This window comes from Brachyhypopomus gauderio, chromosome 1, assembly GCF_052324685.1.
Source record: "Brachyhypopomus gauderio isolate BG-103 chromosome 1, BGAUD_0.2, whole genome shotgun sequence".
NCBI classification, from domain to species: domain Eukaryota; kingdom Metazoa; phylum Chordata; class Actinopteri; order Gymnotiformes; family Hypopomidae; genus Brachyhypopomus; species Brachyhypopomus gauderio.
Genome location: NC_135211.1, coordinates 32,297,502 through 32,415,360, shown reverse-complemented (window position 1 = coordinate 32,415,360; position 117,859 = coordinate 32,297,502). Strand labels below are relative to the sequence as shown.

The following is a 117,859-nucleotide window of genomic DNA, read 5'->3' as shown; positions in this document are numbered from 1 at the left end:
TACCATGTTTGGTAAACAGCAGAAGAGCAGCATAAGTGCTGCATAATAAGCTTGTTGGCATTTTAATGTACATATATTGGCACCTTCCACACCTTCAACATCGAGTGATCGTGGCGGTGAGGGTGAGGAAGGAGACCACCTTGGCCCTACCTAGAGACAGTGTTTACGTTTGCCGGAGTGAAAGTAAATTCCTATAGGATGATGTGCCATCTCTGCCTCCTAAAGAGGGTGAAATATTGGCCTTCAAAAATTCACCTTCGAACTTGAAGAAACACATCAATGTAAGTTATAAATATAATGCACAGAAGACACACTAGCTTTAGCTGTCAGTAAGTGCTAGTTAGGTTAGATATCTTAGCTAACTAACCTTTATGTTCATGACGTGCTGCAGTATTAACATCAGCTAGCAATCATAAAACAATGTCATGCTGAGTTGTGTTTTTAGCAACAGTATGCGTGTCTCTTTTCATGCTGACTAATCATGTGCCCATTTTTATAGTGTAGTGTTTTTATAGAGTAGGCTCAACCTTAGAATCCGACGGACGGATTTTACGTCCAAAATACGCCTCGTTTTCTCAGCGAAATTAAGGCGAACTTGTACTTGTGTCAAACCTACGACGTAGCGGGACATAGGTTATCTGTTTTTTGTGTACGTGTTAAGCCAAGTTATTTAAGTTGCTACTTGTTTGTACATACAGAACACTTGTATTTGTGGTCTTTGACATCTTTGATTTGTAAGTGATATATAAAAACAACTGATAATCAAACTTTGACAGCTTTCTTTAATTAATTCAAAACACAATACTTGTACTTTTTACTTTCAGTACTTGAGTAATAAATTTTAGAATAAACTACTTGCAATTAGTGTTGCACGGTATACCGATACTAGAGTAGTATTGCGATACTTCGTCATTAAAAACGGTTATAATTCCCCAATTGGCTTAGTATCGGTGCTATAGGACTGAGAGCGTTTTTTTTTCTTAAAGAGCAGTATTTCCAAAGAGTGCCACACGGGGGCAGTGTGCGCGTAACAGCAGTGCAGCGCTTGCCTCCTCTCTGCAGAATAAGAAGAAAACGTGTAGGATGGCTGCTAATACAAGCAATATTGCGGACCGTCCTCAGCTTGTGCACGAAGCGAAATATGGAATTATTTGCATACATTTCAGACAGTCATGGCAACCCTGTGGACACATCAAAACCGGTCTGCAAACGGTGCTTTAAAGCTGTACCAACCAAAGGAGCCAATCGACTCTTTTTACATAAAATGCGTTTTTCGATTGACCCACCCAAGCTGCCGTAATGCACAGAACAGTTTGTAATGCTAAAATGGCAGCTAAAGCAAACGCAGTGTGTTCGTAGCCCGTCTTAAGTTAAATAAGGACTTTTGTAACTTTGACTGATTTGACCATTGAGATTTGAAATGTCTATACGGTCAACACTAGTCACATGGTTTTTCTTTTTTGTGTTCTGCAATTATATTGCTGTTGGCCGGTTCGAAAAGCCCCTGTTTGGGACCTGTGATAACTTGGTATGTGCTCCAACTGCATTTGAAGCAGTTATCAAGTCTGTTTAAAAGTACATGTACATTGATTCAAGCATGTACAGACATTACCCAAACACGTGTGTCTCCTAGACACGCATGAAATGGACCGTCAATCATATGTTTTTCATTTCACATTTACGGCATTTGGCAGACGCCCTCATCCAGAGCGACTTACATTTTTATCTAATTTTTATACAAGTGAGTAATTGAGGGTTAGGTGCCTTGCTCAGGGGCACCTCAGTCATGGCCTCAGGTCTGGGAATCGAACTCACGACCCTCCGGTCACAAGATCAGTTCCCTAACCACCAGGCCATGACTGCCCCCTTTTTCACCTTTCCAACAATGTAATGTGGAAGCCCTGTTGCTTTTCAAGCAGTTTGCTTGGAACACAGGTGTTTTTCTTAGCAAACCATGTACATTCTTTACACAGCAAATGTAAGTGTTTATACATAAATGCCCACATACACACAGATGATTGTAGAGCTCACCTCCAGCAAAATTATTTGAACCTTGTGAGGTCATCAGTTGACTGACTATTTTGTTTTGTCTGTCTCGTCAACACTATGTAGCTGTTTATGATGGGTAGTATTAAAATTTTATATAAAATAAACAATTGATTTGGCAGTTGTTTTATTCTGTAACAATAGACAGGCATTAAAACAGTCAGGCATTAGGTTGTGGCAATGGAATCATTACAAATGTGAAGGAAGGTGTACTTTAATACTTTAAAAAAGTATTTTTTAAAAGCATGTACTTCAGTACTTTCACTTAAGTAAGATTTTGAACATGCAACTTTCACTTGTATCAGAGTAGCATTGGACCAGCGGTATCTGTACTTTGACTCAAGTAATGAAATTGAGTACTTTGTCTGCCTCTGCGTGGGACCCATCACCCAGGACTGAACCCTGCCGTGGGACCCATCACTCTGTCATAGCTCAGACACTTTGTTCCCATCCGATGTGACAGGTGTGTCTGACTCACACTGTAATCCATACTGCAGTGCTCTCACCAGTGAACCCCTATAGTAGAGCTGATTAGGATGCTACTGTCTGCTGTGTCTGGCCTGTCAAACGCCCGAGGAGCAAGAGCCTTGTGTTCCTATCAGATCCACAGTCTTCCAACAGCAGTGCAATTTAGCACCATGACAGCTATCAAATTGCCCCAGTGCAGCAAGTACCCAGAGAAACAGCTCAGAGCAGATGTACTGCTGGCAAAAGGGCTGTTATTGGTTACTGTATATAGCAGAGGGAGAGAGAATGAGAGGGACAGAGAGAGAATGAGAGTGAGTGAGAGAGAACAGGAGAGGATGAGAGGAGAGGAATAGGAGGGTGTCAGAGAGAGAAGAGTGAGCATGAGAAAGAGAGAGAGAACAAGGAGGGTGAGAGAACAAGATAGAAATAATGAGAGAGAGAATGAGTGTGTGTGGAGGTGCACTGTAAATGAGATTTCTTCCTTCTCTCTCCCTGTCAGTTCAATTCCATTTAATTTTTGATAACATCTCTCAGTAAACCTCAAGCTAGTATAAGAGTATCACCTGACCCCATTCCTGATGTGAGTGAGAACATCACTTGTCCTGAGAAGGCAGAGTGTTCAGGTGGCTGGTAACACCAAGTTAACACTGGTAACCATAGATAATCCTATGCAACACTAAGTCTGGGTAGTCAGGCTATCTGCACATTTTTAAATCTCAAATTCAATGACTTTTAAGACCTTTTTAATACCTCTCACAAGAAAAAATAATACTATTACTGGGGATGCAGGTGTGTTCCACATCGTTGACGGGGGGGGGGGTGTGGAACGAGAATTGTTGACCGGGGGCTGGGGGGGGTGGCGAACTCCAACGTTAGGAATCTAGCACTAGGACCCTGGAGCGGTTATTTTCTGCATGGTCCTAGCGATAGATTCGGCAAAGTTCACATCGCGCCAGAACAACTGAACAACAGCACACTTATAATAATTTAATGCCTCCCCTCATAAAATTCCAGACATTTTAAGACATTTTTAGGCCTTGAATATGGAAAACTAAATTTAAGACATTTTAAGACTTTTTAAGGACCCGCGGGTACCCTGGTAGTGTAGTATCTGTTGAGTGGTTAGGTGACCCTAACCCTTCACCCGTGACCCCAGATCACCCACTTCCACCAATTACTCACAACTCCTGTTTCTTCAGTGACCCTGCAAATAGCAAAACAGAACATTATGCTGGACACTGCATGTCTTTATTCTAGTGTCTACAGAATGTGAAGCAATAAAGGATTTAATCAAATTCAAAACATTATCCTTGTTATTTGCAGTATATTTACATTATTAAAAAGGGATTTTCCCTGTGTTAAATATTTCCTTCAAAAGACTAACGTGATCTACTGTTGGAATCTAAACTAACTTAAAATAAATGTATAGCCATATGTGCTTACTTTCATTTTTGCACATAAGAATCTTCTCCAATGCAACACTTGTGACTGTTGTTGTGCCTTGACCTGAATTGCTATATTCAGTTTTTAATAAATGCTAAGAACATCTCATGGCAAGACCAAGCAGAGCACTCTCTCTGGTTCTGGGTTTCATGATGATGATGATACATCATGCATATCCACACAGTCATGTGTAGCTGAAGCTGAGACATTAAATTTGTGTGTGTGTGTGTGTGTGTGTGTGTGTGTGTGACTGGAATGAGCAGTCCTAACCTCTTCTGGGCTGTACGTGTGGGTGTGTGTGTGTGTGACTGGAATGAGCAGTCCTAACCTCTTCTCCTGGGCTGTACGTGTGTGTGTGTGTATTTGTGAGTGTGTGTGTGTGTGTGTGTGTGTGTGTGTGTGTGGGGGGGGGGGGGGGGGGGGGGGGGGGGATGTCCCGATCCGATACCAATATTTATTTGCACTTCCGTTCTGATACCGATACCGGCCTATCCAAGCTTGTATTAAAGTTTAAAGTTATTTAGAAGTTATTATTTAACTTACTTTGTTGTCAAACTCATGTTGAAAAGCGTTTTACTCTTGATAACAAGTAGCCAGCTGAATTAGGTACGTTTGAATAATACACAATGGTTGGTAAGGAGAAAACTGACCTGTTTATTTAGCAATTAATAAACTCAAAATAGACAAAATAATAAATAACAAACAGAAATGCCATCAGTAAACCAAGGCTTAAAAAGCCATAAGTGCAAATAATATTGTAAATTGTATTTAAAAAGTGGCAGTTTGTCATGCTTCGCAAACGTTTCTGCCAGTGTTAGTTGTGTAGGACCTTTCTTTTTGTCTTCGGTTTTCTTTAGAAACTCTTCATGTTGTCTATGGTGGTATTTCGCCAGTGGCGGACTTAGCAACTTGGGGGCTCAAGGCGAATTTAGCTAGGGGGCCCATCAACATTAATATGCGAGAAATAAGTTCAGGTTCACACTACACGATTTTAGGCTGGTTTTTCAGTCGCCGACTGTTTTTGTAGATCGCCGACAGAAACTGTGGTCGGAGGCAAATCGGGGATCATTCGGCGCTCGCTCAGTCGTGTGGTGTGAACTGCTGAAAGACGCTCGCCGAGCCGTCGCCCAACTCATATCTAGCATGTTTCATATCTAGCCCAGTCGGCGACTGTGAGTCAACAGCAGCGTCTAGCTTCATACAACTTTACTACAACACTGTGCTGTGTTTAAGTTATTGTGACAGCACTGGAGAAATAGTGCGATTGACTATATCTATGTTCACTGCAACGGAGAGATGAAATAATTCTGGCAATTTGGGACTATGGAGTGGTTAAACGGTAAAAAAATAATAATAATAACGAAAATGTGGGAGTACATGTACATTGTTTTTTATCTTCTTCGTGGTGTTGCTGGTTCTCGCGAGTGTTTCGTTTTCGTGTTCTCGTGTTTTTGGACGGCAGCCAGATGAGTCGGCGATTCCCCAGTCGTTTAATTCGTGAGCACGCGTCGCCGATCAGTCATGTAGTGTGAAAGCCACAACAACTGAGAGACTCGCGATTACAGCACAACCAGTCGTGTAGTGCGAACGGCACAAAAACCTGATGACTGAAAAGTCGTGTAGTGTGAACCTGGCTTTAGCTAGACAAGGGGGCCCTACAGTGGGAGGGGCCCAAGGCAATTGCCTAGCAACGCCTCTATGCAAAGACCCGCCTCTGTATTTCGCTAAATGCTTGCTTAGATTGGTTGTATTAAAAGTTCTTACAGCTTTACCACCAGGCTTTGACTTTACTGTGGCATATGTTGCACTCTACATATTCGTCTTTGTCGTCCTTTAAGGTAAAATAATCCCACACAACTGACATTTTTTACCGATAAGTTCAAATTTACATGGCCGTCTTAATGGTTAGGAGACGCTATGCCCGTGTGCTGAAGGTGTGCTGGAAAATGCGGACCGGATTTTACTCACTGGTGAAAACACAGCAAAAACTAGAATGGATTATCTAAATGGGTGCGCTGGATCGGACTTAAAAAAAACTGGATCGGGAGTCTGGATCTGCATTTTCATGTGCCTGCCGATCAGATAACGATACGCATTTTTTGCAAATATCGGCTGCCGATCCGATCCAAATATCGGATCGGGACAATCCTGTGTGTGTGTGTGTGTGTGTGTGTGTGAGAGAGAGAGAGAAAGAGAGAGAGTCCTAACCTCTTCTCCTGGGCTCCAGTATCACACTGGTTTTGACGCTTGTTTGTGTTTCAGCCGCTGTTGACATCCTCCTGAGTGCTGGTTCTTCTTAAAATCATGGAGCTCATCCAACACTCTCCTACACCTTCCACTCACTCCCACACCACACGCTCCTCCACCTCAGCTCTGTCTACCTCAGGAATACATCCCCATCCGTGATCAGAAGGAGGCAATAGTGTGGAGTCTTGGTAGAGTAGTCCTCAATAGAGTGTAATCTGGGAGCCTGGGTTGTGTAATGCTCTGTAGAATGGAGCCTGACTAGTGTATCCCACCAAAGAGTGAAGTCTGGGTAGTGTAGTCTTCTGTAGAATTCACTCTGTGTAGTGTAGACCACTGCAGAGTGGAGTCTATGCTTGTCTTCACCCTAATCCAGTTCCGTTAGTTCAGATTCAGTTGATCCCACACTGCGGACAAACAGTAAGACAGCAACTTTACTATGAATCATACCCATGTTGGCCATGGATGCTTAGAATAGTCATAGCCCTCCGACATGGCCTACCTGCTTGTGGTACATTTAATACTAGCATTAGACTAGTTGCTGATTCTACGTTAGTACATTAACAATATGTTATAGCCAAATCAGTGACTTGAGAAATAAAACCTAAATATCATGTCAGCTGTGGCATTAAAAGAACGATAAAACCGACCATCACCTACTGGGGTTATATTTCTGTAATCAATCATCCTGTGCAAGAAGTACACCTGCTGCCCCAGGAACATGCTACTCATACCCCCCCCCCCCCCCCCCCCCCCCCCCACACCCCCTCTCCCCACCCGGGTGGTGCTACTCTTACTCACCAACCTCACCCCTCCCCCTGTTTATGGAAAATGTCTCATAGTATGTAGTAGTTCTCATCAAACTGCTGTAACTAGGTCACCATGGTGGCTAATATGCTATGCATTCACATCACAAGTCTTGGCTGATTTGGGTCAGCGCTAATAAGTGCTTGTTCTCCCCATCAGCACTAATGATTTTGCACTTCCCCACCATTCATTTACCTCCTCACTGTTGTTCTGAACATAGGAACATATGCTAAGGACATAGGAACATATGCTTCCTCATTAATAATGTCTTTCTTCATGTTAAGTATAAGTAGTGGGATACTGAACATTTTATACACTGAACCTTTTATATCTTGCACTCCATCTGAGCAAAATCCAGGTGCCAGTCAGATGAATACTGTGACAGTGGGACAGCTGTTTCCCTTTGAACATGCACAGATGTAGAAACCTGACGTGCATGACTGGCAGTGGCATTTACATTTATGGCATTTGGCAGACGCCCTTATCCAGAGCGACTTACTTTTTTTTTTTTATCTCATTTTTTATACAAGTGAGCAATTGAGGGTTAAGGGCCTTGCTCAGGGGCACCTCAGTCATGGCCTCTGGTCTGGGGATCAAACCCACGACCCTCCGGTCACAAGACCAGTTCCCTGACCACCAGGCCAGTGGTTACCAAACTTTTTCTGCCGTGCCCCCCTTTAGTAGATAAGAATATTTTTGCGCCCCCCCCCAATGATGACTAGGGATGCACCGATTCACGTTTTTCACTTCCGATACTGATTCAGATATCTGAGGCTTCGTATCGGCCGATACTGATCCGATACCCAGTGGCGGACTTAGCAATTTGGGGGCTCAAGGCGAAATTATGTAGGGGGCCCATCAACATTAATATGCGAGAAATAAGTCAGCTAATCAGTGGGAGGGGCCCAAGGCAGTTGCCTAGCCACGCCTCTATGCAAAGACCCGCCTCTGCCGATACCGATCTGATAGAGTAAAACTGCTGAATTGACTTTAAACATTTTTTTAAAAACACAGACATACTGAATTACAAGTTTATTGAAAACTCTGCACCAGTAAAGCACACTTAAACACACATAAAACATGTAAAAACAACACAACTTGCATTTGTTCAGTCAGTGCAATTACGAATATAACATTGATTGTAAAATAAATAATACCAAAGAACCTGAAACTTACAAAAACAATAGGTTCACAACTTTGGTCAAACATGAAAAAAATAAACTTCAAGAAACCTTTTAAATAGTTCAAGAATTATAAATATAATTAAAAATGAAATAAGAGAAACAGCAATACCTATGCAGCTAGTTTGCAAACGCAGACATCACGCAGAGCACAAAGCATGTAACGGCCAGAAATATGTGTACTGTCTCTTTAAGGGAGCGAGTTGAGCGCGCGTATGGAATATTGTTTTTTTAGCTTTCTGCCGTAGACCGAGTCAGACCACTGCTCTTTATTTTATTTCTGTAAGTAATGCATTAAATGAGCTTTGGACAACTCACCAGTTCATGTATGAACAGTGAAGTATTGCTGGAGCCCAGGTTTATTTTGGTCAACCAGCAAATAAACGGACTAAGTGGAATACCACCAGCGCGAATATTAAGGTTGAACTAACTCCGAAAAGCAAGCAATACAAGCATAGAATTAGAGTGAATAGATCTGTTTTTATGGATCGGTCACATTGTCCCCGATACCCGATCTAGAATTTTTTCAGATATTAATATCGGAATCGATGCATCCCTAATATTGACACATGTGCACGTTTTACTTTCAAGCTCCGCGCCCCCCCCTGCAATAGCTCCGCGCCCCACCTAGGGGGCGCGCCCCCCACTTTGGGAACCACTGCTCTAAGTAATGCTCACATTATGGTAACTCTTGCTCTGTAAGCTCCTGAATCTGATCATGTTAGGGTTAGACTACAATTAGGGTTAGACTAATGTTAGGGTTAGACAAGCAGGACTGGCTGTCTGCTCAGCTGTAATGTTCTTTATTAGAATATTGAGATAGCAACGTAGGATTAGTCATTGTTCTGAGACCAGAGGCAAACTGCACTACATGAAGGGCCTAATTACCACCTAAAATTGGGCCACCCAATAGAGAATGGGTTCCATTTTTGGTCCTCCCAAGGTTTCTTCCTAATCCCCCTAGGGAGTTTATCCTTGCCACTGTTGCCCCTGGTTTGTTCATTAGGGATCTGGACCCATGAGACTGTAAAGCTGCTTTGTGACATGTGTTGTAAAAAGCGCTTGTCAAATTTATTTGTATTTGACTTTGACTAATTAAACCCACAAATAGTTCCTGTTTTATGGTTGTTTTTCTTCATGTGGTAGCAGATCCCAGCTGTCATATGGAAGCTCAGGGTCATGTAGCGTGCTGAAGACTATTCACATAGTATGTGTTTATAACATTTTATAGGACGTTGTGGTTTGTCTTAAATATCCCGTAGCTAATTTCGTAGAGTACACTTCACTATGTAGTGATGACCCAGTAAGTTTCTCTAACCTTAGTCTCTATCTAGAGGAATCAATCAATCTACTGAAAACACCCAAGAGCCCAAGAGGGTTCTGGCAAGAAATACAAGTTCTACATTATCTGGCTTCACAGCTACCCTTTTACATGTGACCATGCTGCCACCTGTGCTAAAACCCTCTCAGAGGGGGAGCTTGTTGCATGAATGCACAAGTACTGTCTTGCCAGTTATCTTACTCTGGGGAGGTTCTCTTCATAGACTTTCCACCAATCCAGAGGATGAGTCATTGTTAGCATTTGGAGACTGAACATGGTTACCAAGCTCCCTCTCACCTGCCTGCTGAAACCTGCTGTTTCATGGCGTTGTTTCAGGCACTGCTCCCATTCCACAGGGTGTTTGTGTCGTACATGCTGGAACAGGGGTGGGTTTCCCGAAACGTTCTTAGCGCTAAGTACTTCGTAACCTCGTACGTTTCATACGAGGTTACAAAGTACTTAGTGCTAAGAACGTTTCGGGAAACCCACCCCAGATTTGTTGTGCTGCTACATTTCGTGGCAACCGACTTTCGACACAGTCTACACATTACATTGTTTTGTTCAATATCGGACTCCTCAAAACCTTACCAGTTCCATACGACTGAAGTGATATTTCCACTTTTTTTGGTATGAGCTCAGACCTCGGCGGAGTATTGGCTGCATCCATTTTGGCCTGCTGCTTTGTTTTAAAATTCTGCGCACGTTGGTCTGTAGGAAGTGCCGTAAACAAGGTAAAAACGGCTAATTTTTGCGTTCGTGTCACTTCAGAAATGAGTAGCATTTTCGGATATTTTTTTATTAAAAAGATCAAATGTCTGTATATAAAGGTATAAAATCTCGATTACACCATTTTGAAAATCGCCTTAAAACTGTCATTCGAATTAACCGAATTAATCGTGAAAATCGCCCAGCACTACCTTGACCTAAAGTTTGCTTTGAGTTTTGGCCTCTGGTGCAATTGAGTTTGACATCCCTGATTTACTGGAAAGTTGGTGTTTTGGGACTGACTAAGAAAAGCATCCACACAACCCTTTCCCAGATCTGGGTTAGAGGTTAGGGCTAGATCTAACCCCTGGTCTGGGTTAGGGCTAGAATATCCATATTTCCATATGTCCATATTTCAATACCTCAGTATGCAGCTACATGTTGAGTGGCTGTCCAGTTTGGATGCTGCTGAAAGCCCTTCTGTTGGCCCAAAATGTCTGATTTTGGTACAACATTCTCACTGTGATGAATATTTTTCGACACAATTGATCATAGGATCCTGCTAGAAAGGTTAGAACACTGGGTTGGAGTCTCAGGCACAGCCCTTTCATGGTTTTATTCTTACCTAACAAATCGCTATCAGTTTGTAGAGCTCAATAATATTCCATCTAAACGTACAAAAGTTAAATATGGGGTCCCGCAAGGCTCCATTTTAGGACCACTATTATTTACATTATATATGCTACCATTGGGCACAGTTATAAACAAACATGGTGTCAATTTTCACTGCTATGCAGATGACACTCAACTTTACATATCAGCCAAACCTGATGACAAACTCAGTTTAGGAAAAATTGAGGCCTGTGTAAGAGATATTAAATGCTGGATGTCCCTAAACTTCCTCCAACTTAATGAGGACAAAACAGGGGTTGTCCTCCTGGGCCCTAAGGCCTCAAAACAGAAAACTCCAGATCTAATGCTTAATCTCGCAGGCTACCCCATTACACCTGGCACAGTAGCCAAAAACCTAGGCGTCATACTCGACTCTGACCTATCATTTGATAAATACATAGATAATACTACTAGGATAGCTTTTCTACATCTCCGCAACATTGCTAAGTTAAGAAATGCATTATCACAGTATGATGCGGAAAAATTGGTGCACGCCTTTGTTAGCTCCAGATTAGATTACTGTAACTCACTACTGTCAGGATGTTCAAATAGGAATTTAAATAAACTTCAAATAGTTCAAAATGCCGCAGCCAGGGTTCTGACCAGAACTAGAAAATTTCAGCATATCAGTCCAGTCCTATCAGCCCTGCATTGGCTCCCAGTTAAATTCCGTATTGACTTTAAAATTCTTTTATTAACTTATAAAGCATTGCACGGGCTTGCTCCTGAATACCTTCAGGAACTTATTTCCTATTATGAACCCCCACGTCCACTAAGATCACAGGGTGCTGGTCTTTTATTAGTTCCAAAGATTAACAAGGTAACAGCAGGGGGAAGAGCCTTTTCTTGTAAGGCCCCCCAGCTTTGGAATGATCTTCCTAAATGCGTCCGGGACTCTGACACAGTAACAATCTTTAAGTCTAGGTTGAAAACCCACTTCAGGCATGAAAATGGGTCAGGGGTTAAAAAGGTGAGAAGACCGGGGGGCGGGGCATGTGACGTCATGGGGATACGGCGACGGGGCGTTGACATGTGACGTCATGGGTATACTGCGACGGGGGGGGGGGGGGGGGGGGGGGGGGGGTTGGGGGTGGCTGCTGGTGTACGGGGATACAGCGACAGGTGATGCCAAATATTACGGAGCTCGTAAGGTGACGTCATGTAAAAAATATAACTCCTGCTGTCCACTGTCATTGAAATAGCCAATTTCAGAAGTGCTCTGTTTGCTAATTAAGTCAATATGATAATTAAAATATAATCTCCCGGACCCCCCCCCCCCCAAACAAAAAACTCATCGGATCTACACGATTCACGTAGGTCACCCTTTTCAACTTCAAAACGGCGAATTTCGCCGAAAGGTGACAGATTTTCATGCCTGCACTTATTTAGTTTAGCGTTTGATAATTAATATCGCCCCTTAGATAAAGGTACAGATCCAGGGGTTCACAGGCAAAGGGTTTTATGGTAGACTGGGGCGCTGGTGCTGTCATCCTGTCACTGCTCGAGGTCACTCAAGTTTGTTGACAGTGCAATGGACGGATGCCACTGTCTCAGGATGCCCCCAAGCCTATGTTACCTTCTGGTTCTGCCTTTTTTTAGCTAGGCTGTAATAGTTTAACTTAATGCCGGAGTTGCTGCCACACTCCAGAAATGTTTATAATTTCACCTGTCCTGTATATGTCCCCATGCAGCGCTAATTTTCCGTTTCATTTCTCCACATGGCTGCCCGCCTGCTTGAGGAATAATGAGATGAGGAGACCAGCGATCCATCCTGGGCCAGCCACCTCCTGCCAAACCGGATGCCTACACCATGATGGACATTATTACATCTTTTTCCTTTTCTTTCTCTTCTTTCTGTATAAATTGTTGTTGTCATGGTGACCGGTGTCGGCCAGAGGAGGATGGGTTCCCCCCCTGAGTCTTGGTTCCTCTCAAGGTTTCTTCCTCATGCAAAAAACTAGGGAGTTTTTCCTTGCCACTGTCGCCTTTGGCTTGCTCACTGGGGGCTAGGACCCGGCACTTGTAAAGCTGCTTTGTGACAACAACTGTTGTAAAAAGCACTATATAAATAAAATTTGATTGATTGATTGATTGAATATTCTGATGATAGATTATGCTGGCAGGGAAATAGGGTATATAAGATGTAAACAGGGTATATGAAATATCAACTTCTACAGAATGATACATGTCAGGTGTGAATGTGAGGTAAGATGCCGGTCCCATGGCCCACGCCCACACAGGTGCTACCAGACCAGCTCACTGGACCCTGTGCAATATCTGCCAGGCCTCTGGGAGAAACAGGATTAAAACACAAAGGCATGAAGCAAAGCTGGGTGTATAGGCGGGCCTCTGACATTTACACACTGCCTACTGCAGTCCATCCACACAAAAGTCCCAGAGTTTAAGAAAAAGCACTTTGACTTCTTTAGGAGAACAGATCTCAGTTTGTTATTGCTGTGTATTAAGAATTGCTAACATGCCAGAAAATCTTAACATACAGCAATCATTATAATTCACAGATCAAATATATTGCATTGATGAAAAATTTAATAACTGTCTTATGAGAATTTCATAGGCTCTGTAGTCCTAAAGACTCAAACATGCATGGTAATGAGAGAATCTGACAATTTAGAGGCAAATCCTCGGTCTACCGCTGGCTGCACAAGCTTCACACACTCAGTCTGGAACATTCCTCCCATGAATCATCCAGTTGTATCGATCAGCACGTCTGACCCTGCCTTTAAGTGAATGTCTTCATGTGGATACTCAGCTCTCTACACCGTCCCCTGGCCCAATTCGCATAACACTAGGCATTCTAAAACAGGTAGATAAGATTTCGTCTGTTAACCGAACAGTCCATCCATTCTAATCAGTTATTTTAGCGTGTCTAGGGTTAGGGTTTGCCAGGTCGCCGTAGTTCGACGGGCATGGCGGAGCTTGTTCCTCGGCGTAGTTTCAAACAGTGCAGAGTCAATTAATTACAAAGTGCGATATTAAATACAGACATGGCTACTTCACTATTCGTCTTTTCAAACAACACCGTGTACTAACTACTCCTGTGACAGATTGAATAAGATTTAGAGACAACACAGAACCAACCCAGATACACATCGTTATGAAATAGGACACGTGGTCCTTACAACGAAATTTAGCTTGAAATCATTACATTTATGTAATAATTTCAGACAGAAACCGGGCAGAATAATGAAGGCGGACTGTCTCGTGCCGTCACACCTGTAACGGCATCATCTACTCACCACGTTCACGCGACTGCTCGTTATAAATACCCCCGTGTTCCTTGTATTCTTCTTTAAATAGGAATCCATAATACAGTTTTAACTGCCCGAGGAACAAGGATATTTTACCAGTATTTCCGAAACACATCCACGCGTTAAAACGATTGTACCGACCGCAGACCAGACACTGAAGTTGGCTCCTCTTTGAGACGACCGGTAACAGAGAAACGCCAGTAGCAATGCCAGACGGAGATTAAGTATTTATTGGCAGCGAGTGGCGGGGAAAAGAGCCCAACTCAGTCACAGCTAAATAAAAAATATATGGAGAATTATGCGGAATGCCGTTACAGTAATTACAGCGGGGTTAGAACTGTTGTGGCGACACGCGCAGCTCACGAAGAAACGGGGGTTTGTTCCTGACATACTTAACCACATACATACACTATATTGTATCACCCCATCAAAAGTATTCGCTCACCCATTCAAATGATCGGAATCAGGTGTATAAAATCAAACACCTAGGCATGCAGACTGTTTTTACAAACATTTGTGAAATAATGGGTCGCCCTCAGGAGCTCAGTGAATTCCAGCGTGGAACTTTGATAGGATGCCATCTGCGCAACAAATCCAGTTGTGACATTTCCTCGTTCCTAAATATTCCAGAGTAGTGCTGCCACTAACGACTATTTTTGTATCGATTCAACTATCGACTATTTTTTCGATTGGTCGACTAGTCTAAACAATTAATTTTCTGCTGAACAATAAACAAAAAATAAACCTGTATCTCTTATAAGTTACATTTATTCTGACAACAAACTGTCATAATACAGAACAAAAAATGTAAAACAGATTTATAGTGCAAATTGTTAGTGCAAAACATTACTCTCCAGCATAGTAAACATAAAAAAGAGGCCTTATTCAGTCGTATAACTTGAAATCCCACATTTCTATTAAAGCCTTTAACAAATTCAGGTTTTTTATATTAAACAAAGTGCAAACTACTTTTAAACGGCCTCTTCAGCATAGTAAACAAACAAAAAAAAGAATACTTAAGTCGATTGTGCAACTGCTACCAAAATCAAAGTTTCATTTCAAACACTTTGAAATGTCTGCACATTACATGAAGTGCAAAATTTTTAGTGTATCAAGTCAAAGTACATCACGAATAGAATCTAGACATGTGTTGTAGACATGTTGACATTCTTACATTACATGTTCTGGACTCAGGCTAGCCCTTTTCTTGGAAACAATATTTCCAGCTGCAGAAAAGAGACGTTCAGACAGTGTTGATGTGGCAGGTACACACAAATAAGCCTTTGCAAGAATAGCCAGAGACGGAAACCTTGACTCATTTGCTTTCCACCACTGCAAAGGATCTGCACTTTTGGGCAAAGGCTGTTTCCCAAAATACCTGAAAATCTCTTCCCTTACGGAATGACTGATAACATCTGCCTCATCTCCACTGTCATTTAGGCTGGATGTTTCTTCTGAGTCTGATCCAAGCAATGTGTCCAGCAAAGTCATAGACTTCTTCTCGATAACATCTGCTGATGTTTGGACCTCTGCGGTATGAAGCAGCTGTTGATTCAGTCTCTCTTCTCTTTGCTTCAAGGGCAAGGGCTTGCACTTTCACTTGCAGTCTCAGGCATTCCACTGAGGTTAAGAATTTCAGTCTGAGAAATCTAGGATCCAGGGCAGCTGCAATTACACTGGTGTTTGTAGTATCATCATTGAAAGCCATCTCAACCTTACAACTTTTTGAGATTTCCTGTGCTGCAGCAGCCTGAAATGCCTGTACATGAATGTTTTCAAAAGTTGCATTCTGTGTAGACTTCATCAGTCCTTTAATGAGTGCAGACAGAGAGGAGAGAGTCACATATGTCCCTCCACTAAGATAAACAGTAGCACACTCGATTGGTTTGAGAGCTTTTTCTAACTCCTCCAGCAGGCTCCACGGTTCACATTTGAGGTCAAGGAAATGCTTTGCTCTTTGTGTAACTTCTGGGTCTGACAGACATGCTGTAATAGGCCACCTCTGCTCTAATAGGCGGCTGATCATGTAGTAAGAGCTATTCCATCTCACACTAACATCTTGTAGCAGTTTGTGTTCAGGGTTGCCCATTTGTTTTTGTTTTATTTTCAGCTTTGAGCTAGCCATTTCACTCTTTTTGAAATGTTCAACCAAACACCTTGCTGTTCCAACTGCTTTGGAAATTTGGGGACTCTTTAGTGCATGATATACCACTAGTTGCAGTGTGTGTCCTGCACAGCAGATTGAAGATATCCCATGCTTCTCTTCCAACAATTTCAGAGCAGCTACTACATTAGCAGCATTGTCATGCACCACTGCTTGGATTTTACTTGCAGGAATTCCAAACTTCTCAATAGCTGCTTCAATCCAAGATGCAATATTTGCTGCAGTGTGCCTTTCTTCAAGTGGCATGGTAGTCAAATTATAGCTAATGAGCTCCCAGTCATTATTAGCTCCCATTCATCGTTACTGAAATGGCAAGTTATGCCCAAGTATGCCTCTGTAGCAATGCTTGACCATGCATCTGTTGTTAAACTCATAGAACTGGATGAAGAGATGGCAAGTTTGACTTTCCGGTATTCATCCTCATATTTCTTTTCCATCATGCTAGTGAAGCATGTTCTTTTAGGGCAGTGATTCTCAATTATTTTCTGTTAAGCCCCCCCTAGGAAGAAGAAAACACTTTGCCCCCCCCCCCAAAAAAGGGACGTACACATAGGGCTGAACGATTAATTGCATTTGCGATAATTTCACGATTTTTTAAAACGCGATTGTCTAATCGCACAGGCTGCGATTTAAACTGGTCACGTGACTTGGGAGCGAGCCGAGCCGAGGACGAACGGAGCAAACCCGAGCAGGAGGCAGGGAGGTGGAGAAGTGAAGTTAACACAGCGCAATTTAACTTGTTGCACAATGGCTTCAGGCTCGACAGAAGCTGACACTACTGAAAGTCTAATTACCAAAGAGGGGCAGCACATCAGTTGTGTGAAATTACTTTGGCTTTTAAAAGATGCTGCTCATCGTCCGGTACTGTGTAAAACGTGCCTTGCTACTGTCGCTACTACGCGAGGAAACACTACAAACCTTCTTCAGCATAAAAAAAAAAACACCACAAAGCCTCATATTTGTAAGGCTAAAACGCCAACGACCAGTGCTGCATCTTCAAATACGCAAAAGTGTTTCTCTGCGCTTATACAGCTTTAGTATGCGGTGAGCAGCGAAATACCGTAAAATCACGCATATAGGCGCAATAAGATTTAAAGCGCGGATGAATCGCGAAAGCGCGGATAGCTTGACCGCGGTCCAGCAGACAGGGTTCACTGACCGAACCGTTTGAAAGTGTAACTCCTTATGGATATAATTGGAAGCGGCACGCTGAAATAACTCGGGCAGTAACGGAGTTCATAGTGAAAGACATGATGTCCGTTAATGTAGTGAACAATCCCGGCTTCATGGCTTTGTTAAAGACACTGGATATGCGCTACCAAATGCCCTCACGCACATATTTTAGCCAAGTTGCTATAGCCTACCTGCAGGGTTGCCAACTCTCACGCATTGAGCGTCTTAGACTAAAAAGTTAGTAGTTTGCTCTGGCGCCAACCACAGGCGATCGATCGATCACGATATAATAATAATACTTAAATTTAGTCAATTTTTTACACACACACACCCCCCCCCCCCCGGCAACCCTATATCTGAGCTGTATAAAAAATGCCGAAACAGAGTTTCCTGAAGTGAAACAATGGAAAAAAATCGCGATTTTAAATCGCAATCGCAATTTATAGATAAAAAATTGCAATTAGATTATTTTCCAAAATCGTTCAGCCCTACGTACACACACACACACACACACTCACTCCACCACCACCCTGGTCACTACTTTCCGCCGCAACTATAAATTCTGTGGGCGTATAAACCCATACATGACAAAATGGGATAAAAATGTGTTTTTATACGCCCAGTGTAGTATCATTTATCTATAAAATTGTTATAAGTACACCTTAATAAGGTCTTTATTAACACTGAAGAAATAACAATTTGGATTTTTAGTTTGTAACAAAAACAATTGCATGATGAAGTGCATCAGTTTGCATGAAATGGAAAAAATGACATCTATTTAAACTAGAAACATTTTTGAACTGACTGGCATTTGATACTGAAAAATGAAATTAAATAAAATCAATAAATAATAATAAATTCAACATGATCAGCAACATTAATTCAGGAGCATTAATTCATTAACACTTTAACCTACAAAACATGCAATACAACAATTTGTGCTGTTTTTTACCAAAATGAGTCAGAACTAATGGCTACAATGAGCCCGTTTTGCAGTGCACAGCTTTTCGAAGCGGGGTTTGAAGCACTACCACTCTCAGCTCCTGTTCAATTTTTAACTGGGATCTGTACTTTGTCTTTAGTGCAGGTACTGAGAAGTGGTCTGTGGTCCCCACCTGCAGAACCACTCCTTTATAGGGGGGGGGGGGGGGGGGGGGTCTTGCTAATTGCCTCTCATTTCTACCTGTTGTCTATTCCATTTGCACAACAGCAGGTGAAATTGATTCACAATCAGTGTTGCTTCCTAACTGAACAGGTTGGTTTCACAGAAGTGTGGTTGACTTGGAGTTATATTGTGTTGTTTTAAGTGTTCCCTTTATTTTTTTGAGCAGTATATATATATATATATATATATATATATATATACACACACACAAAACCGATGTAAAAATATTGATGTCGACGTATTTTCAGCGTCGACGTCATCAACTGTATCGACAAATCGCAGCAGCCCTATTCCAGAGTCAACTGTCAGATGTACTATAAGAAAATGGAAGTGTTTGGGAATGACAGCATCTCAGCCATGAAGCGGTAGGCCATGTAAACTGACAGAGCAGGGTCAGCGGATGCTGAAGCACATATTGTGAAGGTCACCAACTTTCTGCAGAGTCAATCACTAAAGACATCCAAACTTCATGTGGCCTTCAGATAGCTCAAGAACACTGCAGAAAGAGTTTAATGGAATGGGTTTCTATAGTTGAGCAGGAAACTGTGCTTTTCTGTGCTCTTCACAGCTGAGCGTAGGTTCACACTGAGCACATGACAGAGGCTGGAGACTCCGTGGAGAATGTTCTGCTGCCTGCAACATCCCCCAGGATTTGGCAGTGGGTCAGTAATGGTGCGGGAGGCATTTCTTTGGAGGGCCGCGCAGACCTCCATGTGCTAGCCAGAGGTACCCTGACTGCCATTAGTTACTGGGATGACATCCTCAGACCCATTGTGAGACCATATGCTGGTGCAGTGGGCCCTGGGTTCCTTCTGATGCATGTCAATGCTAGGCCTCATGTGGTGAAGTGTGTCAGCAGATCCTGCATGATGAAGGCGTTGATGCTATGGACTGGCCCCGCCCCGTTCCCCAGACCTGATTCCAATCGAGCACATCTGGGACATCATCCACCAACGCCACATTGCACCACAGACTGTCCAGGAGTTGACTGACGCTTTAATCCAGGTCTGTGAGGAGATTCCTCAGAAGAACATGCCCAGGCGTTGTAGGGAGGTCATACAGGAGGCCACACAAGAACTGAGCCTCATTTGAACTTATCTTGAGGAATTTCCACTGAAGTTGAATCAGCCTGTCATTTGATTTTACACTTTGATTTTGAGTATGATTCCAAATCCAAACCTCCATGGGATAATATTATAGATATACATTGATCATTTTGTTTTGTTCTTAATGCATTCCACTATGTAATAAAAATATTTTCTTTCTATTAAGGGAATTAACACAGAAACTACAAACCATACGATAAGTCTATGCAGATGATGTATTACTCTTCCTGGAGAACTCACAAGCTTCTCTTGCAAATACAACTAAACTTTTAGACAGCTTCTCTTCTATATCAGACTATACCATCAACTGGGGTAAATCAGGTAATTCTGCCTATAAATTGTAGTTTTCAGAATATGACCACCACTCCACTACAATCAGGTAATATTAGATATTTAGGCATACATGTCTCTGCTAGACTTTTAGACTTTAGACAGTTAAATCATAACTCTAATAAAAACAATAGAAGATGATCTCACACGTTGGAACGCTTTACCTATATCACTCATGGGGAGAGTCACTACCATTTTACCATTGATGGCTTTACCAAAAATCAATTACCGTATATTCCAGACTGTAAGCCGCTATTTTTTTCCCCACGATTTGAACCATGTGGCTTATACAGAGGTGCGACTTTTCTGTAGATTTTTCTTCACCTGTCAGGGGGCGGAGCAGAAAGTGAATCAGGTGGTAGGTCAAAGTTGTAAATCAAAGAAGAAAGTGCTCAATTTCATTTAGCACATGCAAGCAGCAGGCACGACGGAGAATTTTTTTCAAACCAACATGTGTCAACAAATTCTGAGTCCCCTCGTTTGCATAAAGATGCAACAGATGATATTCGGGAGTTACAGTGATTATAACTTAGTTCATTGAGCACTCTAGTTTTGTCCTAACTAGATATTTAGACATAATACTGCTGTAATACTGCGAAGTCGTGGTCAGAGGTGAACTTCGGTATAGCCAGTGTATACTTTATTTAAAATAATTAACACACACACAGTACTCATACATTTAGGATCCTGGGGGACAGGCATGTTATCCAGAGGTTAATGAGGTGGGCCTGCTGTCATGGCCTCACTCGTCTCCTCACCACTGTCTGTCCCTCAGTTTTTACTGCACTTTAGACATTAAGGACTTTTGAGGGGACGGTGTGGATAAACACTGACCAGTGGCCCGGGGCTTTGCCCACATTTGTCCCAACACCTGTCCCCTCAATTTTAACTACACCATAGTATCACACACTACCATACATTCATATACACTAACACCAGCACACAACACTGCACTGGGAGTGGAGGGGTGGGACGGTCTTCCCTTACCCGTTTCCTGCTCCCTGCCGGGGCAGGAATTGGACGCTGGTGCGGGGGCTTGGCTGGTGGCGTCCTGGGTGGGCCATCCATTTGCCCCCGCCTCAGAGAGTGTGTGGATGTGGATGAGTATGTTTGTCCTTGTCTCTTTTTGTGTAGGTGGGTGAATGTGTACGTGTAATGTGTATGTATGTATATTTGTGGGTGTATATATGTGTGTAAAGGTGTATATGGGTGTGGGTGAATGTGTGTGGGAGTGTATATGTCTGTGTGGATGTATATTTAAATGTAAACATTTACATGTTTGTGTGGATGTATATGTGCGTGTAGGTGTATATAACCTTTAACCTAAATATCTAAAATGCTATGATAGCCTAAAATGGACACTTGCTGCTCATCCAACACATCGCAGTCTTGACCATTTGCTATTTTATCAGAATATGGGCACTTAGCTGCCAGATTTTGGGAAGTATGCAAATACCAATTAATATTGATACTAAATAATTGCCATTGCTCATCATTCTCATGTAATAAAGTTCCTGTGTTATCCTAACATTACTATCTGCTTACGTACTACACTTTCCTGCTCAGTCTGTCCCTCGGTTTCTCTTTCACAAGCCTGCATTTCTGGCTGCTGCTCTCCCCGTTTGCTGTTGCTGTCTTCACCTACAGAGGACGTGGAGGCTACAGCAGCGAACATGTTTGTGATTTTTACACATTTTGTAGCATCTACATTGAGACTCTTCAATTTCTTCGCACGCAACTTCTCCGCACCCCCTTTCTGCCACTTCTGTTGCTCCATGCTGTATCTCCTTTAAAAATGTGCTCAACACTGAACATAGCGGGAGTTACAGCGGACCACACAGAGAAAGGCTGGGCCACTTTCGTCCTATATACTAATAGGTTCAGTCCACTGTATATATTCAAGATTGGCCAATGGGCCGCTCCCTCTAAATTGTGGGCTGGTCTCTTAGAAAAAAAGGGTAAGGAAAAAAAATCCATCTGCCCCCGAGCACTGTCTGCCCACCGGGCAAATGCCCGGTATGCCAGGTTACCAGTCCAGCCCTGGTTCCAGGCATTTAGATTATATAAACGCACAATGTGATGAGCATGATGGAAATGACAGAAGAGGCTATGCTGATGGATATGAAATTTAAATACAAGAAACTTCCAGATGGAAGTATAAACAAACACTTGACCACTAAAGGAGCCAGTAGGTCTTAAAAGGAAAAAATCAGGCACCAATAACTTTTTCTAGGCAGCTGTTATTTAGGATCTCTGTTGCCCAACATGCCTGATGTCTTTCTCTTCCTTGTAACTGTGGTTAAGTTGGTTTCATGTTCGCATATTCGGAATTAGACATGTTATTTTAAATGTACCGTCATCGTCTACAAATTACCTTAACATGGACAAAAGTGGTGGTCGTAAAGGCCCCAGAGCACAGCGCACTCTCTTTTTCTGCAAAAATTTCAATAGTTTTTGAACAATCCTTCATATGATAAACACAAGTTATATACATATTAAGTGTACCTTAAACAACAACAAACTCTTGAATGGGTATTTCTACCTCTTACCTCTTTGTGGTGGTCAGTTTTTTTTCAATAGCTTTTAAACTGTCCATCATAAGACCATAAAACAAGGTCTATTACACAAAGTGCATCCTAATTGGTCAGTTTTTGTCAGATATTTCAATAGCTTTTAAAATGCCCATCATAAGTGCATAAAACAATATGGACTTATACATTAAGTGCATCCTAATCAACAACCTTGTTTTGTGGACTTATGATGGACCGTTTAAAAGCTATTGAAATATTTGACAAAAATACAAACTCAAAAGAAAATGCTGGATATTTTTCCAATTATAAAAAATCCTCACCCATAAAAAATAATACTGTTGTATCACCTGTTACCACTGGCGAGTGAAATAATTATATTGCTTGCAAATTAATAATTATGGTCGCGATTGCGACCATTTTAGTCGCAGTCTGGAGCCCTGGCGTGTGCCTCTCTGTCTTTTTTCAAGAGAAACACAGATCTAGAGCATGACACCTGCATTCTAGAAATGCAAAAAAAAAAATGTTTTAAATAACTGCCATCGGACACAAGAGGGTGTGGGTTACAAGACAATTGAAGGTAGTTTGGAGAAGCATAGTGTTTCAAGAACAAAGAACAGTTTTCTTATGGTTCTTCCTTTTGTTGGGAATGAGAATTTCTGACATTGGCCAATTTAATTCAATTTAATTTATATTCCAAATTGCTTATTACATAACATTTTCTCTCACACTCTGTATATTATGTAAAGTCTGTTGACCATAAAACAAAAATATTACAAAGTAGTGAATAAATAAAAAGTTATAACCATAACTTTGGTTTACACTGATCATGGAATCACACACAGATTAAAATAATATATAATAAAATTAAACAGATACACAGGCATATCCAACACACACACACAGTCAACTACTAAACAGATAAACAGGCATGTCCCATACACACACACAGAGTCATCTACTAAACAGATAAACAGGCATGTCCAACACACACAGAGTCATCTACTAAACAGATAAATCATAAGTACCAGGTCCAAAGGGAGGTGAGTGCTATACATGAACAGGTAGACAAAGTTCAATAACAGGAACAGAGACAATCTAGTGATGTGGGTGGGGAGGGTGGCAAAAACTAACGATTTAAACAATCACAGACGATCAGCGTTTCACTGTGACTGTTGCAGCAGAATTCCTTCTTATGATAATTTTGAATTATAATGATAATGTAATGATAATGTACCATAATGTAATGGTAGAGGAAGCTACATGATCCCATTCTAGAAGAATAATCATCCACTGAGCTGATACTAATAATGTTTGTTACTCTTAGTATGTCTGAATCATCAACACTGAATCAAGTGTTGGAAGTCGACAGTTTAACTTTTGATCCTGATGTGACCCCAAACCCAGGGTAGAGGGGCTGGGTGAATGTGGTTTGAACTCTGTGCAGGAGCCTCATGGTGTCAGAGATGCTGTAGAAGGCCAGAATTCCTGCCCTCTGATCCACATACACTCCAATTCTAGAACTTGGCACTACGGGAATTGTAGTCTTTTGGTTTTTGTGCCAGAAATAGCATTTGGAGGGAGAGCAGTACAGTTTCCAGGAGTGATCACTGCCTCCAAACATACACTCATCACCTCCTCCCTTCCTGCAGACGCTTTTATAAGTGACTGCGATAGAGACTCCTTCACTCCACTCAACCTCCCAGTAACATTGTCCACACACCTGCCCTGCACCCAACACCTGATACCAATAATCAAACCTCTCTGCATGATCAGGATACCAGTGAGATGTATTACAGCAGGTCACCACTCTGTTTTCCTCAGACAGATAGAGGTGATTATGCACTGTGTTTGGATCCAGTGTGAGCAGACAGGAATCTGTTGACCCCAGAAAACATTGTCTGAAGTTTAAAAAAGGTTAATTTCAAATGAAAAGAACATTGCACTTAAAATCCTTTGCTGTTTTACTTCCGTTTAATGTTTTTTTGCACGTGTTTGTGTATGAGGGGAAAAACCTTACACTTCAGAAACTCTCCTCTGGTGTCAGGTTCCTTCACTACGGAAACATAAATATAGATTCCTTACACACATTATTTTGTAAAACCCAATGACCTGTCTCCCTCCCAACTGGAGCTGTCCAGACAAACCCTCCCTCCCTATTGGCTGTATAGGTAGCTGTCCAGACAAACCCTCCCTGCAAATCATAGCCAGCATCATAGATCTGTGAGCATTGTGATTCATGAAAACACAAATAGGGATTTGTGTTTTCATGAATCAAAATGCTCACAGATCTATGATGCTGGCATGCAGGTTTGGAAACATTTATTTTAAAAGAATTGTGGAAATTGTGTTAAAGTCTGAAAAGGCAGTATGAAGATTGTGTTTGGATTCTTCAAGCATTTGACAAACCAAATTTGATACAGTGTTCAAGGTTGTTTGGTAAGTGAGCCCTCCATCAGGTCTCTACTGCTGGTTATGTTGATTCATTACATATGGAACATTGACAGGTGTCTCTACTCACCTAAATCTGCCAGTTTCTGTAACTGGTCTCTCTCTGCAATGAGATTGCGGTAGTTACTCCGAATGTGTTTATAATTGATCAGTAACTGATCTCTCTCTGCAGTGAGGTTGCTGTAACTGCTGTGTAACTGGTCTCTCTCTACATTGAACCTGATCCACAGGTTTGTGATGGCTATCAGCAGAAGGACACACAGCAGCCCCAGACACACTGCCAGTATGGAACATTTGTTTCCTGCAGTGGTCAGTCCTGGAATAAGACAAAAAAATATACTAATTTTAAAGAAATTTCTATTGTTTAAATGCTAATTGTTAGAAGGTCATACTGCAGCTATATCAGGGTGTCTGAAAATGAATGAAACATGGTTATATGTGCTGTATGCTGTACTGGTGTGTATACACATGTGCAATCATGTGTGCTGTATGTCGTACTGGTGTGTATACACTTGTAGTTATGCTTGTTGTGTTGCTGTACTGATGTGTACACACTTGTGCAGTCATGTGTGTTGAGTAAAATATTCATCTATCTTTTTCAAATATACACTTGCGCAGTCATGTGTGTTGAGTAAAAAGATTCATCTATCTTTTTCAAAATACTTTTGAAGTTTTTTAGTAGCCATTATAATCTCGGCAGATGCTAACTATCCTGTAGCGTATTCAGCTCCGCTCATTTGGATTGTGCAACTGCAGGGTGATTTATTAATGTGTAGTAAGGAAAAAGCCTATTGTTAATGCGCACACATCATTTTAAGTATTTATTAACAGAAATTAGGATGATTTAATTTGACAAAAGGCTATATATAACGAAAACATTTTAAAAACATTTCATGTAACAACTAATGCTTAGCAGCGTCCTTGGGCACCCCCATGCAGTTAGAATGGTACATTAGACTGACGTTCATAGTCGACTAGGGGGTATAGTCGACTATAGTCGAATCAGCGACTATTGAAGGTCACCCCTAGTATACACTTGTGCAGTCATGTGTGTTGTGTTACTGTAATGGTGTGTATACACTCACATGCAGTCGTGCATGTTGTGTTGCTGTACTGGTGTGTATACACTTGTGCAGTCATGCGTGTTGTGTTGCTGTACTGGTGTGTATACACTTGTGCAGTCATGCATGTTGTGTTGCTGTACTAGTGTGGGGGCAGTCATGGCCTGGTGGTTAGGGAACTGGTCTTGTGACTGGAGGTTCGTGGGTTCGATCCCCAGACCTAAGGCCATGACTGAGGTGCCCCTGAGCAAGGCCCTTAACCCTCAATTGTTCGCTTGTATAAAAAAAAAATGAGATAAAAATGAGATTAAAAAGTCGCTCTGGATAAGGGCGTCTGCCAAATGCCATAAATGTAAATGTAAATGTGTGTTGCATCATGGATTTTAACATGCTATTATTTGATTGTTTATCAAGTGTTAAGAGGAATGACAGTAAACTCAAATTTGACCTCAAACTTAGAAAGGCTTGACTAAGAAAGGCTTGATGCACACATAACATTTTCTTCCAAATACACCTGAATCATCTGTAGTCTTGCACTTTTACATCTGTAGTCTGGCACTTTTAATTTTACAAATGAAACCTTTTACTTAAGATTTTTATTCAAACCTTCTGTAAATATGTTTGAATAAATAGGTTTTAGTTTAGCAGTGTGTTCAGACAGTCTAGTTCAGGGGTACTCAAATAGAAATGATGAGGGGCCACTTTTTTTTTTTTCAATGACTCAAGGAGCCATTTACGAACGTAAATTGTTGGGGGGGGGTTGGCGGCAAATGTAAATTTGGGCATCTGCTGTCTGTTTATTGTTGCCATGGAGGGATCGCGGTGCGCGATTTCTAAATAAGAGCGGATTGAATAAAAAATCATAAAAAAAAAAACTTTTCAAAACAGCTCACGGGCCAGAAATAGATGGGCTGTGGGCCGCTTTAGGCCAGCGGGCCGCTATTTGAGTATGGGGGGGTCTAGTTGAATCCGATCTGCGAGATAAGCACTTTTGCCAACGCATTGTGCTTGAGGGCCTGTGCTAAATGCTTTAAATGTAAAGGTTTTTATCTTTACACAGTTTTTTAGGAACACAAGAGATACGTTATACACTCACAATCCTATCTTCATAATAAATGAGTAATATCAATAACTTCTCTCAAAACATCCACCCCTATCCCAAATGTTCATACACACTCAATGTGGTTAATATAATTTACCTCTTTTTGATGTCTTTCTGAACTGCTGGTTACAGAATTCTTCCACTTTGTCCCTCAGCTGAGACACAGACTTTGTTACGTCCTCAGCCAAGAGGAGAGGATGGACATGGGTTGCAGGTATGTCTGCAGATGCAGCAATGGCAGACAGAGACTGGAAACTCTACACAGACAATGAGAGAACAGGACTGGAGACTCATCTCAGACAGCCTGTTTATATTTACTCCACCATATATAATGGTCTGACAATGACACAAACTACTAGAACTTAGACATGTCAATGATGACTTCTAGAAATGTCAGGTTTAGGATGTAGCAGAAAATGGTCCTTGTATGCTTGTATTATGCTTGTACATGTAATATAGCTTGTAAGCTTATGTTTTGGGAATCACTGACGAAAGTCTCTGTTTTTACTAAAGGTCTTGAATGAATTCTGCTGGCTCCCAGTGGCGCTACCTGGAGGAGCAGAGGGACTCTGACCTGGAGGAAATGGATGTGGTCCTCAGTGTGGGAGAGCTGCTCCAGCTCACTGTCTCTTCTTCTCAGCTCTGTAATCTCCTTCTCCAGACGCTTCAGGACTCCTTCAGCTTCATCCACTGCATCCTTCTGTTGAGCTCTGATCTTCTGAGTCCCCTCAAAATGTTTTCGCTCTACAGAGCGGATCAGTTCTTTAAAGGTCCTCTCACTGTCCTCCACTACTGCCTGTGCAGAGAGCTGTTTGGAGACGTTGAGGTGACAGTCAGGACAAAGAAATAAATCAAAATGGATACCGCATTCTACATCACTACAAGATCAAGAAGACAAAACAGATAATTTAACTAACATTCTAACTGGTACTAGATTTCAACTGCTTCACTCAGAAGTTATTGTGTCTGCTCAGCCTGCTGTTGTGTAGGTAGTGTAGTCTACCATCCCAAAATATTGGAATGGGTTAGTTAGGCTAATTAAGCTAAAGCACTTCATACATCATGGTCCGTTTTCAACATTGCTGGCAGTAACTTTAGATCCGTTCCATCAGTTGTGTGGATGTTTTGAAAAGAAGATGACAAACAAAAAGAAGTATTTGATATTACCACGTAGATTAAAAAAAACACAACAGTTAACATTAACCATCAGTCACACGGCCATCTAAGGAGTTGCTGAGCGTGGGGACCTACCGTCTCTGCCATAGACATGGTTAAAGTTGTCTGAAATCGCATCTTGTTTCCACTTGAACTCACATTCCTACATTCCTTGCTGTGTATGTGTGTGTGTGTATATATATATATATATATATATATATATATATATATATATATATATATATATATATTTATTGTGTAGCATCGTTCCAATGGGGGATGGCACTACTTACACATGAGCCTCCGTGGCCCAGGTACTGCTCTATGTAATGTGTGGTTATGTTATGTAATTACTGAGTATGTATGTAATCATGTGTGTTAGTTAGCTTAAGTTGCCCTGCGTATGTTTATGTATGTGTACAGTTGTGAGTATTCCCTGACGTGTTTGTGTAGTGTTGTTGTGTTAATGCCTTGCCCTCATGTTTCGTGGATTATTTGAGTCTGTTCTGCGTGATCATGGCTCCATTACATGATTGCGTTGCTGAGGCAATTATTAAAAGTCTAGTTACGTTGACAATGGCAGGGGTGATAGTGGGAAAAATTCCTGAGCCTGAACTTTTTCTGTGCGGGGGGGGGGGGGGGGGGGGGGGGGGTGGAGTGTTAGTGTACCATATTTAGAATTTTAGAATATTTAATTATTAATCTTTAAATTAATTAATAATAAATAAGTCAGGTAATCATTATAGTGAAATAAAAAACTAATTTCTATTAATATTCTGAGAAAATGCTGTAACCTAAAGATTGTTAACAATTAGACACAATATGTTAAAAACAGGCATGATTCATTATTTATTCATTACTGTTAGTAAATTATAGGATACCAGACAACTCAAAGAAATTATGCAAATAAAGTTTAAAAGAATTACAAGTATTATGATTATAGTTAGTTTATATATATAAAATTTAATAAATGTAATAAATATTTTGTGATGGTTTATTAGGACATACATTTTGTGCTTTTGTTCATGTATTACGCCTTACGCCTGCTGTCTCTCCATTCCACACCACAATATATATATATTAGAGCTGTTGATCGATTTTTAAAAATTAACTAATTAATCGCACAAGTTGCTGTGCTTAATAGAGATTCCTTCTTAAGACAGATTTTTTTAGTAATAGATATTTAAATGTAAAATAAAAATCAATATAAGATCAACACAATGTAATTATATTCCTATTCAAATATGTTTGTTTAATTAATCGCTACAACACATTAATATTGACAGCACTAATATATATGCTGTAATATATGTATGTATATGTGTGTAAAATTATATATAGGCCTACTATATATATAAGTGTTGGGCCATTAATGATGTTCGTTAATTTTATACTCTTATCGGGCAATATAAAAATTATCGCCGTTAATCTATTCTTAAAGTTGGGTTGGGAACTGGGTCAAAATGGGTAAGCAAACTATGATGACTTTCAACTTGATAGTTTAGCTCGGCTGTATTCCTAACCAAATTGCACAGTTGGGGTGAGAACGTGTTTTCAAACCTGTGAATTACAAATCGTACATGTGTTTACATGGATGCAGCCACGAAGTCGCCAGGTTTGCTTCATGGAAAATTCATTTTTAGTATCGTAAATTGTTACCGGAGTGGAGCTTGGAGCAGTCGTTTTCTGCATGGTCCTAGCACTAGATTAGTCGCTATTTAAATATTTCTTTTTAACCGTTAAAACTGCAGAGGACCAAAACCGGCTTTTGAAAAAGATCCCCCCCCCCCCCCCCAAATTACGTCCGAGAGGTAAAATGTACTAAATGTTGGCTTACATTTCAAATATCATCCCAGCAAACAGCATTCTTATTAGAGGTTTTTTATAACGTTCGCGATAGGACGTTCCTAGGCCATAATGGACGTCCCCAGCAGGTCCCCTCGAAGTCCTGGTGGAACGTTCCCAAAGACACATTCACAGGACGTTCGGTAACGTCCCAGTATAGTCGTTGAAATAACGTTATTTTTGTTAGCTTTAGAGAACGTTTCAGAACGTCCGGACGTGGTCCCGCGACCATAGTCATGGTGCGTGAGTGAAAGGCAGTCAGCTGATTTAAAGTTTTACTCACTAGAGGATTAGCAAGCGGGAACATAAACGCACGAGCCATCTTCTCGAAGTGAGTCTCCACTTCAGACGTCAGTCGAACTCTGAGCAGGGTGAATGCATGGAAAGCAGCTGGCCCTGATGGTGTACCTGGCCGTGTCCTACGAACTTGTGCCAAGGAACTCTCGGGTGTCTTTGCGCACATTTTCAATGTCTCACTGGCCCAAGCAACCGTCCCATCCATCTTCAAGTCTGCCACCATTGTGCCAGTGCCAAAACACTCAACTGCCTCGGCCTTGAACGACTTCCGACCTGTTGCACTCACCCCAATCATTTCCAAGTGCTTTGAAAGACTAGTTCTCTTTCACTTGAAAACCCTCTTGCCTGCTACACTGGACCCACACCAGTTCGCATATCGCAGCAAAAGATCCACTGAGGACGCTATCTCCACAGCACTACACACTGCAGTGACCCACCAGGACTGTCAGAACTCATATGTGAGAATGCTCTTTATCGATTTCAGTTCGGCGTTCAACACGGTGATTCCATCCATGCTGATTTCCAAGCTCAACCATCTGGGCATCAGCACATCTCTTTGTAATTGGATTTCTGACCAACAGACTCCAGTCCGTTAAACTAGGCAACCTGCACTCCCCACACATCACCATAAACACTGGCGTTCCACAAGGCTGTGTTCTGAGCCCGATACTGTACTCCCTCTTCACCCATGACTGTGTACCGGTTCATGGTTCAAACACCATAGTGAAGTTCGCGGATGACACCACAGTGATAGGCCTGATCACAGACAATGATGAGACAGCCTACAAGGACGAAGTACAGCACTTTTCCTCATGGTGCCATGACAACAACCTGACACTCAACACACACAAAACAAAGGAGCTCATCATAGACTTCAGGCGGACGAGGAAACAAGCACACGCCCCCATCGTCATCAGCGGAGCTGCAGTGGACCAGATGTCCAGCTTCAAGTTTCTCGGACTCCACATCTCCAATGACCTCACCTGGTCCTTGAACTCCTCTGTCCTCATCAAAAAGGCATGGTAGCGCCTCTACTTTCTTCGCAGCCTCAAGAAAGCTCACCTGGCTCCCAAGATCCTGGTGAACTTCTACCGCTGTACCATCGAGAGCATACTGACCAACTGCATCTCTGTTTGGTACAGCAGCTGCCACGCTGCAGACCACACAGCACTCCAGCGAGTGGTAAAAACAGCGCAGTGCATCATTGGCACTGACCTACCCACAATGGAGGATATCCACCACAAGCGCTGCCTGGGCAGGGCGAGAAACATCATCAAGGATGTTACCCACCCAAGCCACAGACTCTTCAGCCTCTAACCATCTGGCAAGCATTACCGGAACATCCGTTCCCGCACCAGCAGGCTAAGGAAGAGTTTCTTTCCTGAAGCGGTTATCCTCATGAACACTGCACAGTCACTTTAAACGTCACACAACATTGCACAACCTTTCTCTGCACCTCCTATGCACTGTTAACATACCTATAACCAAGTCATAGTACTGTTCTGCTGTATATTGCACAGACTATATTACTGTATATCAGGGGTGGAAAGTAACTAATTACATTTACTCACATTACTGTAATTGAGTACTTTTTATGAGTAATTTGTAATTTTCTGAGTAGTTTTTGAAATATGTAATTTTTACTTTTACTTGAGTACATTTTGACCCAAGTAGTTTTACTTCACTACATTTGAACGCCCTCACATTACTGAGTAAAAAAATATTGATGGTGAAAAATTAAATGCGGGCACAACTGAAGGCCAATTGCGTGGCATTGCCTTGCGCGCACCCTTTCCATTGTCTCATAATCAGGTCGTAATCTGGTGCACTTTTTTCCAAAAGGATGAGATTGTTCTATCTTTAAATCGATTAAATCAGGTTCTGTGGGATCCTGTTGTAGGGGTTATAGTTATGAGATATAACTAACCTACCTGCTTGCCTACAACCAAGGACGGAAATAGGTGCAGAAGAAGGATTGACGTGCATAAAACTTAAATATCTGACTCCAAATTATAGTTGGTAAGAATCTAAAAGAACTCACTTCCCAAATAGATCAGTACAGGTTATACAATATACCTAACCAACTTTATAAAGTACCTTTCTATAAACAATAGCCTGCTTTGTCAGAGGTTTATCATAAACATGCGTAGCAGATGGGATACTTTAGAGGGAATTGGTATTAGCATTGGTTTACCTTTTAACTGATACTAATAATGAGCTCATCTGGCCCAGTATAGCTATAATCAAGGAAGACCGTGGCTACACAATTAACCAGATTTATTCAATAACCAACAAAATATAAAACAATAACATAACCATACTAGATTAAAGTAACAATAATACCTAATGGAAACAGATACCAACCGGTGCAGGCTGCCTCACGGAGAAGAACCCAGAAGAAGATGAGAGAGAGAGAGAAAGCCAAGAGCAAGAACGCAGATGAAAGCAAGAGCAAGAGCCCCCTGCACCCACAAACTTCTCCTTTTATATCCCCCCAGCATCTCAAAGGGACAGCAGTCACAAAAACCAGGTTAACCAATGAGAATCAGGTTGCTGGTAAAGACAACAGAGTACATTTGCATACAGAGTGCATTCCATACAGGACTGCCACATTTGGGGTGAAGTCTACAAACCTTCTCAGGGAGTGATGGAACTCTTACCCTGTTAGCATAATCTCTCCCAGCACACAACAAGCTGCAAAATGAGACTAAACATGCCACACAAACACACTGATATAACTAAAATACAAATGGTCAGTTTTATCCCATTTCTATGGGAACCTCTTGAGGTAACCCAACATTTGTTGCCCCCCATGGTTTTATGGAGGAACACCAAATCCTGCATCCCCCACAGGAACACATCCGGGCACTCCTACACTGTGGACATTTTATTGTGAAAAGTGGAATCCTGTGGGCACTGTATTTTGAATAGTTGGATCCTGTGAGCGTTTTAAATAGTGGAATCCTGTGCGCATGTTGTTTTATTTTGAGATGTGGGATCCTGTGGTCATTTTATATTTTATTTTGAGTTGTGGCAACCTGTGGGCATTTTATTGTGAATAGTGGGATCCGGTGGGCACTGTATTTTGAATAGTAGGATCCTGTGAGTACTTAATTTTAAATTGTGGGATACTATGAGCATTTTAAAATTTTTGATGCAGGATCCTGTGGGCATTTTATTGTGAGTAGTGTTGCATTTTAGTTTGATTTGTGGCATCTTGTGGGCACTTAATTTTGTGTGCATTTTGTTTTTTGAATAATTTGTAATTTAAATTTTTTAATTTCTTTATTCTTATCATAGTGTTGTGCGTTGGACAATAGGACTGAAAATTGTTTGCACTTTATGGTACAGGTTGTGACTGTCCTTGTGCTGTGAGGAAGTATGTTCCTGAGCCCAGCTGATCTTTTTGCAAGTGTGGATGTGCACTTAAATACGCTTTGAAATCGATTAAAACAGCTTGTGCTGAATTTGGTTCATGATTCATCCATGCATTAAATAACTGAAAGTAACTAAGTAACTTTTACTCAAATTACATTTTAAATGAAGTAATTTTGTACTTTTACTCGAGTCAATTTTGAGATGGGTAATTTTACTTTTACTCTGAGTAGATTTTAGGCAAAGTAATGATACTTTTACTCAATTACAAATTTTCAGTACTCTTTCCACCTCTGCTGTATATACCATATAACTGTATTATATTCTGCATTATATTCTATATTACATTCAATTGTACATTTATATTTAGGAATCAGCACTACCGCACTTTCTGTAAATAATGTTTTCTATTGCAGTCTGGTTAGATGCCAACCACATTTCATTGGCGCGTACTTGTACTTGCACAGTGACAATAAAGTTGAATCTAATCTAATCTAATCTAACCTAAAAGGAGGCTTGAAACAGCGTTCAAAATGCGCACATCAGACACGATACAAGATCTTTTTTCGCATTTCAAATTAAAAATAATAACTTGTTTACAGCCCATCACTTGTGTGTTCATTTTTATTCTATATACAATACCTCGATTTACTGAATCAATAAAATCTAAGTTGTTTTAGAAGTAACACAAGTAGACCTAAACAATTTAACACATAAGAGACGTTTAAAGGACGTTCCTTAAACGTCCGCTCATTGTCCTCTGGATGTTTCCAGGTGGTCCTACAAACGTCCTTTGTAACGTCTCCTTAATGTTCCCTGAAACATTTTGGCGACCCTACAAAAAAACGTTCAGAGGACGTTCGCAGTGTTGGTTCGCGGGACGTCCTCGGGACATTTTTTTGTTAGCTGGGATGTTTAGCTGAATAAACATGTTATCAACCCCTTTTAATGTACAGTATGTAGGCTTACAAATTCATGTTTAACTGAATAAACCACGAGTAGCACGAGTTGAACACGAGTAGCCTACATTTTATTGAGCATGTTTTTTTTCTTCAAGTATCAAAGTAGAACAGCTTTCTCAAGCAGTCATTGATGCATTTTGGAAACAGGAGATGAGCCCCTGGTCTAATGCACCCTCTGTATTAAGAAACCCTATCTCAAAGACTGACTTAGTCATTACTTGGGTAGCACACATATGAGCCATTTTAATATAGATTAATCTAGATTAATTTCAAGATTTCAGTGAGATTAATCTAGATTTTAAAAATGAATCTATGCCCACCCCTAGGGCTGCACGATTAAACATTTTTATCGTTATCGCGATGTGAAGTTTTACAATAAACACATCGAAAGAGCCACGATAACTCCTTGAATAACAGCAAACTCAAATTGCATTATCCTCATCCAGCAATAGAGGGAGCTATTCGCGCTGCAGACTATGATCACGTGACATAAGTAGGCAAGAGGCAGAGTGAGGTGAACACGCTCATCAGACATGCAATTTGGTTTAAGCCTGGTTTACACTTTACATCGCTGTCGATTCACAAGGTTGTGTGTCTCAGCGCAATGAGAACAGTCATGTTTGCAGGGTTCACACACCTATACAAGGTGGAATTCAAGCACTTGTACGTCACTTTCAAGGTCCATTTCAATAATTCCCAGCACGTTAAACTTAATTGAGTTAAATATTTATACTGTACATATACTCTATTTTTAAAAAAATCGCTTTTTTATCACATTATTTAATGGTTGTTTATTTTCAAATAAATAACCCTCTTAACGTCTTCACGTTCTCTCATGTTTCGTCCTGGAATTACAAGAGGCTCGTATTTGTTAACGTAATACAAGAGAACTGTTAAATCAGACAGATATTTGTTGTGAAACGAGGTAGTTACAATTTCAAGCATTTTCAAGTACTTTAGCATAAATTCCAGCACTTTTCAAACCTGAAACACAAAGCAACCTTAAAATTGGTCAGGTAAATGTTCATTCCCCTGTATTTGAGGGTTGTTTTTTTTTAATACTACTAGGCCTACATATCGTTTCGGACAACACTGCAAAGAATGTGACACGGCAAGATTAAACGCTTCCGCCGTTCGTGGAGGTTCATGCGAGGTGTGCTGAGTCACGTGCTACGGTCACTCGTGAAAGTATAAACCTAGATTGAACCTATTGTCCATAGGTTCAATCTAGTCCACCAATTCTAGTCCATATCGTGCACCCCTATAATATATATATATATATATATATATATATATATATATATATATATATATATATATATATATATATATATATATATACATACACATACATACATACACACACACAGAGTATATGTTTACTGTCTCCGCTACCCATCAGTGATAGTTTTGGATCCTTCTGGCCAGATTTTGAGGGATTATTAGAGATTATGTCCAATAGAGACCTCAAATAACCCTAACCCAGGGATTTACACAAATCAAAACTGAACTACATGGTGGCATTGCAATGGGAACCAGAGTAAAAACATCCATGAAAACATGATTAAGTATATTGTATCTGATAACCTGTTAGACACTTTATCCATCTCAAGGTGGTATTGTGGTGCTGGTACTGTGAGGCCCATTTATAGATGGATGTTCTATTACTCAATAACAATGGAATGTATTTGTTTGGGTGGAGGTTTAATGACTAACAGGACAAGATTCCTGACAGATGAAACTGTTCCTTAAGAGCTATAGATGATCTGGTCTCCTCTCAACTCACCTGGTGAGACTCCACAGCTTTCTTCAGCTCTTGAAACGTTTTCTTACTCTCCTGGATTCTTTGCTTGAGTTTCTTCTGGGACTCCACCAAATAATCCTATATAAACACAACCCATAATCCCCAAACCCAACAAATTCTAAATAATGTCATATGCAATATTACGTATCTGATAATTTAGATAAACAAGGTTGTTGAATCAGTGTTACATATTCTAAAGCTGTTTAACATTAGTTAGGGTTAGGTTAGGTTTTAGGGTTAGGATTTGGTAAAATGCATTTTTAATTTATATGGATTTTTGAACTACCATTTTCAACAGAAATGACCTGAATAATAAAGTCTTACCCATTTCTTAACTTGTTCTTCTGCAGCCAGTGTGGTGTGGTGTTCTCTGTGCTGATCTATGGTGCATAGCTTGCAGATACATTGCTGGTCAGTATGACAGTAAAACTCCAAAGGTTTCTCATGCTGAGAGCAAATGAAGTCCTGGAGTCGTGTGGAGGCTTTGACCAGCACGTGTTTGTTAAAGGCTGCCGACTGATAGTGAGGCTGCAGGTGAGTTTCACAGTAAGACGCCATACACACCAGACACGACCTCACAGCTTTGTGTTTATTCCGTGTGCAGAAATCACACTCCACAGACTCAGTAAGCGATGACATCAGTTTCTCCATCATGTCGGCAATCATTATGTTCTTCTTTAAGTCAGGTCTATGAGGGAAGGTCAGTCTGCACTGGGGACAGCTGGTCGATCCCTTCTGATCCTCCTGATCCCAGAAGTCATTAATACACACCATACAGTAACTGTGTCCACAGGCAGTAGTTACTGGATCCTTCAGTAGATCCAGACAAATTGGACAGATGAACTGATCCTGAACCACTGATATACTGGCCTCTGCCATTTCACTGCACAGATACAGTAATAAACACACCAGCACACACACACACACACACACACACACACACACAAACAGCTTTAAGGCAGCTCAGAGACAAGTTCCTTGTTCTTGGACCTCTGTGAACAAAACATGAAAGAAGCATGTAAAGGACTACAGCTGAGTTTTACAAACACACACGTCCCAGCTGACTCAAACATATATACTCTTGCACATATACATCAACAAAAACACAGATTAAAAAATGCTACACAAACTGCCACACGCTTACACTAAACAATGAAAAGAACAATTTCACTTTCAGTTCTTCAAAATTGAGAGAAGGAGTTACACTTAAATCTCTGGTTTCAGATTTCTTCACTACAAAACACAGTTAAACACAGTAATGGTGCATTTTTTTTTATCACTGAACAGAACCTGCTGAGCTTTAGAGCCATTCTGCTGTTTATGTAAATAAAGTAATTTAATTTACTTCACAGCTGAACTGCTTTTAAATAGTGTGATATGTGATGGTTTATACACACCTTACAGAAACGGGGTCCACTGGTGATAGTCACTGGATTCTTCACTAGATGGAATTCTTGACATGTTGGCCTCGGCCCACACAAGAAAAACCCAAGCTCACACGGAATTCAACGCAGTACATCTGAACAAGGTTTTGTTAACAACAATTTCCTGGTTCCAGGTGTGACAGCCAGGGACTAAACAGGTGTGTCTAACACATCAATGAAAGGTGAACAAATTACACACACACACACACACACGCACGAAAAACTACATTATTATATTCCCTTTTCATCATTCTATTCTGGTGGGTGGTCATATCTTATTTTTCTTTTTCTATATTTTATTTTTATTCACTGATTTTACCAGGATATATATATATATATATATATATATATATATATATATATATATATATATATATATATATATATATATATATACATACATACATACACACACACACACACACAGGTCCTTCCTTCCAGCCGCTGTCAGACTGTACAACAGCCACTGCTCTCCATAGCTCATCTGTACTGTACAACAAACTGCTCACTGTACTTTACTGCTCTTACTGTTCTACCATGTGCAATAACCATAACTGTTTAGAACTACATACATTGCATATATATTTATACTCTTTATTTATTCCTCTGTATATCTGAATCTTATATATTTCCTGACACTATTCTCTGCTGCTGTAACAATGCAAATTTCCCCGCTGAGGAATTAATAAAGGATTATCTTTATATATATCAGGGAGGGTAATTGTAACTATGGGTTTTGACATTTTATTGCCCCCAATAAGCTTAAAGAAAGTTGATTTTATTACATTAACTCATTAACTTTACTTACCAACTACTGGTTGTCATCTTTCTTGGTTTTAGATATTAACAGCCTTTCTTTGAAGTGTAGATATGGTCTTAAGCTTAAAGAAAGTTTGTTACAACAAATGGCGTAAACAAACAAATGTTTGTCATGACCCAAGCCCTTCTTCCAGGGTTTAGCAGTGTATTACTTCTCTGCATGTTCTTTCTTGTTTACATGTCCTGTACTTTAGGCTAAAAGAAAGTTTAACTAACAAATGTGTCCCCACGCCCAGCCAGCATATTGTAACGATAAGGGTTCGCAGAGCAGAGAACGCAACTGCGTAGAGGGGCGTGTAGACTACCAACAACTACGACAACGACTGGGCATGACGCCAACTCGAAGGGTTTCAGGAATACAAAAATATACGTGACTGAAGAAGTCGAGCACACAAACACGTACCAGTATGTACAGGGTTCCCACGGGTCCTTGAAATCCTTGAAAGTTTGTGAATCTGAAAAAATAAGTTCAAGGCCCTGGAAAGTTTTTGAAAACAGGCATAAAAGACAGTTGTCCTTGAAGGTCCTTGAATATTTTGGGGAGTTTGAAATTTCACATGGATGAAGACCGCAGTCAAGGAATAATAGGGCACAGTTGGTAGGAAGTCAATATTTACAAAAGATTGCTATGAAAAAGATTGTCATAATGTTTTAAATTTCTCATTCTTTGTTGAAAAATATGATCTGATATGATAGTTTTTATAAAGATTTTAAGAAAGTCTGCAAAATGATTCCTTTAGCATTAATTCAATTAATCAAAAATGTCATTTTATATTCAGAGTTGACTGTTTCGATGCCCATGTTAAAAGTGAATGACTAACTTAGTTGACTTCAAGTGTAATAACAAGATTATCACTGATGGTATGAGACAAAAGATGTAATAGAGATTCTTTCACAAAACATCCTAATACAAATTATAAAACCACAATGGCTTGTCAAATGGCCCATATCTTCTAAAGTAAAAGAGACTCATTTCAAAATAATAAATAAGATAAGATTTAAACATTATGTGGATTCATGTACCTTTTGTAAGTCAGAAGATGAATTCCAGGAGCATTTGTTTTTTCATGTCAACATTCACAAAGTTTTTGCATGGACACTAGAAACACGATTAATCTCAAACTTAACATTCTTTCTTTTGATACCATTTTACTTTATGCGGAAAACTAAAGTTCGGATTTCTCTGATGCCATAAATGTAGTCGTACTTTTAGCAAAATACCACATTCACTACAGTAAGTGGAGTGGTTAAAAGCCTTCTTTTCTCTTTATGAATGAATAAAATTCATATTACTCTTCATTAAGTAGATTAAAAAACTTGGAAAATGCTAGAATCATCTCACACCAAATTTCTCTAGAGATCTATAGTTCTAATCTCATTATATGGCTTTGCTCCTCTGTTTTATGTATGTACTGTATGTGTGACGCTGAACGGAGATACACTGACGCAGACGAGTAGACGCTAACAACGTTAACACACGCCCCAAAGGAAGGGTTCGGGGACAGTAGCGTGACAGACGCCCCCACCAAGGGCACTACCCGTCCCGGGGTGCCAACAGGACCGAGTGCCCCGAACCCACGTCGATGGGCGGATCCGAAGCGCCCAGTCCTGCGTCTGGGAGATGACCGCCCTCGGTGGAGAGTCCGCCACGCACAGTCTAGAACACCCTCCCTGGGAAGACGGGGGAAAACACGTTAGACACATTTAACGGGACATTCACAAACACACACACAGGTAAACTTACACATAGTGGCACGAAAGGGAAAAACGGGTTAGGCACACAAATGGGAAGACTTACAAACACTGGTACACATAAACATGAAACAGGCGCCAGACTACGCGCCAGGAGTAGGGCGATAAGGGGAGAGAGATCGGGAGCTGCCGGTGCTGCAGCGGACGGTCCTCCTCCGGTCCTCGCAACGGACCCTCCGCGGGGTGCAGCGCGACCGGCGGACTTGCCGGGTGCAGCGCGACCGGCGGACGTGCCGGGTGCAGCGCGACCGGCGGACGTGCCGGGTGCAGCGCGACCGGCGTAGGCGCCGGGTGCAGCGCCGCCGGTAGACGCCCCGAGCAGACCGCCTGGGAGATCCCCTGCGGTCTCCATCTCCTCCTCCTCTTCTCCTTGGTCCCACTCCATGGACTGCTCCGGGCTGCCACCCCGGGAGCAGTCCATCCTCTCTCCTCCGGAACAATTGGAGGATGGGACCGTTTCTGGTGTCCACCTCCCCTTTACAGTCCCAGCGGAACACTCAGAGGGAGGCGGACTGCCTTCCTCCTCCGACTCGAACTCCTCCACCTCCTTGTCGTAGCCCACAGCTGGTGCGGAGCAGTCTGACGGAGGGTATTCGTCGTCTTCCTCCTCCTCTTCCTCCCCGTAGACCACGGCAGGTGCGGAGCACTCGGACGGAGGGTAATCGTAGTCTTCCTCCTCCTCTTCCTCACCGTAGCCCACGGCAGGTGCGGAGCACTCGGATGGAGGGTAGTCCTCCTCGTTCCCCTCTCCCCCACCATAGTACACCGTGGGGGCGTAGCAAACGGATGGAGGGTAGTCCTCCTCCTCACCGTAGTCCACGGTGGAGGCGGAACAAACCGAGGGAGCCTGATCTTCCTCTTCCTCCTCGCCCTCTGATTCCTCCCCCTCGAACTCGCTCTCAGGAGTCTTCTCTGTGGAGCAGAGTTCGAGGGAGCCTACCCTCAGGGGCGAGAGGTCTCTGGTGGGACAGGGGTGTCGCTCCCTCCACATCCGCACCACGGTCTGGCGGAAATACTCCGCCATTTCCACCGTCTTGGCCTCCCGAGACCGAAGCAGCATGATGCTGCATAACGGGTCCTGCTCCATCAGTTCGGGAGTTACGGTGGCCGCGCGGTGTTGGGCAGGAGCAGAGGCATGGCGGCGCTTGCTGGGCTTCTTGCCCTTCTTTGGCCGGGTGGTGTAGCCTGGCATGGCTTGTTGTGTCTCTGACGGCTCGTCGTTCTGTGACGCTGGGCGGCGGCAGACGGATGAGACACAGAGTCCTTGTTGCGACAGACGTCACTTTTATTGTAACACTTAAACTACAACGAAGACGTGTATACATTAGACAACGACGAGCACAAGACACTGCGCGAACGCACATTAAATAGACAGACCACATCAACCCCACGTGATGACGAGACGAGCCACAGGTGAGACGGATAATGACAAGACGCACCCGCATCCACGAAGATACACTGACGCAGACGAGTAGACGCTAACAACGTTAACACACGCCCCAAAGGAAGGGTTCGGGGACAGTAGCGTGACAGTATGTGTATATGCATATGTGTATTATTGATATTATTATTTGTCTACTGTCAACGTGTCATTATTTTGCCAGCACAAGTTCATTTAAAATTATGTTGATTCTACAGGGCCTATGCTGACTTTTACTTTGCAAAAGTTTGGTCATTCTCCTGTAGAGAAATCTTTGTTTGTTTGTTCAGCACCGAAAGCTAGTGTTTCCTGTAGGTAGTTAATGTATGTGTAGCCGCTTTACGTGAATGTCACCTTCTCACAGGTCCACTGCTAAATTGCCAGTCATGTTGAGTGTGAATTAAGTTTTCGTTTAATCAGCGCTTAATGTCATGCACAGAACATTTCAGGATGCATGTCTTGAAATGGCATTCGGTCTTTTGAATTTGCATTGAATTAACATCGTTTTTTGACAACATATTCAGGGGTAACAGTAGGTAAATGGTGCCAGGTGCAGTCCTTGAATTTGAGGAAGTTGGTCCTGGAAAGTCATTGAAAGGTCCTTGAATTTGATGTTAACCAAGGTGTGGGAACCCTGTATGTAGCATAAATGTAGGAATAACACAATTACCAAGACAAGAACAGCGAATTAAACCAAGAAACATAAACGTTACATTCGCGATAGGAACAGAACTGGGCGACAGCATACAGCATCTGTGTATCCCGACTACACTCAATCACTCACTCACACACAATACACCTTCATACACAATACACACTACATACATTGCCACTCACCATATAGCCTACAGTTTAACACACACAAGACTCTACACACATTACACTGAAATTCTCTCACACCTCAAATCTTGGTCCCACACAGTACATTGACCTTATGCCTCCTCATTCAAGGGTGCTGGCCATAACATTAGTCAGAACACGGCACAGCTTTTCCAGCCCTCTAGTATTTCCTACAGGAAATGCTAATCTAGTTGATAACTGCTCCTCATAATTCAATAAAAACCTTTGCGTTTACCAGCTTCTCCACACCCTTCCCTCGTAACCTCATGATAAGAGGGAACCCATACACTGTTTACAGTGGACGGTATGTCCGACTCCCACTTTGAAGACAACAAGATTGCAGTCATGGGTCAAAGGACTTTTTGACGAAGTTTAATGTGAAGGACTTAAACTGCATTTCGTCAAATTCGCTAACTATTTAGGTAGCATATATTGCTAACGTGAGAGGATTTAAAGTTCAAATATCAATATGAGCCACTTACCGAAAGTACTTCAGAATACTCACTTACACTTACTGCTGAACATAACATTGTTTATTTAAAATGTCGAAAGTGTTGTTAACCCTCAATCAAAGGGTAAAAACGAAGTTTAATACGGCGCTCAATTGAAGCGTGTTTACGCTTGATCTATTAGATGTCAATCACATCATCGCCACACCCCATTTAAGTAACACCAAATAACTTATATACAACCTCTTTAATATAACAATGCCCTGGGGGAGATAGTAACGGTAGTAGCTCTTATAGGACTGACAAAACATAACTGCCCCACAAACGTATTTGAAGTGTAATATAAATTCGAAGTTTATCGTCTGAGCCATTCACTTACATGGAAATGGACGGGGTTTAAAGTTGTACTGCAGCTAGCCACTAGAGGGCAGCGGACACATTTTCACCCCTTGTCGTCCAGTCCACTTACATTTACGGTAGATGCTCAAACCTGATTTTATACCTCCCACTCTCTTATCAAGTCTCTGATAGGTTAACTTATACTAAACTACTCACGGACGCAATTTGGTGGTGGTGGTGGTGGTGGGGGGGGGGGGGGGGGGATATGTCCCCTGCACTTTTTCAAAAGCCGGTTTTGGTAAACCCCGCACCCCAGTTCTCAAGCTATTTGTGTCCCCCCACCTATGAAATCAAAATTTCGTCCATGAAACTACTTGTACATGGAAATGATCAAATCAAATATATTTGTATATCATATAAATGATCAAAACAGGAGATTCTATCTGTTGCAAGTGTACTCAGGTTTTAGGAGCTATAATGGGGAACAAAAGGAGGCAGGGCAGAAACACAGAGCTGCTGTTTATTAAGGACAAATCTATAATAAATAGGGATGGATACCATGGATACCACATGGGTCAAAACACGGGGTGAGTGGAAAGGCCAATGAGGATTGAGGCGTTTCTTAGATCTTTTATAGCACTAGAACAAAGGGCAGATAAATTAATATCTCAAAGACACTTTCACAATAGAAAGGCCAGATACTTATTGAAAGGATTGGCTAAAGGTACCTGTGGGACTGTCTACCCAAATATCAAAAGGGGAAATGCTGAAGACATATGAAGAGATCCTCATATGGCATATGGCCATCAAGACAATAGGAAGTGTATCAAATCCAATACCATACCTCAAATATCTGCAAGATGGAATTGGAATTTTGTTGAAAAAATAGAATTAGGGTTAGTTTGACTCCTAAGAGTTTCAATATCAGCCCAGTAAAGTGGGTTGCCAGATCTCTTTCCATAGATGAGTGTAAACCGACATTTGGTGAAAAGAAATCTGATGGTCAAAGGCAGACATTTTTTTACAGCAAGTTAGAGCCAGGACAGTCACCCTAGCAATCAGATAGGTATATAGATAGAGATATGTCTTTATTGATCCCTTTGGGGGGTTCCCCTCAGAGAAATTAAGATTCCAGCAGCGTCATTACAGTAGAAAAAAAGAGAAAAGGAGAAAAAAAGAATGGATATATACAGATTAAGGATTTTTTTTAAAGCTAATACTAATAATATTAAATAATAAAAACAATAGAATATCTGAGCCAGCAGTGTCCAGCAGAAGAGGTATTGCACATAATTTTAACTACTGCACTCTGTTTAATTAGGAACTATTTGTACATGGAAATGATGAAACAATACATTTGCAAAATCAAATTCCAACACTAAACACATAGCTAGTTACCAATTCATTTTAAAAAGGAATGAAGTAACGAGCCAAGGTCGTGGTCACGTCACCTGCCCTGAATGTGAGTAGCCTCACCAACATGTATTACGGTAGGTAGCCTGTTTTTGGGAAACACGTCAGGGTGAAAAACAGTCTGTGCGTTTAGTACAGATATTAAGTCCAAAAAAGTGACTTTGCTGGCATCTGCGCATGCTCGAGTTTAATTTGCGCGCGAGATCATGTGCGCCTGTAGTTTTAGTGTCGCGTAGTTAAATATGTCGATCATCATGCAGCATTAATGCAGTATGGCCCAGTAATACAGATCAATATGTTGGTAGTAAAACGGGTTGACTGGCTTATGTTCACTAGTTAATGTCTCTGGTAAGTGTCTCTAGTATTCTGTCTTCTAACTTCTCTGGGCTCGCTCACTTTTAATGCGGTGTGGTCGATATCTGGCGCAGATAGTGAGTCAGTTTGATGGATAATTCGTAGCTATACGTATATCTGCGTTCAACTTTGAGCAACAGCACATATAAGGTCGCTAGTTTTCTACAGGAATGTCAAGTTGAAGGAAGTTGTTCGTTTCGTTTGGTAAGTGTTCCTTAAAGAAAAACTCAATTTTACACCTTAAGTTAATGTTCATATGTCATTTGCTGTTCATGACGTGGGTGAAGGAAAGTATCGGGCTGTTTTTGTTAAGCTGTGAGCCGTTGAGTTTTAATGCATTTGACATGTTGCAGTAGTAAAGTGTAAAAAGGAAACGGCCATTAGGTACTGCTAGTACCGGGTTGGACCCCCTTTTTGCCTTAAAGGCATAGATTCAACAAGGTACTGGAAACATTCCTAGAGAGTCTGGTCCATATTGACATAACATCACGCAGTTGTTGCAGATTTGTTTGTTGCACATCCATGATGTGAATCTCCCGTTCCACCACATCCCAAAGGTGATCTATTGGATTGAGATCTGGTGACTGTGGAGGCCATTCGAGTACAGTGAACTTGTCATGTTCAAGAAACCAGTTTGAGATGATTTGCGCTTTATGACATTGCATGTTATCCTGCTAGAAGTAGCCATCAGAAGATGGGTACACTGGTCATAAAGGGATGTACATGGTCAGTAACAATACTCAGGTAGGCTGTGGTGTTTATACGATGCTCAATTGGTACTGATGGGACCAAAGTGTGCCAGAAAAATATCCCCCACACCATTGCTCCACCACCAGCAGCCTGAGCCCTTCATACAAAGCATGACAGATCCGTACTTTCATGTAATTCTGACTCTACCATCAATGTTGCAGCAGAAATCGAGACACATCAGACCAGGCAACGTTTTTCCAATCTTCTATTGTCCAATTTTGGTGAGCCTGTGAATTGTAGCCTCAGTTTCCTGTTCTTAGCTGACAGGAGTGGCACCCGGTGTGGTCTTCTGCAGCTGCTGTAGCCCATCCGCCTCAAGGTTCAACATATTCAGAGATGCTCTTCTGGATGCCTCGGTTGTAATGAATGAGTTACTGATGCCGTTCTATCAGCTCGAACTAGTCTGGCTATTCTCCTCTGACCTCTGGCATCAACAAAGCATTTGCACCCACAGAACTGCCGTTCACTGGATATTCTCTTTTTTGGACCATTCTCTGTAAACCCTAGAGATGGTTGTGTGTGAAAATCCCAGTAGATCAGCAGTTTCTGAAATACTCAGACATCTGACACCAACAGCCATGTCATCAGCAGATCATCTTGGCCTACATGCCTAAATGCATTGAGTTGCTGCCATGTGATTGGCTGATTTGACATTTGCGTTAATGAGCAGTTGGACAGGTGTACCTAATAAAGTGGCCATTGAGTGTATTTGTCTGTTGGAATAGATTATTCATAGCTGGGCCTTTAGCAGTTTTAATTTATTTGAAAAACAACTGCAAATTGGCATCAACATTTTGCATCAAATTTGCAGAACGATTGTGCTTGTTTGGTTTAATAACAGGGATGATCTGCACTGCTTTTAAACACAAAAAGAATGTGAACCTAAAATGTCATTGAATGTTGTCGTGGAAATTTTCTGGAAATGGATGAGGACTCAGACGTGGTTAAATGATTTAATTTATTACAAAAATATAAATATATATAAATAGGACAAAGACAGATACAAGACACAAACATGAGAGTCTCATTCAAGCATGACAACTCTGAAGGCAGGGGGGCAGTCCCCCTGCTTTTATACAATCTTAAACACAATTCAGCAGTTCTAACAGGCAGGTTATCTTTAGCACAGCATGTTCCAAAACATAGGCGTCCAGCAGGCTACTTTGTCTCACATGTGTATATCTCCTAATATGGACTTCCCTAGAGTTAGCGGAAGCAACTGATGTATCAGTTGAACACAGAGAAAGCTAAATGACCCAAGTATAGTAGCCTAGTGACTACCGGTTACCAAAATGCTCTTACCCTCAGCACTCTCCCTGACCTGGGTCACGTATAGCACACATACATAACATGAGCTAAACATGGTTACACTGAATCACACTACTTCATTATTGTAGTCCTTCTGCTTAGTCAGAATGGACATGTCCTAAATCATAAAGTTCATAATGATCTCTTATAATAACTAAACATAATCTAATCGATGATAATTAATCAATAATCAGTAGTTTCTGTCACACTTCCCCCCCCCCATTGATTCTGTGTAATCATTAAAAGGAGAGAATAAATAATTAATTTTATCATAGAATATCAACTTAAGTCAGGCTCTAGAGTCAGTTAAGCTGCTTATATAAGTGCTATATAAGTTATAAGTGCTGTGAATATATTTAAAATCATTAATATGTTTAACTAGAATTAGATTTGTGTATAGTGCACTTTCCCTTTACCGGCCTTCTAGTTGAAATTTAGCATTTAAAGGCAAGAATTACACTTTCAGAACCATCAATTATGCATCTCCTTCACCATCCATCCAGCACTATGCAGAACCAGCTTTGGTGGTGCTAACATGCTATTCCCTTTGATTTAGGTTTATGGTTCAAGTAAGCTGTCCTTTGGTATGCATGTGTTTTCTCTGGTGATGTTCCTTGTGTGTTCTATTGTGCAGTAAATTTGTGTATTTATATTTTTCAGTTTTTGGCTGAATGGTTTTGTAGTTTGAGGAAGAACTCAACCATAGCAAGGAAGCTCACAGCAACACTCACACACGATGAACTGTGAATTGTTGGCTACCTGCAGTGCCCTAGGCTGTTTGGAGGGGGAAACTTACCATAAAGAACCAGACTGTCTTGGTGAGTGCAATTATGGTGCAAGTTTAACATTTTAACTGTCACAAACCTCTAAAAGGTATTTTTGATAGGACATTTGAAACATTCTTGAATTCCCAAATGTGCGACCCAATTCAGAGAGTGTAAAAGACTTGATTCGTTACCTGAGACATGAAGACGATACGAGGGACATCAGACAACAGCTGGGAGCTGGACAGATTCTTCAGAATGACCTCTTACCCATCATTACCCAGCATGGGCAGGACAAACCACTGTTCGATGCCTGCATCAGGTATGTACAAAACAAGTTTCGATTGGAAATGCTCTTTTAAAACGGGTTGTATAGAATACTTGCAGAATACTGAGTACATTTGAGTATCTCTTTGCAAAGCAACCTGCAAACTGGAATAAGACAATCAGAAAACATTATTATTTGCACAAATTGCTATATTAGCTCCCATCTTCAAAGAGCTGAAAAATGTAAGTATTGCAATGTCACAGCTAGAGTTTTCAAAAACCGGTGAGGTACGTGTATGCTAGCCCCTTTGTGCCTGACAGCTCTTCCAACCTGGGGCAGTACAGTAGTAAATTAATATCTTAATGACATTTGATATTTACATTAATTTATTTGCCATAAACTAGCTACATATTTAAGAAACTAGAGTGGGAAACGGTGGGATATCCTGAAAAATAGGTGCTAAAGATGGACATTGTGAGCAGGGCTAATTTGAAAGGGTTAAGGACTTGATCCTTGTGGTATATTGACCAAAGCATGTCATAGCCACAGCATTAATAAAAATGGTGTGTCTCCTTAATACAACATAAGTTTATATTGGAACAAGTAATGTAAATATATTATATATTGGGGAAGAATGAAAATTGTGATTTTTGTTCATATAAAATCATTTTATAGGCTCATGGTCAATCTAACCCAGCCAGCACTTCTTTGCTTTGGAAAAGTCCCCGATGACCCAATATTCCGGCATCATTATCTTAAAGTTGTTTCCCATCTACAAGCCTATAAAGAGGTACAATCCTGTTAAATCACAGTGATGAAAGCAGAAATATAATCAGTAAAGTGGTTGGTTTTAATGAGTGACATTCATTCTGTCTAGGCCTTTGCCAATGAGAAAGTGTTTACTGTGTTGAGTGAGACACTCTACAACCTGCTACAACTGGTAAGTCTGTGAATGGACCAGATATGTCTGGCACAGTTTTGTTTTACCCATTTGGTGCAGAGATGCATGACATTTTTTGTTAAACTGTACATAATGCATCATTCACATACTATATTACACAGACAGAAAATGTGTGTAAACAATAGGGTGTTCTGTTATCGTGCTCAGTTACTGCTATGCTTAAAGCAAAACTGAGTGTCTCGCAAGCAAAAGATGATTGACAAGAAGAAGGTGTGGTCCTGCTGACACCCTCTGTTGTGCTGCTGCGTTTCCTGTCTTGTCTGCTCTCTCAGGACTGGGAACAGAGGCATGAGGAGGATAACCTGCTGATCGAGAGGATTCTGCTGCTGATCAGGAACGTGCTGCACGTCCCAGCTGACCCCAGCCAGGATAAGGTTTGCGCTGTTCTTCTCCGCTGTGCAGCCGTTGCATTGTAATGTTCATTTTCTGCTTGAGGATGCCGAGAACAAGTATACGAATGCGTTTATGGCTCATGTTTGTGCCTCATGTCTTCCGAAGTCAGTTCATATCAAATTGACTTAGAATTGTCCCTCTCGCCTGTCTCGTGTCTCGTGGAAGAACGTGGATGATGATGCCAGCGTGCACGACAGGTTGCTGTGGGCCATCCACATGAGTGGAACGGACGACCTGCTCAAATTCCTGGCCAGCGCCCAGAGTGAGCAACAGTGGAGCATGCACGTTCTGGAGGTCATCTCGCTGATGTTTCGAGACCAGGTCAGTTTGTTTTGTCCCCCTCCCTCTAGTTTTTCTGAGTGCAGTTCCTAAGGTTAAGGAAGAATTTGCTAACACTGTGTACTGTCTGTGTAAACCCTTTGTTCTCTAGACTCCTGAGCAGCTGGTGAGTGTGGGACAGACGCGCTCTGTGCAGGAGAAACAGAAGGACAGCGCCGAGCTGGAGGCCCTGCGCCAGAGAGAGCAGGCGGAGAAACGCAGCCGTACGCTGCAGAGGGGAAGCAGGTGAGCGCTCACACGCCAGTGTGTTTGCGCATGAGTTTCCAACATGTCTCATGAAGGTGCTGCTTGTTTTCTCATTCACAGGCACTCCCGGTTCAGAGGTTCATATGTTGTACAAGGATTGAAGTCCCTTGGTGAAAACGATGTCATTTTCCACCAAGGTCTCCACAATGTGAGTAAATATCAATGCATTTTAGAAAAATTACACTTGGTGTTTTCTGAAACAGATTACAAATACAACGAATAAAGTCTTTTGATCGTGTCGAGTTAAATGGATGTAAGAAAGCAGTGTTATCTTTTATTAATTTTAATTAATTTTTCCTTCTTTTCCTCTACTAGATTTTTCAATATTTTTTTTGTTAGTAGTAATCCAATAGTGAGATCTATGTCCTTTTTTTCTCTCTCTCTAGTTTAAGAACTATTCTCACGATGCTGGAAAGCCCGTGAGACGAGTCCCCAAGCGCAATCGGCTGGCCCAGGACGGCGAGAGCCATCGGCGCTCCGTCCTCAATGTGCGCATCTTCCTGCGCGAGTTCTGTGCTGACTTCCTGGACAATTGCTACAATCGGCTTATGTATCTTGTCAAGGTGGGCATTGCCACATTACTTCTGAGATCTGAAAGTGGTCTTTGCAGGGTTTCCACAGGTCCTTGAAATCCTTGAAAGTTTGTCTAAAAAAAAAAAAAAAAAGTTCAAGGCCCTGGAAAGTTTTTGAAAACAGGCATAATAAGACAGACGTCCTTGATGGTCCTTGAATATTTTGGGGGGTTTGAAATTTCACCACACAATGAATAACAGGGCAATCACAGTTGGTAGGAAGTCAATATTTAGAAAAGATTGGTATGAAAAGGGTATTTTTGTAAATAATCTTTTAGATTGTCATGAAGATCTTATGAAGGTCTGCAAAGCAATTCCTATAGCATTGATTAAATTAATCAAAAATGTCAGTTTTTATTCAAAGGTGATTTTCGATGCCAAACTTAAAATTGAATGACTAACTTAGTTGACATCTATTTTGTAATAACACAGGGTGTCCGCGGGGTTGTAAAAAGTAATAAAAGGTCAGTTGGCCAAAATTAGGGCCATTATTTATTTATTTATATATACTAGTACATTTAACCTCACGGACGTAATTTGGACGTAATTACGTCCATGAGGTTAAATGTACACTTTTTCAAAAGCTGGTTTTGGTCCTCTGCAGTTTTAACGGTTAAAAAGAAATATTTAAATAGCGACGAATCTAGCGCTAGGACCATGCAGAAAACGACCACTGCGAGCTCCGCTCCGGTAACATTTTAAGTTCCTAAAAATGAATTTTCCATGAAGCAAACCTGGCGACTTCGTGGCTGCATCCATGTAAACACACGTACGATTTGTAATTCACAGGTTTGAAAACACATTCTCGCCCCTACTGTGTAATTTGGTTAGGATAGACACGGATTAATAATTTATTTGCTTATATTTTTGTAATTGTTTAGATGTCGATTGTCGAACTGTAAGTAGATAAAATAAAATTGGATAAATTATATTATATAAATTTGTTTTAAGAATATTTTAGGCCCTCTGAGAGGGCGTAGAGGGCCCTGACGGTTGCCCACTGATTGAAATTGCAGATTTCGGAAGTGCTCCGTTTGCTTATTAAGTCAATATGATAATTAATTAAGTAAGTCAGTGGTTCGCAACAACAGAGAGGCTAATTCAACAGAGAGGCTAATTAAGTTAAATTAAATTTAACTTAAGGATCTCCGTATAAACTCAAAAGATTTACAATGAATATAATAGACATTCTTTCAAGAAACATCCTAATACAAATTATAAAACCACAATGGCTTTTGCTCATTCCAAATTTGTCAAATGGCCAAAAAGACTCATCTCAAAATAATAAGATATATCCTGTAGCCATTTTCTTGAAAGAAGATTTAAATCTGACATTAATTTATGTGCCTTTTGTAAGTCAGAAGAAGATATCCCTGGAACATTTGTTTTTTTCCATGTGGATATTCACGGCCATGTAGTGGACTGGCAACCTGTCCATGGTGTACCTGCCCTCACCCGTTGATGCTGGGATTGGCTCCAGTCCCCTGCGTTCCCGACTAGCGGGATTAACTGGTTAAGGATGGATGGACGGATGTCAGCCTTCACAAAATGTTTGCATGGACATTAGAAACTGGATTAATCTCAAACTTAACATTCCTTCGTTTGGTGTTGATCCATTTTTATTTTATGCAGAAAACTTAAGTCCTCTGCTTTATGAATGAATTTAAATCATATTCTTCATTAAGTAGATAAAAAATAATTCAAATTCTAGAATCATCTCAGACCAGATCTCTAGAAATGTATTGTTCTAATCTCATTATATGGCTTTGCTCCTCTGTTCTGTGTGTGTACTTGTATGTATGTATATACAGTGAGTCCCCGCTTAACGACAGACCGGCGTTACGACTGACTAGAGCTGGGCGATATGGCCCCCTTTCACTCGCGAAAGTATAATCCATAATAAATATTCCAGCCTTGACGCGGCGCTGTGTAGCCGTTAGGATTATTTAAACAAATTTAAACATGGGTCTGTGGCGGGAGCTGAGTGCAGAGCGTTGAGGAGCGATTTCGATTGGAGGATCGTGCTCTCTGTCTGAGAATTTTTTATTATTATTTTTTTTTTATTATTAATTTTTTTGGCTAATGCTGGTCCAGCGTGTCGCGTGCCAGTGATTATGCCTCGACTAGTTGCTCCTTTCTTGGGCACAAGCTCCGCCGTTGTGTGTGTGTGTGTGTGTGTGTGTGTGTGTGTGTGTGTGTGTGTTGAGGGTGGATGGGTGGGAGGGGCTAAGCTCACTGAACTACAGGAGCCCACAGTGCAGCGTCGGTGGTGAAAATTAAAACTCAGAAAATCGATTTTCATAAAAACACATCGTCCTTAACTGTAAATTCGAATTAATAGATAACATCGATCGCCCAGCTCTACGACCGACTTTTTTTTTTATTTCGCACGGTGCACGGAGGACCAGTGGCAGCACTGTGGAGTGTTGTGTACGATAAGCTGCAGCGCAGCCTCCACCGCAGCCCATCTCGGCGATGCGATCGCTCTTTCTCACGCTGTACGCACACACGAGAACATTTAGTTTTTTTTCTATACTGTATTTACGATCAAAGCGTAAATCTACAGTCACGCTTAACGATGAAAACTACTTTACAATGGACTTTTCAGTCTCTAAACCCATTCGGGTTTTTTTTTGTCTGCTGTCAACATCGTTATTTTGCCAGTTCATTTAGAAATAACATTGATTCTGCAGGGCCTATGCTGACACTTACTTTGCCATAGTTCGTTCATTCTGTAGATTTTATTAGTGAAATTCATTTGTTCGTTCTGCACTGCATTCTAGTGTTTCCTGTACATAGTTAACGTGTGTAGCTGCTTTACATGAGTGCCACCTTCTCAAAGGTGACTTGGTAAACGAGTGCGAGTGAGGTTTTTGTTGAATCAGCGCGTAATGTCATGCATAGAAAATGCAAATTTCAGGATGCATGGCTTGAAATATGGCATTCAGTCAATTTGCTTTGATAACATATTCAGGGGTAGCAGTAGGTAAATGCCTTGAATTTGAGGAAGTTGGTCCTGTAAAGTAATTTAAAGGTTCTTGAATTTGATGATAACCAAGGTGTGGGAACCCTGTCTTTGCTAAGCTAAACAACTGAACAAAGCTCCTGACTTCATCTTTGTTTTGACTCGTTTCATCTTCTCTTCAGGAGGCTTTGATTCGGGAGCGGGCTCAGCAGCACGATGAGACCTACTACATGTGGTCTCTGAGCTTTTTCATGGCCTTCAACCGCGGCAATGGTTGCCGGCCTGAGCTGGTCTCGGAGACCTTGTCCATCCGTGCCTTCCATTTCATAGAGAAGAATATTACTAACTACTACGAGATGATGCTTACTGACCGCAAGGAGGCCACGTCATGGTCTCGCAGGTTGGTGGTGTCCCTCTGTTGCTGTGCCCACACTCTTCTAGAATGAAAGTGTTAAATAAGCACAGACACAAATGTCCATAAGTGAGGACAATATGGCTTTGGTTTCAACATTTGCAGGATGCATTTGGCTTTGAAGGCCTACCAGGAACTGCTGCTCACTGTAAACGAAATGGATCGCTCAAAGGATGAGAACATTCGTCAGAGTAGCAGTGTTATCAAAAGTAAGACACAGCTTGAGCATTCTTCTGCATAAAAACCTGTGACATGCCTAAAGTAGTATGTCTCAAGTAGTATATGTCAGAGTTGCTCAGTCATTAGAGGACGTATCCTGTTCATACTTCGTGTGTGTGTCCGTGTCTGTGTCCACTGCTTGCAGGTAATATCTTTTACCTCATGGAATACAGAGAAATTTTCCTCACTCTCTTGCGGAAGTTCGATGAGCGTGTGCAACCTCGCTCTTTTCTGCGCGACCTAGTGGAATCCACACATCTGTTTTTACGTATGCTTGAGCGCTTCTGCACGGGACGAAACAACCTTCTGGTGCAGGTGACCACACAAAGACGGCCCATAAGATTTTTGACACCATTTGCATTGAGATTTTTCACACTATTGTGTGAAAGTGTTGTAATACGTACAATAAGTGTGGGCCAAATGATAATTTTCCAATAGAAATGTGAAGGTTTCGTTAAAAAAATTAATTAATTTAATCATGGCAGCAATAATTATCTAGTTGTTTAGTGGTTGTTACTTTGCTAATATTTTGTGTACAGTCCTAGTGCAGCAAATGTGGAGTGGTCATAAACAGTATCGCCTTCAATGTTAACGGTGTGTCCTATATTTCTGAACCTCAGAGAAAGAAGGTAAAACGGAGGAAGCAGAAACCTAAGCCCGTTCCCCAGGTGGAGAACACGCCCGAGGTTCTGGAGGAGACGTGGCAGATCGTGTCGGAGGAACTTCGCTCCTCCGGCTTCCAGGTCCGGCTTCCTTGTCCTCTTCATGTCCATCACGAATAGCTTAGTGAGCAATGAAAGACTCAGAATTTGTGTGCATCGTGATCCGATTTTAAAACATGGGGGGTCTTCATAAACACCGCTGCATGGTTGCAGTTATCGGCGGCTTTAATGGAGGGCGCTGTGCCCTTCGATGCCACTTCTGAGGTTCCAGTTACCGAGCAGCGCACGGAAGCCATGATCCGTATCCAGGACGCTCTGCGTGCCCGCACTGGCCCGGAGGCCCTCGGCTTGCTACGCGCAGCACGGTACGCTGTCACAGGCCCGTAACGCGCCACCTGCCGTTGACGCTCGTCACATCACTGGTGATTTCTGCTCTGTTTGCACTCTTACTATTCATATACCTTCTTGATTACCCCTGAATAATGCACAGAGAGGTGTGGCCAGAAGGAGATGTCTTTGGTTCCGTTGACGTAGTACATGAAGAAGAGCTCGAACTTCTAAAGCAGATTCTTTTTGCCGAGCTTCCAAGTAAGTGAATCACTGAAGAATCCATCACTTTTAGAAATCAGTATGCACCAGAGAATCCCTTCTCGGACAGACTGAGTTCTCAAATAAAGCCACTGAAAAAAATAGTTTAAAAAATGCACTGGACCTTGAAATAAACTCAACTTTACCAATTTAACAAAACCTTTGTTAGGAAAATGACCTTGGTGCCTAATTAAGGTGTTTCCTTTGTGCCATGTAGGACCATGTGTCCCAGAGCAAGCTGTGGACGAGGATGAGGAAGGAGCGGAACTAGATGAGGAGGAAGAACTGGAGTCTGTGCGTGTGTCTGAAACAGAGTTCAACTTCCTTGACTTCATTAAGAGGTCAGTGAAGGGGTTTAGTGAATCCACTAGTGCATATATATATTGTCTTCAGCATCAGGCAAATGAATATTTGGCCATAAAGGCTTTTAAAGTCTTAAACGACTTATTCCACTGGAGTTTGTACGGCCAGTGAAACTACAGAACAGAGGCATGCTTCTATATGTATTTGCAAGGTTGTACAGTTTACAAGTGTAAATGAAGGGAAACCTAAACACTGATCGGTTCTTTAAGAATGTTCAACTGCCACAGTCATAATGGCCACTTTGGAAAGCACCAGATTTCTCTGCTTGCCAGGTTCGCAAGCCCAAACATGGTTCGCCCCTACTTGGTGCTGTTGCGCTCGTACGCCACAAACACTCCACACACCAACCACTGCATAGCGCGCATGCTCTACCGCGTCGCCGTCGACCTGAAGATGGAGGCTCAGCTCTTCCAGCTCTCCGTCTTCTACCTCTTCAACAAGATCCTGACCGACCCTGCCGCTGCAGCCTATAAGGTATCCAGAATGTGGACTCTGTAACATCATTGGTTGATCCGCTGCACTGACCCGTCAGCGGGAGCGGTACGCAAGGTGTCTTTCTTTGATGTTCCTCTTCCTGACAGGAGCTGGCGACTTTTGCCAAGTACGTTCTGAAGCGGTTTTTCAGCCTGGCACAGCACAACAACAAAGCTTTTGTGGAGCTTCTTTTCTGGAAGAATGTTGGTGCCGTGAGGGAGATGACGGAGGGCTACAGCAAAGACGGGTGGGTGTGGGTGTGGGTGGGTGGTTGAGTGGATGGGGGTGCAGGTGTTGGTGTGTGCTAAGATTGCACCGTTTACCATTTTTTGATCACTTTTGCAGAATTCACCTTTGCAGTTTATTATGTAGCATGTCCATGTCTTGGTGTGTGTTTTAATGTAATATGTAATCTATCGGTTTTATCCTAGTTTGCCTTGTCTATGAAAATTGTGTATTTGACTCCATGACTCAATTTATTTTATTAGTGATGGTGCAAAGAAAAAAGCACCATGGACACCCGAGGAGGAGGAGGAGCTTCGTCAGTTGTATGAGGAGCACAGGAACTCTGGAGGCGAGTCTACCGGTTCCACATACTGACCCATTACGACTGAATACAGTCGACGTCTGAGTGGATCGGCTCATTCATGCCTGCGTTTGCCTTGCAGTGCCTGATGTTGTTGAGACCCTGTTGCCGCTGCTGAGTAACACCAGCCGCACCAGACGCCAGGTCGTGGCGCAGATGGTGTCTATGGGTTTGGTAGACAGTGTAAAGGACCTGAAGAAAGAGAGGTGACGAGCCTTTGGGACGTTTCTTACGTCCTCACTCGCACTTACTGCCTGATCGCAGGGGTTAGGGTTGGGTCCTCACTTAAGTCCGCACTCTCTGTCCTTGCTAAAGGAAAGGTACCAGCATTGTGCTCTGGACGGAGGAGCAAGAGGAGGAGCTTCACATGCTCTTTGAAGAGTACAAAGACTCCCATGGCAAGTTTCCCTGCTGCATGTTGCTGGTTGTAGCACCTTTAAAGCAACCCTGACGTCCACTACACTGATTCTGTTTCCCTCCAGATGTGCTGGGGAACGTTCTAATGCGTCTGACCGCCAAGCGTTCGAGGGCGCGTATCGTAGACAAGATCCTCAGCATGGGCCTAGTGTCTGACCGCAGGGATCTGTACAAGAAACGGAGACGTGGTCCTCTTGGGAAAAGCAGCGGGATGGTAAAAAAGATAAATTAATTAAATCAAAGCTCTCGTGTTTCTGCTGTATTTGCGCACCCACCCCACTATTTCCTAGGTTCCCATGGTCATCCTTATTTTTTTTTTATGCTCCTGACAGACTGAAGATGAGTTTTTCTCCAACCTGAGTGGAGCGCCAAGAGAGCAGAGGCACAAGAAAGGGGTGGTGGAGGAGGAGGAGGAGGATGTGGAGGAAGATGAGGACTCTGACACTGATGGGGAGAGGGAGCAGACACGGCCTGTTCCGGTCAAGGCAGGCAGGAAACGAGAGAGCGTGCAGGGCAAGAACGCTGACCTCCGTGGCGTGGCACAAATTCTGCGGCGAGAAGGTGGGAGTCTGTGATGAGAAGCTTTTTGACTCGTATATGATCAGTGCCCAGTTTGACCTTTTCTCACTGTATATTAACAGGCATGTCGGGACCAGTGTTGTGGCTGCAAAATTGTCTTAACAGAGCAGCAGATGATCGTGAAGAAGATGGTGAGTGTATCTTTTCCCAACCTCCTGAAGCCCCTCACCTGTTGACCTCATTTTTGCATCAATGTGATGGTAGCTCTGTGTGTTTAGGTGTCTCTTACCCTGTGGCGCTGGTCCCTCTGACTGAGGAGATCGAGGATGCCATGGAGAACAAAAGGTTCCAAAGGTTCCTCCGTAAAGTTGGAATCCGAGCACCAGCAGATGAACAGGTCATTCTTAGGGTTTGATTTGTGTGTCTCCTGTGCAAAAAGTCTTTTATTTTGTATTTGTGTTGGTACTCAATTATATGGTTTGTGTCAGCATGATTAAATGTAAAAATGGGAAATTTGCCTTCAGTGCTGTAATTGGTCTTGTGTCTTACCAGGAGAGCTTCTGGAGGATCCCAGCAGCCATGAGTGCATTCCAGCTACGGGCGGCCGCGGCTTCGCTCATCCCGCTGGAGGGCAGCGAGGCCGGGGAGCAGGGAGAGGGCGACGTGGGGGCAGCGGCCAGCGTGGAGCAGGAGGGAGAAGGTCCTGACGCTCAGGAGCAGGAGGGAGAAGGTCCTGACGTTCAGGATCAGGAGGGAGAAGGTCCTGACGCTCAGGAGATGAGAGTCCACGCACTCAGGGCCCTGCTGCTGGCACGCCAGAGGAAACAATCCAACGACGATACGAAAAGTGAGCCCAATTTACAGGGGAGAGAAAACACGACGTGTTGGCCTTTTCGTCAACTTTTAAACTTTTCTTTTGTCTCCTTTCTAGAAAGTTCTTTTGCAGAGAAGACTATTTCTGAGGGTGAAACACAGAGGTGGGCACTGAAGTTTAATCTATTTTAGTGAAATCTTGAGGTCTTTTCACACCTACATGCTTCTTTTCGCTCATGGTGCAGTTTGTTTGGCAAGTATGAATTGTTTGAATGCGGACCAAAACAAGCACACTGAGACCCTTAAGGTGGTCCGGGTGCCATCCCAAATAAACTCTGGAGCAGTATCTTTATGGTGAGAATGTAATCTAACCTTGATCCAAACTATGAGGTGTACCCCGCAGGTTTGAGCTACAGCTGCTTCAGGTGCGATTGCTCTATGTTACACTCCATAAACATATTCACTAGTCGAGAGCATGGCACCTTCCTGTCCTGCTCTCGCTCCAGAGAGGTTTGACGAGTCAGCAGAGAACATTCTCCCGTTGTTCGTTTACCTATATTGGCGATCACTTGGTGAATAGGCTCTGTTTCTACCTTAATTGTTATTCACATCAACTAAAGTTTCAAATACTTTTTTCATCCACTCACTGTTGTTCAAGGCTTATTTATACTTATGGGAAAGCGCTGACCTTTGACCTTGGGCTGGGAGGTTCTGAGTAATTGATCTGGGGTCACAGGTCTCTGGCTGAGCTGCAGTCTGGAAAACATTGTTTCTAACGTGTTGGTTCACAAATCAGGGCAACCTCTCTGACAAGGGAAGGAATATATCGTTATATATATAGTGAAAATGTTTTTGTATTTCATGCATTACATGCATTTTATCCATGTTATCCATATTTAATGCCTTGTTTTGGTTGGTACAATTGGAGTATGAAAATCCAAAATGCAAATTTTCAACAAAAAAAGGAAATGGAGGGTGTGGGTTTCAGGTTGGGTCATTCTCTCAGTCTATTCCAGTATTGAAATTTCAGCTAATAATCAAAAATACTTTGGGAGCTGGAGCAGTGATATGGTTACTCTTAAGTATGTGATTACTGTTAGTGTATTTACATATGCCGTAGTATTTTGTACCACTTTTGTGATTGTATTCATTCTATGTTCTAGTGTTGGAGTTGAGGATAAAACTTCAGCCAAGAGGAGGCGTGTGTTGGACAGTGATGATGAGAGAGGTACCGTATATCTGCTAAATCTAGTGCATATTGACTCTATGAATTCTCTGAAATGTTTGCTTTGGGAGTGTCTACAGCAGTGTGTTCATTAGTGTGAACCATTTGCTTGTCACAACCAATACAATGGATGTGCGATTTCTGGATGTCCACTAGAGGGCAGTGTGTACTTCTAATCCTGCTTGTTCGTCAAGATCTTGGTGGCATTCCATAATTTAATATTATGACAAACTGAAATTAGATGGCACTAGATTGCCATTAGTGTGGCCTTTTGGAGTGAAGACTTTTATAACCTGAATCCCTGATTGCTTTAAATTACATTTAAATTGAATTAATTTATATAAATTAATTTAAATTACATTTAAATTAAATTAAATTAACTTAAATTAACACCATTAGGCAAATGGTGTGCATGGACAAACTAAGGAACAGAAGCTCACAAAGAGTGAAGGCTAGCATAGAATTTATAAATTCCACATCAGTCACTTCATATACATCTAGCTAAAGAATCCCAGTTCTCCCAGTTCATGTCACTTCAGGTTCTGCTGGAGTGGTGTAGCTGACTGGGAGTTTTGGACAGAAGAACATTAGTCGCATTTGCTCATTAGAAAACTGGGATCACCATTTCATTTCTCAGATGGATGTAACCAGCAAATCCAGGAGTTTTCACAATTTTTATTTTTTTTCTTTCTCTTTCATAAATGTTTATTATAGCACTTGCACCTGTTGTACAAGCATTTTAATGTTTTGCACTGTTACCTAGGACTTTAAAACATTCTGCAATAATACATTACCACCACATAGTCACGATGGATGAACTGCATAGCAATTCAAACAGCATCCCATGTGACATAAAGAAATCGGCAAAGGACTAGCAGAATGTCTTCTGTCTGCCATACTTTCACCATCGTTCCTTTCGGTCTACAGATGAGGACTCTCCTTCCAGAATGATCTTTCAAGCCAGAGATCACTCGGATGAGGAGGGTCAATCTGCCCCTGCAAAGCGTAGACGACAGAGAGTGCTAAGTGATGAAGAGGATGATGACTAGAGTCCCTGAAATTGGCGTAATTAAAGTAAATGGCTTCAACATCCAAGCCAGTCTCTATGAGCCCAAGTCAGCACATGTTCATTCTCCAAACACACCTCAGCTCTCTGGTTGTGTTGCAATCTGTGAAGTGTGAATTTCATTATGTGCTAAAAAATATGATAATAGAAAAAGGCAAAATGTTAAATGTTTGACACTTAGTGTTTAAAAATAAGAATGTTGGCCAAGTTGAGTAAGTGTTAGCATTGTTTTAATACATCATTCTGAATCTTACTTTTGTCCAAGTTATACTTTTCTACCTATCTTTTCATAATTGTTAATATTCAGCATTTTGAATCTTGGGGTAGTATGTTTAATCTGTGTTACCTCAAGCAAGTTCGAAAGAAGTTAAATGTGACTGCCAAATAATTGTCATTGCTTTTCTAACTTAGGGTTTAGCTGTGGTATTTCACTGCAGTAAATCGAAAATTTAATAAAGTAAACCATATTTGAAAATTGCATCAAAATGCTTTTGCAGATTTTGAAACCAAGTTGCAAACATGGCATAACGGAGTGGACAGGAGATACAGCATGACTTCAAAAAGAGGAATGATGACGGATGTATTCTTATGCAGCCCAGCAGTGCTAAACGTGGGGGTGGGGGGTGGGGTGGGGTGTTAAAACCGTTAAATTTAAGTGCAGTTATAATGGTGAACTAGGGCTTGAAAAGACATGATGCAATAAGGTGCAGTTCCCATACATGTGCATCAGACACTGAAGTTTGATTATACTTTTTTAAGTTTTACCGAGGCAAAGTGATGGAGAGAATGAGGAAAAAATTACTATTCTATTTACTATAAAAGCCAAGGGGTCCTCACTCTCCACAGCTGTTGTGGTTCTTGTTTCACATCTGGAGCCAGTTAACCACTTCTTGCTCATATACATCCGGTCAGACTTTAGCCCATAATTGCAGATCCTGAGCGCCTCGGAGTGGGCGTGAAGCACTAAAGGAGAAGAAAGATCTATGGAAACAGCTTGCTCCATGTGTGAGCATACATGGGTGGCTTTGTCATTGGACCACTCTGGACAACTAGTTGTTGTGAATTACTTTAACTGTGTTGTTTTGAGCTACAAGGACACAGAACTCGGGTCAAAAACCACAATGCTGAATCGTTTTAAGGTTTTGTCTTTGAGAGTATCCTATATTCTGAAGCTATCATTAATTTGGAAGAAATTTGAGACATGCATGAGTGATCGACTAACAGTTATTTAGTGGAATGTGTGGCTTTCACGTGCCTGTATGACCTCCCTACAACGCCTGGGCATACTCCTGATGAGGCAGCGGATGTTCTCCTGAGGAATCTCCTCCCAGATCTGGATTAAAGCATCAGTCAACTCCTGGACAGTCTGTGGTGCAACATGGCATTGGTGGATAATGTCCCAGATGTGATCCATTGGAATCAGGTCTGAGGAACGGGCGGGGCCAGTCCATAGCATCAACGCCTTCATGCAGGATCTGCTGACACACTTCACCATATGAGGCCTAGCATTGACATGCATCAGAAGGAACGCAGAGCCTACTGCACCAGCATAAGGTCTCACAATGGGTCTGAGGATCTCATCCCGCATACCTACGACTAGCACAAGGAGGTCTGTGCAGGCCTCCAAAGAAAAGCCTCCCGCACCATTACTGACCCACTGCCAAACTGGTCATGCTGGAGGATGTTGCAGGCAGCAGAACATTTTCCACGGCATCTCCAAACTGTCACATGTACTCAGTGTGAGCCTGCTCTCATCTGTGCACAGGGTGCCAATGGTGAATCTGCCAATCTTCGTTTTCTCTGGCAAATGCACTGTGCTGACAGACACAGCAAACCTTGCCACAGCTGGCATTGATGTGCCATCCTGGATTACCTGCACTACCTGAGCAACATCTGTGGGTTGTAGACACTGCCTCATGCTACCTCTATGGTGAGAGAACTGACAAAAAAATGCCAAAGTGACCAAAACATCAGCCAGAAAGGATGAGAACAGAGAAAAGGTCTGTGGTCACCACCTGCAGAACCACTCCTTTATAGGGGTTGTCTTGCTAATTGCCTCTCATTTCTACCTGTTGTCTGTTCTATTTGCACAACAGCAGGTGAAATTGATTCACAATCAGTATTGCTTCCTAACCGGTTGCTTTCACAGAAGTGTGGTTGACTTGGAGTTACTTTGTGTTGTTTAAGTTTTTTCTTAATTTTTTTTAGCAGTGTAGTATTGTTTAGATTAATAGACACTTTGTCTTTTAGTTGAATACATTTTAGTAAAGTCTACAAGTCACCTTAATTCACCAGTGATTAAGTGTCTGTTTGTACTTACAAACTCCCCAATAATGAGCCACTCGAGTTCCCCACTGTAGCATTGTTTAAGAAGAGAACGTTTGATGCCATACAAATTTGTGTAGCTGAAATAAGATTTTATGATTGTGACAATAAAACTCAAGAGAGTATCAAAGGGTTAACCGTACGTCTAGAAGCTTAGTCTAGCGTGTGCTTGAAGGATACAATCCATTCTTAGTCCTGAACAACCCAACAGTGTGGATGGATGTAAAGTAAAATGCTTCCAGTTGTATGGGGAACGTTGGAGCTGAGATTTCAGCTCTATATTGTCATGGAAATGCTGAAGACCCCTCGGAGTTCCTTCAGTAAGATATATCCCATTTGTATATCTTGTTTATAGCATTTACAGTATATATCCTATCTGTAAATCATGTCAATAGCATTTTTACAACAGTTTACAATACCTGCATAATATATTCATATGCATATTTGTCTAACCAGGTCGTGGGTTCAATACCCAGACCTGAGGCCATGACTGAGGTGCCCCTGAGCAAGGCCCTTAACCCTCAATTGCTCATTTGTATAAAAATTAGATAAAAATGTAAGTCGCTCTGGATAAGGGCGTCTGCCAAATGCCATAAATGTAAATGTCTAACTTCTGTTTATATTCTTTTACTCATAATGTACATTCTACACTGCTGCTGATTGCATTTCTGGTTAGATGCTAAACTACATTTCGTTGCCTTGTACTTGTACATGTGTAATGACAATAAAATTGAATCTGAATATACTTACGACGTGCTTATTCACTAAATAAATTCAATAATAAAAATACCAAATATATGCAATGTGGCACATGTGATTGTCTAATCTCCTCTTCAATATTACTCATGAACTGGTTTAAATACTTGCTCAGCTCAGTGAAAGTCTTCTTTCACAATGAAGTTACTGAGCAATATCATGTGAGTTGAGGTCAATACTCCCAGTGCCCAGACTGGATTACTGGGCTAGTGGAGATCAGCACGTCTCTCTCTCCAACACCGCCTTGCTTTGCCGTCAAGGCGGTGTTAGAGAGAGGGAGAGAGAGAATATGTTAGGGTTAACCCTGAATTAGGTGGCTCAATGCTCAGATTAGGCTTTACCAGTCAATTTAAAAGTTTGTTTAAGATTAGTTTCCAGGAGCAGATGAGTGAGAAAAAGAAAAATGCATCCAACCTTTAAAACAGGTTTCATCTATACTTAGAGCGTTTGCTCTCTGCCAAATGCCATACATTTAAATGTAAATCTATACTTAATTGGTCTTTGCATCTAGAGGACTTTCACCTTACAGTTAAATGCTTAGTATAGATTAAAAGTTTACTTTTAAATCTTGGATTTATTTAGATAAATCTAAACAACCGTAGCCATGTGTAGTGAGGTAGGCTGAATGTATTAGGATGTGTGTGAGACAATGGCTTACATAATTCTAAGTTACCTTTGCTGCTTGAGACAATAGGGGAGAGACTTGGGGGAGGGATTATGGAGTGAGAAGGGAGAACCGTTTCCTTTGGTCTCAATCAGTTAACTTTTTCCAGACGTGATCTGCTAGCCAAGCAGGCCAACCCTCTGCGGAGAATGCTGGAGAATTTGAACGCATGAATAACTGTCGAGTGTAAAGGCTGTTTCTGATCGCTGTCACCCTTTTAAAAGGCTAACTTTTAAAACAAACGATATGTTAACGTTGAGAATGGATCGCTGTTGCCGTGCGCTCTTGTAAGGGGTGTCAGTCGTTTACATTTTGGAAACCAACTCATTTCGACGATTTCCTTTCTGGTTTATCGATCAGTACAGACAGAATATCCGCACCGCTGACAATCGTCGGTAAGTGTATGTTGTAATCTGGCATCATTGAAACGTGCTGCTGCGTTGTAGTACTGTATTATACTCTAATCGAGTTTTAAGTGCGGTTTTCGGTACTATTTAAACACTTTTAAGTGCTTGTTTTCTGAATTATTAATATTCAATCGCGTGGTCACACTAGCGCACATATCACAGTAAAATGTGTTCGATTGAAAAGTTGCATGACTTGAGTTGTTCTCTCATACCTAGTTTTAACTTGTTTTATGTTGTTTTTTTTTACATTTGTCTGCTTGGATAACATATTGGCATCGAACTGCGGCCAACCACCCCTATCGGTGAATAGAGATCTCATGTAAATGTTTCATACACGAGGATTTATTTGAGCGCTTGCTCTATGGATTCGTGTGACCTAATGGATGTTACGAATACGCTGAGTGGTACATAATTTTTTGAGTTCTTGTGATCACATTGCATCTCCAGTTACAGATCCTCTACACCTCTGTCTCCCCCACTTGGCTTCGACCAGATGGTGCTTACTGGACTCTAGGATATCTCTCTCTCTCTCTCTCTCTCTCTCTCTCTCTCTCACACACACACACACACACACACACACACACAGTCCTTACTTTGCCTGAGAGAGAGGTAATTTAGAACTCCTAGTCAGAAGCAGATGTTGGTTGCATAATTCCCTTCTTTAGTTTGTGGTGGTGGTCTAGTTTTTTTCAAAGTGGTCAATCGGAGAGTAATTGACTTGCATACAACTTTATAATAACTTTTAATATTTTTTTTTCTAACATCAGTGTCTCGTAGTTTGCTTAATAAGTATGTGCTAGCAAACTTACCAGTAAATCCTCATTACAAGCTTAGTTTTCACATGTAGTCACTGGTCAGTAGTGGTTTGCCAATTTCCCCTAAAGCTGGTCCAACTGTCTTTTTTCTGGAGGGCCAGGCTGCTTTGCTGTGTTAAAAAAGGCCAAATGTGGAATGAAGTGAACAGCTGCACACACTGGTCAGCTGGGTAAATGGTCATTGTCAAAGAGGTGTCACAAGACATTAGTCCCTAAAGATGCATTTTACTCCATTACACGTTGTTTAAATACCCTGGAGGGCAAAACTCCTGCTTTGCTCTTTTTCTCACACTTAATTCTTGGGGCGAGTGTTTTTATGGTGAAGTGGGAAAGCTGATCTTTGAAGCCTCTCTCACTGATGCCTCACTGAGAAACAAGGCCACCTCTGTGCATAAGGGTGCAGTGCACAAGGGCCACTTGGTACAGTAAAGTGTTTTGTTCCACTCTCTGTATGAGCATCACAGCCAAATTCCTTACAGCTTGTGTTTTGTCATAGAAGAGGATATGCGATCATCAGTAATTTCCACATTGATTTAGCTGCTTGGGCATACAGTTGTTTTCAACGTTTAGAATAAATAAGATTGAATTGGATTAGTGCCCAAATGGTAATGGATAACGTGCAGCTGCTGTTGTCTCAGTGAAAACATTAGGTGTAGCTCACTGTGGCTGACAATGGGCCAGTTTTCCTGACATATATTTAGCATATCATGGGTCTTCTGGATATGGACATTCTGGTTCTGAATGATGAAGTCCGCTTTACGCTGACATCATTTCTTAGCTAGATATAATTCGTATCTGAAAAGTTGCATCCATATGGGCTTCATATATAGTTAGTGACATGCAATTAAGGCTATAGGCCTGTGTATAAGTTAGTACATTCAGTTCCACTTCAAAATTGGTCACGAAATTAGCCACTTCTATCCCAAACCATGATATTCCAGTCATTTTATAGGCCATTATTTAATGCACATTTTTTACACTTTGAGGCCCTCGGTACCTTTTTGTTACTTCTTGCAGAAAGGGTTTTGTAAAAGCTTTGTTTGCTGGTTTCGTTGGTTCATTGATGTATCAAATCCTTTCATGGTTTCAGCACTAGACATTTGGCTACATTTTGTCAGGTACTCTCAAGTTGTCCCTGGTTTCATTTAGCCAGTCAGCCACATCCTGTAAACTGTGGGATATGTACACTTATAGAAATTTCCAGAACAACATAGGTGTGAGGCTGTATATTCTCCTCACCTAGGCATTTGATAGGGAGAGGTAGCAAAGGCAATGTTTTTTGGAAATGCAAATTTGATAATTGGACAGGCCGCTAATGCAAGCCTTTGCAAGGTGGGTATTCTCAGAGCAAAATGACACAGTCTACTGTATATTTATTTCAAATGACAGACTTGGTTCTATACTTGCACAGATCAGAGACTATAGTCTGTGTGTATGTGGGTGGTTGGACAGTATGTGTCTTCATGTACTTCATATACCGGTACTTCTGCACATATATAGAAAATTATCATTTATGTACTTTAACTCGGTCCTAAAGGTTAATACTAATTGCTTCATGCTATGCAGGATGTTCAGACCTTGTTTACTTTATTCCACTTCTTTATAGTGAATTGTTTACACATATTCATTTCTGTTTTACTGCTGGCATCGGAAAGCCAATTACTGGGAAGTGCTTGATGATGCTGTCTGTCAGTGATCTCAAGAAATCTTGTGGCATCTATTCACCTTGACTCCCTTTTCGCACTGAAATGATTGTAATTTCATGGCACTTTCATGCTTTGACCATTATGAAATGGTCAGTTAGGCTTGAAACTGGGGGAATTTGTGAGTGAAAGTGCATGTAAATTCTGAATCCACATAATTCCACCAGTTTTGAGGGGTGTGTGCAAGAACATGTGACTAAGATAAATGCCACTTATTGTGTTAAGCATTTTTCTTCTCCCATTTGCTGTAAGAAGCTCTCTGCAGTCTGCCAGTGTAAAGGCTTCAGTTGTTTAACGCTTCAGACTTCAGTCAGTAAGGGGACAGCAAATCCTGTGTGTGATGTCCCAGTTTTAAAAGCTGGGAGGAAATGTAGTTTGCTTTTTGCTGTACTTTAAATAACCCTTTCATTTGTATGAAAGGGTTAGTTACGTACAGTTAATACTAAGACTTAGCAAAGCTTAGAGGGTTTAAGTAAAAGTAAATGGATATAATGCATTATTGTAACAAAAGGGAACTAAATTATTATTGTAACTAAAAGGGAAGGAAGGTTCTGATTGTGTTGAGCTTTGTAATCAGCAGCTAAACTTTTCAACATGGACGGCTTTAGTAAACCTTGCAGTGGCGGAAGTTAGCAAGAACTGTTAGGTTCGTCACAACAGCTTTAAATTATTGTGTCTCTGGACATGTAAATCACGGGTTGTGTTAAACACCAGTGGACATGTGTCTACTGTGGCCTACACACATTCAGAGCTTTTGTATAGTTTTAGATGCAGACTAATTGTGAGCTCATAGTTATGATTATAGTTCAGAAGGGAAATCTGTACTGTCATCTTGGTCATGGTATTCAACAAAAAGGCAGAAACATATACTTAAAATTGATAATAACTCGTACAGAACACTACAAACACTAGTGAAGCAGTCTGGTAAGTGAATCATTGCACTTTTTGTGCTGGGATCCCATGAATACCTAGTTTGGTCTGTTTGAGGTTTGGCATATACAGTTTATTAAGGACGCTACTTTACAGCTTGATGCAGCACAGCACTGAGCCACGTGGCCTGTTTCTGCTGAGACCTGGAGTGAAATCACCAGCTGGCCTCTTTGAATCAACTTCTGCATCTGGGCATGTACGCTAACCTGGAGATTATTTCCAAATGTTCCTCCATTTCCTTCATAGCAAACTCCTTGTTGTAAGCACACCCTCCATCTGGATGGGTTTGTAGCTCATGGTAACAGTTCGCAGAGACACTACTGGGACATTGTTAGAAATACTATTCATATTTATGACTAAGTTATTGATCAGTTTTCTGGAGGTGGTTGCTATAGTCATCATTTCAATTTGAGTAAAAGCTGCAGGTTTAGCCATGCGTTAGTTTACAGTGAAACAGCAGACACGTCTCCAAGTGAAAGACCTTTGTGTGCCCACTCCTTCTCCAAGTGACGTCCACTCCTTCAAGTGATGCCCACTCCTTCTCCATGTGATGTCTACTTTTTAACATGCTTCCAGGTGTCCAGCTCTCTCTCTTTTTCACTATCTGTTTCACCATTGAAATTGAGTTTCTCAGAATGTTCAATGGTCACTGTTGGAGGTTTTTTTTTGTGTGTTTGTGAACGGAGAGTGAAGATCCTGCTGGAGAAGCTGCCAAAAGCCCTGTAGGTACCCCCACTCCTGCAGAACAATGATGGTGATTAAATATTTCCATCAGCCTCTAATCAGCACTGTGAATAGGATCGCTGGAGAGGATGCTGGGACATCCAGTTCACATAATTAATTAACAAACTCAAATATATAAAATATATAAAAAACAAATATATATATATAAAATCTGAAGAAGTAATTAACTGCAGTGTACTTAGGTAAGATATGTAGAGATATAAAAAAAACATATACACACACAAACGCTATATTGCCAAAAGTATTTGTTCACCTTCCTTGACTCACATATGAGTTTAAGTGACATCCCATTCCTAGTCCAGAGAGTTCAATATGACATTGGTCCACCCTTTGCAGCTAGAACCGCTTCAACTTTTCTGGGAAGGCAGTCCACAAGGTTTAGGAGTGTGTTTATGGGGATTTTTCACCATTCTTCTAGAAGGGCATTTGTGAGGTCACATACTGATGATGGATGTGAAGGCCTGGCTCTCAGTCTCCGCTCTAATTCATCCCAAAGGTGTTCTATCAGGTTGAGGTCAGTCAAGTTCATCCACACCAGACTCTGTCATCCATATTTTTATGGACCTTGAATCTATGCCCTAAGGATTAAGGCAGTGTGTGTGTGTAATATATATATAAAATAAAATATATATAAAAATAAATGTATGTACATCTTGGATGGTAATTGTCATCTTTGGCTATTTTAAACTACATTAGGATAACTGAGAATCTGTTGTTTACTTTTTACCTTACGCTACTGAGCATCATGCAGACACATGACATCTTAGGTGTTTGGGAAAGTGTGAATCCTTTTATTCTGTGTGACGCATTCCCTCCCACGTCTTCCTCTTCCTGTTTTGTTTCCTGGTCCTGAGGGGAAAGGTAAACCGGAACAGACCTGTTTCCTGCCTTGCTGGTTTGTTCTGAAAATGACAGAGGAAAGAAAGAGGGCAGATATCAAAGTTCACCTCCTCGTCTAAGGGGTCAGGGAACGTTACAGCAAATGTTGCGGTGCTAACTTGGGCTGCCTCTTTGGGATGACCCCCCCCCCCCCAACAAAATTTAAATTTACACTAGATAGACCAACAATGTTAGAACATTATGATATTCTTCTCTTGTCATTCAAATGCAACAACTTTATCCAAAAATAATACATAATTTTAGGGCAAGACTTGTAGCAAAATTACAGAAACTAGCACAAGATAATCGTAGTGTGTGTTTTGGTCGAGACCACAGATTTTAACTTTTTAAATTTTTTTTTGCGAGATTCTTTCTAGATTGTCTTTTACAACAGAATAATTGTCACAATCATCATGACACGGTTTTCCTTCACGTAGCCTCAGTATTTTTAATGCTACAAACTGTCCTCATACAAGTCATTCAGTACTCTTAGCTGCTTGGTTCAGGCAGAGTTTGGAAACTGTGACTGAACTTAAAATTTAAAATGTTTTTTTTTTTTCAATGGTTTGAAGGCATTCCAATTTATTGCTTAGTATTTGATCACTGCAGTACTGAAATTTGAATTAATTACTTGCCTTTGAATAAGCACTTTTTTCTAGAGGTATAAAGCAAGTTATATTGCAAATAAAAGTCTTTATTAAGTCAGGTAGTCACCAGGTATCCATCCTTGTATGTGAATGGTTTAAAAAAAAACAAAAACCATTGATTCAAACTTTTAATGGAAGGTCAGGGCAAGTTGTATGATGCATTTTCATATACTGGGGTCATTCAAATTGCTTTACGTGGCAGATTGATACAAATAATGGATAATGAAAAGGTCTGAAGATAAGAATGCTTGTACAAAAGTTAAAATGAAATTTTATTCAAAGATCAATTAAAAGAGAATGTTGAAATGTAGAGTGTGTCTTTTAGCTCAACTGTAGACACAATCATATACAGTTATAGACATGATAATAGAACATTTTAAATCTGGTGTAAACGTACCTACACTTCTGGGACACATAGTTCCACATGAATACAGTAAATCAGTTGCTGTATATTCTTGCCGCCATCTGCATAATTGTTATAAGAAATTTTGGTCTAATGAGAACATAAACATCAAATTCAAAGCTGCTGAGACTGATAAAATAATTACAGCTTTCTAAATACAACCCAGTCTTATTTCAGGATTGTTTCTCATAGTCCTAGTTCTTCAACCTGACTAAAAAATACAAATCTCTGACCTAATTACTATTGTGACCTACAATGTCATATAGGGCAATTATGGAATAACAGCCAGTAACACATTAGCACAGATTCCTGCCCCAAAACAAAATGATCTAAAGTCTAAATCTGAAATGTGAAATTATACAGATTAAACAATTTTACTTTTGACTGAAGAAAGCGTTCTACAAAAAATACATGTGCAAATAGATCCAAACATCTTAGGTTTAAATCATCTTAGGCCCATAGAACTGTAGTCCAAAAGGACACACAACATGAACTTTGAAGTCTTTTCTGCAACCAGATAGAATGTTGTAAATGTAGGGGATGATGGTGCTGACAGCAGACATACAAGAGCAAATGTGCTCTTAAATCATCAGCTTTTAACCTTTAAATCTAAGTAATTCATCCCAGAGTTCAGTTGTAATTGCATGTTCCATTTTGACACCTGAAAGTAAAAAAAGAAAATACTTTGTGTATTTTATCCTCCAGCTAGCTGATAATTAGCTGTAGTCAAATATAGCTATTTCCGATGCCGTTCTAGCATGATTATACCAGACTAACAAATTAATGTCATGAGTAACTATGGTGACTGTGTAGAGAGCCCTAACTACAGCCAGTTCCTTCTCCTGCTTCGGTTATTTAGTCTTTTCATTGTGTCTCAAGTGAAAGGCCCTAGGGTTAGGGTTGGGGGTTAGTGTTTGGGTTTACTGGTTAGGGGTTTGGGGTTTAGGGTTAGGTTTATGGTTATGGGTTAGGGTTAGGATTGAGGTTAAGGTTTAGCCCAAATCCAAGTCATGGCAGTCAGAACCACTTTAATTGTTTCATGTTAGGTTGTGTCAGGAAGTCAACAAATCTCTGCTTTGCTGGTGGAGGTTCGACACTCCGGGTTTGGTCTACAGCCACCTTTTCTTTTTCTTGTCAGTTCTTCTCATGCTCAGCGTGTTTCGCTCATAAACATTCCACACACATGCACGCACAAACTGCATCAGGCCGTTACTTGTAAAATTTGCACTCCATCACGCTCCAGGCTGTGCTTGCTTCAAAGCGCTGACTCTCACTTGTATGATTTTTGCATATATTATGCAATTTAAATATCAAAGATCTGCAGGTTAAAAAAGGTGAGGCGATTGTTAAACCAATGCTTCATCTTATAACACCCCAGCTGGAAAAAGATGTTAGACTTTCTGGTTTGAGATTTAAAGGCTTTTATATTCAATATTTTATATTTAAAGGCTTTTTACATTTTATATTATATTTATATATGGTTTGTTTATGTTCACATCCCTTCAGTTAAACATTCTGAAAATTCTCACTTTTCCACTATTGAGACAAAACGTGGTGATCCATGGCTTAACACGTTTATCACCAAGGGCTGTCATAAGGCTATGTCTTTATTTGTTGCCTGACCATGATCTATTGACCTTGTCATGACCCATGTGCCTGGCAAGACCAATCCTGCCCGTTTTCATCCACACTAGGAACACATATGATGCTGTAAAGGATTTTGCACTTAATTGTATGTTAATTAAAAATCATGATTTTGCCCTGTGCAATTGAACTTTCCTATTAAACTTTTCTGCAGTATCGGCCATCAAAGCTCCCATTATCTCTTAAGCTTACAATATATATATATATATATATATATATATATATATATATATATATATATATATATATATATATATATATATATATATTTTGAAAATCTTATTTACTGTGTATACACCAGCAAGACACCCTATTTTTCAGTCTTGATTTCCTGGAAGAAGTGTTGCTAACTCTGTCCCTCATGTGTAATGCTACATTTAAAAAAATACAAGTCAGTCATTTCTTTTAGCGAATCAAAAAGTTGGATATATGTGATGAGGCGGAATTTCTTTAAAACTTGGAGCACTCAGCCAATCGGTCTTGTCCCACGCACTCTCTCTCTCTGAGCATGCCTTAAGCTTACTAAGCAGACGGGGTCATAGCCAAAGATCTAAGCCTTTGTGTCTCCCCATAATAGCTTCATTCTGCTCCGTGCACACACACACACACACACACGCGCGTGCGCACACACGCGTGCGCACACACACGCCTGTGACACAGAGCTTGCCTTTGTAAAGGCAGAGAGAAGGAATATGGGTAAGGGTGTGTGTGCACTGCACCCAGTTTTTAGCATTATAACTTTCACAATTTGTGACTGAAGATGTTACCAATTGGTGTGAATGCACAAGCATATGCCGAACCACACATCTGAGCTTCTTGTGCTGTTCTTTTCTCTCAGACATTGTGCAAAGCACTCATCTCAATATCTTGTAAACGAGCACCATATCGGCATAGTTTGGTGATTGGATTTGACCATCACCCAGAGAGTGAGCAGAAGAACTGACTCAAGAACTCCTCCATTTGTGGAACAACTGAGGGAGCGAACGTTTGTCTTTCCACTTTGGCCCTCTGTTATACACTTCACATGCTGAGATGGAGAGTAAAAGAGTGCGAATGAGAAGAAGAAGGACGAAGAAAAGGTCGATCCAAGCTGTTCTTCTGCAGGCCTGAAAACGTGAGTTTGGTGTAACTGGATCGTGGCTGGGTGAGATCATTGGCCTATATGACGAGACAAGGGGAGGAGTGTCCACGCTGCTCTTCTGCTCCGCCCCCTCCCAGAAGACAAGCAGGCAAACTAGAGTTTAACCCCCTGCTCACTCCTGTAATTCACAGACTAACGTCATGTTTACTTGCAACTCGATACTTTGCTAATCTTGTTCTGCCAGTTTAAGTTTTGGGTTTTTGTGGGGGGGTGGACCTTTAGAAAATGGCCTGATGTTTTTCTGTATGCACTTGATGCCATTAAGGACAACATTTGTTTTTTGGGGGGTTTTTTTTTGTCTATGTCATATTCAATTCTGAAACACTAAGATAATGTAATCTGGTCTCTAATGTTGAGCAGAAATCTTTTCAAAGGCAGCAATATTACATTTGGTTGATCTCCACATATTTGCCTGACGAAGTTTAGATTATACCAAACGTAATTGTGTAATTTTCCTAGTATTGTGTAGTTTTGCTTTATTGCTGCTCCAAGCTCCAAAATGTAAATGTGTGCCCGATCTGCAGTACCGAAACACCCAAGCTGGGCAACACCAACAAATTTTAAAAACATTTTAATTGGGGTAACAAATCATCTAAGAAAAGGTTTTGAAACCATTCATTGTCTTAAAAGAATCAGATACAGCATTTGCAATAAAAAGGTAAATTTGTTAGTGAAGAAGAATCACTAGTTAGTTGTTAGTTTGTGTAGTTTAAGCAGTTTAATTAATTGTGGCTTTCTAGGGTTAGTTGTAGCATTAAATTGTGAGAAGAATTAATACCAGTGACTAAGACCTAAAAATGAAGATCTGGATTACTGAGACCTCTGAATACAAATAGTTCTATTTATTTTAACTATTACCAGATCCAGAAACTTCATCAAGTGTGACAGAACTGAAGATACCTATATTCAAATGATGAATGCCAGTGTTGCATTCTTGTGATTCTTCAAGCCAATGACAAAATCTTAAGAAAACAGTTGTCACTGGGATGCAGGCTTACTGTCTACCTTGGTGTTTAGTGTGTGCAACCAGTCCGAGACACTCAAGTCGATTCCACTGGAGACATCCAGCGAAAGCATCTGCAATTTATCATCGCAGATGAAAATCGCCACACGCATGTTCGTTTGCTTTCTCAAAGGCCAACCGAAAGTGTGCAATAACAAAAATTAGTTCATTTATTAGTGTTAGACTTTGTTGTTAGGGTGTTGTGAGTAGTTGAACTTTTTCAGAAATGTGCTTTTTCAGAAATGTACAATTTAAACTGTTTCGTTCCAGCAACCAGGAAAAAAGTAACAGTTGGTCAACAGATTTCACATCCTCTTAGAGTTGTGTGTGTGAGCAGTAGTTGAGAAGATGGGTGTGGTTGGATTCTGCTTTTAGTCATTTCATCCCTATAGGCTTTCATTAAATCCTGCATGCCTTGCTTTCAAGAGCCCTTTTTTCCACCATTAGATGGCACGTTATAGCCAGGCCATATGTTGAGCTTTGTACGAGCACTATTTCATGTCTTCAGAGCATCACACAGACAAAGTTTCCTCTTTGCCTTCAGGTGATTCTTCGGTCCCAATGAACTCAAGGTCATAATCCGTGTCCTTCATTTTTGGACGTCCCCTTTCCTTGTCGGAATAACGGACATGGCGGGCCTGGTGTTGGATGAGGTGGCGACGGGCCCGGGGGACATGGACCCCTGTCAGTTGGAGATAGAGAGGAAGTATGAGGTCATGCCTGCTGTAATCTGCTCCATGTGCTGTCTTTTTGGAATTACCTATTGCTTCTTTGGTAAGATCAGACTAAAAGGAAATTTTCTGTTCATGATGTCACATGAAATGTCTAGACAATGGTGAAAAGTGATTTTATTCTTGATTATGGTTGAGTTTAAGGAACTTTTAAAAATGTGATCCACATTTATTCTTTAATCCATATTGAAAATCCAAATTATGAGTTTTTAGGGTTTTAACAACTACGGCCGTTGGCAAGGGTCACATGTTCTTCTTTGATTGGGCTGAATGCTGCATTTCTTTTTTTCTTCTCTAGTCAGATCAGAACAGGGTTTAATGGTGCAGAACTTTTAAGATGGACATTTAGTTGTTTTTTAAAACCTTCACCACTTCTAGTCATTCTAGCTAAGTTACTATACTATATTCTAGCTAATGTTAATATACTGGAACTTTAATATGCAACTAGAAAACAATAAACCCCAATTTACAGTTAAAGCTAGGTTTTTTTCATAGTGAACATTTAGTCATTTTTGGAGTAGGCCTACATCTTTTTAATTGGAAAAGACTCAAAGGCCAGAGTAGTGAAATGGTTCATTTGACATTTGACCCCTGTTGCAGGTTACCGCTGCTTCAAAGCTGTCATGTTCCTCTCTGGCCTGATGTTTGGCTCCGTCATCATCTTCCTGCTGTGTCATAAAGAGCGAGTGTTGGACACCCAGCTGAGTGTGGAGGCCAGCGCGGGGATCGGCCTGGGCATTGGTCTGCTCTGCGGCCTGGTCTCCATGCTGGTGCGCAGCGTGGGTCTCTTCATGACCGGCCTCCTCCTGGGCCTCCTGCTCGCGCTCGCCGGCCTCCTGCTCACCCAGCAGTTCTACACCCCTGGCACCGTTTGGGTACGAGGGCACTGAGCCCATATGTGCTAGGTTAAACGTGCAGCATGCTGTGTCCTCCATACCCAATGTAGATTACTTTTACGGACTGTTGGTGGGTTGCAAAGCATATAAAGAATTTTTTCTTATTTAGGAAAGAATAAAAAAAAATTAAACACATTTGAGGTTTCCAAGAAGCTTAGCCAGCTGTTGGGATTGAAGAATGGAACTTGAAATCCCTGTATGGTTCTGTTCAATCTCCCATTGATTGAGGAAGATGGGCTCAGTTGTTATTAATTTAGGGCTGCTGATAGCAGGGTCTGTTATGTCTGACCTCAGATTGCACTCTCATGTACAAACTCACTAAATAGAGCAGTTTGGAAAGCTTGGATGTGGTGTCCCATGTCTGACTCCCGGACTGCTTGATGCCTGGGGAGATGTAGGACAAGCACGTCTTGTAAGACTTGTTACCCTACCCGTCTCTCTTTAGCGTTCTTCATTCCCTTTGACACCACTTTAAATCTGTCCTGAGATGATAAAATATATCTGAGATGCATTTGTACTAAATTAAAAGGGATCCATTAATATGTAGTGGTGGTACTTTTGTTGATTGTGACTTGTGCGGGTTTTATATTCAGACGTCTGCATTTTGTAGGAGAACACGGATCTTTATTGTTTTTAATTGTGCTTAAGCTTTAAACATTTAAAGAGATCATTCTAAAACAGTGCTGTTCAACTGGGGGGGGGGGGGGGGGACGCCAGTTGAATGGCCCTGTTCTAGAAGGTTCCATACTGCACATTCTTCAGAACCAATGGTGCCTCCCGTATCCATCGCAGGTACCCCTTGGTGCTCTCCTCGGCACGGGCATGCTGTGTGCCGTCCTCACCCTCCAGTGGCAGAAGCTCTTCACCGTGCTCTCCACAGCTGTGTTTGGTGCAGCTACCATGACGGTGTGTGCTGACTACTTTGTGGAGATGCTGGCGCTGGCTACGTATGTGTATGACTGCCTGCGCTTGGTCTCTGCTCCCGTGCCCCTCTGCTGGTACAGCTGGGTCATCTTGGGCATCTGGCCTGCACTCAGTATCATGGGCATGCTGGTACAGTGGAAGCTCACTGCAGAAGGCTTCTCACACACAGAAGGTGAGGGAAGATTAGGTGTCTTATTTTGATGCTTATTTTGGCTTAATAGGAGTCATAATCCTTTATAGCTAAAAGACAAATAGTGCAAGACTGGGCATGATGTACTGGTAGAGGAGAGTAATAATCATTACACACTCAAAGATGACTACCTGAGGGTGGTTTTTGACTCGCTTTGGCGGTATCAAAAGATTAGTATTTGCACAAACCTAAATTCGTACATCACAAATCTCCTCTTCTGTTTATCGCAGTAAGATCACACTGCTTGTGTTTGTTTATTTCAGTTATCATCAGCAGAAGGCAGAAGAGAGTCCAGCTCATGAGAATAAGACAGAAGGACGCTAAAAAGCTCCAACTGTCCGGAGGCCAGGAGGGAACATATCGTCGTAAACCGACTCCCGTCAAACGTTATGCTGGAGATCTCCTAGCACCAGTTAGTTTCATAAGAACCTAATGGTGATTTATCTTCTTAAATAAAAACTGGAAGTGCAAATGTTTTTTCAGATGTTTACATGGACGTGTGTTGAAGTCGTTGCAATTCAGCTATGACCTCAGTTACTTGGTGTGACCACTGAATTCTGCCCCTTTGCCAGCCACACAGATTATTGTGGCTTACTAGCTAAAATGTTTGGATTCTCCTGTGAGTGCTCTGTAGTTTAGATGTCATTTAAGCTCCTCACAAGTGTGCATGCAGAGGGCAAAACTGCTCTTTAGCTCTTTTATCTGTCTTATGGCAAATCAGGGTCTGAATTAAAGTCTTTCTGGTGCAAATCAAGCATATGCACAATATATATTTTTAAATCTTCTACATTCAATAAATAAAAATGAAAAATACCCAAGTGTACATTCTTGCTGAACCCTCTATACCAATTCTGACTGTGTCCCATATAGGGATGGAAATTAGTGAGGATAACTACTTCTATGTAAAAGAAATGCTCAAAAAAATCAAATGCTTATTTGGTTTCTCAGTTGCCCATACAACTGATATTCATAATCGCATTCACACAGACCTCCAGACATGTACTCACATGTGCTCACATGTACTCCAGACACATACAAGGCCATTACATCCTCCTTTCACACCTGTGTGAGCAAATCTGCAATTATTTTTCGTACATACTATGACCAGATAGAAAAAGGTATATGGAATTTATATATAATAGAAGTGTGTGTGTGTATATATATCGTCAAGTAATATATATAATTAATTTATATCATGTTAGGTGTTCCTCAGACCGTGGAGAGGAAAGCGAATCAGCTTTTTTGTTAATATTCTTATTAGAAGATTATGATTACCAAGTAGAGCATTCAGACTGGACCATGTAGTCAAACCCATACAGCAAGGGAATGGAGTTATGGCCACACACCAAGGTCAGTTCACCTACTGTCATTTCTGTCTTTGTACCACAGAGCTACCTGCAGAGCCTTCGAGACCGTCAGATGGGCACGGGCACGTCTCTGAGCAGCCTGAGCACTGCCAACCACACTGTGGTTGATTTGGACTATGAGACTGGCTCCACTGTACCACTAACGGCCGCTGCGCCAGCAGCACACGCCTGAGTTTGAATTATGTGACTGTAGCATTAGCAATCTGGGTAAGGAGAACACATAACAGCATGGTACTACGTGGTAAAGGTCAGTGATAAGACCTAAATTTTGTATCGCGATAATTGTAATGACGATTTTGATAATAGTGATACTTGTCATGCTGTACATTATTTGTGGGGAATATGGCAAAACTAGAACTTGACACTAGATCATACTGCATGTGGATATGATGATGTGGTAAAACTTAGAACAATAATTACAGTGAATTTTGCCCCTTCGCCAGCCATATTGATTATACCAGGTATTTCCACCAATTGCCAACAAACCGATTATTGAAATTATGTATATAATGCACAGCCCGGTGATTATGTTAAAATAGCACCAGTATTTCATTTTTAATTTTCCTTCATATTTGAATTATGGAAAAGTGACCATTAGTCTTAACAACAGAGGCAGTTTTTGTAGATAACTTGTGTTCCATCAAAAGTGGCAGCTTTTCAGTGAACTGCAGTGCTGATGTAAGTATCTTCAGATACCTGAGAGTGCAACAAATTGTAAATTAATTGAATTAATTTTTAAAGGCATAGTTGCAAAGAGGTTGATATGTGCTGTTACCGTGCTGTAGGTCAAGGGTAAATCATACATACACCAGCCAGACATAACACCTTACTAGAAACACCTTGTAGGAGGTCAGAACTCTATTGCCCTGCTATCTTATACACTCTGGGTTAGGTGTCCTTTTGTCCTTTATGAATATGAACTATTGTCTTGATGTTTCTGATAGCAGAACTCTTTAACCCGGTGTGACGTTGTGCAACACTGCTGCCTGATGAGCTGGAAGTATATCAGATTCAGATTCTCCTACACCAGTTAGTCTTACTAGCTTCATCAGAATGATCCACCATCCAAAAATAATGGTGAGCAGTAGGTGGTGTACAAGGCGATACTTTTTGCAAGGTAGTAAATGGACAGTGGTTTGTAATTGCTGGTGATTCTCATACCGAAGTGGCAAAATAATACAGGGACCAGATTTGTGTTTCAACTGAAGTCTCTGTTAAATGTAATTCCATCATACATCAGAGATCAGTGTGAAAAAAATCTATGATGTGCCTATGTGTGTGTGTCTGTGAGAGTGTATTTGCTTTTTTCTTTTTTTTTTTTTTTTTTTAATATGGATTGTGTAATTTGTTTTATAATTAAGTTACTTGTATAGTTTTTATATTGAGATTCAGGTTTCAAGTTTTATGCTGAAGGGGTTGTATGAATATGAACTTTTGTCAGCATGTTTGGACGTTTTAGTTTTTTTTTCTGATAACACGTTTGCTTTGGGATATAACTGGACACCTGGTCAATGTGGTACAGTGTTAAGATTCATAGGTTGTCCACATATTTGTATTCTAATCATCTTTGCTAGTTAATTTTTATACTAAAATCTCATTTCCTTCTTTTAACACTACAGGATTTTCATATTTCAGTTACACACTACTAAAATCTTTCTATACTATAAATGCCTTGGTATTGATGGGCATCTATAATGAACCTCTTGAAGCTGATGAAGTAATGAGAGTTTGTGCATTTATTTATTAACTTTTGTGGTCAGATTAAGATAACACAAGAATCAGAAGAATCACAATTTATTTCCTTCTTCCCAATTTATTTCCATTTTGTGTGATTGTACCGGATTATGTGTTAAATTTTACAATGCCTTATTTCTGTTCAGATGTGTATGTTTTCAAGCTCATTTTCAAGTTTCAAATTTAACACCAAGCCTGTAACTAAGTATGCTAAATACATTTTGTTGTTGCTTTCTTAGGACATGAATGTGATATGTATAAAAATGTTTTAAAAAAATTGTGAAATTCATAAAACAGTCTTACTGAGGCATTTGTTCATTTGTATGGTCTAGTCAGTCATGACAGACCCCACATATGACTTGAATAATGCAAAGTACTGACTAGAGGACAGATATCAGAGGCTGTGTTCATATATATTATTCGACATATACACAAATACACTCCTATGTTATCAGGTGGGCCCATGCCTTCATGGGGCCCTAAGCAAAATTTCATTTGGGGTCTCCCCCATACCATCACCTCAGCATCAAATTCTTGTGTAACTAATAGGCTCACAGTGGTATCTTGATGCTCTTGGGGGCCCCCTGGTGGCATGGGGGACCTAAGCGGCCATGTAATTTGAGTGCCTGTATCTGTCTCTGTACGTTCTACATACATGTTAAAAATATTTGGTCCTGATATGTTGGAAATTCCCAAGTTAATCAGAGATGAAGCCATTGTGCAAAAGAACCAGGAAACATGCTGAAAGACAGTTGATGAAATTACATCTTATAATGAATCACGGGACACAATTATGTAGTTGGCAAATGGATAAAGTGTTATAAAACGTTTGTTTTCAAAGGTGTCACTCTTTAAAAACAACCCTGCATTACAGTGTGAGCCTATAACTTAAGATCTTTCAGCATGAGGTCTGAAATGTTCCCTTAACAACTGGCTGACATCTTATATGACATAATGCTTTTCTATGCTGGCTGTTTCTCATTAGCTTCAAAGCTGACATCATACTCTGTCTTCAGTTATGGCAACAGGGTTAAAGGACAGTTAAGGGGGGTGAGTAATAAACATCACTAACAGTTACTAATGTTAATGATGAAAAACTAAGTAAGAATTTAGAGAAACAAAGACAAAAGAAAAAAAAACACCACATATAAACAAAAAGTATATATGTGCTCAAGTAAAAATTTATTAGGTGTTTTTGTAGTAATTGAACATCTTATAAACATGGCTTGGCATATCAAACTAGAAATGGCCTGTAACGCAAATATAAAGTGAATCCATAAGAGTGCCATAAAATGCACAAATCTTTGCTTAGCATTTCTCTTTCCCCCAGCATCCAGTCCACAGCATCAACACTGCTGCTCTGTGTGCCATAATTATATTATTTTTCAACAGTTATCTTAACATTAGCACTTTGGTCGGACGCTGCTGCTCTTTTGTTCATATACAAAAGTTGATTCCTCATGTAAGAAAATATTTAGTGAAAATCTATATTTCTACTCTTGTTTTAGTAGTTTAGTCTAAGCAAAACTGAATCTGTATTACGTTGTAATACTGAAATATACACTCAGCATCTAAGAAGTACAAAGAAATTATTGTACCTTAGAGTACACCCGTTAATCTCTACATACACATGTTCTGATCTACACCTGTGCATTGTTACAAAATACCAACCCATAATATATAAATGGCAAACATACTCAAGTGTATTCCACTTGTTCTCAGTGCACTGACAGTATGATTGAGGTCTGATCCCTGAAATTAGCAATCATGTGATAACACAAAAGAACATCAGTCTGAGGAAAAGAATCATCAGGCCTGCCCACGGGAACCGGACTGTTACCCTCAGCTCACAAATACCACAGCACAGCTATAATCACACAGCATGTGTTTCTGAATGCTCAAGAAGTCTAGTGACAATGTCCCTGACAGTAACGTTGCAGTTGAAGGCAATCTCAAAGTGAAGAGTGCCCTCTAGAGTCTCAGTGGTTGCATCTCATCCAGCGCTCTCGTTTACTGAGGGGATATCCAGGGTCAACAATTAGCCGTTCATTTATGCGCCAGTATTTGTCACCCTTGAAGAAGTAGATCTTGCCATTGGTCCATGTGAAAGCTGCGTCAGGATTAGATGGAACCCCAGTGAAGAGGCGGGACATGGGTTTGGGATAGATGCTGAGATCATTGTAAGCCATTTCATCCCACTGCCAGTATCCTGTACCCTGTAGCAAGATGAAAGGATAATTCATATTTCCTTTAAATCCTGTCTAACACATACTGAGATATGAATACACAATGACAAATTCCTAACATTAAAAAACAGAAGGGGAGGCACAAAAATATATCCGATTAACAATTACTATGTATGGAAAAATAAAACAGTACTAATAGTATGTTATAGTACTAGTGTCGCAATGGATTATGGATGCAGCACTACTGCCTCCTTATGGTCATAAATGACAATGTATCGTTTCAGGTGGAACTTTGGTACAGACCCAAGTACATGTGTGTTACCTTAAAGAAGAAAATCTTCTTGTTCTTCTCAAAATACAGTGCTGCATCAATGTTAGCAGGGATTCTCCTGAGCTGTTTGGGGTATCCATAGTCAAGTTGGAAATTTGTAAAGCGCCATACCTTGTCACCTGAAGTGGTTGCATTTACATCATACAAAGACAAGCATGCAAAAAGAGAGTAAATAAAATATATATATAATCTAGAAAGGAATGTTACTTTTCTGCATGCTGTCATTCTGTTTTGTCATCAGTTCATGACAATCATGATATCATCTTTTTTTCACTCAACAGAGTTCACCTAGTTTTTAGAACATCTCAGTATCAGTGGTTATTCTGCAGTGAAAAACATGTTTATATTAGATCTCAACTGGTTGGCAACATCTTTAGCATAAGTCAGCAGGGGTCTTGAGCACACATAGATCAGTTTGGTTTGTATGTACACTGCTATTTCGACTTTTACATTTATTCCTCATCCTGAACAAATATTTCTGCTGAGGTAAATTCGAGAGCAAAAGTGTGGTTTTCCATACATAGTCCATAAATCCCATCTACACTGTTCTTTACTGCTTCATCCCAACAATCAGGTAAACATTACTGGAATGTTCACCTCTCCATGTCTAATAAGATGACAGGATTCATGTCTTCTATGATGACAAATATACAAGTCACTGCACAGCATTTAATGCTTTACATTGAACTGACTCAGGGTGAGACATTTGTTAGTCATTGACCAACAAGAACGATTCACATAAACTTTATGAGAAGCAAGATGCAGATGTTTGAGGAACACTGCTTTGCTAAGTTTCTCAGAACACTCATAGCTAAAAAAGGTTAATGACAACATAACGTTTACACACAAAAAAAAACATTTTCTTCCAATCTTCCTCCTGTTTTTCAGTCTATTAAAAATTCTAACAAGCTATAAAACAATTTGTCCCTCATTTGACAAATTTAAACAGCTGCATAAAAAGCTACTGTACAACAAATGACCAAAAAGCACATACAAGCTGAGTGAATGATACATTCCTTATTATTAGGACTCCTGTTCATCTACGTAGTGCACCATAACTGGCCAAGTAATATAAATGTGTATAAAATAGATTTAAATACCTTTAAGAAAGTAGGTCTTGTTGGTTCTCTGAGAATACACAGCTGCATTAAGTTTGCCCGGTAGTCCCTTCCAGAGTTGGCTGATCTTAATGGGAGTGTTGTGCCCCATATCTGTTATTGTCCACACGTAATCCCCACTGAAAGCGAATGTTTTACGCCAAGGACCTGACATAAACCAAACAGGCATTTTATGGTGATTATATGAGACCCCTGAAATGAACGTCATGAATCCATGAATCCAGGTTTATGAGGCTGCGCTTCCTCACCCAGCATGACGGCATCAAGTTTGGCTTCACATGCATCTGGAATATCACCTTTAGGGAAAGGCGCTGTGGTGGTGTACGTGGTGTAAATATTTTCATCTGTGGTCGTACTAGATATTTTTTTACCTGAATGGAAAAGAGTATTAATATAGACAGAGTGTATCATAAGAGTATTAATATAGAGAGAGAGTTTCACAAGAGTATTAATATAGACAGAATGTATCATAAGCAACAGTGTTAGATGCACTCAATATTGTTCAGGATTTATTGTTGCATCATATAATTCTTGTGTTATTATTCAAGATTTCACACCATTCTGATACCTGTTTGACACAATTTTACGTTTCGTTTTTGATATGACATAATACCATCATCTCATGCGAACTGCACACATTACTTCATAGAAGTTAACAAAAAATGTACCACAAAAATGAAAAAAACAAAAACAGACATTACAGGTTCCCTACTGTAAATATTAAGTCACAAAATGGTACAATTTGCAATTAAATATGCAATTAAACACCAATCCCCCACCATAATATTACCATATAGTGCCTGGATGCCTCGGATGTCATCGGTGTGCAGTTTGAAGTTGGCTCGGTAACCGGTGTAGTGTGCAGCCATAAGTGCGCTGCTATATTGGGAGTGGCCCAGACCCAGGGCGTGTCCTATCTCGTGAGCTGCTACAATGCGCAGATTGGAACCATAGGATTTGCCCTCCGTCCAGAACTCGTCCTCATCAAAGTGAACAATTCCAGAAGGAGGGGCTTCAGCATGGGCAAGCACATGACCTGTGGACAGAACATGATTGGCTAGTTTAAATAATATGTGGACTGATTGGAGACAGAACTGCACCGACTGCTGGCACTAGCTTAGCACTGCTGTCTGCTGGTATAGGCACAATGGCATAGAATTTGCCTAGAGTTGTGACAGTTGTGGTCCAAGGTCTTAACACAGTGATTTATGACAGATAATTTGAGACCATCTTTCCATGAAATGGATTTGCTCTGTTGTCTCTGGCCTTCTATTAGACGTTCTCAGAGTTTCCCACTGGCAATACCTTAGGGTCTGAGCTCATAGTTTAAGAAACATTGGTCGTAGAAATACCCAACGCTAACTGTGAAAGATCTCCAGAATTCTCCTACTGAGATGACTGAAATAATATAAGCCAATGCTTAAATAATATAGGTCTACTTTTGTAAAACCCTGGGGACTTTGTAAAAATAAATACATTTCATGCTGATGTAATATTAGCTATATTCTTTGAATAATATATCATAGTCTATATAACCTTTTAGCAAACTCAACCTTCCAAATTCACACTAAAGCAAAAGGTTGCTGGTAGTTTCAAAGAAAATTACTGAATTTATCACTTGAAAATGTAACAGACAATGGTGAGTACATAACTGTCTACATAAGTACACAAAGTCCAGAAACACAGGACATTTTGGCCAGATGACCTTCAGCACATGTGCATGCAGAGTACTGCTGAATTGATTTGGTAGGAAGTGGAACCTGTTCAAAATACATTTCTTTGTTGTATTCTTTGTTTCCTAATTTCATGGCTGCCATTGCAAGAACTGGCAATGCAAATGTATATGTCACTAATGCAATGTCCACTAGTATTAAAATACATTGCCAATTGACAAATCCACAATTGTGATGGTCAACAATTCAACAAACCATTCAGGTTCTTTATTGGGCTTCAAGGCTTCTCCAAATTTAAACTGATCTGATAAAACTGATAAAATATCATGCAAGTAATACAGTGGACAACTGCAGTAATGAGGAGGAATGGGTGGCAACATCTGATCCTTGTGTCATTGTACTGACTGTGTTATTTTTATTTTACATGTAGCACAGCTAGAGTGGTTGCAGGCTACAGTACCACAATAATTATCTGAATTTGTCTGAATCACCCATTCCTCCTTTCCTTCACATGCACACATGGACTCTCTCTCTCTCTCTCTCTCTCTCACACACACACACACACACACATACAGTCTCTCTCTCTCTCACTCACACACACACACACACACACACACACACACACACACACAGTCTCTCTCTCTCTCTCTCACACACACACGCACACACACACACATAATCTATCTCTCTCTCTCTCTCATGCACACACACACACACACACACACACACACACACACACACACACACACATACAGTCTCTCTCTCTCTCACTCACACACACACACACACACACACACACACACACACACACACACACACAGTCTCTCTCTCTCTCTCTCACATACACACGCACACACACACACATAATCTATCTCTCTCTCTCTCTCATGCACACACACACACACACACACACACACACACACACACACACACATGCACACTCTCTCTCTCTCTCTCTCTCTCACACACACACACACACACACACACACACACTACTGATACACACCTGGCCCATCAAAAGGTGAGGGACAGCCCTCCCTCTTATGGAATGAGATCCTAATGTCTGCTCTGCCATAGTCCACCTCCCTGAAGTGTAGTTGTGTGACATCGCTCCAGTACTTGAAGGCAGATCTGATGGCCCTTTGTGTTTCAGGCCTCCCCATGTCTGGGGTGTAGTTATAGATACGATACGTTAGATTCCTCTTTCTCCACACTCCTGAAAAATAAACAGAAACTTTGAGTCACAGGCTTCATTACACTCACTCCTGAACTCCAAAAATACAGAAATGTTTACTAGTCTTGCAGTTGCCAGTTTCTAAGGGACAAATTCCGCTTCTTGAAAATGCCAGAGCAAGATCCAAACAGTGTTCAGGATGAGTCATTTTCCTGGAAACATGACTGCAGGCAGTAACCCCCCTCCCCCACCCCACAGACTATTTTGATTTGAGGATCCTCAGCACCTTATCTCCAGTCTTGCACTAAAGCATGAAGAAACTTGTTATTTCAAATACAACAGTACAGCAGTTACTACACAGTAACAATAACAGTAACAATTGTCTCTGCAGAACACTGCTGCTCAGCTATAGAGACCAAAAGACAGAGAAACTCGTTTAGATAAGGAAGAGTTCACTTACCACCAAACCGCCTGTACTTCATAGACTTTTGGTTGAAAGGGTCTTCCACACCACAACGTGGCTGTCTCATTTTCAAGAGAGTAGCTTTGTCAGCTACTCCAGTAACTGACAAACCGGACACTCTCTGAAACAGTCTGTCATTTACATGATAGATTTGTATACTTTTCTGGGTAATGTGTAGCCATGCACTGGCAATGCAGTGATAATACTATGATGATACTAACGATGGAAATTTCATAAATGACATGATTCATGCTTTGTGTTTTTACCTGAGGGCTTCTTTCACGTCCTCACCGCTCGTGTTGTCTTGTGCATGCACATCCAGTGGGATGTTAAGGTATCCAAACTTCCTTAGATAAGTCTGCGGTAACACACTCAAACAGTTAAGATTATTCTTAATCATAATCCATCTATAGCTCCTGTGCACCATGAGGAAAACGCAATTACAAAGTGTGGGAATAAATATACCGAATGTAAAAATAAACTACACAAAAGGCTATGTCTGTGACCTGTCAGGCACGCGCGATCTTCTGCCGGGGCGCTCTTGTATGGAAAACTGTCACTTGCGAACACAATGCAAACACACTCTGAGCGCTATTTGAAGTAACGACTACTCAAAACATTCTCTTCTCACCACTGCCTCGGTGATCTCCGATCTTCTGTCCGCTACAGCGGAGGACCCGGCGTATAAAACAGCGGCAAGGAATACTGTTAATAGCACCATGTTTTCCATCTCCGCAGAATGCACTGCTTTTTCTTTAGTACAATTAAATAAATAATTAATCTGATAAAGGAAAAGTTTACGTTTTGAGTGGATAATTTTATCTAACTATGCAGCACCAACTTCTGCTTGTTCATCCGTGAGGTTTATATGTTAAACACAAAAGTGAGTCATCGACGGTCCCGCGGAGGTGAAATGATGCATTTCCGATGACCACGAGCTCCAGAACTGCTTAATAAGAACAGCTGCACGAGCTACAGGGTGCTGCCCTTGCTCTCCACGTCGCTATGCGACCTCACAGCAGAAGTTAAACTATTGAGGAACTCTTCGTGGATACTTGAATTGGTTTGCATGCATTATGGGAACTTCCCGCTTTGCGCCACCAAATAAGTTATATTGCCTCCGAGCATTAAGTTGATTTTGCAGTGATTGCGACACTAGCTTACGCAAATAGGGCGTTTTCTGGCTTGGCAGCAAAACCTGAGGTTGTAGCCTACATGAGTTCCAAGACTACCTGAATTACAGTATGGCTAATGTTTATAATATGGCAGAGAAATGCCCTGGCAAACCAGAAAAAGCTTAACCAATGCATATCAGTGCCAAACCAACCAGGGGTCAAAGGAAGATTTAGTGAGGTTTGCGTTCACGTGTTATGACTGGTGAAACGAGAAAAGATCAGTCCTGTGCCGGTTTAAGAGTTATATCCACACATTAAACTCAGTCCACTGTGCTGGGAGAACTTGTGATGAAGGAGTTACCATCATGTCACTTGTTTGAATTGGTCTTCAAAGCTGTAATTTCTGTGAAACGCAGAGCCAACCGTGAGCATCGGACAAGGAAGCGGAAAATTGGGCTTATTTTGACTTAAAACAAAAAAACCCACTTAAACAAACTAAATTACTCAAGCAGCATTGGTGAATGAGTTCCATATGTGACTTGTGCTATTCTTTTAAGCCTCCGTCTATGTGCAGACACTAAGGTACCCAGAGCAAAACCACGACATGCAGTATTATATCCACCTGGTACGTTAGGTGCCACCAGAAAGCCGGACTTATGTTCCATGCACGGAGTTACGTAGAACTACCATGTGATGCTAGTTTGCTCCAGTATATTTAGTCTGGACAAAGGCGCAAAACATGGATGCCTAATCTCCCCCAGCTACTTAATATGGTCAGAAAATCATAAGCTGAACCCAGTTCATAACTGGATGAAACGCCAGCTAATCCTATTTAGGGTTTTTGACGACTGCTAACGTGCATTTCCCAATACTTGTGATACATTGTCAAAACTCTAAACACAGCAACACATTGACCTCACACAAATAGCCAAATAGTTAATATCGTGTTCAAAAGCGCATTTTCTTAACTAAATAACAACTCTGCATTTCACAATGCAAACAACTTTGTTAAAACACAGCAAACCTGGTTCAGTATCCAATCATTCTTTCAAACACTAACACACTAGCTCTTTTCGAGATGAACATAGTCAATCACTGCACAACCACTGTAAAAAAAACGAACATTTGATGGCAATACAGAAACAGTATTACATGTAATATTTTACCCTCTCCCAGCAAACAACAGACATTTTACAGTAACATCTGTTGTTTTCTTAGTCAGTTCATTTTTACTGTAATCCACTTCATTTGGACTTTTTTTTTCAAATGTGTGCATTTTTGGCAACATACTGTCTACACAATGAGTGATATTTACTGTTAGGTACTATATGGAATGTAGATTAGACAAAAAAGGAGTCAGTAACAGTTTTGCAGTAAAGGGTATATTTTATTGTATTAGGGACATTACTGTAAATTGTGGCCTAACCCAAAAAATAATTATCGTAATTGTAAACATAATTAGCCATGGTCCCATATGTGTAAAAATACACATATATACAAAAAGCCACACAAGAATACAAAACTGAACAGTCTTGTTAGGTCTAATCTAAACGGCCTTCAGCAGTTGGCCACATGTTTTCATCCACATCACATCTGATGTTGGCCCTTGCCATGCACCTGGGAAAGAAAAGCTTGGTATGCCTTATTCACCCCTGGCAGTCTTCAGCTGAAATGTCTCTGCAGCCGAGATCCATGGCATCCAGGAGGGACATTTGGTCATGGGGCCGATGATCATACACAGTGGCGGACTTAGCAATTTAGGGGCTCTAGGCGAAATTAGCTAGGGGGCCCATCAACATTAATATGCGAGAAATAAGTCAGCTAATCAGGGGGCCCCTACAGTGGGCTGCAGTGGGAGGGGCCCAAGGCAGTTGCCTAGCCACGCCTCTATGCAAAGACCGCCTCTGATCATACACCTTCCACCTCCAGACTGAAAAAAGTTCCTTAGTGGGGTTGAGGAAAGGCGAGATGGGTGGGAGGAAAAGGGACATCACTCTTGGATGGTCTATAAACCAGTTTGTGATGACATGAGAATGACAAAATGCTACATCATCCCATCACAAATGTCCTCATGTTTCCTCTCACCTGTTCCCTTTCTACTTCTGGAACCAGTTGTTAGTAGAGTTCATTCAAAAACAAAAGAAGGAGGTCACTGTTATAGGGACCAATCTGGCATTTGTGAAGGACCAAACCAGCACTTGAGATTGCAGGACAAATTGTTATATTTGCTCCTCTTTGACCCGGTACATTACTGTACTTCATTTTATACTTTTTATAAATATATATATATATATATTATACTATACTTCATTTATCTATATGTGCAAAAAATGTGTACAACAGTAATAACTTTTCAGCTGCCTTTGTTTTTGCAGAACTTGGGATTTTATACGATATTTAAGGTTTTGAACCTTAGGTTTTCATTTTTGGCATGCTGTGTACAAGCAATTGTAAATAAGACTAAAATGATCCAGAATTTTGTTATTGAATAACCTTGTGTGTATAGAAAATTTAAGCATTATAAAAACATGTAAAATGACTACATTTTGTGCCATAACAACATGAATTGAACTAATAGTATAGCCACTGAAAACTGATGTTGTGTTCACTGTGTTTGGAGTTTTGAAAATGTGACTACAGATTGGACAAACGCACATTAGCAGTCGTCAAAAACTGTAAATGTGTTTCATTAAAGCTAAGCAGGTCTCAGGTAGCATTCAGGTTTTGAATTACTACAGTAATTTCCATAATACACTAACAGACTACTGAACTCTACCATGTTTCCATCATACACTGACAGACTACTGAACTCTACCATGTTTCCATAATACACTGACAGACTACTGAACTCTACCATGTTTCCATAATACACAGACAGACTACTGAACTCTACCATGTTTCCATAATACACAGACAGACTACTGAACTCTACCATGTTTCTATAATACACTGACAGACTACTGAACTCTACCATGTTTCTATAACATACTGACATATTGCTGAACTGTGCTGAACAAGCTGTCTTGGCACTTTTCTTAGCAGCTGCATTTTATCAGCCAGTCTACATTGTTAGAGTCATCCAGGAAACTGAAGAGAAATATTTATGACTCATATATGGAGGATTGGCCTTTGCCATTTTGTGAAAACACTTTTCTAAACAAGTGCAGAAAGTATCTCTGTGGTGCACAACAGCAAGATATCAGGGAGTAGGTTTATCCTCACACTTATTCATTTTGATGACCAACCCTTATGAATCCAGATAATGTGTAAGTCATTTTTGCTCTGATAATCACCAACACTCTAGTAATGCTGAAAATGTTCAATTGAAAAAATCAACAAAACTGTTTTTCACACTTTAATTGCTGAATGTGGTTGACTACATACGTTGTTGAAGCATGCGGAGAAATTACATGTGGTAGTAAATCATATAAATCTATTATAGTGCTACTATCCCCCTAATAAGTAATGAAGCCAGACAAATATGAATAGTTTCAACAAAACTGTCCTAAAACCAGTTTGAAGTAAGATATAAATATCCTACCACAGGAAATAACAAGTGAAGGTATGGCTTGCTATCTTCAATTCTAGCTACAGTGTCATGGTCTCAGGTTACCGATTACTGTTGTTTACTAAGTCCATGAAAATCTAATGTAGTTTAGTATTGTAATATTCTAAAGGCATATGCTGTTCCACTAGGACTTTTGCAGTATGATGCAAACCTACATAACTTTGCAACAAAACAGTCCAGAAAACACCTGAGAGTTATGTGAGAACTATCTGATAAATGACAACACTAATGACCTGGTTTACCCAGTCTCCAGACACAAAACACACAAGAGTCTTGGGCTGGCAAAATAATGTTCAGTGATTGGAGTCTTGGAGAAACCTGTTGACCAAATGTTTCATGTGATGTTGATCCTAAAGGATAGACTTGAGAAGGATTAGAGACAATTATTTTGAAAATTGCATCTTATATACATGTGTTCATTTTCAAGCATTCACAGAAACCTTTACATTACACACTGCTAGTGTTGAATGTTACTGCAAGTATGGTATTAAGAATACAAAGTTTATTCTATGCATTGTAAACAAACCATATAAGGTACTATACAGAAAGTTGAAAGGGACTGAATGGATGAAAATGCAAAGATTAATAGAATAAGGCTGATGACAAAACATTCAAGATTAGTCATCCTGTTTTCTGTGTTCTCTTCTGCTGAGTCAGTATTTTACAAACTTAGTGTGACTTAAAAACTGTTTGGATTGTAAGCAGTCATATGCTCTAGATTCACGTGAGAAATTCACAAGTTGTGAAACAGTCTTAAATCCACTATAACAGAACATGTGTCAAAACTGTTCCAAATATATAGAGTATAATCACGCATACCTGTTGTTCTGCCACTGGGAGACCCTGCAATTTTCTATGGACTACAGGGGGGTGATCAGGGTATTTGGCTTTGGTTTTCATAGGGGGCAGCTTCTCAACATATCCGTGTTACACAAACCCATTGCTATTTTACAAGGCAATTATGCTGTTGAAATAATACCTCTGTATAAAACATGACACAAATCCTACTCCAGTCTTAAAAGTACAGACTTAGTGCACTGCAACAAAAAAACCTAAAAACTAGTAGTAAATCTGATGTAAACGTGTATATATAGAAATACACTTTATAGGGAAGAACAGCAGCTTTAATTGCTCACCATATAATGTATAGCAACAGTGGGTTTCTGAAGATTTCATAAAGAAAGCTACAAATATGCAAAAACCATCAGTGACTACGTTCACTACTGCTGGTCAGAGTATATCAGACGCAGATTGTTTAAGCAGTGAACATATGGGATTTCTCAGCTAGCAAAGTTAGTCCTCTGCATTTACCCACACACACACACACACACACACACACACACACACACACACACACACACACACACACACTACTGATCACCAGGGAGCTGTGGTACACACAGGGTTGCCAACTCTCACGCAATGAGCGTGAGACACACGCATTTGACTGTCTTCACATGCCATACATCTGATTTCTCACGCTGAAAAAAATCTAGTTTACACTCGCCACCCCCCCTTAAAAACAAGCTGAACAGCTGAAGTCTGCTACAAAGGTGAGGTTGGGAAAGACAATTTCATGTCAAAGGTCATATAACTTGCCAAAACCGTGCACAGCAAAAGACACTTGGTACTTGTCCTCCAAGTAGGTCTCTCCAAGACAACGATTTGAAAGCAGACTGGAATTTCAAAATATACTACACAAACTCTTTTGCGGAAGCACAAAGAAACAGCTCAGTGTTGGCAGAAACCAGTGGGACCCAGGTACAGCCAACCTGCCCCAGGTACACCCAACTACTGTCCCAGGTACACCCAACTACTGTTCCAGGTAAACCCAACTACTGCCCCAGGTACACCCAACTACTGACCCAGGTGCACCCAACTACTGCTTGGGGAATTCTGGCCAGAAAGGGGTTTCATGGATGAATAGAGGCCAAACACCAGATATTCAACAGGGAAACAAGGCCAAGCAGCTCAACTTTGTATGAAAACACAGGAAATTTGGTGCAAAAAAATTACAACTGTTGCTCTAGGTCAGGGGTACTTAACTAAATTTGTCCACGGTCCAATTTTGGCAGATACTGTGCCCTGAAATAAATGCTCCGGTTTTTTTTTTGGTCCGTATCCAGTTAATCAGGAATGAGATTGGGTCTGGACAGGACTGCGTTCGGGTCCGGATCCGGACCGCGGTCCGCCAGTTGAGTACCCCTGCTCTAGGTTGATGAGCCAAATTTTGAAATATTTGGCTGTGACACAAAGTAGTTTTTTCACTGAAGGGCTGGAGAGAGGTAGAAACATGAGTTTGTTCCCACAAAAAAGTATTTAAGGAACTTATGAATGGAAATAACATACAGGTTATATTTTCACACATCGTAACCACTGAAAGTGATGGCCAGAAAAAGACTTGTAGAGCTTTTTTTCTGTCTTCTTACAGCATGGCAGAAAATACCTGAAACCTAACTGCTGAAACATCTAGTGACATCTAGTGGTTCATATAAGTTATAGCAGACAATGAACAAGTCTGTTGGAGCAGTTCAAGGATGATCGCTGAACTGAAGCAACATAAATGGAATTATACTGTAAGTTCTTGTGTATTCCATGTGTTAATGGATGATACTTTAAAGATACTTTATCTGTGATTGCTGCAAAATGAATCCAGCTAATAGCTCATGGGTTAGTTTATGTAGACTGTCTTGTAGGGAGGATGATAGTTTTTCATTCTTTAATACTATATCACCTACCATTATAGTTTAGATTTTGTTGGATACGTAATCACCAAGAAAACTGGAGTCACTGTACAGAAGACTTTGGTTGACAGGGCAGCTGTACTATCACATCTGCTCTCTACTTCTACTGTCCCAGAATCCCTCTATGGACCTCAATGGACTCAATTCTCCTGTCTATTGATGTTACCTGTTCCCTGTTCAGCCTTGTTGTGTTGTCTTTGTAAAGTCTTGCCTGAGGTCCCTCTTCCACATCTAAGCTGAGCTGTTGGCTTAATTTGTGCAATTTTTTTGCTTTTTTTACCTTACTGAAAACCAATCTGACATGTAATTTCCGTCTCATTGGTTTGCACCAAATTTCTCTGGGGAAAAGATTTACACAAAGGCACAGAGTGGTTAACATAAATGGAGCACCATAATCACGTGAAACAATGCCACCAAAAGACTCTGCATATATCTACATGACTTCTCATGATATTATAAAGTCATGTAGATATATACAGAGTCAAGGAGATATTATAATTTATAATATCTCCTTGACTGTATATATCTACATGACTTCTCATGATATTATAATATCTCCTTGACTCTGCATATATCTACATGATTTCTCATGATATTATAATATCTCCATGACTTTGCATGACGTTATTGGTTACAGTTTCATACACAGCAGTGCAATATGTTCTCTTATTTCACCATGGATTTTCATGATTTCATTTTTTCCTTTTCTAAAAAGTCCAAAAGTGATGTGTGATTTTTTTGTCTCACTTGTGGCTTGATTTTTCTACTCTTCATACTGACTGAGTTGCTTGCTTAAGAATTCTTTAATTTAGATTTTTATTTATGTTTTTGTGAGGTCATTTGTACAGTCGGTGTCAGGGCTGGCTCGGCTGCCACTCCCTCTACCACCAGGAGGGGCACCCGAGTCAGTCCTAGACTTGCGGGACGTAATAAGTGAGGATCCGTTTCAGCTGTCTGAAGGCTTCTTAATGAAGCTTTGGGAAACGGACCATTGCTGATTCGTTTTGGTTGTTCCTATGCGTTCTCAGCCTGTATCTGCATTCTCTGTAGTTACATTCACAAGCGTCAAGGTGTCTCATCGCCGCTCTCTCTCTCTCTTTATTTTTTCTCCTTATCTTCTTCGAGATTCTCTCTGCGTCGCTCCTTGACCTACCTCAAGTTTTCACAAGCCTGTTTCTCTTCCTGTCATTTTGTCTTTATTTTGGGAAGGGTTTTGTTTTGTTGCGGCATTTTCTGCCTGCTAGCCAGCCTCCTCCCCTGGCTTCTTTCGTTTCGTTTTCGCGTTGCTTTTATCCGCGCTATTTTAGTTAAGTTTGTTGTTTTGTTTCTTTCTCCCGTCTCCCTACGGTTGAGCATTTGTTTTCTCCACGTGTTGAGTTTTCCGCGTTGGTTTTGTTTGTTTTACCGTGCTCTCATGGCTTTCATTTATTCGCTTTTCACGCGTCGAGTTTTCCACGTTGGATTTTGTTTAAGGTTTCTGCGTGTTCTCACACTTGCGTTCTGTTTTGACAAACGCAGTTGTGTTGTTAGACGGCACTTGGGTCCGCTATTCTCACGGTCACTATACGCGGTGAGTACCTCCCTGTACTCCCGCGTTACAGAACAAATGAGCCAGTACATGGATCTAGCCGCTGACCATGAAACAGCAGAGTTAAAAGCTGCCCTTGGTGATCAAGAGCAGTTGCTTGGTAGCCACGACCAGGCGCTGCGACAGATTATGGAACAGCTTAATGATTTTACTGTCGCCATACAGACTCTAGCAGGTTCTGCTGCAGCTTCGCCTACACCTCCCGCTAGACCTGTTGAACTCCCTGTTTCAGCTCCACGCCTTGAACTTGTTCTCCCGTGTCCACCCCGCTACTTGGGGATCCTGAGGGGTGCAGATGGTTTTTGCTGCAGTGTTCGTTAGTGTTTGAACAGCAGCCCTCCAGGTTTCCCTCTGAGCATGCAAAAGTAGCCTATGTGGTAGCACTGCTGACCGAAAGTGCTCTGGCTTGGGCTACTCCTCTATGGGTAGCAGAAGCGTGCACTACATACGAGCGTTTCGCCGCGGCTATGAGAAGTGCATTTTACCATCCATCCTCAGGGGGTGTGGTTGGGCCTCGTCTCCTATGCCTAAGACAAGGTCAAATGTGAGTAGCAGACTATTCTTTAGCATTTAGGACACTAGCCTCAGAAAGTGGATGGAGCGTCAATGCACTCACAGCTATTTTTCAGGAAGGGTTATCTGATGAGCTCAAAGACAAGTTGGCACTTTGTGATCCTCCCACTGAGCTTGACTCGTTGATCGCTTACACTGTGCGCCTTGATAACCGTTACCGCGAATGCAGACATACTAGACGGTTGCAATATCAGGCAGTGACACCTAAGCCTGACACCCCCACGCACTGTAGAGCCACGCGAAGCTGATGTTGAGCCGCAGCCTATGCAGCTAGCACACACGTCTCTCTCGGCAAGAAAGACAGGCACGCCTTCAGGAGGGTAGATGCCTGTACTGCGGTAGCGAAGGGCATCAATGCCAAACATGCCCTGAGCTACAGGGAAAAAGGAGCGGTCCACCGGTAACAGAGGAGGTCCTGGCAGGCCCGGTCTCAAACCCTCCTAGCAATGGGTTATTCGTACACGTTTCACTTACCTGGTGAGGGACTGAAGGGAAACACCTCTTGGCGTTCATCGATTTCAGGCGCTGCTGCCAATTTCATTGACATCACATTGGCCAAAGAATTGGGGTTTTCGGCTTGTCCATCTAGATAAGCCTATGTCTGTAGCGGCCGTTGATGCCTGAAGGCAAGGCACATCCAAAGTCAATAAGCAGACCATCCCGCTAGACATGAGTATTGGGGGTCACAGAGAACATCTCGCTCTTTATGTCAGTAGCACACCCCAGATGCGTCTTATCCTGGGTTTTCCTTAGCTCCAAAGCCACAACCCAGAGGTAGATTGGCTTGCCCGTTCAGTCTGTAGGGAGCAGTCTGCAAGGACACATGCCTAAAGAGCGATCCTGAAACCACTACCGGTCACACACCGGACCCTGTCGATCTAACTCAGGTCCCTGCTGTTTACCACGACCTCAGAGAGGTATTCAGCAAGAAAAAGGCTAGCTTCCTTCCTCCTCATAGGGCCCATGACATAGCCATCAAGCTACTGCCAGGAACTAGTCCTCCTAGGGGCTGCCTTTTCTCCCTGGCCCTACCCGAACGTAGGGCCATGGAAACTTGTATACGGGAAGCCCTGGCAGCCGGGTTCATCCGGCCATCTACTTCTCCTGCTGGAGCAGGTTTTTTCTTTGTGGGGAAAAAAGATGGGGGACTCCGACCATGTATCGACTACCGAGGTCATGGTCACGGTCAATAAGGTCAAGGTCACGGTCAATGATCGTCACCCTCTACCCCTCATGGCCACAGCCTTTGAGGCCCTCCAGCAGGCCACAATCTTTACTAAGCTCGACCTGAGGAGTGCCTACAATTTAGTCAGGGTAAGGGAGGGTGACGAGTGGAAGACCGCTTTTATCACGCCCTCTGGCCACTACGAGTATCTAGTCATGCCCTTCAGTTTAATGAACGCCCTGGCCGTGTTCCAGCGCTTGATTAACGAAGTCCTGAGGGAGGCTCTGGACAGATACATCTTCGTTTATCTAAATGACCTCCTCATCTACAGCAAATCCGAAACGGAACATAAAAAACACGTCCGACGGGTGCTCCAGCTACTCCTCGAGAACCACTTGTTCATCAAATTAGAAAAGTCGCTATTTTATATCCAGGAAATAGGTTTTCTAGGCTACCGTATCTCCCAGAACACCCTGGCCATGGACCCCTCTAAGGTCCGGGCCATTGCTCATTGGCCTACTTCTACCTCACTCTGCCTGGTACAGCGTTTTTTTAGGATTCACCAACTTCTATCGTCATTTCATTAAGGGTTTTAGCACCCTTGCGGCTCCTCTTATTACTCTCACCAAGAAGAGCCCCGGTCCTTTTGTCTGGACTCCTGAAGCCCAGTGAGCATTTGATAACCTCAAAAAGCAGTTCACTTCTGAACCAGTGTTATGCATGCCGGATCCCGACCTACCGTTTGTTGTAGAAGTCGATGCCTCAGACTATGGGGTAGGTGCCGTTCTCTCCCAGAGAACCAGGTCCCCTCCTAAGCTTCATCCGTGTGCGTATTATTCCCATCGCATGTCCCCCACTGAACGCAATTATGATGTGGGGGACAAGGAACTCTTGGCCATTAAATTGGCCCTCGAAGAGTGGAGACACTGGCTGGATGGGGCTAAGCACCCTTTCCTGGTCTGGACAGACCATAAGAACCTGGCCTACCTCCAGCAGGCCAAGCGTCTGAACCCCAGGCAAGCCGGGTGGACTTTGTTTTTCGGACACTTTGATTTCACACTCTCCTATCGTCTGGGTACAAAAAACACCAAGCCTGATGCTCTGTCCTGCCAGTGGGAGTCACCTCCTCACACCTCTGAGCCCAGCACCGTGCTGCCCGCCTCCAAAATCGTGGCACCCCTGCAGTTGGCCATAGAAGCAGAAGTTAAACAAGCCCTTACCAGTGACCCGGGGCCTGGTGGTGGTCCCTCCGGTCGTCTCTACGTCCACCCTAGGTTGCGTAAGAAGGTGATAGAGTGGGGTCACGCTTTGCCTTTTGCTGCTCATCCCGGGACACAACGTACTCTGAAACTCCTCCAGAGTAGATTCTGGTGGCCTGGGATGGACCAAGAGGTGACTTGTTTCGTCACCGCCTGCGAGACGTGCACCAGAAATAAGGTGACCCATACCAAATCTGCCGGTCTGCTACGCCCTCTACCCATACCATCAAGACCTTGGACGCACGTGGCCTTAGACTTTGTGACCGGGTTGCCTCCCTCTCTAGGTAACACCACTATTCTGGTCATCGTGGACCGGTTTTCTAAAACCGCGAGGTTCCTTGCCTTACCTCATCTCCCCTCTGCCCGTGAGACTGCTTCTCTCTTCCTACTCAACATAGTCCGGCACCACGGCTTTCCTACCGATGTGGTGTCCGACAGGGGACCCCAATTCACCAGTCACTTTTGGGGTTCTTTCCTGAAGCTCTTGGGGGCCAGGGCTAGTTTGTCCTCTGGGTTTCACCCCCAGACTAATGGGCAGACTGGGCGCACCAACCAAGACCTTGAGCAGACGCTTCGGTGTCTGGCTTCCTCCAACCCCTCCTCCTGGTCTGACCAGCTTCTGTGGGCCGAGTATGCCCATAACACTTTTGTGGCACTCGACCCTCAGGATGTCCCCCTTCGAATGCCTCTACAGGTATGCCCCTCCTATGTTCGCTAACCAGGAGGAGGAGGCGGCTGTTCCAGGTGCCCGAGCTATGGTGCGGCGATGTAGGTTGGCCTGGCGTAAGGCCTATAAGGCCTTGATGTCGACCTACTCTGGCTACTGTCGGAATGCCAATAAGCACCGCCTTCCTGCCCTCTCGTTTCTCCCGGGTTAGCGCGTTTGGTTGTCCGCCAAGGACCTGCCTGTCTGCGGTGGAACCAAGAAGCTGGCTCCTCGCTACTTGGGTCCCTTCAAGGTGGACAGGCGCATCAACCCGGTCGCTTACCGGTTGGTGCTCCCGCCGTCTATGAGGGTCCACCCGGTGTTTCACGCTTCTCGTCTCCGTCCTGTCTTGTGTAACATGCCCCGTGCTCCTGCCCTGCCGGCTCCCCGCATGGTCGACGGTGGTCCTGTGTACACGGTTAACCAGTTGTTAGACCACCGCCGGGGTCGGAACCAATACCTGGTTGACTGGACGGGTTACGGCCCCGAGGAGCGCTCCTGGGTCCCCGCCTCTCGCATTGTTGATAGGGCCTGCGTGGTCTCGGGCCTAGAGGGGGGGCTCTGTCAGGGCTGGCTATGCGTTCTCAGCCTGTATCTGCATTCTCTGTAGTTACATTCACAAGCTTCTCTCTATCTTTGTTTTTTCTCCTTCGAGATTCTCTCTCCTGCGCCGCTCCCTGACCTACCTCAAGTTTTCACAAGCCCGTTTCACTTCCTGTCATTTTGTCTTTATTTTGGGAAGGGTTTTGTTTTGGTGCGGCGTTTTCTGCCTGCTGGCCAGCCTCCTCCCCTGGCTTCTTTAGTTTCATTTTCGCGTTGCTTTTATCCACGCTATTTTAGTTACATTTGTTGTTTTGTTTCTTTCTCCCGTCTCCTTACGGTTGAGCATTTGTTTTTGCCATGCAAGATACACTGCAGCTTCAGACATTTTAAGAGTAATATCAAGATGACCTACCAAATCTCAGCCCATCAAATTAATTGCTAGTTTTTCAATGATATCCCATGACAAAGTCTGGTAGCCAACAGAGGCAATGGTATTTTTCAATTATTTTAGAGACATTGATCAGCAGGAATGTGTAATAGTAGACCGTGCTGCTTCAGTATCAACCAAAAATGTCTCCACCAGGACAACCAGATGAATTTATGGATTTTAATTTAAATCTAAGGAAATATTAAGACTTAACTTTTATCCTTATCCTATGCTCGATTACTTCTTCTGTTACTTACCATGAATGAACGCTTCTGATGTGATGTGTATTTGCACTGGGTGACTTCTAGACAGTTTATGGCCCAGTAACCTAACTGGCCAGAGTTGAAACATTCTCCATTATTCCTGCGATGGCTTCGGCCACTTCTGCCACCTCGGCCTCATTCTCCATGTCGGTCCTGACCTCTTCAGCCCTTTTGCTTTTCTCAATGCAGAAATATAATCAAAATAAATGTTGACTTTTATTTTCTTAAACACATTTCTTTATAATAAAATCAAATATATACAAACAGAAAGTTAAACAAAAAATAGGAGGGAAGTGGAAGAAGAATGTGATGAAGGCCATGTGAACTATAACAGGGTTGTTATGCAATTATGCAAATAAAGTGTAATATGTACGTGAAATAATAGAAGAATGAAAACACCTTTGCCAGATGTCTAGTACCCTGACTTGAAAATATACACGTTTTCAATAATTCATATAGGACTAATGACCTTGTCCCTGCACGCTGATGATACAACACCCTGCCGCTCCTTAACAAGCATGTCAAACAAATGGTCAGTTGTCCCATGTAACAGACTTAGACTTAGACTTGGATTTAGTGGTGAGTGTACAATATAGAGATATAGAGTGTGCAGCTGGGATACTGAATATAGAAGTGTAGCAGCCGGGATAATTAAATATGGGTATGTGGAATAGATATATAATGTCTATATATGCAGGAGTCAGAAGTCAGAATTTGTTGGAAAAAGTGTCAGTTTAATACTTTACCTACCTCATTTTGCAATGTGTTAAAATGCTAAAAATATATAATCATGCAAAATTCTTTGCAATTTTATATTAATAAATTTCCCTTGTTAATTGTTTACTTAATTTGCATTAAGTTTGGATGGTTCTACAAACTCACAATTTTCGATTTTGCCTAATGCCTAAAAATAATTTTATTGATTGGTATATTTGGATTGCTATTTTGTATTTGAAAAACTAAAAATACAGTATAAATGTAACGTCCGGGGCGCAGCGAAGGACGAGACAGAAATCCTTTGCGGGACGAACGTCACGTTTATTTAAACAAACAAGAGAGCGCAGACAGCGCACGTATAACATGGAAACAGACGGTAACATGTAGACTCTGACAACGACGAGCACAGGACACTGCGCGAACGCACATTAAGTAGACAAACCACATAAACCCCACGTGATGACGAGACGAGCCACAGGTGAGACGGTTTATCACAAGACATAACCGCACCCACGGAGATCCACTGACGCAGATGAGTAGACGCAGACAACGTAAACACACGCCCAAAAGGAAGGGGTCGGGGACCGTAACGTGACAATAAACTAGCCAACGTATCCATTTGTATCACATAACCCAGAGGTACAGCCCCTGGCTCCTCCCTCTGGACATGCCTGTGTTAGGATTAGGGTTAAGTTATTAGGAGATTATTATTTAGGGGATTTAAATTATTTACATAAGTAACCCATGAAATAATAAGATTAAGCAATAACATTAAACCCGGTGGGCGGAGCTCACTAGTCCATATCCCCAGCTGTCACAATATATTAATCTTATTATATTTTTATATTATTATAAAAATGTATTAGTTCATACAGCCATATACTGAATGTATACAAGACGTACAGACATAGCTATTAATGGGAGAGCTATGCCTGCCCTGTCTTTCACAAGTGAGGGAAAGATGGGAAATTATGTTTTCACATCTGTCAGAGACTCTGACCTGCACTGATGCAGGTTCATTTACAAGTGTGACATCTGTGGTACAAAGCAACTTTTCAGTCATTAGGACAATCTGTGACAAATATACTCTCATCTTTTCTATTGAGCCTTAATCCCTGGTTTGTTCTTGTAGATCCCTAAAGCAAAAATTCACTGAAATAAGTATGTGTATTTTCAAGGTGTTTTTGGTGTGGTTTCACCTAATGACTTTCACTTAACAGTCACATGTTAACAATTATCAGATGACATTTCCATTTAATAAATCAGTGAAACTTAGTGAAACTTAAAGTGAAAGTGAAATTTCACTTTACCTTTTACAAATATATTTAAAAACATATTGAGATTGTACTGACAGTTGTGTCACAAGCCCCTACAATACCATCACAAATCCCTAGAGACTCAATAACGCCCGTTGGGAAATCCTGATAGGAGATACTGTCTGGCCTGATGATTCAGTTTTTAACACCTCCCCAACTCACTTCATCCTAAATGAATATCTGTATATGTAGTATATTATGTATATTATGTGCCAAAACAGATGTCAGATTTCAAAGTGACTCTCTAGAGATGCTTTTTTGACTACCAAATGTAAATGCATTTGGTTAAAATCGTATCAGAATACAAGTCATGTACTAGTGCACATATGTCAAAGCCAAGGCCCGCGGGCCAGATCCGGCCCGCGAATTGATTATCTATGGCCCCCTGGATGATATTTAATTACTATTAGAACCGGCCCGCAGGCCACAGCCGCCCGATGGTGTTTTGCACGCACAAACACTACATTCCCCACAATGCAACGGTAGCCCGCGAAGTCACTGCAGCGCACACAAGCGGCGAGGGTCCGCGCGGCGAAAATGACGCAATAGCAGTGGCTCTGCCCGTGCGCGAGGGCGTTGCACGCTGTCGATTCGCAAGGTCGTGCACCTCTCGAATTTTGTAACTGCGCGCACCAGTTAAACTTAATTAAGTTAGATATTTATACATATAGTCGAAATGATTTGAAATAATTCGCTTTTTTATTCACATTATTTAATGGTTGTTTATTTTCAAAACGCCCAATCTTAACGTCTACAAGTTCTCTCATGTTTCGTCCTGGAATTACAAGAGGCTCGTATTTGTTAACGTAATACATTTGTTGTGAAACGAAGTCGTTACAATTACAAGCATTTTCAAGTACTTTAGCCTAAATTCCAGCACTTTTCAAACCTTTATTACTTTATTAATTTAATGTACAGGACATGTTTTCTTTGAAGGAAGTTTGTTTTTATCTGTTTGCTTGTTGAAAAATGTTTTCACTTGAAATTACTGACAGATCTATAATAAAATATTGCTTTATTCATTTAAGCATTAAATAGTATACACTGTGTTGGGTCTTGGTTCAATAGGCTATGTGCAATCATTTCAATATGTTTTTGTGACGGGCGGTGTGAGCAACTGAAAAGGAAGCGATCACGCCAAGTCTCAGGGAAAATTAAGGATGTTTTAATAGAAAGTGTGCAAACCAAAACCCGTGCAAAAGATCCAAATTAAGGATATAATGACCAGCGGTCAACTGGTACAAAGACAAGACATATATAGGCAAACAAACGACCCTCAGGTGAGACGGATCACGGGCTCCGCCCACCTGAGGGACGCACATGACGTCACCAAACAACAACAACAACAGCCGCTGTGGACGGAGGCGGCCGGTAGGGGGCCGCCTCACCGTGACAGTTTTAATAAACATTGAACCAGTCCGGCCCTCGGCTTGTAGCAAATTTGGTTTTTTGGCCCTCTGTGTATTTGACTATGACATCCCTGTACTAGTGTCATAAACTGACCAGGTGTAAATGGGGGTTCGGACACAAGAGGGAGACATGTGCAGCTCTAAAGAGTTTAGCAAGAACTACGGGCCCAAGCACACAAAAAGAGCAAGACACGCAGAAACAAAAGCATAGAAAGAGGTGAATTCAGAGTCAATGGTCAGGCCAACTCCAGAGGACTGGACAAACCACTACTCTTTTTGAAATTTTTTGGCTATTGTTTTTTGAGATACTTGGATATGTGTGGCCTATAATTGGATATGTGTGGCTGGTAAAACTGTGGTGAAATGTTACAATGTGTTGCACATTTAGTTTTTCATTCCTGTTGTTGATAGCATGTTTCTTTTAAAACTAAATCATATAATAGGTTTGGAGTGAGCTGGTTTTGAACTTCTTCATGCAGTATTTAGGATCTGTAACACATTTCAGACGTTTGTCAGAGATCCATTCCACAACACCTCCATTCCTGAATTTGAATATTTCTGAGATCTTTCCACTGGTGAGTGTTTGAATCACAAGTATCAAACCCTTTTTACATACCTTGAAATCCAGTTCAGATTTCTCTACATTAGTTTTCCTTTCCTATTTGGTTAGGGTGGTGCACACACACTTGGTCAGGTGCTTCACAGGGTGAAGGAGAAGGGCACGACACACTGTCCTGATCAGCACATGAATGGTCACATGCATCTGTGTGTGTGTGTGTGTGTGTGTGTGTGTGAGTGAGAGTCTGTGTGTGTGTGTGCACGCGCGCTTGAGTGCATGCCTTTTGATCACAGCTTTATTATGAAGAAAGTCCATCTTAAGTAGTAGTAAGAAAGTATTATACAGTTTTGTTTTGTTCATAAATTAATGCCTTGCACTAATTCAATCTGATTTAGCAGAATGTACAGAAGACAACACAGACTGAGGGCTGTAAAGACCAGCATCATCATTCAAACATCATGTTCTTCTATAAACACAAATAATGTTAGTACTTAAATGTGTCACATCCAATTTATTATATTAGTAAGCCCTTGGTATGGCATTTAGATGTGGTTCACTGAGATACAGAAATTAAATTATTAGAAACTGTAAATAGATCTAAAAGCAATGCCTACATCAACAAAAACACAAAAAGAAATTTGATTAAAAAATAGGATTAATGGACAAGAATCTGAAGCTATGAAGAGTAGGAACCAGTTTCTAATAATCTGTTATGATTCCAAGAGTATAGAACCAGTTTCTAATAATTATTATAATTCTAAGGATGAATGAGTAGATCCAACTTTTGCATGCAAGAAAAAGTGTGAATCACAGCACAAGGTTTATCTAATAGAAGAATGTGTAACCTGAAAAAATAAAGGGGTTGGAGGATGGAGGGATGAGAAGGAGCTGACGTGTGAGAAACAGACAGAAGAGGAGACTGTAACGTGGTGAAAGGAGAGCATTGATGGGTCTCCACAGAGTCCTGTCTTGTGACCCCTGTGCACCCTGCGCTCTAAGGGTTTCCACAGCCAGTCCTTCCAGAAAAGCATGACTAAACTTCTGCATTCCACACCGTCTATAATGTCATCCTTTTATTGTGAAGCCTCAGTTTACGATTCTGTCTGCATATCGTAATGTTCTCAATGACCCAGAAATCTTTCAATGTCACACTTCTTACATGTGTTATCTACATTTGATTAACGCTTCTATATGGAGTAAAATGCATATGCTAACAGTGTTAATATGTATAAGTAAAAAACTTGGAATGTGTCAGTGCACATGTAGCATCAAGCACATGAGTAAAATATCTTTGATATTTGCTAATCAGCCTGCTGTAAATATATTTAATGCCCATATGCTCATGTGAATGGCCCCAATGACTTATTCACAGTGTAGATGACATAGAGAACTCTTCTTTAAACCCTAAACTAAGTGACCTGGCTATAATAGTCACATTTGCATTAGGTTGTGATTGTGGAAAATTAAGAGGCCTTTAGCATTTCAGTAGTATACCTGGGAACACCTGTGGTGTATGTATCTTAGTGCTGGGGGGCTGCTCTTCCAGGGTTGAGGTTACTACACAGAACATGAAAAAGAAATGAATGTTCTTGTTACCCTTCTGAGGTTTACCATGGTGCTACTGGTGGAACTGGGGAAAAGTTCTGTGATTAGTGGCACATCCCCTCATTGGGTCATACAACAGGTACAAATTAAAGGGGTTCGTTCATGTCCAACAACCACATTCACATTCCTGTATATCACAGTGTAAACCCGAATACACTTCCATAGAGCCGAGCTGCCAGAAGTCATCATTCCAAAAACTACTTGGCCATTAAAGGTGTGAAGGGAAAACCCACTTTAACTTACTTTTAAATCAGAAGTCAAACTTAATCCAATCCGGTTGTAATTTAACGTCTATTGCTAATGATTTTAAAGCTTTCTAATAATAAACAATTGTTGGTGATTAACTGAATCCTTCAAAAAATGCTCCTCTGGGCATGGGAGGAGCTCCCTTTAAAATCTGCACATGATGTCAGAGTAGGGACACATTCTCGATGATTAAGGAGACTGAGCCTCATTTAAAGAAGCTTTGGCACACCTCAAGGTTTTTGAGTTAGGCTGTGTTTCAAGGGCTGAGGTAGGGAACTGCAGTCTTGTCAGGTGGGGGGAAACAATGAGGACGGCATTTGTAGTTCTGGGTTTGGCCCTTTCTTCAGTTGTAATTGCAAGTGAGTATATCAATTAATTTATTCAGAATGCTAATATTCATATAGGTTGTTTACACCCAATTCAACTGTATGCTGTTTTACCAGAACCAGAGGCAAAGTTAGTCATCCATCATTTTTTATTACAACTGAACTTTGCAGCCTTTTGCAAATAAAACAGTATACACTAGGATATTTGTTAACTGAGATATGCATGAATTCACCACAAAACCAACTATAATATCACTAATAGTTTTTTTGTATTTATTGTTTGTTTTTGGTCGGTGTCAAGATTATACAAATTTGCACATAACTGTATTTCTTATGTTGCAAATGGCATTATAATATTTCTGTAATAATCAGGACAGAGCAATACAAATATCTTTGCAAATATTCCTGTGCACATTTGGATGTGGTTGTGGAGTAGGGCATATGCTATTGGTATACACATATATCATGCACACACACAGCCTCTATGTCATCACCACATGAACTTTCTTCATTCCTAAAGTTGGGATTATGACCATGTGTGATCAGATGAGAATCACATGAAAAGGATTGGGAGGGATTGAGGGACTCATGACTACCACTGCCTGGAATACCACCTAATAGTGCCTTTATCCCCATCCTGCCTCTACGACCTGCAGACCTTTAATCCTTAGACCTTTAGAAAATTAAAATGCATAAAAATCACACCTTTTTTAATTTTGAAGCTGCATCATTCTCCTTATTCACTGGTTTGTTTGATCATTTGAACACATTGCATTTTTTTTTTGCAAATTTAGCATGAGGACAGGACTTCAACAATAAGGATTTAGAAGCAACCATATTCCATGTTCTGTACATAAGATTTATCAGCTGTAGTGACTATTAGCTAGAGTTTAAGCATACAAATATGACTCATGGTCTTACAATTTGTCCTAATTACCACAAAGGTTTAGCATTTTAAATTTACTCCAGATCTGACAAACATTTAATCAGTAATAACTTTATATTTTGAGCATCAATTTCAACTTCAACTTCAACTTCATTTATTTATAAAGCACTTTAAATCAAAGCTATTGGCCAAAGTGCTGTACACAACTAAAAACAAGATTTAAAAACAAGAAACAAAACAAATCATGTGTATACACATACAGCACAAAGACACACACACACAAAGAACAGTCATTAAAACAATAAAACAAAATAAGAACAAAATAAGAGCCAACATCTCAGGCTGAGTTAAAAGCCAAAGAGAATAAATGTGTTTTAAGAGAGGATTTAAAAGCAGAGAGTGATTCGGCCTGCCTGATGTACAGGGGAAGATCGTTCCACAGTTTTGGGGCGGCGACTGAAAAGGCACGATCACCTCTCAGCTTCCTCTTTGTTTTTGGGACAGCCAATAATGACAGAGCGGCAGATCTGAGTGAGCGTGAGGGGATGTATGGGTGGAGCAGGTCAGACAAATAAGGAGGGGCGAGGCCGTGAAGACATTTAAAACAAAATAGCAGAATTTTAAAATCGATCCTAAAATGAACTGGGAGCCAGTGAAGTGAGGCTAAAATCGGCGTAATATGGTCCCGTTTTTTAACGCCAACTAAAAGACGAGCAGCAGCATTTTGGACCAACTGTAATCGGGTAAGTTGGAAGTTATTTCAGGGATATCAAGATCTGTATCAAGTCTTGTAATGACTCAAGACTTGATACAATGCAATCAAATCCAGTTGTCTGGCTCAGAAATAAGGAAGGTGAATTAACAAATCGTTACAAACCATCACAAAAGTAGGGCCATGAATCAATATTAGGTTACAACATTTTGCAAAAGCAGAAGTGTATAACTCAAAAATAAATGTTTTACCACTAGAGTGAAGATAAAGTGACAATTTAAAAAAGAGGGTGCCAATGTTTATCTTTGATAAATGTAATGTGCCTACTTCTTGCTAAGGTTTTCCTTTGCTCTTTAAGGGTCCAAAACACGTTTTACTCGATATCGCTCATGGAATACACGCATGTACCCCGTATGGCAAGATGGGGACCCCAGATACAAGGACTGCTGGAATGGTACTCACACATAAATCAATTTATATATCGTTTTTTACTATAGATAGTAACAGTCAGTAAACCTCAGATTGAGATTTTATACCCTATTTGAAAGCTGGCAAGAACATGGTGCTGACATTTTTAATAATTGCATCATAAAATGATGAAGCATTCTTAAGAATCAGTGGTCTTTGTGTCACTCCTTCTTTCAGTCCTTTTTGAGAGAAGATCTTTTAATACCGGATTTGCTTATTACAGGTGGAGAAGTAACATTTGACATCAGAAATGATGCGCCCACCCTGACAGGTGCCAAATCAACTTTCAACATTGATGTCCATCCTCCTCAGAACCAAACGGTTCTGCCTGATGGCCAAGTGGTGTGGGCACGCAACTGCACTGTGAATGGTTAGCACTCATACACGTGACTGCCTGCAGCATACATGTAAAGATATAAAGATTCACCCTGTTTGATGATCATGTAGGTAGATCATGATAAAAGTAGATCATAGAATATCAAATTATGATGATAATGTGGGTAGATCATGATCATAGTAGATCATAGTAAATCATATTTTTATGGTCATGTAGGTTAATTCCTAATATACAGTTTATTAATATGCCTAGAAGTTGACACATATTTGTATGAAATTGTGGGATTCCCATGTTTTCTAGTTCTCCTTCTGATAGGTTGGCTAGATGAGTCATTGTGTAATGACACACCTGCATATGCCAGAACTAACCAGAACTAACCAGATACAGAACATTAGTTCATCATATGTGGTGGCACTCCACTTCCTTGCCCAATATAATACACTTTTATACAGTGGCGGACTTAGCAATTTGGGGGCTAAAGGCGAATTTAGCTAGGGGGCCCATCAACATTAATATGTAAGAAATAAGTTAGCTAGTCGGGAGCCCCTACAGTGGGCTGCAATGGGAGGGGCCCAAGGCAGTTGCCTAGCCATGCCTCTATGCAAAGACCGCCTCTGCTTTTACATTAAGCTGTAATGTATTACCTGCCTTATACCATACCATAATATCCTGGGTTATGTACAAATAAAAGTACTAATTATAATATATGACACAATGAAATACTACTGTTATTGTTTCCCCTACTGACGACTTATCTGCCAAATGCAGTGATTTCTGAACAATATTTAAAATCATATATGTATTGTTAGGAACACAGTACTCAAAGGGTCAGCCAGTGTACCCAGAACTCAACACAACACAAGAGTGGACTGGGCTGTTCCCTGATGGTACATCCTTCACTACAACATCCACACAAAAGCCACGGTTCATTTTTGTGTGGAAGACTTGGGGTAAGTGAACTTTACTCATTACATTAAATGTCCTTTAACTGATCCTCTCATAAAATTGCAAAACATTTGGCCAAACACATCATATACTCTTTGGGTAGTATATTGTGTACTCAAGATGATTTTAAAGAAGCTGAATGTTGTCGTAAACATGTTATGTACAGTATATTCTAACGATGACGTTTCTGTTTAAATGTATTGTTCTAAAAACATACTTGCCAAATGTAAAATCATAAGGCCTGAAATGGTATGATGACCACTATCAATTGAATGAATTGTTATTAGGATAGTGTAGAATCCAGTGTAATGTGTCCAACAGTTTTAACCCAAATTGTACAGAACAGTTGTTCACTAACTTCACTGTCAATAAACAGAGTAATGTGCAGATGTGCCCATTGTAAAGTGTTCCATTAAAGACTCTTCCTGTCCTCTCTCAGGGCGATATTGGCAGGTAGCAGGTGGCCCCTCTTCTTCACTTACTATTGGCACAGACAATGTGCCTCTAGGCTCCTACAATATGGAGGTGGTCATATATCACTGCCGTGGAAGAAATAGGTTCATTCCACTTGGATATGCATCCACACAATTTTCAATCACAGGTAGGGCTTCTGAAGTTATGAATAAAAATAGGTATTTTTAAATAGCCAGCAACTAATCATATTTTCTGTTCCTCTTCAGATCAAATCCCTTTTACACTAACTTTGGCCCAGATTGGTGATCTCAACCAGGCGGATCAAAGTTTCATTCAGAATAGGCCAGTGCTATTTAGCATCAATCTACATGACCCCAGCCAATATCTCAGTGGGTCAGATGTCACCTTCAACTGGGACTTCGGTGACAACAGTGGGACCCTGATCTCCCGTGAACTCTCTGTGACCCACACTTACCTCGAAACTGGATCCTTCAGGCCACAGGTTGTGCTGTCAGCTGCCATCCCAGATGCATGTGACCCGAGTCCGACACCTGAAGATACCTCCAGTACCTTACCTCCAGCAGAAGTGGTAACCACAGGTATGTTTAAAATCTCATTCATTTAGGCCTTAGCCTGAATCTGCAGACGGTAAATTATGTTAATTCCCAGCAATCCAATGCACTCAGTAAACAATGTGTACTGGTTTTATAGGAGACCTGGTTGTGGTGCCGTCGATAAACACAGTCGAGCAGCCTGATCTTGCTCTGGCAGTTCCTGGCTCAGATGCTCCAGGTGCTGCTGACGTTGTTTTACCAGCCTCTCCGCAGCCAGTTGCACCTGCAGTAGAGGAAGAGATTGCTGCCTCTGTTGGTCCAGCGGCAGCCAATGATTTAGCAGTGGCCACAGCAGAGGCAGAAGCAGGACTGGGTGATGTTCAGGTGATTGTTGCTGCAGAAGCTGTTGTGGATGCTGACGGCGATGCAGCTGGCAACACGGTCACAGTTGCCACGGCAGAGGCAGATGAAGCGTCTGCTTCTCTCGCTCCTTCCCCGGTGGAGGCCACAGCAGAATTGACCGATGCTGTCCTACCAGAAACCCCAGATGTAGACGCCGTGGCACTTGCTGAGACCAACACAGAGGTCCCAGCTGCCACAGAAAACATAGAAATAGAGGCACTCGCTACTGATGCTGCCGTTAACCTCGCTGCCACCAATGATGCCGATGCTGAGGTTGTGGAAACGAACAATGACGTCGCACCAAGTGAAGTCATAGTGGATGAGGCGGTGATGACTGAAGCTACTGCAAATGACACCACTGCAGGTCAGCATTTCCTGCTCATTGATTGGCTGGTTCATTTAGCGCATGCACAAAGCTTTGGTTTTCCCGTGATTTTCACATATCCACAGAGCCCCCAGCTGTTCAGGATGACATTGTTGCAGAAGTGGACGGAGCCGGCGAAATGCCACAGGTCTCCATGGTTATTACAAAGCGTCAGGCTCCACAGGTGCCTGCTGAGGGAAGCTGTGTGGTTCATCGCTATGGATCCTTTTCCACCACTTTGGACGTTGTTCGTGAGTATCATCACTGTCCAATTATGAATGTGCTTTTGTAAAACCTTATCCTGGAATTTGAGGCCACAGATTACACTTGAAATTTCCTCGAGGAAGATTACACACACAATTAATTTGACATGTGACACCAAACAAATTAAGAGGTCAATACCAATAAAGTACAAGCTACTTACTGCATTAATTCATTCTTAATAAATACATTCTTAGGTTATTAGAGCAACTCACTAAGAGGTGGTTTATATATATGACCTGGCCAAGCTTCTGATTTTTTAGAAACATGCATGTTCTGCCCTATTTAACAGTTCATGGTTAAATAAGCTACTCTTGATGAACAGTTGCTGTTTTGATGCAAGACATCAATTCTCTGATTGCAATATTAAAATATTTTTTTAATGCACACAAGTCTAAAATGTTTTTTTTTTATAACTAAACCAGTACAAAATGTTCACCTGAAGTTCTAGATCTATATATTTTGCAAACGTGCTTTAATGCATTTAAAAGATGACTGTCACTTTCTTGTGCATTAAAGCCCTTCTGTGTAGAAACATTTACAGATCCTCCCCAAATTTCCGTAGTTTCTTATTTATCATGCATGCAGTTAAGTAAGCAGTTGTTAGCTATTTTCTGTTCTATCATATTACAAACATAGAGCTATCAATGTACATTTGAAATAAAACTTTATACAGGTCACAATCTCACATTTACATGTTTTACATTCATTTGTTAGATTAAAAGCGTGATTGTGGTTCCTTTCTCAGAGGGTATTGAGAGTGTTGAGATTGTGGAGGTAAACAATGTCGTAGTGCTGGCCACAGAGAAGGAGAACGCTGTTGATCTCACCATCATGTGCCAAGGGAGGTCAGTGACATACTCAGACCTTTAACCTTTCCCTGATCATTAAATCAGATATTTCTATTAATGACCATACTGGCCACAGCATCGTTCCTTTGTATATCACATTTTGCCTTCTGTCTTCAGCTTACCAAACGAGGTATGCACCGTGGTTTCAGATGCAGACTGTGTAAGTCCTGTGCAGACTGTTTGCAATAATGTGACTCCAAGTCCCGAGTGTCAGATGACCCTTCGACAGTTCTTTAATGATTCTGGGACTTTCTGCATCAACGTGTCCCTAACCAACGATGTCAGTTTCGCTGTGACCAGTGCAAAAGTCAGTGTGACTATAGGTAAGAGTCACCCTACAGCAAACATATTCGAGGTCGTGAACAGAATTGTTCAAATCTAATGGTTGTGGGCTGGAGGCTGGACACAAGTGCGGATTTTGAAGGAGCTTAATAACAAAACTAAAGAACCCACAGGAAGTATACAGACATGAAACTAAGACAAATCAAACATCAACTAAGAACACCAAGTAACACTGACGGAAAATATTAACACAGGAGAACATTACAAGGAAATAAGACATAAAGACCAAATTATCAAAAGCCAGATATCAAGTACTTACAATACAAATACTGACAAATTAGTGAACAAGGACTTAGACATAGCAACAAAGTCAACTAAAGACACATGAAGCAAACCTGTAATCAAACAAACTAAAGAGACAAGGCAAACACCAATTGAACAACAAAACTAGAAATCAGAGACTGGACTTAACACCAGAACGCAAGAGCTAACAAACAACAACCAAAGGAACTAGAGAATATTTAATGCAGACACAGGAAAGAAACAACAGGGGCTACATGCAATGACCAGCATCCAAAAGGAAGAAACACAGGGTTTAAATACACAGGTCAAACAAGGAAAAAACGAGACACAGGTGAAACCAACACACAAAGTGGGGACAGTGACATGAAGGCAGACACAAAAGATATTCCAAAATAAAAGTACCAAGAGAAATCCAGGAAATAAAACCAAAACAACGGGGGTTGCTGTGGGGGACGTAACAGCAACATCATTCTGTTAGTGATGTTGCACAGATTTCAACTCCATTACTTTCTGACCAAATATCGTTTATAAAGATGAATGTTTTCATTATGTAGGTTCGAGTTCCTCCACAGGAGGTTCAGTTCCAGCTGCACTTGGAGTGCTTCTGCTCGTCTGTGCCATAGGCGCCATTGCTTTGACATACAGGTCAGTAGAGCAGCGAAAACGAAACCAGCTTGGTTCATTATTAAATATATACAATGAATACTATAAATTAAATGAATGTCATATTCATCCTTAAAATATCATCTCAAGGCGATTTAAGCAGTACCATCCCCTGAGGGAGGACTCCAATGGCGAGTATTTGGGGAACCCTGGCAGAACATCTATGGCCCTGCTCCTATGGAACCTGCTGAGCCGGAAGCCTGCTGGAGAAAGTCGCCCACTGCTTCACGGCAGAGTGGTGTGAACAAAACCAGCGCTAAACGTACATGCAGCTGATTCTGCCAATCCACATGAACAAAAAAACAGCCCAGAGAACTTACAGAGAATATGACTCCCAGTCAGTTATGTCTAAAGAAATGGATTAATAAGTCCTAAAAGCTTTACATATCAGCACAGAGGATCATCAAGCGCACTCGGCACAACCAAAACAAAAAACATATCATATGGCATTCAGTTCTTCAACCTCCTTTAAAGATAATGATAAAGATACTGACTTGAAATTAATTAAAGAATCTGGACTACTTAATAAACGTGCTGTACAACTGACATACATTAACCGCTTTGCTTTATGTTTTAGGTAGATTGCTTATAAAATGATACAGATATTATATAGTTAACATGTATAGTTCACCTGTGCTATGCTAGTTGATTACTTACACTTTATGTATGCAGGTAGTCACATTGAATTAATCACAAGACACATAATTAATAAATGTTTTTGAGGGACTGTATGCTGGTTTTGATTCAGGTTTTCCTAACCCCTGTTTACAATGGATTAGGAACAAGTATCGAAACACTAAATCATTTGGTCATATAACATCTATGAGGACCCTAAAAAGTCTTTGGTCAGTCCACCATTGAATAATTAATACACTACACATGATAGCACATGTAATTATAGACCTTGGTTTTCTTTTAATCCTACAATGTGTGGAATGTTAATATTACATTTTTACCTCAAACATATAGACCTATGATTTGGACATATTTGTAGAAGTGGTTGCCATTTTCAGAAAGTCGAGTGGACATGATTATTGCTTGGAAAAGTTATTCCTTAATGCTCAGAAATTGTGTTTTAAAATATTGTGTGTTTTGGAACTGCACGTTTCAGACACTCAAAGTACTCAAAGTACTTTCAAAGTACCATATCTTCATTTTAATGTAAATACCTGTGTTTCAAATCTGGTAGGATGCCTATTTCATGCCTGTAGAAGATGAGTACTTCTGTTCTAAGAATCCAGAGGCAAGATCAAGCATCAGTGGAATGATCACGATATAATTCTCTTCTTCATAGGTCAGCAGTGTAAACTCAATATAGTTAGTGAGTCATATTGCACTCTATGCAAGGTCAAGTGTGCTGTAAAATAATTTTAAAATCTGCTTATTGATAATCAGTAATACATCAACAAATCCATTAAAATCTGTCATCATTTATCTACAACATACAGGGGTTGGACAATGAAAATGAAACACCTGGTTTTAGACCACAATATTACTATTTATTAGTATGGTGTAGGGCTTCCTTTTGTGGCCAATACAGTGTCAATTCGTCCCAATTCGTGTCTTGGGACTGACATATACAAGTCCTGCACAGTGGTTAGAGGGATTTTAAGCCATGCAACACGCTTCTTTGGGGGTTCTCCACATTGTAACTCTCCCGGATGTGTTTCGTCCTTCTTGGTGGTATGCTGACATTACCCTTGATACCTTGATCCATCACAAAGACTTGCTGTCTTGGTCACAGATGCACCAACAATTTGTCCTTTTTTGAACTCTGGTATGTCACCCATAATGTTGTGTGCATTGCAATATTTTGAGCAAAACTGTGATCTTATGCTGCTAATTGAACCTTCACACTCTTCTCTTACTGGTGCAATATGCAATTAATGAAGATTGGCCACCAGGCTGGTCCAATTTAGCAATCTGTTTCATTGTCCAACCCCTGTACATTCTGAATGCACAACTTGAAATTGTATCACGAGAAAACAGATGAATATTCTACAGTTCATTACTAAGTCCCATGAATATTAGAAACACATATCTTAA

General features: G+C 41.2%; 7 protein-coding genes across 20 annotated transcripts in view; 3 read left to right on the top strand and 4 right to left on the bottom strand.

Annotated features, from left to right (window-relative positions):
* LOC143517611 (disabled homolog 1-like) overlaps nt 1-6,299 on the bottom strand; it is a 24,729-nt gene extending 18,430 nt beyond the window's left edge. For all 3 annotated transcript variants that reach the window (XR_013131996.1, XM_077010330.1, XM_077010336.1), the window contains exon 1: nt 6,166-6,299. Coding sequence is in view for 2 of the 3 variants with exons in the window: in XM_077010330.1 (XP_076866445.1) it covers nt 6,166-6,232 (67 nt within the window). In the remaining variant the exon portion in view is untranslated. The remainder of the gene's footprint in view (nt 1-6,165) is intronic.
* A 16,993-nt stretch (nt 6,300-23,292) lies between these two features.
* LOC143517560 (tripartite motif-containing protein 16-like) lies at nt 23,293-39,203 on the bottom strand. Of its 9 annotated transcripts, none has more exons than XM_077010259.1 (9): nt 38,907-39,200; nt 38,072-38,262; nt 36,999-37,557; nt 36,657-36,752; nt 27,811-28,044; nt 27,334-27,493; nt 25,144-25,389; nt 24,643-24,678; nt 23,293-24,500 (listed from the first exon to the last, which is right to left on the bottom strand). In XM_077010259.1, the coding sequence occupies exons 3-9, from the start codon at nt 37,551-37,553 to the stop codon at nt 23,974-23,976; spliced, it is 1,854 nt and encodes a 617-aa protein (XP_076866374.1). In that variant the 5' UTR covers nt 37,554-37,557; nt 38,072-38,262; nt 38,907-39,200; the 3' UTR covers nt 23,293-23,973. The 9 variants fall into 9 exon arrangements, with proteins under 9 accessions (XP_076866374.1, XP_076866391.1, XP_076866383.1 ...); XM_077010276.1 differs by having other exon boundaries at nt 38,072-38,193; XM_077010268.1 differs by having other exon boundaries at nt 38,072-38,141.
* On the bottom strand, nt 38,975-43,550 carry LOC143521877 (uncharacterized). The gene is made up of 3 exons (XM_077015765.1): nt 43,412-43,550; nt 40,931-42,723; nt 38,975-38,979 (listed from the first exon to the last, which is right to left on the bottom strand). The coding sequence occupies exons 2-3, from the start codon at nt 41,859-41,861 to the stop codon at nt 38,975-38,977; spliced, it is 936 nt and encodes a 311-aa protein (XP_076871880.1). The 5' UTR covers nt 41,862-42,723; nt 43,412-43,550.
* A 1,749-nt stretch (nt 43,551-45,299) lies between these two features.
* Nucleotides 45,300-64,441, top strand: timeless (timeless circadian clock). 2 transcript variants are annotated; one of them, XM_077010214.1, is made up of 30 exons: nt 45,300-45,478; nt 48,203-48,360; nt 48,475-48,628; nt 49,250-49,364; nt 49,452-49,514; nt 49,808-49,909; nt 50,094-50,249; nt 50,359-50,492; nt 50,574-50,661; nt 50,900-51,076; nt 54,233-54,450; nt 54,568-54,671; nt 54,827-54,996; nt 55,302-55,424; nt 55,557-55,708; nt 55,834-55,931; nt 56,149-56,272; nt 56,567-56,768; nt 56,876-57,015; nt 57,257-57,342; nt 57,437-57,560; nt 57,670-57,752; nt 57,837-57,985; nt 58,104-58,332; nt 58,413-58,481; nt 58,569-58,687; nt 58,843-59,137; nt 59,222-59,267; nt 60,267-60,331; nt 61,256-64,441. In XM_077010214.1, exons 2-30 carry the CDS (start codon nt 48,279-48,281, stop codon nt 61,375-61,377), a joined length of 3,789 nt encoding a protein of 1,262 aa, XP_076866329.1. In that variant the 5' UTR covers nt 45,300-45,478; nt 48,203-48,278; the 3' UTR covers nt 61,378-64,441. The 2 variants fall into 2 exon arrangements, with proteins under 2 accessions (XP_076866329.1, XP_076866320.1); XM_077010205.1 differs by having other exon boundaries at nt 45,300-45,688.
* A 751-nt stretch (nt 64,442-65,192) lies between these two features.
* LOC143517534 (transmembrane protein 198-like) lies at nt 65,193-82,088 on the top strand. 3 transcript variants are annotated; one of them, XM_077010192.1, is made up of 6 exons: nt 65,193-65,534; nt 76,000-76,229; nt 76,787-77,061; nt 77,875-78,178; nt 78,460-78,631; nt 79,586-79,725. In XM_077010192.1, the coding sequence occupies exons 2-5, from the start codon at nt 76,085-76,087 to the stop codon at nt 78,627-78,629; spliced, it is 894 nt and encodes a 297-aa protein (XP_076866307.1). In that variant the 5' UTR covers nt 65,193-65,534; nt 76,000-76,084; the 3' UTR covers nt 78,630-78,631; nt 79,586-79,725. The 3 variants fall into 3 exon arrangements, with proteins under 3 accessions (XP_076866307.1, XP_076866289.1, XP_076866298.1); XM_077010174.1 differs by having other exon boundaries at nt 65,194-65,534; nt 78,460-78,608; nt 79,586-82,084; XM_077010183.1 differs by lacking the exon at nt 65,193-65,534 and adding an exon at nt 73,714-74,425 and having other exon boundaries at nt 78,460-78,608; nt 79,586-82,088.
* Nucleotides 82,089-82,460: 372 nt separating this feature from the next.
* mmp19 (matrix metallopeptidase 19) lies at nt 82,461-89,360 on the bottom strand. Its single transcript, XM_077010162.1, has 9 exons — nt 88,874-89,360; nt 88,509-88,600; nt 88,240-88,373; nt 87,612-87,821; nt 85,723-85,968; nt 85,181-85,303; nt 84,915-85,079; nt 83,806-83,933; nt 82,461-83,513 (listed from the first exon to the last, which is right to left on the bottom strand). The coding sequence occupies exons 1-9, from the start codon at nt 88,970-88,972 to the stop codon at nt 83,277-83,279; spliced, it is 1,434 nt and encodes a 477-aa protein (XP_076866277.1). The 5' UTR covers nt 88,973-89,360; the 3' UTR covers nt 82,461-83,276.
* An 18,862-nt stretch (nt 89,361-108,222) lies between these two features.
* pmela (premelanosome protein a) lies at nt 108,223-116,544 on the top strand. Its single transcript, XM_077010152.1, has 12 exons — nt 108,223-108,404; nt 110,328-110,423; nt 110,661-110,807; nt 111,584-111,724; nt 112,159-112,320; nt 112,400-112,732; nt 112,845-113,453; nt 113,540-113,704; nt 114,463-114,562; nt 114,683-114,888; nt 115,705-115,795; nt 115,904-116,544. Exons 1-12 carry the CDS (start codon nt 108,350-108,352, stop codon nt 116,055-116,057), a joined length of 2,259 nt encoding a protein of 752 aa, XP_076866267.1. The 5' UTR covers nt 108,223-108,349; the 3' UTR covers nt 116,058-116,544.
* The last annotated feature ends 1,315 nt before the right edge of the window (nt 116,545-117,859 follow it).

What these genes read in the sequence shown, in the direction of transcription:
- LOC143517560 (XM_077010225.1), bottom strand. An exon ending in AAGAACAAGTTAAGAAATGG is followed by an intron (nt 36,753 to 36,998) that starts GTAAGACTTTAT and finishes GTGTTTATATAG; the next exon opens with GATTATTTGGTGGAGTCCCA. An exon ending in CAGAAAGACATCAAAAAGAG is followed by an intron (nt 25,390 to 27,333) that starts GTAAATTATATT and finishes GTCTTATTCCAG; the next exon opens with GACTGACCACTGCAGGAAAC.
- mmp19 (XM_077010162.1), bottom strand. Translation starts at nt 88,972, where the DNA reads ATGGAAAACATGGTGCTATTAACAGTATTCCTTGCCGCTGTTTTATAC. An exon ending in CTCACCTTTTGATGGGCCAG is followed by an intron (nt 85,969 to 87,611) that starts GTGTGTATCAGT and finishes TTCTGTCCACAG; the next exon opens with GTCATGTGCTTGCCCATGCT. An exon ending in AGAAGATTTTCTTCTTTAAG is followed by an intron (nt 83,514 to 83,805) that starts GTAACACACATG and finishes ATCTTGCTACAG; the next exon opens with GGTACAGGATACTGGCAGTG.
- LOC143517534 (XM_077010183.1), top strand. Translation starts at nt 76,085, where the DNA reads ATGGCGGGCCTGGTGTTGGATGAGGTGGCGACGGGCCCGGGGGACATG. An exon ending in ACACCCCTGGCACCGTTTGG is followed by an intron (nt 77,062 to 77,874) that starts GTACGAGGGCAC and finishes TATCCATCGCAG; the next exon opens with GTACCCCTTGGTGCTCTCCT. An exon ending in AGGCTTCTCACACACAGAAG is followed by an intron (nt 78,179 to 78,459) that starts GTGAGGGAAGAT and finishes TGTTTATTTCAG; the next exon opens with TTATCATCAGCAGAAGGCAG.
- pmela (XM_077010152.1), top strand. Translation starts at nt 108,350, where the DNA reads ATGAGGACGGCATTTGTAGTTCTGGGTTTGGCCCTTTCTTCAGTTGTA. An exon ending in AGCAGAAGTGGTAACCACAG is followed by an intron (nt 112,733 to 112,844) that starts GTATGTTTAAAA and finishes CTGGTTTTATAG; the next exon opens with GAGACCTGGTTGTGGTGCCG. An exon ending in TGCAAATGACACCACTGCAG is followed by an intron (nt 113,454 to 113,539) that starts GTCAGCATTTCC and finishes ACATATCCACAG; the next exon opens with AGCCCCCAGCTGTTCAGGAT.
- timeless (XM_077010214.1), top strand. Translation starts at nt 48,279, where the DNA reads ATGAACTGTGAATTGTTGGCTACCTGCAGTGCCCTAGGCTGTTTGGAG. An exon ending in GAAACAACCTTCTGGTGCAG is followed by an intron (nt 54,997 to 55,301) that starts GTGACCACACAA and finishes TCTGAACCTCAG; the next exon opens with AGAAAGAAGGTAAAACGGAG. An exon ending in GGCTTGCTACGCGCAGCACG is followed by an intron (nt 55,709 to 55,833) that starts GTACGCTGTCAC and finishes AATAATGCACAG; the next exon opens with AGAGGTGTGGCCAGAAGGAG.
- LOC143521877 (XM_077015765.1), bottom strand. Translation starts at nt 41,861, where the DNA reads ATGCCAGGCTACACCACCCGGCCAAAGAAGGGCAAGAAGCCCAGCAAG.